Genomic DNA, 144,179 nt, shown 5'->3' with positions numbered 1-144,179 from the left:
AGTCTTCTCCGGATTGATCTTTAGCTTACTTCTGGACATCCAATTACAGATCTCAGCCAGGCATGAAGACAGAGTAGCAGCTGCCTCACCGAGGTTTGACCCCACCGAGATGCATAGTTGGGTGTCATCAGCGTACATATGGTACCTCAGCCCATGGGCTCTGATTAACTCTGCCAGTGACCTCACATATACATTGAACATGAAAACTTCTCACCTGAAGCCAGAAAGGCGTAAGAGGTAGAGCACTGCTGATTTGAGGATTTTTTTAAAAAAGTGGTCCAAGGTAAAGTGGGGAGGGGAAGCGGGGCTGGACCGTGCCTCTTGGATATATGCTGGGAGCTGGAAAACATTCAATCGAGGGTCGTGGCACCCATCTGGTGGCACGGCAGAGGGCTCCTCCCTCCCCCTCCTCTTTACAACCTCACACTCGCTCCTTCATGTGGGGACAATGTGAAGGAGCACAAATGTGGGGGTTTGAGGGCTTGTGGCACCGATGCGTCACTGTCAAGGCACGACCCATGTTGCTGGGAAACATGGATGGGAGGGTGCTGTTGCACGCATGCCCTGTTTGTAGTAGAGCTGTGCTGGTTGGCCACTGAGTGACCAGAATGCTGGACTAGATGGACCTTTGGTTCTGTTCAACATGGATGTGGTCAATTAGTGTCTTGTGGTCAATTAGTAGAGCATGTTTTTAGCTATATGGGAGGCCTCCATATGGACCACATTTCAGATCCATACTGTTGAACTCCAGCGAGGATACTCTTTATTTGTGCATCTTCATAAAATCTGTTTAATCTGTCTTGCCATTTTATATTGCAGATGGTTGGTTTGGGGAAGGATCCTAACTCAATGGTAGAGCATAGAATCATAGAATAGCAGAGTTGGAAGGGCCCTCCAAGGCCATCGAGTCCAACCCCCTGCTCAATGCAGGAATCCACCCTAAAGCTTCCCTGATAGATGGTTATCCAGCTGCCTCTTGAAGGCCTCTAGTGTGGGAGAGCCCACAACCTCCCTAGGGAACTGGTTCCATTGTCGTACTGCTCTAACAGTCAGGAAGCAAATGCCTTGCATGCAGAAGAACCCAGGTTTTATTATTTATATGGTTTATCCCCCCCACCCTTCCTCTCACAGAGGTTCTGTTCAATCCCTGGCATCTTCAGTTAAAGGACTTGGGGGCAGCTAATGTGGGCAGAACATCTACCTGAGACCTCGGAGAACCGTTGCCAGTCAGAGTTAACAATGCTGGGCTAGATGACCCGATTTAAGCCCTCTTCCCATGTGGTTTGATCTTGCAATATTGGGCACGATCCTGAGTAATATGGCCACTTCTGCAGTGCCCCCCTTTTGCCTGTTTCTAGGCCATAAAGGGCCTTGCTCCGGTGCGGCTGTGCTGATCCAGCCCCTTGCCCTGATCCAGGTGCAGCACCACAGGCACAATCCTATCCAGCTTAGGCAGCCTTTGTCAGAGGATCGCATCTCAGCCAAAAGGACATTCAGGCTGATAGATCATGATTAAAAGGGAAAAGCTGACAAGCACCCAAACAAAGAATGGAGCAGATGTCCAGTGTCTGCTTTATGTAATGATTAGGGCAAACTAAGCTAGCCTAAGCTGATTGTGTAGTGCTGGTGCAGTGACTGTTCCCTCTGCAGAGGGGTTGCCCTGTAAAATAAAGGGAGTCTCCACACAGTTATGATGTCATGCCTGTGTCATCTGTTTATTTTCGTTCCCTTGGTGTGGAACGTTCTCACTTCCTCTTTCAGACTTATGCTAAACCAATATAAAGCAGAGAAGTGGAGTATGGGGTGGGAGCTGAACCCTTCCTGTTGACTCTCCTCCATCCCCCAAGTCACTGCCCTCTCGCCTCTCACCCTCTAGCACATTGGAAGCTTGGGGCTGAGGGAGTGCAGCTAGGGGCGACAAGCTCAGTATCTCTTTCTCTCCACAAGATCATTTTTCCATTCTAGGAGAACTACCTTTGAGCTTCATGCCCCCTCTGTTGTGTTGTTATGAGTGTGTGAAGAAAACACAGTTGGGTAGAGAAGAGGTCCTGCAGGCCACATCTTGGTGAGAGTTCTGAAGCTCTTTTCACATTAAGTTCTTTCTGCCTGTGCAGTACCAACGGAATCATTTTACAACTTGATTTGGGAAACCATACACAGTTACGCTATGCCCATGCTCTTATTGAACCCTTTTTTTGCAATGATGGATGAGGTATTCTGAGGTTTTGCTGAAGTATTGAAGACATTAGCCCCTGGTACTTCTATTTTATTCTTTAGCTTCTAACTTCCTTTCTGAGGGAAAGTGGTGAGAGAGCAGCTCTGAAGATATTTGAAGATCACAAAACTCACTAGAACATTCCAATCCACTTCAGGCTGCAGAAACCGCATTGACTTGGGTGATGGATGGCCCTCCGATAATGGGGGGCAGACAGTTTTCTGTGCTGGCAAGATTAGATCTATCAGCCATTCCAATAACATTGATCACAAGTGCAGCTGATTCAGCTCCTTGTAATTTGGAGAGGAGCGTGTGCGTGTGTGTATGTGATAGTTACTGTTGGTTTCAACCAGGCTCATTGCTTCGCAGGTGTGAAATGGAGGACATTTATAGTTGGAGGCCTGTCTTTGACAGTTTGTTGTCACTGATGTGAGCAAATATCCTAATTATTATTCTTAAACAGAAAGACCCAACATTCCATCAGAACCTAGTCCTGTACTTGAGCGTGAGACAGAAACTGAATCCAGGAAATGGTCTACGTGGTTAGGAACCAATGCTATTCCCAATGGTTGGGTTAATGAGAGCAGGCAGCAAGTTCAGTGTTCCCCACCCCAAAGGCGTCCTCTTAAGTATGTCCCTATACTTTCCCCCATGTAAGTGAATGGCTGCCAAGTTTGACGCACAAATTCTGACCTCATCTCTGAGCTGCTCTAACAAAACATGATAATAAGTGAAATCAAAAGCCACAGGAACATATCAAAGAGTCCAAAGAGGTTGTATTCCATTTTTCAGTGAGGATTGTCCCCCAGTAAGTGCTGCTAAAGCTGCTTCCATCCTAAAATCAGGCCAGAATATACTGGGATCAGGAAAACCCACCTCATCCAGGAATGCTGGGAGCTGCTAAACAGTCACCTACACTAATGTCTTGCCCAGAGATGGTAGCTTAATAGCTGCCTGAACATATTTTACATCCTCACAATCAAGCAAGACTGTTTTATTTTTTTAATCATAGAATCATAGAATAGCAGAGTTGGAAGGGGCCTACAAGGCCATCAAGTCCAACCCCCTGCTCAATGCAGGAATCCACCCTAAAGCATCCCTGACAGATGGTTGACCAGCTGCCTCTTGAAGGCCTCTAGTGTGGGAGAGCCCACCATCTCCCTAGGTAACTGATTCCATTGTCGTACTGCTCTAACAGGAAGTTTTTCCTGATGTCCAGCTGGAATCTGGCTTCCTTACTAATGGTTTACTAATGGCTTACTAATAGTTTATTTATTTATTTTAACAGGATGGACATTTCTCTTTTCACAGCAATGCTATAAAGGCCCAAAATGTCCCTTAGGACACTTGTGGTCGCCAGCATTTTGCCAGTTGCAACTGATCGAAGCAAACATGACAAATGATGAGTATTTCAGTTATGATGTCAAAGTTTCACTGGATGTAACTTTATCTTCAAAATATTTTTCTGAGTCTTCCCAATTTGCCAAGATTTCATCTTCTACTTGTGAAGAACAATGATGTAGTACCATTCTGCCCATATATTCAGATCTTCAGAGGAGGCCCTTCTCCATGTACCATCATTGGGAGAAGTGCTCTATGCATCTACAAAAGAGAGGGCCTTCTCTGGGGCGAGGCTCTGACTTTGGAATGCCTTCCCAAGGCAGATAAGATTGGTGCTGAGTCTATATTCTTTTTGGTGAGAAATTGAAATGTTCCTATTTGATCAGTCATTTTGAAGAACATTTTGAAATGTTAGAATTCAATTATTTATTTATTTATTAAACTTATATACCGCTCCCATAGCCAGGGCTCTCTGGTTTACAGTCCAAATTGATTTTAGATGCATTGCTTACTTACTTTGCTGCTTTTATGGTTTTTAAGCCTCTGTTTAATTTTTATAATTATACATTGTTTTCCCTAATTTTATGTACACCACCCTGGAAATGCTTTCAGCAAAGAAGGAGTGTTCTAAAACATTTTAAGATAAATAAATAAATATGCTGCCCACCACTTCAAACAACAGCACTGAATAAGTGCATTGGTGCTGGAGAAGGAAGCCCATTTCTCCACTATCACCGCCACAACACAGGTTTTCAAATGGGTTCTATAAAGTGCTTGGTTAGACTCAAAATGAGTTTTCCACTATCCATACTCTAGTGGTCAGTCCTGCTGATGATTCAGAACTGCGGTGCCTCTCAGGGAACTAAGCCAAGGTCTTTCCCCCATGTGTCCTCTGCTTTGTTTAGATCTGCTGCCATTGGGAGCTCCCATCTTGTATCCCCTTCCTTCCATAATCACTGCTGATGCATATTCTTCTTTCTCATCTGAAGTGTTGGTAAGTTAAGGTTTTGTGCTTTGACTATGTTGATATTTCTTACATGACTGTAAATCTTGACTGGCATATACTTTTTTTTAAAAAAAAAACACCTTATGTATATGTGGTAGAACATAATTTAGAAAACAATATTTTTTAATTCAAATGATAGGTTGTAGAAATATGACTCCTTAAACTAAGTTGTTGCATTGTTTGTTTCTTTGGAAGACCTTGTTGGTATGTGTGGATTTTGAATACTGAAATCTTCATTGTTGCTCCGTAGTAGCCATCTGACTGCTCTTGCACTATTTCATATCCTCTAACTTGGTTTTAAAGTATGTTTTAAGTATTATTATTTTTTGAGAGCTGGGCATTCAGGGTGTTGGAGCAGTAGGCATCTCTGTGAGTTGTTTGAAAATTCTTGAGAAATATATCACAAATTGTTATAATAGCAAGGAATGGCAGGAAACTTGCTTTTCCTCTCATTACTTCCTCTTTAACACTCTCTCCCCCTTAATATTCCCTCATTAGTTCCGCTGACAGGATCAGACATACCAAAATTTGCAGAGGTTGTAGGTGGAAAGCTGTCTCTGCCAGGCTGATCCCACACACACAGTTTAATTTTCTACTTCCTGAGCTCTCAGGAAAGGCCTTTGTTTGCAGTTTCCCTGGTGTCTAGCATCTCTTATTGCTCTGAATTAGGGCCAATTATCCCTCGTAGTCAGTGGGTTGACGTGTTAGTCTCAAAAGCAAGACGCCCACTTGTGCTGGTTCGTTCAATCCATGTTGCACAAGTATTTAGGCACCACCGTCATATCAACAGTAATGCACAAAAAAGGATCAGTGCCATGTCCCTTCTCATAAAGCTACTGCAAGATGTCATTGTGCTGTCTGAGTTTCCCCACACCTCCTGGCAGCAGACAATGACTTGGAGTGGGGATAGGGAAACTCACAATATGAAACTAACATTACGTAGTGAGTTTCTGTGGAAAGCGGGGGAGAGCTAGACATGGGTCTGCCATTTTCAGCAGCAGTATTGTGCCTGCCATACTATCTGATGCTGCCCTGACTCTCCGGATCTTTGTGGTGACACTGGCCAGAGGAGGGGGTTACGAGGTGATAATTAGCCCGCGGGGGGGCCCTCTTCTCCTGGCCTCTTTGAAGCACGGCTCCCAGCAGAGTGATTCCTTTTTGCTCCTGCTGCCAGGAGCAACAACGCACTGTCAGTGGCAGCCGAGCAGTTGGAGGGCTTTGCCCACTACATGGGTGATATTTTGGCACAGCACCCACCCAGTATTATTTACATGCCCATCCGTTGGTGTGAGGTCGGTTGGCGCAGCCACTCCAGCAGAGGCCTAGTGGTTGAGGGGGTGTGGCTCCCGGCAGAGAGGGTCCCAGCAGAGCAATTCCTTTTCACTTCTGCTGCAAGGAACAACAGTGGTCTCTCAGAGGCTGTGGTTCTTCAGCACAGTGGCAAAGCAGCCAGAAGGCAGCCAAAGGATCATTCCCACTGTGTTTGGATCCCCCTCTGGATCCCTACTCAATGGTCCCCTCAATTTGGCACTTATTGCTTGAAACATTAGCGTGTGCCTGGGCACATCCGGCACACCCCTTGTGCACACCTATGCCCCTCAGGAACTGGTGTGTGTGTGAGAGAGCCCATTTCCTTTCTGTGGAGTCAAAGGGGCAAGAGGACCACTATTCTTTACTGGAGGACTGACCTAAAGTTGGTCTTCTGCTGTCAAACAACTGGGGAGTGAGAAACAAGTTCTGGGATCAAACCAGTATCCTAGCTTTCCCTTCCCTTAGCAAGGCCCTGGAGTAAGGCTGCTTTCAGACAACAACTTCTATCCTGAAGTGAGACATCTCAATATACTTCAGTATTTCAGACATGAAAAAAGATCACATTTCCCCTAGTTTGGACACGTTTCAGCAGGCAGTGTAGTGTCTCTGTGAGGGGAAGAAAGCAAAGGAGCCTACAAGCAGGCAACTGACTATCCATTGGCCATTGCTCAGCACCTCCGGTGTTTGTATCTGGCCCCTCCCTTAGATTGCTGGAAGTTCTGCAGACCTGCCCAAAAAAGGGTAAGGAGCACCGTCAAGAAACTGCCAGCAGTTGGGAGAATCAGATGGGGTGGGAGCAGCCACAGCAGGCTAACAATGGGTTTTTTGGGGAGGGCTCTCCACCCCAGAATAATCTAATGACCCAGAGAGGATCAAAGCAGCCTCAATGTAATTGTATTTTATTATTGTTTTTAAACTAGCATTGGCGATCTTGCCAGATCAAAAGGCAGCGTGGAAGTCAAATCCATCCATCCATACATAAAATGCCACATGTTTCCTGTGCAGTCCATGCTGTTGTAAGCAAATGGAAGAACGGACATTGTCGCCTGTCATGTGTTCGTGATTGAAAATTCAGCCCATGGTATCGTCAGCATATAAATATGTTCTGGTGCTAGAAGAGGGATGAATTTATTGGGGAGCCAAGTCACAGCTATATTCCTCCACCCTCTTCATGATTTACAGGAAAGGAGAGCCAGTTTCAGGGGAAACGGCTGCTTGACCTTTGTGTGTACCCAATCAGTCTAGCCAGAGTGTGTGGCTGCAGTCTGTGCTCACCACGTTGGAGACAGACAGCTGTGGTTAAAAATTAACAGCTTCTTATGCAGGGTTCTTGCAGGATGGAAACATGTTGAGGTATATACACATTTAGAGTTCATTTTGGCCAGATTCTAAAGAAACTATTTCAGAATTACGTTGTTCATGTTATTGGTATTGCTTTAAGAGAGAGAGAGAGAGAGAGAGAGAGAGAGAGAGAAACTGGTTCTGTTACTCCAAATTTATGATGTTTCAGTGTAATCGCTCCCATGTGAAAAAAAGAGTTTGGTGTAATGAAAGGAAACAGGCTTAATTGGGGCAGCTTCTAATCTCCATTACCTTGGAGTAAATCCAGGTGTTTGTGCCTACCGTGATTGTGCGTTCAGGCTACCTTTAGTGTGCAGTCCTATGCATGTTGAGACAGAAAAAGTCCTTGACCTCCAAACATTTGCCAGCTAGCTGGCTCTGGAATGCTGGGAGTTGAGGGATTTTTTCCTATCTAAACATGCATAGGATTATGCTCCAGGTAACCCTTTTCTTTGCATTTGGCTCATTCACCTACTCTCCTGCTTTTTGGACAGGGTTTCCTAAAGTGTATGCATTGATACTTTATACAACCCAGCAAATAGAATATATTCCTTGCATTCAATATTTATGTCTTTCTAACATTCATGTTATGCTCAAAAACTAAAGGCTAAAGTGAGATGTTTTGGGAGTCTTACCTACACATTTATACAAATAGCAGAAGTCCATCTCCAAACCTAACTAATAAGGTAATCTTATCTCCATTATGTACCACCATGTAGTTATCCATTCATTAATTGTTAAAATAACCATATCAAAACCAGACATTACATACATATGTGGGTGTAAGAAGTGGGTGCTTAACCCATTTCCTCCATCATGCTTCTCCAGTCCAATTTTCCCTGCAAGGCTTCTTTCTCCTCTCCAGAATTCCAAACACATTTTTGGACGCACACGCGCACACCCCCACCCCCACACCCACACCATACTCCTCAGCAAAAATAAGTCTCTTGAAGTAGCTTATATACAATCAACCCAGTAACAGAAACAGTAAGCCTATATACACTAGTTGCTGGGGAACATGGGTGGGAGGGTGCTGTTGCACCCATGTCCTGCTTGTGGGTTCCTGGTCAACAGGTGGTTGGCCACTTGTGTGAACAGAGTGCTGGACTGGATGGTCTGATTCAGCATGGCTCTTCTTATGTCCTTACGTTCAATAGAAACAAAATATGCATTTGAATTTGAAACACTCCAGGGGAAAGCAGTTGGTGGGAGCTTTGGAGTGGAGAAATAACGTATGACAAAAGGATTAAGCATCCCTCCTGCTGCTGCTTCTCTGTTCTAAACTGTCCTCTAGAAAGAGCTTTTCCCTAAGAAAGGCAGCTGTTCGGTTTTTGATATGTGCTTTGCATGTTTCTATACTTAGGCTCTAATATTCAACTTCTAATATTTTGCTAACTTAGCTACAATCAACAGGACCTATCCATGTTCTTATTCCCCCACCCTGTTTAAATAGCCTGCCATTACCATTATCTGTGGATCTATTTCCAAGCTTTACCCTGTTATAGTGGTAATGTTTTTCAAAAAATGTGTTTTTAATAGTTGGAAACAGAGTTAATTTGATTCATGATTAATTTTCATTTTCATTACATTTATTCTTTTTATGAGTCACATACACAATAAAAGCAAGTACAACAAAACAAATGATAAAATCAAATAATAAAAACACATTTAAAAAGCAACAATTCAGCTTTTAAAAGAAATAAATAGCTAAGCAACTAAAAACATGGAGAAGATTATTTTAAAATGCAACATTTAAAAATAAATGATTAAACAATTAAATAAAGATTAAATTCATTCACGATTTAATCCATCAAGAAAAAAAGAGACCAAGTCAATTCACTGATTTCAAACAGCTTACCTGTTTTGAAATTCATATTTTTCCTGAGCAAGCATGCATACCCACTTTTGTAAACCGCCCAGAGAGCTTCGGCTATGGGGCGGTATATAAATGTAATAAATAAATAAAATAAATCACTATAACAATTAAAACATAATGGTTTGCAACTAAATAGAGCCTTCATGTAGCCAAGTAGCATAATACAAAATCTTTGGCCATGCAGCCCACATGCCTTTTTTTTTAACTGCACAACATTGTCTACTTAGAGACAAGACACCAATGTATTTCGACATTCTCTGTACACATGCAAGGGTACTGTGTAAGATCCCTTCCCTGAAGGCTAAGGTTGCAATATTATGCGAGCATCCCATTGGAGAAATGGGACATCAGAGTGTACATGAATTGCACTAGACTGTAACAAGTGTTCAGACCTTTCCAGAAGCAAGAGCAACATACTGTACTGCCATGAGGTGGAAAATAAATATATGTGGCTTGGTGAGACATAAATATTCACAATTTGAGAATTGAGCACATTCCAGGGCTCAGGTACTGTAGTTTGAGGGCAGAAAATAGGTGTACAAGATTTCCCTGATCTAAATTGCTCTGCTTACTCAATCAAATTAGGAACCTAACATGGCTGCTTTGAAGTTTAAACAAACATCATAGAAACCCCTGATCCTGGATCTCCTGCCCGGCGTCATTTTTATTTTTAAATTAAATAATCTTACCAGTTTTTCCATGTCATTTGCTATATTCATAATCATTTTAGGATTCTTAAAAGGATTCTTTGACCTGTAGAATATATCCAATTATGTTAAGTTACTTACCCATTTTGCAGCTATGAATTTTAGACGTACACCCCTCCCATTCCCCAAAGGCTGAACATACTTAAATGTTCAGAGGGATTTCTAGGGTCCATGTGCCCCCTAGACCTTTATTTCAGGATTCAGGATCTATTCCACAGAGCTCTGAGTATCCATTGGTCACACCCACACCCATCCCTGTTTTCCCATAAGTGTGGGCGGTAAAGCAGCAGTTTCTGCAGCTGAAACTCTCCCCACAGCCTGAGTTTGATCCCAGCGGAAGCTGGTTTCAGGCAGCCGGCTCGGGTCGACTCAGCCTTCCATCCTCCCGAGGTCGGTAAAATGAGTACCCAGTTAGCTGGAGGAAAGGTAATAACGGCCGGGGAAGGCAACGGCAAACCACCCCGCTGTAACGCCTGCCAAGAAAACATCAGCGAAAGCTGGTGTCCCTTCAAGAGTCAGTAGTGACTCAGTACTTGCACGAGAGGTTCCTTTCCTTTTCCTTTAATTACCATGCTGGGGGCAATTTTCAAGGAAGATTGCAGCTGGGAAAGGAAAGGTGCAGGGCAATTAAATGTAGGGGACGGCGACCCCTTTTTCCATTGGTTTGGGATGATCTGGGTCAGGGTGCAAATTACTTGAAAAATTATTTTATTTGAGATTATTTGGATGAGGGATTAAATGCTGGCCTTGTCTCATTTGTGAAATTTAAATAAATCCTAGGATTTTTTTTCTAAAACTGCATGTTTTAGGATATGTAGATTTTATACAGATTTGTGTCCTATGGGTCTGGGTCCCAATTCTTCTCAGTGCCCAGCAACACCCCTGGCTCACACTTTGTAATGCTTGAATCCATGCTTCACATAGAAGCGGAGGGGATGCCATTCCATATCTTTTTTAAGTAGCGATATGACCATACCCCTTCTTTTCAGGCAGACACAGACTGCTTCCAGATGGCATTTATTATGCAATCACCCTGCCACATTCACAGAATTTACAGTAGGTCCAGGCCATGATGTCTTCCATTTGCAGGATTGGCCCAAGACATTTCGCTGCCTGAGGTTAAGGACAAGGTGCCCCCCCCCCATTCCATGTACAGAAGCTGGCTGGATTAACAGTTCAATCCTCCACACCTGAGGCAGCAGGGTAGTTTATGGAGTCCAGAACAGAGTTCTGCAGCATACACAGTTCTGCCTTCCAACAGAGGGAACAGCTGGGGAGCCCAGAGGAAGAGTTGGGAGACTCCTACCAGTGCCTGTCCCAGCATTCACCCCCTGAGGCAACTGCCTCACACTGACCTGGTTCACATGATACATCTGTCTCACCTTGGCTTATTTTACCCAAAATGAGCCATGATGCATGCTGGGCACATGCAGCCATCATTATGAATATGCAACACCTAATGGGGTTGTGATGTGTTGTCTGAACCTAGCCACCAGAGGTTATTTGAAGGTTAAACCTTTGCATAACCCTCAGTTTATAGTAGGGTTATGCAAGGGTTGTTAACTCTTGAATAAGCCGCAGTGGCCTGGTTTAGATGATACGTTGCAACCCCATTGGGGATTGCATATTCATAATGGTGGCTGTATGTACCCGGCACATTTCACAGCTCACTGTGGATGAAATAACCCATGTGTTGTGTGAACCAGCCCACTATCTAATAGTAGGATTGACCCTATCCATTTGTGACCTTCCAATGTTTCCCACTCCTTTTTCTCTTTATTGTTACCAAAGGAAATCCATTAAGGAAGGAAAGATGAATTAACTGCACAATGTCTTTTGACTGATAGTGCTACAAGTCCTACATCTGGAAGCACCCATAATTGATTCTGTCCTAACGATCCCACTTTCTTTTCTTTCCCAGTTTGGGCACTGGCCTGAATAGCATCTTTATAAGAGATCATTTTATAATCTTGGAGAACACAGAAAACGTGTTTGTTGTGAATAATTAAAGCAAATATATATGTTTTCAAAACCTTAGGAGAAATCTCCTTCTCTATCATTATTTTACTATTCTTTTTGTTAGTCCTGTGTGTATTCCTGATCAAGAAACAATTGTGAGTCCTGGCCAATCAGGGATCCAATTAGGTGCTGGAACCAGACCTGTGCATGCGCAGAGACCCTTTCTCATTAATGCTGAATATGCAACCACTGGAGGCTGTGGTTAACTGGCATATCATCATGGGATGGGGGCAGTGGATATATTCCCACTACCCCCTCACACATTCATGTAAGAGGGGATTGGCTTTGACACTCTTTCTGTCTCAAGGAAGATCTCCAGCAATCAATTCCCAAGTCCCAACTAGCCCATTTATGAACCATCACCAACCATCATGAGCAGTTGGGCAGAGTAACAAAGGAAGACCAGCCATTTATGCCAATACTTTTGTCTATGTGCGAGGGGCTTTTCTGCTTTGTAAATTTTAAATATACCATTTTCTTTTTTGCTAGTATTTATTTATTTATTTAAACATTTGTATCCTACCCTATATCACTGGTATCCCAGGGCAGCATACAGATAAAATCAGAACAATGTAAAAATAATATACACAGCTAAAAGCATATTAAATCATTAACAGATTAAAACCAGTAGAATTTTTTTAAAAGCAATAAAAACAAAACTAAGTGTAACCATGGAGAATTTAGCCCTCAAAGGCTTTAATAAAGAACCATGTTTAACTTGGCGCCGAAATGAAGTCAGCGTCGGCACCAGTCGAGCCTCCAAGGGGAGGATATTCCACAACCGGAGTGCCACCACCGAGAAAGCCCTCTCCCATGTCCCACCATAACGGGACATATACCTGTGTTCAGACAACAATATAGTCAATGATGAGGTAATCAACTTGTCTGTTGTTTAACTAGGGGGGTACTCCCCACACAACATGATAACCGTGGTGTGGATTAGGATCAGCTTTGAGTTGACTATAGTCCACGCTGAGTTGACTCACTCATCCCCCGTTCTCTCCCCCCTCAGTCCTCCTGCTAGCATCTTATCAGCCATTGATACTGCCAGCTGGATTAGAGGGGCAGCCATTGCTTTGACCGCTCTTGCCTTGCAACTCTGTGGCTGGTGAAATAACCAACCGCGGCTGAGGAAATAACCAATGGTGCCCTCCACAACACAATAACCAATGGTCATTCAGATAGCTAACTCTGCACAGTGTTGGTTATTTGTGATGGTTGTTTCAGCCAAATAACCAACTGTTGGTTAAAAAAAACCTCCCTCTGCACAACACAATAACCCATGGTGGGTTAAATAACCAACCATCAACTATTTAAACCACAATTGGTTATCATGTTGTCTGAAGCCAGACACATTTACTTTAATGGTTTTTCTTGCTTCTGTTCTTTTAACTTCCCAAATTTAACCTAAGTTTGTTTCACCTGATATACAGATGTGAAAAATAATAATTGACTTTTAACTAAAACATTTGCCCTAATTGTTTTATTATATAACTAGCTGTACCCTGCCACGCGTTGCTGTTGCTCAGTCTGGTTAAATTGAAAAGAAAGAAAAGACAAAGCGGATGTTTCTAATATGTTTAATTTCACAATGCTTGTGGATATACAATATTTTTAGTTGTTCCATTGTCTGTGTAGATATAGAGATTGTCGGGTTTGCCGACTCTAGAACACGCAACATATAATTGTCCATGTGAGAAGCAATCTGTGTCTAGATCTAAACCGCACAATTCTAAAGATTGGCCCTGAGCTTTGTTGATGGTGATTGCAAACGCCAATCGAATGGGGAATTGCAATCTCTTAAATTGAAATGGCATATCTGTTGGAATCATAGGAATGCGAGGAATGAGGACATCTTCACCTTTGAAAGGTCCTGTCAAGATTGATCTCCGACTATAACAATTGCCACTTCGTCTATAGTTGGAGCATTGAATCTTCGCACATGTTCTCCAGCAGGCGTTTTGTCAGCATGAATAACAATCTTGTGTGTATCAGATGGCATCATGTCAATTGCTGTTTTGAACAAATGTACTAAATTGTTTTTTTCGTGAAGTAGCTGTTGCAGTTTTGAAACGATGGACCTTTTTATGCCGGTATAAATTCCGCAGTGTGCATTCAATTCATCATTGCCATCACCAATGAAATACATTTGTAGGAATTTATGTTGACTATCTTGAAACGGAAGGAAGGAGCCGGCTTTATGATAAATTTGTCCTTTGACTTTGAAAGTTGGCATAAATGGAGCTGTGATGATTTCTGCGCTGAACGACGACATTTGGAAGCATGAGTTGTATTTCCTGATGTTAGATAGGAAATGCTTTGATTCTGCAGTATATCCGGCAAGCAAAGTTTGTAATGGCTCTGGTGGTTCTCCAAGTTGAGGCAGTTTAATTTTTCCAGCAGCGCAACACATTCCTTTTGTTTCTCCATTAAATTTAAGAGCCTTGCAAGAGCCTTCAGTCATAGTGCCGATGAGAACATGCCACCTCAAACTATAATCATCAGCTGGGTTGTACCGGAATGCAAGGCGATTGTAATCGTGTGATTGTTTACCACGGAGTCGTGTTTGACGCTGATGTGTTGTTTCTCGTTGACGTCTTTCAGCCACTCTCAGCCTGTCGCGTTCATTCTGTTGAGAACAAAGCAGATCTGAAGCTGTAGAATGCGATTGCCGTGCTCGCAACCGTGCATCCTCAAGTCTGGCTGAACATTGCTTGGCTGGTTCCTTGGCACGTATTTGAGGCATTCTTTTTCTTTTTTTCTCGTTTGCTGATGCCCGTTCTTCCTCAGTCTGATTTGCAATTTCTCGTCGCAGTGCTTCCGCTCTGCGAGTACGACGACCTAAGTGTGATCTTCTGCGAGGCATTATTTGGATGAAGTAAAGCAGATTGTTTAGTTTTTTTAAAAGGATGTTTTTACGGTGAGGAGGTTAGTGGAAACTCCTGGCAGTTACCTTTCTTCAGAACGTGTAACTGTCACAGGTGTGACATCTATATTCACTCAGCCAATTGTGAGAGAACATGCAAATAGGAGAGGAGGCAGAGGCAGCGGATTGGCCTACTGGTTGGCGATATCACAATGATCAGCAGGACTGGTTTTGAGGAGGCCTATTTCTTCAATTTTAAGACAAACTTTTGACCCCATATAGAACATAGTTACGTAACAACGCTCACATATTCGAATGCAACGTTGTGTCAAAATTTCAAAGCAATCGGTGAAGAACTTTTGGAGATATAACGTTTGTTTCGAACGAACATTTACATTTTTATTTATATAGATAACACGTATGTTCTCCACATAGATGACCCATTGTCTTTTAAATTCTTTTGAAAATTCACAAATATCTTATTTAGGACTAATTAATCCCTGCATTCCAGTTTCTACGAATTGTTAATACTCCTTGTTAAAATCATCTATCTTCTTAATCTCTTTACTTAAATGCTGAGATTGACTTATATTTGCTGCATATATACTTCATACCATTGAAAGAAAAAATAACTTCAGAACAACCTATACTGAAAATATCATCATCATACAATTTCTCCTTTATGTAAACTTAAATCTTGAAGTGACAAAGATTGTGTTATGCTTAGTTTTAGTTATTGTACATGTAGCACAAGATTGTGAAGAGCACAGTACTCTCACTTTTGTTCTCACTGCAGTTAAGGTGCAATCCTATGCATGTTTACACAGGAAAAAAGCCCTAAAACTCCCCGCATTCCTCAGTCAGCATGGCTGGCTGGGTTATGCTGGAAGTTGAAGGGCTTTTTTCTGTCTAAACATGTATAAGATTACACCCTTAATCTGTTTGCCTCACATATGATCCCAAATCACAACGGTTGTTTTCCAATAATAGTCTCCAGTCCTGACCTAGACTGATTTTGCCAAGTTTGGTTTTCCCTTTTAGACATGTTCTATTGTGTGTTCTGCTTTTTAGAAGTACCGTAGTAGGGCATAGTTCAAAAGCTGAGAAGTGAAGCACGTACATTTGATTAATGCTAATGTTGACATCTCTGCTGATCCATATCTTTTATGTGCAGGAGCTCACATATTGGTTAAACCATGCACTTTAGCAATTGTACTATGTTATGTAAAGCCACTCAAACACCAACTGATGTGGAAAGGCAAGGTAAGTAAGCACCGTCCTTGTGTCACTTACTCTTCAAAAGCAGCTTCGGACGGTTTCAAAGACAATGCATTTCAATTGTGTGAAAAGTGTGCTTAGACCGAGTATGGTGATCACTTGCATATGTATTTCATTGCTTGTATGTATGGTGCCCATGTGATGGGGAGGCTTCCACCAATCTAAGCGTGTCTATTTTTACTGGTTCCATAGCACTGCTGCCCAATCCACCACCCAAAGTGACGGTACAATTAGTGTTCAAAGATAATAGTTTGTGAGACTTCCTGCCCCCCTCCAAACTTAAACAAACAAAAGAAAGGGTCTGAAGGGCCATGCATCTTTCAAAGTAAACCTGCCCATGATAATATTTTAAAATGACACTTTTTAAAATATCAAAAATCACTTGAGCCTGGGGCAATCTCAAATAGGTGCTATGACGATCACGCATCTCCATTTCACCATAGCATTCTGTTGCAACGATGAACTGAATGCCGGAGAGAATCATATTTCAACAGCGACCTCCAAATGTAGTTTGAGTGTTGAGCTCTCAGTAATGGTAGCACTGGAGGGAAAATCTCTGCACACAGCAGAAGTGCACCAAGTATGCCATCTTTTCCCAAAGAATGCAACAGCAGTATAATTCTTGTTTCTTAGCTTTGACTTGGCACCAGAGGTGCCTTAGTGTAAGCATTTCATACATTTCCATCACAGAGCAAGCCATTTTAATCTTTCTGCAACCTTCTCACAATGACCTCAGCATTTCAAACAAAAATAAGGTGGCCTTTGCCTTCACACCCTTCTCAACTGAGCAGAAGTGATCCACTGGTGGTGATTTGCTACTGCAGAAGGCCCCAGGAACACTCTCGTCCCTGGAAATAGTTGTCAAAGAATATCAACATCCCTCACAGGGCAAGGTTTCCTCATACTGGTCAGCAATGGTCCTTGCTGTGTCTTGGCACTCCTTCTGCAGCAAGGAGGAGGTATGCAGATGGCTAAAAGGTCACCAAATGCTGCCTCCCAGAACTCAGATGCCCCAGCTGCACTGCTGTTGATGGCCATCTGGAAATAGGTCTTCTGCCTTTGTTAAAATAATGCAAGAGAATGGAAGGTCTAAATTTCAGGCACTAATGAATTCTAAAGGCAGAATGAGAGTGAGAGAAATAGGGAGGAGTAATACTAGGTTTGATACATAGAGAAAACCTGAGGAATGAAAAGAATGTAAAGGATCAAAGTCAGAGAGCAGTAAAGAAAGGTGTAGGAGGGTTACTGAGGGAAGACATCTGAAAACTCACAAAGTTTGAAATGGATACAGTAGGGGAATGGAAGCTAGTGAAGAGAATAAGAGGAGGAGAGATAGGATCAAAGTGATGAGTAAAGAAGAGCCAGTGCAGAATTAAGAATGCTAAGAAAGAGAGATGAGTGATAGGTATTCTAGGAAGAAGAGCATTGCCATAAGTGAATATAGAAAGGATTAGAAAATGAAACACAGTTTGATCAGTTTCAGATTAGAGAAATGTCCAAATTGGCTGACACTATACATGTTGGTAGCCATGTTCCTTCAAATAGGGAAAAAACTCGGCATGCCTCATGGCTGCTCTACGCATAAATAGGGCAGATCTTAAAGACATGGGGCTACTACCATCACATGTAGTTTGGACCTTAAAAATATCAAGTTAGAAACAGTGACATAATGTTTTTTTTAAAAAAAAAGTCAGAGAGATTAGAACCAGAACCTGGAAGAAACAAGTCCATGAAACTCAAGCTGTTCTAAAAAGAAATAATCCACAGTGGTAAAAGTGCAGGAAAGAGCAAGCAAGAGCAAACCTGGCCGTGGACCTTCGCTTTTAAAAGATGAGTGATATATGTCCAGGCTGCTTTAGTAGAATGTCAGGTATGGAAAGCAGATTCATAATGGCCAAGAAGCAAGATAGCAGATGGGAAATCAAGGCACTAGTTGAACACTCCAAGAATTTAGACACAAAGATGAGAGAGATTCATAATGGTAGTAAGCCAGCAGAGAGGGATGCTGGGAAGGCAGAAACATATCAAAGCAGGATGAAACAAGGCAGCAGAGGAGAAAGACAGAAAAAGGATTGATCAACTGGAGATTTCTGAAGGTATTTCTGAAGGTATGATTAATAAAAGCAAAGCAGCAGAATTAGTTGTCATCCATGATAACTGGAAGGGAAGGAAGGATGGATGGATTTGAACTCATTAAGAAAAGAAGAGAGAAGCATGGGGAGGTGATAGATAAATAAGAGCTACACAAATGTTAAAAGGAGAGAACAGATGCTCCAGATAGAATTCAAATGATGATAAAGAATACAAATGACTAAAAGGAGGCAGGTAGTGGCAATAGGAAAAGGAGGAGACTCACCTCACCACTGTGGTCAGCAAGTGTGGGGGGAGGGGCTGGGCGAGAAAGGAGCAAAAGAATGGGCCAAGAGAATATGCGAGTCAGTAAGCAAGGGCCTCCAATGTGTAAGTAAGGGCCTCCAAGACAGCCAGGCCACGAAGGAATGTGGTTTTATTTATGGAGGACTGGCAATTTCAGAGGACATGTAAGAAAAATGAGTCTGTGCATGGAACAGAAGTTAATTCCATGTTACACTCAGGCAATAAAAGGAGTAGCACTTGGGCTGGGAGAGAAGTCGCCATCTGCTAAGAGCAACATGTGAAGAAAAGGAAGGAATGCAGAAGAAACAACGGTGCTCTGAAAAAAGAAGAGAAAGGAAGAAACACCCCAGGCCAGAGAACAATTGTGAAGCTCCAAAGCTAGAAAGCAAGAATATGCAAGATTTCAACACTGGTGATCAAGCACACATCTAATGAATTGGGGTGGGGGGAGAGTAAAGTGACTCACTTCCGGTGGTGTTGTCTCTCCCACCCACCTGTGATGATGCCAACACAGTTGCACCCAGGTTGAAGAGTGTTGTCTTTGGCTCTGGGCCATTTCCATGTGATGAATTTAAAAGAAACTACAGAGATCCCTTTCAGTTACACCGAGAATTTCTTAGTCCAAAGGCACTGGTTTTATTTATTTTATTTATTTATTTATTACATTTTTATACCGCCCAATAGCCGAAGCTCTCTGGTGTCCCTCAACAGTACATGCTATACACATAGCGAGCGCATTGGGCAATCCATAGATCACATACTCTGCTAAATCCATTGCCTTCCTCTGACGTGGGTTGCTTCCACATTAGAGATCTTTAGCACTGCTGAGGCGTTCTTTTCCACAGTCATCTGGAAGTGGAATTAAAATTAAATTAAGATGCACTTCTGTAATTGTCTAGCAATGCTCTTCCCCATGGAGATGTTTCTCTAATCTTTCCTCAGAAGTAAGTCGTGTTCAGTAAAGGCCCAATAGGAATCAAAAGATGCCTGCTTGATTGTTCTGTCCCTTTTATTACTTCTTGTTGAGTGTGGCAGTGAAATTACTAATAAATTGCTCACTGTCCCTTGAATAGTCTCTCTTAATTGTCCCTTACTGTCAGTTCCTGTTCCTTTGAAAGGGCTGGATTTTTAATTACTGATTTCATCTTGTTATGTTTTTTCTTTTCATTTTTATATAGGAAAATAGCCCTACTCCAAGGCAATATTCTTCAGTAATCCCACTGCCATGGTCAGCAGGAAGAAATAAAAGACAGTAGGAAATTTTCAGAGGAGCCTTGAAAAACCTCAGTAGTGCTTCCTCTGCCACATGGACAGGGTGGTAATGAAGTTGCATCGTCATCATCATCACTTTAAATCTCCACATATTCGATCTGGGAAAAAGAGAGAAGACAACACAGAAAAAACTGGAAAGCAATGATTTGTCACTGATATTATCTGGATTCTCCATAAAGAGTGAGTGAACAAAGAATGGCAATTCCAGAAAGAAAGGACTAGTGTGGAAGCAGTCATGGTAGCTCCATTAAACATAGAGGGGTTTCCCACATATACAGTTAAGATGGAATTTCATAACAGTATCATATATAAGGAAAAATATACAGGGAGACAAGAATTATCAACACATACAAATATACATATATAGATGCTTAGGTCTTGCTGACTTAGGTCTTGCTCTTCCGCTCACTCAGATTCTGAAATGGTTAGCGTACTTCCTTAAAAATCTGAAATGTGGCACATGCCCAGTGGAAAGCACCCCAATTTCTAGAAAAAATCAGAATACAGATCATTGCAACTTTTCTCTCTTAAAACCATAGGCGTGCGCAGCACATTTTATCTAGGGTGTGTATGCAGGGAATTTTTTTAAGGCAAACGTTTATTGAATACTCAGTCATAAAGGACATTATTTTTATTCATTCATTTATTAAACACTGTAGTTACTGATGTTTGGCTTGCCTGATTGCGGGAGGGCCACTGCAGGCGGTGGTGAGGGAATGAGGAGACGCTCCTGAAGTCCCAGCATTGGTGGGGCTTTGTGATGACACTGGCCAAAGTTGGGACTTATGAGGTAATATTAGCCTTCAGGTTCCTCCTGCTGGCCTCTTTGAAGAGCAGCTCCCAACAGAGAGGCTCCCAGCAGAAGGACTCCGTTTCACTTCTGCTGCCAGGAGCAATGGCACCCTCTCAGAGGCAGCGGTTCTTTGGTGTGGCGGCAGAGCAGCTGGACGGTAGCCAGAGGACAGTTCCTGCTGCGTCTGGATCCCCCTCTGGATACCTACTCAATGGCCCCCTCAACTCAGTGCTTATTGTTTGAGATATTGGTGTGTGCCTGGGCACACCCAGCACACCCGTGGCACACACCTATGCTTAAAATATGTACACAAACAGTATCCCTAACTATAACTTCCAAATTACAGAAAACAATTTAATTTAGTATATGTGAACTGCCCAGGGAGCGCCGGCTATTGGGTGGTATAGAAATGTAATAAATAAATAATAAATATTTATATATCTCTCAAAATGAAGATAAGCCTCGTGTGGCGCAGAGCGGTAAAGCAGAAGTTTCTGCAGCTGAAACTCTCCCCACAGCCTGAGTTTGATCCCAGCGGAAGCTGGTTTCAGGCAGCCGGCTCGGGTCGACTCAGCCTTCCATCCTCCCGAGGTCAGTAAAATGAATACCCAGTTAGCTGGGGGAAAGGTAATAATGGCCGGGGAAGGCAACGGCAAACCACCCCACTATATAAGGCCTGCCAAGAAAACGTCAGCGAAAGCTGGCGTCCCTCCAAGAGTCAGTAATGACTCAGTGCTTGCACCAGAGGTTCCTTTCCTTCCTTTCCAAAATGAAGGCATGAATTATACCCCCAAATGGTTAAATGTGGAATATAGTGCACATATAGCCTAAGACATTTCTAGTAATCAAAGATTGAAGTTTGTATATCCCTCCCTTAAAATGGGGAAGCTTAACATAAACCCCCAAACAGTTAAGCTACTGCCACACTGTCTGGGTTTGGACTAATGTGGAGGTGAAAGAACCCATTGTGGGTTCTTCCTCTGCCTGTGTTGCATGCATGATTGTAATTTGCATACTTACCCGTGATACAGCACAGGTTGCCATGTAAGCGTGTGCACAATGGGGGTGGCTTCTTACCCAGACCATAACCCATGGCTTGTAGCAGGGGTTTTGGGATGGGTGAGAAGTCACACCTGCCATATCACATGTTGGGTTTGGACAACATGGCAACCTGCATCTCAAATAATTATGCAAATTGAGGTCTTGTTCATGGCACACAAGTGGGGGAAGAACACCCCCACAACAGTCTGGATGCAGCCACTAGCTAAACCAATTAGCCTGGGTTTGTTTCACTATGTTTTTGTGGTTATAAATTGTATGTTTTTGTGATTTCAAATTTTTGTATATTGTTTTTAGGTGTTTTTATCCTATGTAAACCGCCCAGAGAGCCTCGGCTATGGGGTGGTATACAAATGTAAATAATAATAATAATAATAATAATAATAATAATAATAATAAACGAATATTTGGTAGACATACCCCAAATCACTGAGTGTTAGAAAAGTCTGAAAAGAGGCCATTTTTAATTTTTAATATATATTTTTACATCTGTCGCAAGGGAGGACAGGATGTTTTATCTCATAGTAAAGGATGGGTTGATTGGCTTCACTGTCCCTTCACGCTCTTGCATCAGTCTTGAGGGGCATTTCCAATAGTTGGAATGTGTATGGATACTTAATTTATTAACACATGCATGCCCATGCACATACGTTAATTCAGTTGATGAAGCTGGCTTCAGAGCCTCAGTCCATTTATCCCAGCATGGTCTAGTCACACTGACTGAGACTATCCAGGTTCCCATCACTGCTTTCTTAATATCCTTTTACCTGGAAATGACTGGCAATTCACTTGGGAGCTTCTGCATGCAAAGCATGTGCTCCACAGCCAAGCTATGGTCCCTCCCCTAATTCCACAGATCATCTTTGCCTAGCCCACTTGCATTTTGCAAGCACAGATACCTACCCTTGTTCCTTGTTTGGATACCTAATGGTATCCAATAGGATATTTACTATGCACTGAGCAAAGTGGGATTTACTTCTGAGTCAACATACATAGGATTATGCTGCAGATCTTGGAGATCTGCCATTGCTGGGGATTCTGCCATCAAATATTATAACTCCTATTAAGTAGGACCACATCAAAATGTTAAGCTCTCTCAGATCTCAGTCCTCCCCTCTCTCCCCAACCCCCACCAATAGTGATGCCCTAGCTGCAGAGGATGTAGTGCACGACAAAACATTCCAGGACCCAATTGTATGGGTGACTCTTTCCCTGCTGGTGGGTTTCCCTTTTTGTAAAGGTTCCTTTGGGGCGGGGGGGGAATCATAGAATCGCAGAGTTGGAAGGGGCCTACAAGGCCATCGAGTCCAACTCCCTGCTCAATGCAGGAATCCATCCTACAGCATCCCTGACAGATGGTTGTCCAGCTGCCTCATGAAGGCCTCTAGTGTGGGAGAGCCCACAACCTCCCTAGGTAACTGGTTCCATTGTCGTACTGCTCTAACAGTCAGGAAGTTTTTCCTGATGTCCAGCCAACATGCTACCACTATTCAAGCTGAACCTAGTCTGAAAATCTCTAGGCTGTCTGGCTCTGTTTTTATTTAAGATGGCAGTGGGTCCTACTGACAAGGACTCCTCCATTAAGCCCAATACTAGATATAATAAAAAAGATTCTTTAAAATATATTTTGATTAACAAGTTAAACCTTCAGTAACATTTTGGGTAAGTGCAATCTTATGGTCCACTCATTCCAGCAGGAGGGTCATAGGATACTGACCCTTTACTCTCCCAGATGTTATAGAACCTAACAAAAGCTTGTGAAATATCCTTAGAACACAAAGACTAGCTTAACAAACATGCAGACAAGTACATGAAAAAGATTTTAGTGAGAAATTCCAGAGTAATACCATTTTTGAATTAATGAAGCCAACTGTCAATGTATATAATGTAAATTTATTTACTAATAGGGATTTCACATAGGAAAAAACGGAAGGCAACAAAAATCACACGCAGCTATTTACATAAAAGTAAACTGTCAATCTAATGGAGGTAGTTATATTTTACCTGCTTGAGTCTGCAGTTATAGAGCATGTGCAGAGAGTTTTGTTTTGTTTTTTGTTGCAAAGAAAGAAGGTCCAACAGAGCATTAGTCTCTTGCAGAGCATTTTGGGTCACCTGGTTCACAGAAGAAACAATGACAACGAGGGCTCTTCCCCACATATTTATGGGAATTTGAGACCAGAGGGTGAAATAAATGGTCAAGGGAGCCAATTAGAAATTTACTTGGAAGGATATTTATTTATTTATTTATTTATTACATTTTTATACCGCCCAACAGCCAAAGCTCTCTGGGCGGTTCACAAAAATTAAAACCATAAAAAAAAACCAACAGGTTAAAAGCACAAATACAAAATACAGTATAAAAAGCACAACCAGGATAAAACCATGCAGCAAAATTGATATAAGATTAAAATACAGAGTTAGAACAGTAAAATTTAAATTTAAGTTAAAATTAAGTGTTAAAATACTGAGAGAATAAAAAGGTCTTCAGCTGGCAGTTCCACCCAGGGCTGGCCTTAGGGGTGGGTGAGCTGGGTGGTCAACCTGGGGTGCCAAGCTGAACTGAGGGAGGTGTCAGTGGCTACGACGTTTGAACATGCCGTCTGCAGTGAGCTAGGGTGGCAAAAACCAAGGCTCTGTAACCTCCCCCCCACCCAAGTTCTACAGATTGTTTGGGTACTAACTACAAAAACGATCTTCCGTCAGTTAGCTTTAAAGTACGTGTCTTCTTCAGTTTCCACTTTGATGTATTTGGCGCTAGGTAAAAGTCAGTGGAACACAGCTTTACTTTGAGGCAAGCACTTACCAATTCAAATGCTGTAAACACTGTAAGCACTATATAAATAATAATAAAACTGGAAGCTGTAAGAGGTCAGCTGGATACCTTTTTTATTTATAACTTTCCTTTATTATTTTTAAAGATAAAAATAATGGATATTCTAAAGTAAAGAATGCTTACCAAAAGATAGGAACTGCTACAAAACAAAACAAAATCTTAAAATTAAAACCTGTGATAGTTCTGCTGTTGCATAGTACACTGCCATGGCTTAGAATGTGGCTTTTTGAGCTTTGACTTGTAGCACAATGGCTGAGAGGTCAAAGTTTTGAGTAATGTCGTTATCAATGGTTTGGATGGCAGGTCTTCCAACCAGAAGGCCTGTGAGACTGAGCCCCAGGAAGCAGAAATAAGCTCTGCCAGTAGAGTTTTGGAATTTGGAGAAACACAAGGAGAGTTGAATGGGACCAAGTCCTCAGGAGAAACACAAACCGATCCCTTATGCCCATAAAAGAAAAAATGAAGCACATCTATTACTCTGCTTGATCCTAGGACAAGGAGTCCAAGCGAGAGTTCTCAAATGTACTCCATGCATGCAATAATTTTTGCATGTGGCCCCCAGCTTTGTATACATATCCGTGTGGGAGCAGTAGAAGGGCCACCAACATCACACCTTCACCAGGCCCCATAAACCCTCTGCAAAGCTGACCATGGGAGGCGGGGACACCAACGGCACCCCTCACCCAGGGTGCTATTTATCCTAGGGACGACCCTGATGCTATCATGCTGTATTTTTAGAGTATTAATTGTTTGTAAGTCACGCAGGGAGTTTTGGCTGTTGGATGATATAGAATTGTAATGAATGAATGATTTTGTCTTTTAAAGAAATGTTCCCCTAAAATTGCTTGAGTTATTTATGATTGTTTTGTCAGAATTTGCACCCCCAAACTGCCCTCCTCCACCACACGCATTTGAGCAAGACAGCCACCACTGAGGACACTTAAGATACACATTTCCAGTGCTTCAAGTTGACTTCTCAGACATTTATCACCGTTTCTGCTTAATGCTTATTGCATGTATATCCTACATGGGCTCATGAAAGAGTTCACATCTGACCAGGAGTTCTTCTCCTTTGTCTAGCACGGAAGACGTTGTGCTCATTACATAAGAGACATGTGTGATAGAGGGGGCCTCATGTGACTTGAAAAGAATTTCATCCATTTGCTTTTTTAGCCAACTCAATAACTTCTGGCACCAGCAATTATTGACTGGCTACACATTTGCTTAGAGGAGGTCACATGACCTTTTGACCCTACAACAGAGAAGAGGGAGACTAAAACGTAGCACTTCAAACAACATTAAAGGATCGTGGGACCAGGTGAAACATTCATAATACTAGAACTCAGGATCACCCAGTGCCTTTAGCTGGCATTAGGTTCAGGACCGACAAACGAAAGTAATTAACACAATGCATAATTAATGTATAGAATTCACTGCCATAAAAAGTGACGATGGATCTACTTTAGAGGGTGTTTTTTTTAAAGGATTAAATACATTCATGAAGGATAAGCCTATCAATGTCTATTAAGTATTACTGTTCATGCCCTGCATGTGGCATTCCTTAATGCTTTTGACTGGCTACTATTGGAAATGATCAGGCTATCTTATGGGGCCACCTCCACCCATATGCGCTTATCTGCATGTTGAGAACCTTGGATAAGGCCCTTCCAGTGACTCACCACAATCTAAAGTATGTTGGATGGGTACATGTGAGAGGACTTTGTAGTGGCACCCAGGCTTTGGAAGTAGTTGCCATAGGAAACAAAGTCCCCCCCCCCTGCCCTTTCTTTGTTTTTAGATGCCAGGTCAAGGCACTACTATTCTGTTCATGGGAGGTTTTTGACCTGTGTTGTTGTTTTACTCTTACTGGCTCTACTGCTTTATGTTGGTTTTATTGGCCTTTTATTAAGTGATAATTCATTAGTATGATGCTATTTTGGAAGCTGTCTTGCAGGATTTAGAAATGGGGAGGAGAGTGGGGATAAAAGTTCATGAAAAATCATTGGAGGCACAGGGTTGGATCCATATTTAGCCATACCTAGACTAGCTCTACTGAAATCAATGGCGATTGAGTTAGTCACGACTAATTTAAATCTGATTGATTTCAGTGGAACTAGTTCAGATATGACTAAAGATTATGAACAGTAGCTATTTAAAAACACCACCACCATTAATCCTTGTGCAATACCAAGAGGGCTGCAGGGAGAGTAACAAGAAATAAGATATTCCATGATAAAGCCATCCATCAGTGTGGATATGCCAGCCCAATGGCACCATCATTGTCCCTGACTAGATGATAAATCATTAAACTAGATCAAGGGTGGGCAACTTGTAAACCAAAACATCTCTGGGGCCACAAGTCCCATGATCCCTCACCATGCTGGCAAGGGCTGATGGGAGGTGTAGGCTAAAACATCTGGAAGATTGCAAGTTGTTCGTCCCTGAACTAAATTGTAAACTCATTTCGCACAGCTTGTCTTATGTGCAACATTAAGGGCTTTTTAAAAAGGCACTTAACAAAAAAAATATTTATATTATGCTGGCAGCTAGGATTGTTAAAATGGTTATAGCACTTAAAGTTTAATTGATAGTATTTAATCAGTGAGCAAGATCCAGTCAAGATCAAGCACATGCTTAATGTTCTGAAATTGCAATCCACGTGAACCCTAAATAAAATACTGTAAATAAATAAATTAAATAAATAACACTTCCTAACTTTGGCTGGACTGTCTCATATGACCACACTTTGTGCCTTACTTTGCCAGTGTCCAGCAGTGTCTTCCAAGCATCTGTCATCTGATTCTGCATAAAGATGGAGTCAAATGGAGTCCCTTTGTGTTGGAGAACAGAAAATGGAGGTGCCTTCCCAGTAGCATCATGAGTCATGCTGCCATGGGAATCTAGAGGGATCCCTAGAGATTCAAGGTTCTGACTGTGAGCTCTATCACACCAGCGATTTATCACGCTCTTGCTATGCCTGGTTTGTGTTTTTGCAGTGTGGTACTCGCAGGACGTTGTCCCTGTCCTGCATGCATCTTGCCTCTTCTTACTTTTCCATCTTATTTTGGAGCTGGGAAAGTCCGTTTCCTCCCTCCGTGCACAATAAAGCTGCTCCTCCGTCATGTATATTGCTGTCCTTGCGCTATATCAGAACATCCCATTTTTAGTTGGGGGCGTGTGTGTCGAAGGATGGTCTCGCTGACGGAAGAGGAGGGTGGGGCGGTTCTCCACTCAACTGCTCGACTGTGAAGGGGAAGGGAGAGAGGGCACGGAGAAGGCGAGCAAGGCCGCTGCCGTCTGTGTCTGGACTTAGTCCCATTCAACTCTATGGTTCTTACCCCTGAGTAGGCATGTCTAGGTTTCTTGACCAGAACAATGTCAGCTTCCAATTGCCATGCCAACATTGACCACCTAATTGTAATACTATCTCTTCACTTATATCATTTAATACGATCTTAGGGGAAAGCATAGAGTATTGTTTTACCGTAATTGTACAGTTTCAGGCTGCTGTACTATTGTATTTGTGCAGAAATGTATATAAAATTAACTGCATGGGGAAGGAGAACGTAGAGGGCAGGGCGGGAGATTTCATCAGCACAGTAGCGATATGGGTGAAAAGATACATGAGCTGAAATAACGCAACGATGCACAGACATGAAAGTGCCTGGCGTTAGACTCGCTGTGGAAACAGGGGGAAACAGTGGACTCAAAGGGGGGGGGGAGTAGGTGTGATGGAGGCTCTGCGTAGATCTCAGTGAAAGATGACAGCCGATTACAGTCTGAGCAACAGCTGGTCCAGTTATACTGTATTTTGATGGTGTGTAGGGACTGAACTACTGTGGTTTTAATTTTTCTGCCACACTTTGTAGCATTTTAGAAGAACTAAAATTAATATTTGTTTAACATACAATATTAAATACCACCCTTTTGTAAGCAAAAACTTGCCTTCTTTGTATCATTTATCAGCTAGTCAATGACCACGATTCTTTCCGAAGCTAAGAGGTGTTTACATCCTGGCTTACTCCTCTCCCCTCGGTCCCCCCTCCCTATCCCTCCTCCCCGCCGCCCCCACGTGAGAAGCGCCCCCCTCCCCCGGTCCCTCCGAAGCCACACTGGAACTGGAAACGCCAAACGTTTCCAAGAGGGCTGCATTTGCTTTGGTAGATCTGCAACAGCCTTGCAAGTATCTTGGATCCTTGAGATATTTTGAGACTCGGTGCGTTGCAGCCTCATGCAACTAGCAACACTTCAAAGTTTTGCATCTACTTTGGGTTGTTTGTATGTGTGTGTTTAAAGGGGAAGGACTGTAGCAGGCAATGTGGCTGTTGGCATTCTGTGTTGCGGAGCGGGGGCCAAAAAGCCACAAAGGAAGGAGACCAATAGTGAATGGCAAAAAGGAGAGCTGATAAGAAGGTGCAAAGGACCGGGGTGGAGAACGCGCCGCCGCGAGCGCGGCTGTTTGCGTTAATCAGGGTCATCAGCGGCGAGCAGGCGAGAGCGCCCCGGCCCGCCTTGGAAGCCCAATGAGTCGGCACAAGCCGTTGCTGCGGAATTAGTCTCGCTCGGCTTTTGGGGAGAAAGAGGGGAGTCCACGATGGGAGCGCCGAAGACGAGGGCAAAGAGAGCGCGAGGTGCAGGCGCGGAGGAGGAGGAAGAGGAGCAAGCGGGCAGCTAAGACGGTGCCTGCGCCGAAAGTCCGGTCCGGGTTTTATCTGCAGCCTCGGGCATCGGCAATAGCGGCGGCGGCAGCAAGAGCACGAGCAAGAGCCAGAGGCAGCCCTTTGCAATGTGGTCCGCCTGCCTCGGTACTTGCAGAACGAGGATGTAGAGGTGGGTTTTCCGAGAAGGAGCTACGGGCCAGGGATCGGGCCAGGCAGGGAGGGACGCAGGGCCAAGGGAAGAGCTGCCTTCGCCCGCTGCCTGCCGCTTTACCAACTTGTCTGCAATCCCGACTTTGCCAGCTCGGACCTCTGCCTTGTATGCCCGCCACGACCCTCCGATTCGGGCTTTGCGGCCACCCCTGATGTGCTCGGCGGGGAGTGGGCTGCCCCCAGGGCCCCTTTCTTCGCGGGGATACCTTTGGGGCAGGTGTTAAGATCATCATCATCATCACCAGCAGCAGCAGCAGCACCATTACGGTGCACGCTCCGGATTTGGATCTTTAATCCGGCTGGCGACAGCGCGCGCGTAACACGCACACACGGACTGCCCGGAGTGGCGGCGGCGGCGGCAGCAGCTCCATTCCTCCCCCTTCCTGGCTGCTGCTGATCCCCGTTTTGCTCCGGATCGCGCGCTCTCTGGTAGGTGCAAGAGTCTGAAAAGGCCTCCGCTGGTGGCTAAATATGCAGATGCGGTGAGGGGAGGAGGGAAAGTCTCGCGGAAAAGTTTGCTGCGGTGAAATAATTTCCTTCCCCCTCCGGGGCTGCCGAGCGGCTGGCGCAGGTCCGCTGGCTCCCCTCCACCTTCTCCGCCGCCTGCCTCCCTCCGTCCCTCCCTGCCCGCCTGCCTTCCTTCCGGGGAGGTGTCGCCGCCGCTGCAGCAGCCGCCGCCGCCACGCCGGTCTCAGATCAGTGGCTCCAGACAAAAAGCGAGGGGGGATTCGGGGTGTGCGTGCCGCGTGCGAGGCTCGGCAGCGCCAGCGGCGAAAGAGCAGCCTCGGGAGGCGCCCGGAGAAGGCGGCCGCGCTCCCCCCCCGCTCCGGAATCCCCCCAAGCCAACCCGGGGCAGAGACCTGAGCGCCGTTCCCGAGAAGCGGCCGGAGGTGGGCGCCGAGTCCTGTGAGTGGGGCTCCGAGGGCGGCTCGGGCGAGTCCTGGCTTGCTGGACGTTGTTTCGGGGGTGCGCGCGTGTGCCTGGGTCGGGGTGGGTGCGTGGTTGGGTCGGGGCGCGCGCTCGGCGAGGAGCTGCTGAGCAAAGTTTTGTTTGGAAGGCTCGCCGCCGCCCCTGGAATAGGGCGACAGATGCCAGTTCCCAGGGCGCAGGATGGATTGCGGGGGTCTCCTGCCCTCCCTCCCCCGCCCCCTCTCCCTCGCTGGCCGCAGCGTTGGAGATCGAGAGAGCCCCCCCTCCGCCGCCGCCCCCTGGGCCGCCTAATCGGTGGTGCGTTTCCCAGGTTACAGCGGTGGTGTCTGCAGGCGGGCGGGCGCGCGGGCGGTGGAGGCTGCTGGGTCTGGCTGACCCTCCGCGCCGCGCCTGCTCCACTGGTGTGAGCAGGCGGCGGATTAGAGCGGCGCCCGGGCCGCGAGCGGAGCCACTGCAGCGGACGTCAGCGGCCTCGCCTCGGCCTTTCCCCGCGAGGGGCCGCTGGGCAGTGGGCGAGCGAGCCGGGCGGGCTCGTCCTTGCCTGCCGCCCGCAGCGCCGGGCTCCCGATGATGACCGTGCCCCAACAGGCACGGGCGGCGGAGGGACTTGTTGGCAGCCGAGTTTCCTCTTTTCCTTTTGGGGGACAGGGTTACGCTCACAGACGGCGTGAGGAATTGGAAGCCAAAAAAAGTTAGCCGCTCTGGCCACTTATTCCACTTCCCGACTGTTTTGGAAACAGACAGCAGCTGCGCTTGCTTCTCTTTCACGGGTTGCCTTTTCCCACCCACCCATGTGGCGGTGGCAGCTTTCCCCCCCTCCCCATTTTTCTTTTCTGTTTGATGCCTAGCTGTGCGTTTCCAGACTTTCGGGGGGCTTGTAGGATGCCCTTGCTCAGCGCTTGGGCCTGCGGGGAAGCCCTGTGGGGGACAGTGGAGGGCTCCTCTTCCGTGGCTGAGCCCTCCCCTCCCCCCCGCCGCCTGAGGGGGAGGGAAACTTCAGTTGCTCCCCCCTTCCGCAGCCTGTCAGCCTCATCCGACACCCTTCCCCCACACCTAGTGAATTGCCTCCTCTGGCAGCGAAAGCTCTGGCGTCCAAAATGGTAGTGGGCTGGCTCATGGGACTCCCTGCAGCAGTTGCATGGGGCCTTGCCCATAACCATGGAAAGAGTCTGAAGCCAGTGAGACAGGGTGGCAGATTTGGGGCTGAAGATTTGTTACCTCTAAATTGAGCCCTTCAGGCAGGTAGGGCCTTCAGGTGGAGATGCTTTGCCCAGGCCAGGGTTCCGATGCTTCCATCCTGGTTGGAGTTCTGTTGGACTGATGATGGGGAATCCCAGGAGAACCTGGCCGTAGTGCAGTACTGTCTCCCTCTTCCACTCTTTCTTTTGCTGGCCACTGCAATGGAAACCCATAGCCTCGTTGCTCTTGGAAGCCAGGTAGCAATAGTATTTAAAGCAGCTCAAAAGAATGATCAATAAGACACAACCATCTTATATACTAGCAGAGTGCTCTTCATTAGGGTGGGCAGCTTTTGTGTGGGGAGAATGGGGGGGTAAGAGGAGGTCTTGAGTACTGCAAGGACTTGTGTGGGTGAGGAGGAGAGAGTGCAGCACTTCTTCTTTGTATACTGGGTATACAGATACACATAACCCTAGCAGGGATCCCTGTCAATGAGGGCTGGGCTACCTAGTGTCACAGGTGAGGGGCAAGTGCCCAGGTTCGTCATTTGACTGTCTCCTGTCAAGGTAAATGGCTTCATTCACTCCTGTGAAGAACAGTAAAGCAGTGTACTTGGGGACAATATTGGGGTGAGCCTGAATTTACTCTTACTGTTCCCAGCCATTGAGAATCAAGTTTGTTCCTATCTACACCCCCCTGCAATTCAGTCTGTTTTGTGTTCATTCTCAAGGTGCAATGGGATTTTGGGAGTTTTGCCTGACAGAATCTCTCAAAATGACATCACACCATCCCTCCTCAGCTGCAATCTCGGTCTTGAGAAAGATCTCTCCCCACCCCCCACCTGTCCAAGGCAATTTGGCTTCCGGGGACAGGACGGGACTTTTTTTTTAAAGCGGTACCAGGGCCATGGGTCTGGGGAGGGGAGGACGTGGGCCAGAAACAAAGGCTTAATGGACTGGATCTGACTTGTGGGCTGCTCATGGTTCCTTATCCATGGGATTGATAGATACACACATCTTCAATCCTAACCAAGCATAATAGTTCATCCTATCACAATTCCTTTAAGGATTGAGTTAGTGTGTACTCTTCTGGCCTTTCTGGTTATTTGGCTTCTCAATGCATTTTTTCTTTGCTCAAGTGATCAGTTCTTTAAAATGTGGTTCTCACTTTGGATCATTACTATAAACAAAGCTGTGCGCACAGGTTGCGTTAAGAAGCCACAGGTGTTCAAGGCTCTGCCTTTTCTGACCACCCCTGAAAGTGTTTTTGCATGGGATGGAGTTGGGAGTTCATGGAAATCAGATCTAGTTATGTTAGCAAAGATCTAGAATATTTGGGAACCAGCAGACTTTGGGACAATGTCAGAGTCAATGCTGTGTCAGCCAGAGTCATTCTGTAGATGCTTCTGTTGTCTTCAGTAATGGAGGGTCTGCACTGTCCCCCACCAAAGTGAATGTTCTTAAGCAGCTGTTGCTAAGAAATTGATTCTGTGATCAGGTTTCTTTAAGCACTTGCTGTTTAGTCTTGTGGTATCAGGGTCAAGTTTGAAATGACCCACTACAGTCTGGCCTATAGTAGCTACGTTGGCATGAGATGAGTTCTTCAGGCTCTTCTGCCTTAATCAAGGTGACATTGCCGCAACTCCGTAACTTCGCTTTTGAACAAAGCACAGTAGCGCAATATTGTTTGTCAGCCCGGCCTGGGAAATATCTACACTATCTCAAAATGTCCAAGAGGAAGGGAACTTTGGAGCTGTGGTATCTTCTGCATGGGTTGATAGTGTTTAGCAGTTCTGAATGAAGCTTCCATTATCATCTACAAACCTATCTGGTTCTGAGGGGGTGGGAGGTATGGGACAGTCTCTAAAATTGAGGAATCTTGGGGACAGCCCTGTTTTTGCATTTTCAGAGTTTCAGATGGACAGGAGTGATATTTACATATGGCAGCCTTTCCGGACCTGGTACTCTCCAGTTGTTTTGGATCAGAGCTCCCATCATTCCCAATGAGCACAGCCATTGGGGAAAACAGAAACAATGAGGATGATGGGAGTTGTAGTCCAGCATGACTGGAGGGCACCAGGTTGGGGAAGAATGACATAGGGGACTGCAAATTGAATACCAGATGGTCCTGGTGCAGAGGACCCAATGTTGCTTGGCTGATTTCTGATTGCCTGTGTACAGTGTGGCAATGTGGAGCAGCCTACACAGCTGGCCAGTGTTCCGACAGTGATGTCCCAGATGAAAGAAGAACGTGGTTTTTTTGGAGGAACGTCTGGTTATAGGCTTAAGTGCTAGATTAGTAACACAGGAAGCTGACAGCGTTGTGGACCCTAGGAAGTGTAGATGGAAAAGGTTCAGAAAGCAAGGGATTGCCATACTAAACATCTCTAAGATATATTTGCATATGCAAATTTGATTGCATTTTCAAGACTTTATGTTATACCATTCCCAAAATATAAAATTCCTATGCATAATATCAGATCCGAACAATGCCCATGTGAATAATTTATGGTCTTTCCCTTCAAAATATAACCATGCCAGGGTGTGTGTGTGTGAGTGTGAGTGAGAGTGAGCGAGCACTTTTCTCATTACAAATGATTCAGCCTTCAGTTGACTGTTAATATGCAAGTATAGACATTAGGTGTTTCTTCAGTTTGCTTCTGTTTGAATACTTCTTGCATCCAGAACATGGTTAGTTGTAGTAGGAAAAAATGACTGAAAATAATTGCGTAAGGCCTGACTTAAAACCCCCCAAACCAAGGAAATCACAACTGAAAGTATAATTCCTTCTATTCTTTCTTTTGTGCACAGAGGCATCTCCATGCAGTAGATACTTTGGTTTTGAATTTGTGCTTTGAAAAATCAGGAGCTGCTAAACATGGAAGAAAACCATAAGATGTCCAGCCCGCCTGCATTTGAGTATACAGTAATATTCAGCAGAACCACAGGAAACCACCTCCCAGTAACCTTGCTTTTGATTTCTCAAAGGGCAAATTCAGATGATCAAATCACAGCTTAATAAGCTGAGATATGAGTGAGCCCCCTTCACCAGCATGCAACTGCTTCACTTGTCCCCTCATGCTAACAGGGAAACAAGCTAGGAAGTTATAGTTAACTATAATTTCCCATTATGCCCCAAAGAGGAAACTATGGTTAATGGCTTCCAAACAAGCCAGGATATAAAGCCAACTTTAAACTATGACTTCATATCCTTGTTTGTTTGGAAAGTGTCTTGGTTTGCATGTAATGAGATTTGATCAAACATGGTCAATGAATGAACTTCGCTTTTAGAGGAAACAATTATCTATATAAAAAAGAAATATATAAACATTATACAATCACTTACCATTCACTGCCAGTACTTTCTGCGGGGATTTAGTGAACTAAAACAATAAATATAAAAGAAAGAAAAGTAGATTGCAGCTAGTCCATGAAAATAAGAAATGGGGCATCCAATAGGAATAAATAAGATCTCAAGGCAAGCCCAAAGGCACGTAGATTCTTTTATTATGCTCTTTGGCTGCAAAGGCCAAATGTACAATTTTGGGTGGTTTTGGCCATAGCAAAGAAGAGTGTCCTTCATTTCCCATTTTTTCATCCAAAATGTGAATTAATCATACATATTTCTTTACAATGTGCAAAGGAACTAGGAGCTTTTGTTTTGTTATGTTACTGACCAAAAAGATAATCTCCTGGGTCTTTAGGAAGATGGATAGGTTTAACTCAGCAATCTATGATACTGCAAATAAATTTTCAGGAAAACCTCGCCAAAAATCCTTTTGTCAGGAAAAACTAGAGCTGAACTCTACCCTCCCTTTATTTCAGTTCCTAGGCAATGTGCTTCTTCTGTACATTTAAGCTGGCACAGTACATTATGAGAAAATGACAGTTCAAAGTACTGGATGAATGAAATCAATGTAGTAAATGGGAAGAATGATTTAAAAGTAGCTACTAGTTATGTGAATGAAAGCAGTTCTTTGAATGAATGAGCTCCTGGAGTGTTGTTGATGTACTGTAAATGCAAAGTGCACGTGGCAAAATTCAAACATTTAAATGTGGATTGGTCAGATGGTAAAGTTTTGTTTATGTTGAAGTAAAATGTCACATTTTATAGTTGCAGACACTGCTGAAAGTCAGATGGTCTTCTCTGTACAGACACTTTTGTGAATGAATTCTCTTTCTACCTAAAGATTTTTTTAAAACTCACTCTTTCTCTCTCTCTCTCTCTCTCTCTCTCTCACACACACACACACACATACACATACACACACACATTATTTGAAATTTACTGCAGCTGGCTGGGGAGTTAGTGAGCTGGTTTAGTTTACTATGAGTTCCAGTGAGCCTTGGATTCATGGATTCCTCCTCTGCTTGTCTTCTGGGGAGGAAGTGAGGAGGAGACTGGAAACTTCCATTTCCATTTTTAATTTACCACAGTTTAGGGTTAGGGTTGAGCCTTGAAATATGGTTAATAACTATAGTTTGTTGAAACAAGCCAGCATCACAACCAATTGGTTTGAAGTTGGCTTGTTTCAAAGAAACCATAGTTAAGGTTAAACAGAGTTTGTTAGGTTCAGTTGAAACTAGCTTTTGATCCCCTCGTGATGGAGGAGTGGGGAGGGTGCCAGCCCAAGGCTTACTACTCACACCCTATATCTTTTATCAGTTATTTTTCTTATGTACATTGGAAGCAGCCTTATTGCAGGTCAGACCATTGGTCTATCTAGCCTAGTATTGTCCACTCTGGTTGTCATTGCCTTTCCAAGGTCTCACGCAGAGGCCCTTCCCAGACCTGATACACTTTTTGCTGCAGAGGTTGTGCTTTAAACCTGGGCCCTTCTGTCTTTGTGGCATGTGCTTTGCCATTGAATGATATGGCCCATCTCCTTCATGCTAACATGCACTGCTAGTGCACACAGCATCATATTCTGAGTTCTGCTGTCCTTGATTGGTAACTTTCCCATGTTATCCCTCACTGTGATGTCTGGACAAATGTGGAATGTTCCTCATAATGACAATTGCTTTGTAGCTTCTTCACTATAACAATATTTTAGATTTTTTTTTAAAAAAATCATCTGATAGCGTACTGATTTCCAGCAGCCAAAATGTAATTCTTTGTTCCTCCCCCCCCCTTCCTCTCCAAAGCTCTGCACTGTGCTGGCTGTGGCACCAGCTGTGCTTCTGACCTTGGGCTTCCCTGGCTGTTTCCCCCTCCTGTTGTTTTTTTGCACACTCCAGCAGTTATTGGTGTGTGTGTGTGTACACATACATGCGGGTGCACAGCTGTCTGTCGGCATATCCTACATTTCTTTTTTAAGGAGATCATCCCGCAATCCAGAGATGAGGCTACATATGGACAGGAAATATATGAAGAGCAGCAAAGGAAAGCTGGTGACAAACCTAGACAAAACGAAATGTGAAGGGCTGTGACAGAGGAGAAGTGATGTAGGCGGTTTAGCTGAGCGTGAACTTAGTTCTACGGCCATGGTGCTAACGCGTCACAAAGCTGGCTTGGCATGCTACTGCAGGATAAGCTTTGTTGATCCAGGTGCAGTTGGGCCCACATATGGTCACACAGAATTTAGCCAGCAAGAAACTGCAGAAGCAGGATGGTGACTGGAGCCCCAGGACTGATCCAGCTGCAGCAGTTTCACAGCCAAACCTGTGAAATTAAGAGGCTGAGGAAGCATCAGGAGATGTTTGCTTCCAAAAATCTGCTTGTGCAATCTTGGCAAACAGGTATGGCTGCTATGGGTATGGCAGGGGGGCAACGGCAGGAAACACGAAAGTCTTCTATGCCTTTTTTTTGTCACCAGTTCTGAATCAGAATCAGTTCTGCTCCGTGTGCTTTGGGGGAGCTGAAAAGCTTCTCTTTTCTGAAGGACCTACATTTTGGCAAATCATAAAGGTTGGTGGTAATCTAGACTGAGGGTGGGCAGAAGATAGATCTAGATCTACTGGTAGATCTCTGGGTAATCTGCAATAGATGAACAAGGATTTTTGATTTCCAGTAGCAATTTATTTTTCTTCTCTGCCCTAAATTAGACTACTGAAATGAAAAAAAAGTCTTGAGATATCCAGAAGTGTGTTTTATTTATTTATTTATTTATTTAAAATATTTATAAATTGCCCTATATCACTAAGATCTCAGGGCGGCGTACAGATAAAAACATACAGTATAAAGCAATAAATATACACAGTTAAAATCAAATTAAACCATAATCCAAGTTAAAACAATAGAGTTATTTAAAAGCAATAGATGCAGTTAAAACAATGTGCCAGTGAGTTTCACCATCAGAGGCTTTGTTAAAAAGCCATGTTTTTACTTGGCGTCGAAATGCAATCAATGTTGGCGCCAATCAGGCCTCCAAGGGGAGGGCATTCCACAGTCGGGGAAGGACTGAGAGTTCAGTTCAAAACAAATCCTAGGGCAAAGTTCTTTAATGCTAAAGGCAGCATCCCGCGGGGCACTTACATCCCACGGATTCCATGGTGCAAATGGACCCCACCACCTATGCAATGGCAGTTCAGTGCTTTGGGGGCGGGGGTTAACCCTAAAGTGGATACACTCATTTCTGGGAAGGAGCAGGTCAGGGGAGCTCACACAAGGGGGCTCCCCTGACCTGCCCTCTTCCAGAAAATAGCATTTCTGCTTGTTTCAGATCTTACCCCTGGAAGCACTAAACTGCCACTCTACAAGTGGTAGGGGCTGCTTGCAGAGCAGAATTGGCGGGGCTAGCCATGTGGGACTAGTATTGGCAGAAGGTCCACTAACAGATGGGCAGCACTGGATTCTGCCCTTTGTGTGTGCACCAGATTTCAGTTGGTGGATTTGTGGTTGTAGTAAAAATGTTGATCCTGCAAGCTTGAGGTCTGATGAAGACAGCACATCTGCTCATGACAAGTAGTGTAGAAGTTCATCTGACAGTGGTGTTCGTCATTGGTTACATTTTTTGATTAAAGATTTCTTTTGAAAACAGATCCTTGAGGTCCAAGCAAACTTTAGTGGAAATCAATCAACCCCTAGAAATTGAAGTTCTGTTTGGCTTCAAATATTATAGAAAATCCAATAAAACCCTGAAACTGCCCATTTAAATTTTCAGCACATTTTAAAAAATAGAATTCCCCTTCAAATGCCGCTCAGTGGCCAAGATATACTTCTGCTCAAGACTGCCTTTTAGTGGGGCAATTATGTAAATTTACACAGATTGCTGGCTTGTGGAACTCTTGCTCCAGACCCTAGTATGAATGATAGCCTATATGCGGTGTGGTAGATAAGAGGGAACCAATGTATTTTCACTTTGACAGGATTTTTGGAGCCTTCCATAGGGATGGAGGAATGTATAGGACAGGATTTTGGAAGTATTTGGATTAGTTGTAGTAGAGAGGTTTGGATTGCAGGTCATAATCTCAGGGTGTAAAGTATAGGATGTTAGTTTATTTTTGGAGGAGGAGGAGAAGTAGTAGTAGTAGTAGTAGTAGTAGTAGTAGTTATATTTGAAAACTCCATAGAAACTTTGCAGATTTGAAATATGGAAGACATGATTTTGTAGTTTTAGCAGTTTAGGCCTAAAAAACTGGGAAAACTGAAGTAGATTGCTATGGAATTTCAAATGCCATCACAGCACCTTTATTTATTTATTTATTTATTACATTTTTATACCACCCAATAGCCTCTGGGCGGTTCACAAAAATTAAAACCATGAAGAACACAACAAAACAACCAACAATCTAAAAACGCAACTACAAAATACAACATAAAAAGCACATGTTTAGGGATGTTAAGAGGAGTAAGTATTAGTCTTTAAGTATTAGGCACAGAGCTTTGATTATAGCGAAGTTTTGACTTGAATTTTCATAGTTTGGTGGCAGTTTTTGATAATGTTTATGTGGGTATACTCTGCTTGCAGTCCATCTTAGACATTTATGCCATGTGGTAGTGATTTGTAATTAATGCATTATTCTGAGTAATGCATTTAGTTTTTTGTTAGGTGGATTTAAGTAGAATATGGCATATGTGTTTTCAGGCTGCCTGCCCAGTCATTGACTGTAGATGCTGCTAGTGGAGGCCAGAAGCATCCTAAGGCCTGGGAATGGAGATCCATCTACTTGCTGGGCAGAACACCAGAAATACCGCACCTGGGACTGAGCTCTGCTCTACACCCAGCCCAACTTGCTCTACAGTCCCCCTTTTTAAAGTGGTGTTTAGCAGCTGGCTGGTTGCAAAAAGAGCTGTCCTTGGGAGGGCTCTTTGGGACTGGTGGTGTGGTATATATTAAAAATAATGTTTACAGTGTCATTCTTTTGCTCTCCTTTATCCCCCAAACCATTTTATTTCTTTAAGAGCCTCGACGGCAGGGGTAGGTAAACCTCAGGCTTGCGTAATTTATTTTGCTTTCATTACTAGAATCCTGAGAACCACCATCTTTTAATAAAATATTTATACATAGAATTAAAGAATTCTGGGCACAGGAATTTATTTTGGGTACCAGAACTGAACAGAGGTCAACTGTCCCTCCATTCAAAAATCTACTCCTCTCAAGCTTCCTTCATTTTATTTGAAGAATTTAGGGCAAGGTGGAGTCATTGACCTGGTTCGTATGTAATGTCTACCCATGGGTTATTTAACATGGATAGCTGGGACCACGTGGGAGCGAGCAAGCGGTCTCCTGAACATTCATTTCTCCAACTTATTTGGTTAAATTTCTGGGATGTTTCTTTGTCAACAACCCAGAGTTCTTTTTCGTGGTCTCTGTGCATCACACTTAATGGGGCTCTGCGCCTGCGCAGAGCCTTCGTCGGACTTCTAATAGCTGAGAATCTTTTTTGGGCGGGAACTCCTCCCCCACCGTGGTACAGTATATATACGGTGTTCCCGCCCACTCCCTCAGTTCCTCTTTGACCGCCGATGCTTATGCCTTGTCGCGACTAGAGTTACATACTCACCTTTTGCTGAGATCATCATCCTTTCTTCCAATCTTCTCTCCTTCTAATTTCTTCGTTTTTTCTCTAAAAAAAAAAAAGAAAGAAAGAAGAACAATTTAGTTTTTTAGTTGGCGTTTTTCCCTCCGCCACGCGCCTCCAGGCGCATGGCCTCTAAGGCCCCATTTACAAAATGCATCCTATGCGGCAGTAAATTGCCTCCCTCGGATGGCCACAAACTCTGCCTTTTGTGCCTGGGAGAGGGCCACGTAATTGAGACTTGCAAATACTGCATGTCCTTTTCGAGGCAGGCCTGAAAGAACAGAGCAGACAGATTAAAAGCTCTCCTCTGGCAAAGGGCTCTCCTCGCAGTCGATTCCAACCGACCGCCTAATATGGCCGCCATGGAAGACTCTTCAGCGTCTACCTCTCTAAATCCGCCCATGAACCCTCCTACCTCAGGAGTGTCGACGGCACAAACCACAGCCAGGAAACTTACAAAAAGAGCAAAGAAATCGAAACCCTCTTCTGAAAACCAATACGGAGTATTCCGTATTGGAGTCCAATACGGAATACTCCACCACCACCACCACCGACCTTACTCGACTCTCCAATCCGAATAGTGGTAGGATCACCACTACCCCAGCTGGTAATCGAACCCATTTCGACAGCGTCGGAGGGAGAAATTAGGGAGCCCTCTCCCCAGAGGCAACCCCCTAATTCGAGAGATCAGTCCAGGGAAACATCCACCGACCGACCTATCCCGCCTAATCAGGCTGCGGACATAGGAGTTCCTCGGCGCCGACGGTCGCTGTCTCCAACTCGAAACCGTCCAAGGAGCAGATCCCCCTCGCATCCCTCTTCTCGAGACAGAGGAAGGCAATACTATTCCAACCATAGTCGATACCGCACCCGCTCCCGCTCTCCACACGGGGACTGGGACCGCTCCTTCGAATTCTACAGACCTCCAAGTCGCCAGTACTATGAATACTGGAGAGACCATTTTGAGAGAACAAGCTTGAGATACCAGGATCGTTACTACGAACCTGTGTCACCGCGAACTCAACCCAGGCAACCGACACCACCACCTCCAGTTCCACCCAGAGGTGCATCTCTCACCAATTCCCACAGACCTCACTGTACCCACATACAAGACCGTCCTCTACCACCACCAGTGACGACTCAGACACTCACATCACGTGCTACTCATCCCACATCCACTCTCTCAGAAGAGAATTATGAATCGGATTCATCTTCGGTCTATTCGCCTCCCCCCTCTCTTCCATCTCCAGAGGACACGGTACCGTCTAAAGGGAGAGCATCCCCATAAGAAGAACTCGGAGTTTTCTCTGATCAAATCCTACGCATGTCACAAAGTCTCGGTATCGAAGCTCAACAACAAGAAGACCAGGTTAAAGATCCTGTCTACGACGCCGTGTATACGGATCCCACCATACCAGTAGATGTGCCTTTCTTGCCAGCCTTACTCCAAACCATCCAACCATCATGGACCACACCTTCGACAATAGCCCCAACGTCGAAACGTTTAGAGGCCATGCACAGAGTGCAGGAGAAGGACGCATCCTTCCTATTTTCGCATCCCAAACCAAATTCTATAATAGTAGAATCGGCTCAAAGAGGATCACACAAACAACATAACGCACCTGTAGATAAGGAAGGGTGCCGACTCGACGCGCTGGGACGGATCAGAATCCATACTTTAACAAACAATATCCCGAACGTCCGAGATATCAGACACAACAACAGAGAAAACAGTACCAACCAAACAAATCTCGACCAACCCATGGTAGAACCGACCCTCCTCAAAGACGTCATCTTTGACAATCTACCGGCTGCGCCCACAATATTCGGCCACAGACTATCCCAATTTATCCATACCTGGGACACAATCACTACAGACTCTTGGGTTCTCGATATCGTCAAAAATGGATACTGTATCGAATTTATCTCCCTACCTCAATTAGGCTTTGTAAAAATTACAAACCCATCAAACGTTCTCACCATAGAAACTTCAAACCTACTTCGCAAAGGGGCAATAGAATGAGTCACCATCAACCCCCATACCGGCGGATTTCCCCCCCCCCCGGTATTTCACAATTTCCAAACGAGACGGAGGACTTCGCCCCATTTTAGACCTTCACCACCTAAACAAATTTATCCAACCCAAGAAATTCAGACTCAACACATTGGGAACAATACTTCCCTTCCTCCGTCAAGATACCTGGTTTGCATCAATAGACCTTCAGGACGCGTATTTCCACATCCAAATACACCAAACATATTGGAAGTACCTCCGCTTCTCAATCGGTCCAAACACATTCCAATTCACAGTACTCCCATTTGGCCTTTCATCCGCACCAAGAGTATTCACAAAGTGCATGGCCCCAGTATGCACGTTCCTTCGAACCCAGGGCATCGAAGTCTACCCGTATTTGGACGACTGGCTCTTCGTCGCATCCAACAAGAACAGCCTTCGAGCCCATCTCGCATACACACTCCAACTCTTGGATGCGCTTGGCCTATGCATCAACACCGAGAAATCCAGTCTACAACCTACTCAAACGATTCAATTCATAGGGGCGCAGCTAGACGCATGAGACGGAAGAGCTTATCTTCCCCACGACAGGGTCACCAAACTCAGTTCCATGGCGACACTAATCTACAACGACAGAAAGACAACAGCCCACGCTATCCAGACATTACTAGGATATATGGCAGCAACGGTGTCAGTTGTACAGTGGGCCAGGCTCAAGATGAGACCGCTCCAACTCTGGCTTCTCAAAGTCTTCAACGCAGCATCCGACGCCGAGTCCAACTAACTGTACCACCAGTCATAGCGACATCTCTCCTATGGTGGATGGACCCATCCAATCTAACTCAAGGCATTCCATTCCTAACCCCCACGCATACCAGAACAATTACAACAGATGCATCCCTAACGGGATGGGGAGCCCATTGCGGCACTCTCCAAGCTTCCTTCGATATGCCACTGATAACGGATTCGACCCACACCACGGTCCCGTCACCGAGGTACTCCAATTCTTAACAAGTCTGTTCAACAAAGGACTTAAACCATCTTCAATTAAAGTCTACCTTGCAGCTATATCCGATGCACGCCCAACCTACCAAGGGTACACACTATTTTCGCACCCCCTTGCTAGAACTTTCTTAAAAGGTCTGAAGAACCTTGCACCACCTCAAAGGATACAATCCCCCCCATGGGATCTGAAACTAGTTCTAAGGGCCCTTATGTCAAAGCCCTTCAAACCAATGGCGACTTGTTCACTCAAACTCTTTTCATGGAAAGTTGCGCTTCTCGTAGCCATAACTTCAGCTAGATGAGTTAGTGAACTCACTGCACTAAGAGTTGACCAGCCTTACCTCATCTTTCACAAAGAATCCGTCTTCCTTCGTCCAGACATCTCCTTCCTTCCAAAAGTGGCATCGGAATTCCATATCAATGAGCCCATATCGCTACCGTCCTTCTTCTCGAATCCGACGACTGACCTGGAAAGACAATTGCATTTATTAGATGTACGGAGAGCACTAGCCTTTTACAGAGCACGTATGCAACCATTTAGGAATACCCAAAGGTTATTTGTTTGCTACGGAAAACCTAAAAGAGCTTCTCCAGTCTCAACACAACGTATCGCTACCTGGATCCGTGAGACAATACTACTCTCGTACCAGATAGCCAAGACAGATCCACCAATCCACCTCAAAGCGCATTCCACCCGAGGAATGGCTACTTCCATCGCATTCGCCAAAGGCATTCCTCTCTCAGAGTTATGCAGAGCAGCCACATGGACATCGCATTCCACATTAATAAAACACTACAAACTCGATGTCCACGCCAGATCCGACGCACGCTTCGGAAGGGCCGTACTCTCATCTGTTTTATAATGGGACACCTCACCCACCACCGGTAAGTCAGCTCGCTAATCGCCCCATTAAGTGTGATGCACAGAGACCACGAAAAAGAAATGCAGGTTGCTTACCTGTAACTGTAGTTCTTTGAGTGGTCATCTGTGCATTCACACTACCCCCCCACCGTCCCCACTTCGATGTCAGTAATCTGTCAATACCGAGGATGGATTCCCCTGAAACCCGGGATCGCATGCGGTCTCGAGGAACTGAGGGAGTGGGCGGGAACACCGTATATATACCGTACCACGGTGGGGGAGGAGTTCCCGCCCAAAAAAGATTCTCAGCTATTAGAAGTCCGACGAAGGCTCCGCGCAGGCGCAGAGCCCCATTAAGTGTGTATGCACAGATGACCACTCAAAGAACTATAGTTACAGGTAAGCAACCTGCATTACCAGGTTCAGACATCACAGGAATCTGGGTTGTTTACCAAAGTGGAAATAAAGAGGCAAGTGTGTGAGAGGCACCATGCTCGCTTGCTTCTGTGCAGTCCCAAATAGCCATAGTTTAAACCATCTATGGATACTCATTACGTGTGAACCGGGCCATTTTGCTGTTAACTATTGTTTAAAAATTGGGAGTCAAAAATCCTTGTCAATCTATTGCAAATTATCCTGAGATCTACCAGTAGATTCCATCCAACCTTCTGTGCACACCTCCTCTTGTGGACAGGAGTATTCACATTTAGAAAACTGCTGTAAATGATTCTGAGCCAATGGGATAGGCTGGGATTTAAATCAATTACAAATAAAAAAATAACCAGTTCATTTAAACGATTTCAAGGAACACATCAGATTTGTTTAGTCCTACCCTTTTATGTGAGTAATACTTTTAGTACTGCAATAGAAAATTAGGTGGAATTTGGTGGTGGGGGTTGGGAATGGCAGAATAGGTTGTCTACACAACAAAGAGTTATTTAAATTTACCCATCAAGGCTACCTATGGCAGAATTTCCCCCTCATATGGCAGAATTTCAGATATGCAAATATCTTGTGGGATGGTTGGGAGGCAAATCAAAGAGCCACGGCCAACACACTTTCTTATCTCTGAGGTGGTAATGCCCAGCTCTCTCTAAAGCTACCACATTAGACAAAACACTTTAGAATTAATCTTATTTGCAGAAGAGGGTGCAGGGTAAAGTGGTGTAACCTTTTGTGCATTTATAGTCAGCCAGCAGTATTACACATTCATTCTATTTCCTGTACTATGGGATGTTTTTGGTTTTGGTAGGGTGACCATATGAAAAGGAGGGCAGGGCTCCTGTTTCTTTAACAGTTGCATAGAAAAGGGAATTTCAGCAGGTGTCATTTGTGTATATAGAGAACCTGATGAAATTCCGTCTTCATATACTAGAGTGACCAGATTTAAAAGAGGGCAGGGTACCTGCAGCTTTAACTGTTGTGATGAACAGGAAATTTCACCAGGTTCTCCATATATACAAATGGCATCTGCTGAAATTTCCTTTTAAATACAACTGTTAAAGATATAGGAGCCCTGTCCTCCTTTTCATATGGTCACCCTAGTTTTGGCATCTATGGAGAGGTGTGCATTGACCTTAATTTGGTGCTTCAGAAGATGGACAGATTTTCCTCTAACCGATTCAGAGGCTGTCTTCTTTGATACTTCTGGTACTAAACCTGAGTCAAGATTCTGAAATCTGAGACTTCATGTCTCTGATTAACTATCATGGAGAATAAAAAAAAGGCTATAACTTTTTTTCTCTTTCTTACCATTGGATGTTTTTTATAGGCATGGTAGCCCCTTAGGAGGGGATTTTGCTTGCCAAATGTCAGAAAAATAGGTGCAGGGTGATTTTTTTGGACTATGTGCCTTTATATTTTGATTTTTCAAAAAAGGAACTGCTGATAACTTTTATTCCATGGTTAAATTGGATGAAATTTGCAGGGGTAGTTGCCTCTTCTGAGGGGATCAAACCTGTCAAGCTTCAGATGGATAGGCATACGGAATTTCATGCAAGAGCAACCTTGATATTTTGAGGGTATCCAAAAGAAGATGTACTTATCCCCCATGTCCCTTATGGACCATTGCTCTGAAAATGATAGACAGCCTAGAGGTGTCCCTGAGTAAAAAAACTTTGCAAAGTTTCAGAAGAATAGGTGCAGCAGTTCATGTAGAAGAAGTCGTCAGTTATCTTCTTCCCTTCTTCCCTGGTGTTTTGAATAATTTGTATGAAAGTGGCACACATAATAGAGACCTGCAAAGTTTCTGCAGGATAGGTGCAGGAATTTAGGGAATTACGATGACTGAAAACTAGTTTAAGGCATTTTTTATAGTGAAGCCTGGTGGCATTGGAAGAATCGCTATCTCCTGGTCCTTTTTTTGCCCTCTTCTAAAGCACAGTGATTGGAGCACCTGGTAAAACATGCCCTAAGATTAGAAGGTGGATCTGGCAGTCACTCAACTTATCAACGCACTCCTCCACTTATTAGCGTTTTAGAGAAATGAAAGTAAAAGATGCTGTTTGGAGAGAAGACAGAGGATGGGTTTGCACATCACACATAGCCAGAGAATGTTACCATCGGTTGGTTATTTGCTTGCTAACCCAACAGACAACTGGGTGCTCTGTGGCTTTCTATGGCTCCCCCCACCCCCGGCCCCAGTTCTCCCGGCAGCTTCTAGCATGTACCCCCAGGTGCCTTTGTGGCAGAACTTGTTTCTTGGTCCCTTTCTGCAATTGTGCTGGGGGTGCCGGCTGCCGAGGGAAATTCCTCCCGCGCATCAGATCACCAAATTGATTTAATTTTCTAAGTCCTTCTGAATGTGGTAACCTGTTCGCAATCTGGGTTTTTTCCTCATGGGAGGCGGCCGGGGGGGGGGGGGTCTTGCACAATGTCCTTGCCAAATTTCATCCTCCACTTTGGTGCTTCGCTTGCTAGCGAACACTTTTTATTTTAAAGGGGCTGCTTCATGTACTATTGAACCTACTCCAAAAGTTCTTTCGCTTGCAGCCGCCAGCCACTTTTGGCTCCCTTCTTACTACAGATTGCCAGATATTAATGGTTTTTTTATGCGAGCAGGCCCCACTACCTGATGGTATTGTTTTTAGGTTCATGATCAGGTTCCACAGGAATCCAGGAAGGCCAGAAGCAATGGGAGACCCCAGGTTTACATGCTAATTCTGACATAGCCATGAACAGATAGTGCTCCCTAGATTCTTCGGTCACGTGATGAAAATTTCTGGGATGCACGGTCAGAGTCACTTTCAGTTTGTGTTGGCCAGTGACCTGGTCAGAAGCAGCATGAGAGTCATGACTCAGTAGAGTTACTTGTATTTGCTTAAACCAAAGGTCATCACAAGAGAGCCATGAATCACACTTTGTTTCTGATGTGCCTGACACACCAGAATCCTCTATAGCATAACAGGCAATTCTGGTACATTTTCAACCCTCGACCTCCAGGTCTAGCTGTGCTCATATACGTCGGTGGGCCATCTTGCTAGAATGGTCGACTGTCCAAAGATGACATCTTAACTTCCTTTCTATGCATGAAATTCTATATGCAGTCTGGCATTTGGTGTAGCATTTACGTTTCTGACCATCAGGCTTCCATGTTTACCATGGTGAACTTGCCTTCTCTTTCTGGCAAGTGTGACAAGAGCCCAAGCCTTCTTCCTAACCTTGGGTGGGTGGAGAGGGATCACTGGAGAGTTGCACCGTGATCCACGTTCGCTCTCCAACTCCAAAGATAGGGATTGGAAAGAAAGCTGGGGTTGTTTGGTTCCTGCATTGCTGAGGTGCTTGGAGTCTCTTTGCCAGACATTATCCAAAGCTGCTAATTCCCAACACCGTTTCCAGCTCCAAACTTGTTCCTGACATTGTACGGTGGCGAAGCACAAGGTCAGTAACAAAGGAAGGGGTAGGGTCCACTTTTTATTTGGGCCACCAGAAAGTGTGTGCCCACGCTGATCACCACAGGGAAGAAGTAGATGTTTGGCAGCAAACATAGGATTCCCAATCCTACACTTGCTTCCAATGTGCAAAGTGTTAAGTGTGGATTTTGTACGGGAGAAGTGGAAGGCAGAGGAGGTTTGCCTGAGGACTTTGCTAGACCTAAAGGATATCCCAGGACGGAGGAGGGGTGATCTTGTGTTGTCAGTAACACAAGATCCCTCCCTCGTTTACACGTGAGGCGAGGCGACGCAAGAAGAGAGCCGTCACGCCCGCCATTTTTAAAAACTTTTAAATGGGACGATGCGCACGAACGCTCGTGCGCGAAGGTAATTTTTTTTTTAAAAAAAATTAAATTGATTTTCCCACCCCCCCTCTGCCCTCGATGGACACAGCACTCCTGGGGAGTGCTGCGCCCCGTGCACGGCTCCCGGCTTTGTGCGAGCAATCACGCAGAGCCGGGAAAAGCCGGGAAAACGGGCGACATGCTCGCAGTCTCGGGCTCAACCCAAGACCGTGGTAAATAGCGGGCTTGAAGGGGGTAAACTATATCCCGGGGCCAGGGAGGGTTGATCCCTGCCTGATCCCGGGATCCCCTGTGCGTCATCTGGATGCACAGGGACGATCCTGGGTATCACCCCGGGATATAGTCTGGTCTAGCAAAGGCCTGAGTCTTCCTCACGGCTATTCCTTTGTAACGTCTTTCTTTTGGCTGTATTTCCCCCTGGTAATATTTTCTCCAGCTTGGTGCTGAGATGAGATTTCCTTATCTTTTCGGTGTCTTGCAAATGCCCTCTCACAACTACAGATGTGAAAGCTTGAGGAGAAAAACAAAAAAATGGGGGGGGGGAGAGAGAGAAACAGAAAGAATTAAGGAAAAAAGCCCATTTCCCCCCCAAAGTTTCCAAAAATTCATGGAAAAGACCTCTTTTTTTTTTTTTTTTTAAATCTCCCTCATCCTATTTTTATTTTTTTCCGGGCTGCATTTCTACTCCCCACCCCCACTTCAGGTGTTGGAGTTAAACAGGATTGGGAATCCTGTGTTTGTCCTCAATAACAAGTTCGTTTCAGCTCTCATTTTTAAAGTACTCATTTCTTTCCTGCATTTACTGAGCTGTGTTTAAAAAAATGCCAACAATCCTTGATCAGTTCCTTTTTCTACTTGTTTTGCTGGAAAACTCTCAGCAGTGAACCATCCCAACTACTTTTTAAATTTAGAATGTTAAAAAAAAAAAGTTTGTGTTTCAGTACTAGGAACCTCTGCAGGGAAAATGCAGAACGCCAAGTATTTTCCTGCATGATATTTTGTTCACGTGCTCTTGACACTTCTGGACCTCTGTCATTATTTGTATTTTTTGAAAATAAACAAATCCTGTGTTTATCCCTTCCCTTACTCATGATCCACCTTTGCCTCTTCTTATCTTTCTACCATTTCTCCCCTGTGGGGGGAAAACATCCAAAATCTGCAACGCTCTAGCTCAGCATACCTGTAAAACAAGTTTCTGGAAAGGTAGCGCATCATTCATGGGTTTTTTTTTTTGGTGAAACTTTCCTTTCTTTTCTTTTCTTTTTTACTTTGCAGTGAGACTAAATGGCCCTGGATAGAAGCCTGCCACCACACTGCAAACACGGATGTTTGAAATGAACATTTCATTGCATCTCAAAATGGCTTTGTTCAGGAGGACCTCTGCTCTCCTCCTTGACAGCCTTAACTTGGCACTTAAGGACTGCCCTGTATTTTCACTCTGCCTTCTTAGCCTCTAGCATGGATTCCCTCCAGCATTCTCCTATGATTGCTATTCAAATGCCTTCTGTGCCGAGAAGAATCTGAATTTCCTGTCAGCAGTAGGTTTCCACGCTTTGTCTGGCTGCCACTTCATCACATGCTTTAATCGCCACATCCAGGCTTACAATGAGTAAGCTGGAGCCAGCCACCTCCTGCCTCCCAATCCCCAGGGTCTACGCCAGCCACCTCCTCCTGAGGCTGGTGTGGTCAGTTGATCTGCTTTGTTCCTTGGCAGCTGTACTGACCTGCACCAGTCTTTATCTGCCTGCTTTTCCGCCTCTCCCTTAGCTAAGGGCCAGCTTATTTTTTATGATGCTTGGATCCAGAAGCAGCTCCAGGGTTGTGGGTGTGAACACATGTACTCAAGGACAGTAGTTCCACTCTGGAAGAACACTCACCACCTTCTCCTCAGATGTCCCTATTCTTCTCCAGGAGTCAGTTCAGGGGAAACTGGTTTTGCGAGTTGACAGTAGATGTTGGCCGTGCACTGTGCTGGTTGGCTGGCAGTTGTGATGCTGCAATTCTATCTCCAAACTTGGAGTGGTTTTACAATTTTTTAAAAACTGATTGGGCTTTTGAATTAAAAAATAAAAATCAGGCACTGAACCAACTTTTAATTGTCCAAATGCATCAAAACAACTGATAGCCTACCTGAAACAAGGGGAAGGGCAAAAGTCAGTGTTGGAATTGCTGTTGTGTACATCTATCTAAAAGATAGCGAAGGTGGGAGTAAGACTTTTCAGGAGAAGAAAAAATGTGGTGAATGCTCTTTTGATGTGCATTTGTACACACCCTAAGTGCATTAATAGTTAAACTTTCAGCTCATAGCTTAAACTCACCAGACCACGAAAAGCCTCCATTAGTTACTCATGCTCCGTTGCTCAACTAGAATATAATGCTGAAGTTCCCACCCACCCCAGCCGCAGCCGCCTCTGCTTCAAGTTCAGAGGTGTTTTGGGGGGGGGACTTAACTCCTAAAAGTGGTTCAGATAGTTAGGTGCTGCTGGCAGTCCTTTCTTTGGGCCTTCCTTCCCTGAAAAATATAACCCTTTTGCCCATGGGCAGGAAATCAACCCCTTTCTCAGTGGAATGCAACTCTTTCCTCTCACAACTTCCATATATCTTGCGGTACAAAATTTCTGTCTGCACACAGTGGCTCTGTTAGCACAGTAGCACTGCAACAATAGTTGTATGCTTGTAGCAATATTACACTGATGTGCAGATTCGCAAGTACAAATGTTATGATAGGCACATTGAAAACTTTTAGGGCCCGAGACAAAGTGTACAAAATAGGGTTTTTTAGTAGAGTTCTGATGTCATGATGTTCTGTTTCCCTGCCATTGGCAGCCAGTATATGGAATGGGTAGGGGATCTACAGAACAACATGGCATCATCATACAAGGTCAGTTTCACTAGACTTTACAGAGGGGGAACGGGATGTGCCATTTTGGGCAGCAGCAGCATGTCTAATTTAGCCCTATTGTGTAAACTCTTTCTAATTTGGAGCGGCTTTGAGAACACTCTAAGCATAGACGATGAGATGAAACGTATATATCAAGCTTGTAAACCGCTATTTGCCAAGTAAATATTGCCTAATGCTTTTCTCCCCCACCCTTGAAGGGAACCTTGTATAGATTTGGAGAGAGCTGCTGCTATCTTTTCCTTTAGTCTGCGGAGGTAACAAAAATAAATAATATAGATGTTAAGTGGACAGGTGTTCAGAAAGGGAAGGAGGAAAAGACCAACCATAGATTAAAAAACAATAACTTTCTTTAAAAATAAATAAATCTATACCTGAGTGCAATATCTTTGGGTTGCGGGAAGAATAACAAGAACTGAGATATTCCATGATAAACCCATCCATCAAACAATATGGATATGCCAGTCCAATGGCACCGTCGTTGTACTAGGCTAGATGATACAACATTAAACCGGATCATAAGCTCATTTTGCACCCCAGTCTTTTGTGTCCAGCACTGTGTGTGTGTGTGTGTGTGTGTGGTGTTTTAGGTACTTTACATAGAAGTGTTGTTTTTTATGCTGTACTAGATACTGGGACTCTTAACATGATTATAGCACTTAACAATGCAACCTTGTACATGTCTATTCACAAGTAAGCCCCACTGAGTTCAATGGGGCTTATTGCCAGGTAGGTATAAGGTTGCTGCCTGAAGCTTAATTATTGTTCTTATATTAAAGAGCCAGATCCAGTCAAAATCAAGAATCTGCTTAATTTTCTTCTACTGCAGTCATTAAGACTTTAAATTACCTATAACTGGTGAATAAGTGTGATTGTACACTTATATGCATGTATATGAATAACTATCACATTTTATATTTTTTCCTTCAAGAATCTCGGTAGCACAGATGGCTATTATCCTACTTTAGCCTCACAACAAGCTTATGAGGTAGGTTAGGCTGAGAGAATGTGGCTGGCTCAAGATCATCCAGCTAGCTTCATGGCTGAGTAGAGATTTCAACCCAGATCTTTCCAGCTAAAGTCTAATATACAGTCATTTATACCATGCTGGCTCTTCCAAAATCACTCCTATTAAGTTTCGCCCTTCATGGAGATTCAAATACATGTTTGCTCTTACAAACATACATTTAGATGCTCATGGGCTGGCTGGGGGAAAACTTTATTTTATTTATTTATTTGTGATATTTATACACCACTAAATATAATGAAATCCCTAAGAGCTACTGCAATCAATGAGACTTTAAACTATCAAACTAGTGGATAAGTGTGTGTGTGTGTGTACTTATATACCTATACGTGCATAACACTCTCATTTTATAGGGGCAATTTGAAGGTGGCAAAACTGGTTGGAGAAAAGTTTAAGTGCAGCCTCTCCCCACGACCTCTGCTTTCAACCATGTCCTTCTATGGTTCAAGATTAGGTGAGCAGGATGTTACTCATTTAGCCCCAGGGCTCAGCAGCTTTGGACTATTATTCTCTAGTTATGCGACCCCCGGGCTGCCTTTTAATAATGTGCTGCTTTTAATAATGTATTAGTTTTATATGTTTTAATCAGTTATATGTATTTTATGGAGTTTGCATTTGCGTTGTACCCCACCTCGATCCAGAGGGAGAGGCTGGTAACAAATCATCATCATCATCATCATCATCATCATCTGGGGAGAGGAATTCCCAACCATTTATTCCGCCTGCCCCCCACCCCACTGAGGACCCCCCACTGGTTCCTTCTAATACTGAATTTGGTTTTCCTGTTCACATCAATAAGGCATTGAAATGCAGTCATTCAGAGACAAAATAGGGGATTTTACTTTTTTTGGAACTCCTTAGTTTATTAGTACATTAAAAAAGGAGAAAGACTCCGAAAAATGGCTTGATGAGAATTCACATATTCACTGTTTTCCAGGAAGTATGGAATATAGATGACGAATGAATGTCAGAAAACCAAACTATGATATATGGGTGTGGGAGGGGTGGGAAGGGAGGAAATTGGTAGGTTTGAACTCCTAATAACTTACAGTATTCTTGGGATAGGGATTAGGGTTGGGAGAAGCCCACCATAGGGCAAGCATTCCGAAATGTAATCTTTCCCTTCAGCCCAGGATGCTATAAACTTTTAAGAGCCCTGGACAAGCCTCAAAACACAGCAGTTTTATGAACTGACCATTGCCCTGAGATCATCATTTGAGGCCGTTCTCCGAGTGTTCCCGCCCTTCACATATGAATCATCCACCCCAGAGTGGATCACCTGGGGCCTACTGGAAAGTAATTTCAATGCCAGATGAAGGCCTTTGTATTCTTACAGGGTTTAGAATTTTGATTCTTTTATCTCAGCATTATGCTGTGTTTTAATGAAGCTGTTTTATTCCTTGGCATTTTTCGGTTGTAATATTTGTTCAATATGGTTTTTAACTTTCTTTTTTATTCCGACTATTTTAGTGCTGCTTTATAGAATTGTAACTTTGTATTTTTTTATTTTTAAATTGTTTTTATTGTATTGCTAGTTATTGGGCACCTTCTAAATGTAGTAAACACTTTGCAGTTGTTTGTCCGTCCTCCTGTGATTCCTTGCGTGCTCCAAACTTATTAAAATGTACAATAATAATTATTTATACAAGGACCATCAGTGTACATCTGGGAAAGTACATCTGAATCTACTGGTAGATCTCTGGTTGATTTGCAGTAGATCATCAAGGATTCCTGACTCCCATATGTTCAACAATATCAGCAACAAAATTATCCCTCCTCCCTCTGTAACTTCCATCCAGTTGTGACATTCAAAACAAGAGAATTCTTTTAAGTCAGAGGTGGGCAACTTGTGGCCCTCCAGATGTTGTTGATCTGCAACTCCCATTATTACTCACCATTGCCTATGCTGGCTAGGAGGGATGCGTGTTGCACTCTATTGGGAGGGCCACACACGTTGCTCATCCCTGTTCTAGCAGCAAAAGAGCCGAAAGGGAACTGGAACATTACCTGCCAAAATGCTGCACATCACACAATTCACTATTCCACATGTTGCTGACCCCTGCTCTAGGTGTGTCTTTTGCACCAGGCTCTTATTGATGGGTATGGATATCGCTGCAAGAAAGGCCAATGCTATTTTGGGCTGCATTAATATAGAAGTATAGCTTCCAAATCACATGAGGTACTGGTTCCTCTCTATTCGGCCCTGGTTAGGCCTCATCTAGAGTATTGCGTCCAGTTCTGGGCTCCACAATTCAAGAAGGACGCAGACAAGCTGGAGCGTGTTCAGAGGAGGGCAACCAGGATGATCAGGGGTCTGGAAACAAAGCCCTATGAGGAGAGACTGAAAGAACTGGGCATGTTTAGCCTGGGGAAGAGAAGATTGAGGGGAGACATGAGAGCCCTCTTCAAATACTTGAATGTGTGTATCTGAAGGTGGGTGCCCAGGATAGAATAGGGATTCTGTTGGTGTACCGTCCACCCCGCTGTTCAACAGTCTCCCTTCCTGAGCTAGCCGGGATAGTCTCAAATTTGGTGTTGGAGTCCCCACGGCTTGTTGTTCTGGGGGATTTCAATATCCATGCTGAGGCTGCCCTGTCGGGAGCGGCTCAGGACTTCATGTCCGCCATGACAACTATGGGTCTGTCCCAAGTAGTATCTGGCCCCACCCATGTTGCTGGGCACACTTTGGACCTTGTTTTCTGTGCTGGATGGGGTGACAGGGATCTGAGAGTGGAGGAACTTTATATAGTTCCGTTGTCATGGACAGATCACTACCTGGTGGGGTTTAGACTTGCTGGCACTCAGAACCTCTGCAGGGGTGGAGGACCGATTAAGATGGTCTGCCCCAGGAGGCTGATGGATCCAAATGGTTTCCTGATGGCTCTTGGGGATTTTCCTGTTGCCTCGGCAGGTGATTCTGTCGATGCCCTGGTTGATCTCTGGAATGCAGAGATGGCCAGGGCAGTGGACACGATTGCTCCTGAGCGCCCTCTCTCACGTTGTGGAGCCACACCAGCCCCCTGGTTTTCCAGTGAGCTGGCAGCAATGAAACGAGTGAGACGGAGGCTAGAGCGACGTTGGCGGAAAACTCGGAGTGAATCTGATCGAACACAGGCTAGAGCCTATCTGAAGGCCTACTCTGTGGCAATTCGGGCAGCGAAAAAACTTTTTCTCTCTGCCACTATTGCGTCTGCAAAGAGCCGTCCAGCAGAGCTGTTTCGGGTGGTCAGGGGCCTTCTACACTCTGGCCCCCCCAAAAGTGATTTCAGACCTTTCAACAGCCTGTTGTGACCAATTTGCCCAGCACTTTGCAGACAAAATCGCTCGGATCTGCTCTGTCTTGGATGCTATTGTTGATGCAGATCCAGTGGATGTAACTTTGGCACCTGCTTGTCCAGTATTATTGGATACCTTTCAATTTGCACAGTCCGATGATGTGGACAGGGTCCTTGGATTGGTGAGAGCCACCACGTGTATACTAGATCCTTGCCCTTCCTGGCTTATAAAAGCTGCCAGAGGGGGACTGGCTGAGTGGGTAAGTGGAGTGGTCAATGCCTCCCTTCGCCAAGGAAGGGTCCCAGCCTGTTTGAAGGAGGCAGTGGTAAGACCCACACTGAAAAAGCCCTCCTTGGCCCCCACTGTATTGGATAACTACCGGCCAGTCTCCAACATCCCATTTTTGGGCAAGGTATTGGAGCGTGTGGTGGCCTCCCAACTCCAGGGATTCCTGGATGAGACGGATTATCTAGATCCATTTCAATCTGGCTTCAGGCCTGGTTATGGGACAGAAACAGCTTTGGTCGCCTTGGTGGATGATCTTCGCCGGGAACTGGACAGGGGGAGTATGTCCCTGCTGGTTCTGCTGGACCTTTCAGCGGCGTTCGATACCATCGACCATGGTATCCTTCTGGGCCGCCTTGCTGGGATGGGTCTTGGAGGCACTGTTTTACAGTGGCTCCATTCCTTCCTGGATGGACGGACCCAGAAGGTGGTACTGGGGGACTCCTGTTCGACTCCTTGGCCATTGGCCGGTGGAGTCCCTCAGGGCTCTGTTTTGTCCCCCATGCTATTTAACATATACATGAAACCGTTGGGAGAGGTTATCCGGAGTTGTGGGGTGCGGTGCCACCAGTACGCTGATGACACCCAACTCTACTACTCCTTTCCATCCAATTCCAAGGAAGCAGTTTCTGTGCTAAACCGCTGTTTGTTGGCAGTAATGGATTGGATGAGGGCGAACAAATTGAAGCTCAATCCAGATAAGACAGAGGTGCTCCTGGTCAGTCGAAAGGCAGATCAGGGAATAGGGATTCAGCTTGTGTTGGATGGGGTTACACTCCCCCTGAAGACGCAGGTCTGCAGCTTGGGTGTGCTTCTGGATTCAGCCCTGAGCCTGGATACCCAGGTTTCCGCGGTGGCCAGGAGTTCATTTGCACAGTTAAAGCTAGTGCGCCAGCTGCGCCCGTTCCTAGAGATGTCGGACCTGGCCACGGTGACACATGCCTTAGTTACATCCCGATTGGATTACTGTAACGCGCTCTACGTGGGGCTGCCTTTGAAGAGTGTTCGGAAACTCCAGCTGGTTCAAAGAGCTGCAGCCAGATTGTTGACCGGGGCTGGTTACAGGGAGCAGACAACTCCCCTGTTAAAACAGCTCCACTGGCTTCCAGTCTGTTTCCGGGCACAATTCAAAGTGCTGGTTATGACCTATAAAGCTCTATATGGTTCGGGTCCAGGTTATTTGAAAGAACGTATTCTCCCTTATGAGCCTGCCCGTGCTTTGAGATCTTCTGGAGAAGCCCTTCTTTTAGTCCCACCTTCTTCACAGGCACGCTTGGTGGGAACATGGCAGAGGGCCTTCTCGTTGGCTGCTCCGGTGCTCTGGAACTCTCTTCCTGGGGAAGCTAGGCTGGCTCCCTCCTTGATGGGCTTTCGGAAGCAGGCTAAAACTTTTTTGTTCAAGCAGGCCTTTGGAGAATAATCCAGCCCTCCATCTATGTTAATGTTTTATAATTTTGTTGTGTATTTTTTTAATTGTTTATGGTTTTGTTTCCCTCCCCCCCATGTATATTTTAAACTTTGTAAGGCCGCCTTGAGGCCCAGCATTGGGCAAAAGGCGGGATACAAATAAATATAATAATAATAATAATAATAATAATAATAATAATAATTGAAAGGCTGTCACACAGAGGAGGGCCAGGATCTCTTCTTGATCCTCCCAGAGTGCAGGACACGGAATAACGGGGTCAAGTTAAAGGAAGCCAGTTCTTCTTCGTGGTCTCTATGCATCACACATATGGGCTTTGCACCTGCGCAGAGACCAGACCGGAACCTTCTATAGCTGAGTGGAACGTTTTTGGCGGGAACCCCTCCCCCACGCTACCGTGCATGTCCATGGGGTTCCCGCCCTTACCTCAGTTCTTCGTCGTCCGCCATTGTGCACAGACCTGTTTAACCGAACCTCTAGCGTTTTTCTTATTAACTTTATTTTCTCTTTTACGATCTTCTTCGTTTTTCGATCTTTTTCTAAGACTCTTCTTACTACTTTTCTTATATTAAAAAAAAAGAAAAAAAGAAATAAATTATTGAAGATAGTTTTCCTCAGCGACTTCGGTCGCGTGAGGCCTGTATGGCAGTTGAAACACCGTTTACAAAGTGTGTGAAGTGTGGGGCCAAGCTTCCACCTATTGACGGACACTCCCTCTGTGTCCTTTGTTTGTGCTAAGGCCATATCGTTGAGGCCTGCCATCATTGCATGTCGTTTACAGAACAAACGAGGAAAAGCAGAGCTGACGACTTCCCTCCATCTTGGGGGGAAAAAGCTCTCAGAGCCACGGAGGCTCCTACTATGGATAAAACGGCAGTCAGTAAGTCCGTTACCGACAAAACGGCAGCGAGTAAGTCCGTTACCGACAAAACGGCAGCCAGTAAGACCGTTGATGACCGTTGCACTGAGGTGCCTGAGAATTCCAGAGCGGCTAATAGGGCTCAGATACCCCTAATGCCTGGACGGTCACTGGTGAGTTCCGCGGCCAGGAAAATCTCCAAAAGGGCCCGGACTCCCAAATCTTCGATGATGGACAAAACGGCAGCCAGTAAGTCCGTTGATGACCGTTGCACTGAGGTGCCTGAATATTCCAGAGCGGCTAATAGGGCTCAGATACCCCTAACGCCTGGACGGTCACTGGCGAGTTCCGCGGCCAGGAAAATCTCCAAAAGGGCCCGGACTCCCAAATCTTCGATGATGGACAAAACGGCAGCCAGTAAGTCCGTTGATGACCGTTGCACTGAGGTGCCTGAATATTCCAGAGCGGCTAATAGGGCTCAGATACCCCTAACGCCTGGACGGTCACTGGCGAGTTCCGCGGCCAGGAAAATCTCCAAAAAAGGCCCGGGCTCCCAAATCTTCGACGATCGACAAAACGGCAGCCAGTAAGTCCGTTGATGACTGAGGTGCCTGAATATTCCAGAGCGGCTAATAGGGCTCAGATACCCCTAACGCCTGGACGGTCACTGGCGAGTTCCGCGGCCAGGAAAATCTCCAAAAAAGGCCCGGACTCCCAAATCTTCTTCGGAAATGGAGCGGCGGAACCGGCTAGGAGTCACTCTACTCCTCCTGCCATACCGACCGCTTCGATACCGAGGCCTCCCTCGGTATCGAGATTCCAGCCGCTACCGATGGCTACGGTACCGACGCACCCTCCCAGTCTATCGGAGGGCGAGTTGCGGGATTCGGTTTCAGCGGCCTCTTTCCAAGAGCCTAGCAGGCCGTGAGAGGTTCAGGGACTAATCCCTCTACCGCCTTCGGAATGGGATCGATATCGCCCACTTCCAGGGTGACCACCAGTACCCTCAAGAAGAGTATTATGCGCACCCTTCGCTTACATCAAGGGTGTGTCATCTACCGCTGCCTCCACCGCCCGCCCACCAATGTCCACGGTGTCGACGCCTCGACACCGTACGCAGCCATCGGCATCGACTGCCGCGGTTACCACGATACTGACGGAGCATGTGTCATCTACCGCTGCCTCCACCACCCGCCCACCAATGTCCACGGTGTCGACGCCTCGACACCGTACACAGCCATCGGCATCGACTGCCGCGGTTACCACGATACCGACGGAGCATGTATACCTCCAGGTGGTTACAGTATCCTTGCCTGAAGAAAATTATTCATCGGATTCTGAATTGGGGTTGTCGGCTACTCCATCGATGCCTTCACCATAAGATGAGGTTCATGACAACGACCCTTCTTCCCCTTCCGACGATATGGTCAGATCTTCTGACCATATGCTTAGAATGGCTCAGGCATTAGGACTGGTGATCCAGCACCACATGCTTTAAAGCAAATGGCTCAATTATTCTGGAAAACACCGGCTATGTCTCAGGCCACATCGTAAAGGCTAGAGACCCTCTATCGTGTCTAACAAGAAAATGTACAGTTTCTGGTCCAACATCCCAAACCTAATTCGATCGTAGGGAGTCGGTTCAAGGCCGCTCACAGAAGGCACATTCTGCACCCGTGGACAGAGAGGGCAGAAAGTTGGACCTTACGGGCCGGAGGATTTACTCCTCTGCTTCTTTGGGCATCAGCCTACGAGGCTACCATGGCACGATACCAGCTCTTCCTCTGGGAGAAAATAGGATCACTAGGTGAACATCTCCCAGAGGACAAAAAAGAGCGGGCACGAGTCTTCCAAAGTGAAGCTTCAGCCATAGCCAGGCAACAAGTGTCGACAGCGCGACACCAAGTTGACTGCCATTCCAAGTCGATGATGGGACCCGTGTCCTTGAGGAGACATGCTTGGCTCCGCTCCGCTAATCTGGCTCATGACACCAAAGCCAGGATTTAGAACATGCCTTACGATGGCGAGGTCTTGTTTAATAGTAGGACAAGACCTTGGACTCTATATACAAGGCTTGCACAACAGCCAAGAAAATAAGTTTCTCTGCTCAGCCTGCCCAATACAAGCTGAGACGGTGAATAAGACCGCCTGCTCAACAACAACAGCAGCGGCCCTACTATCAAAGCCAACAGAGGCAGCAACAACAACAACTCCAGAGTAAGCGGCCATATCAGTCTACATTTCAACAAGACAAGCGTCAGCCTGACTTCACCAAGAAGCAGCGACTTTGACTTCTTTGTCCCACGTCCACCTCCCTTTGCGAACCGCCTAGCACCCCATTACCATCAATGGGAGTCAATGACATCAGACTCCTGCGTGCTCACTATCATCAACTCGGGGTATGCCATCGAGCTCGATGTCCTTCCTCCTTCTTCGGGGGTGAAAGTAACGGCGCCATCCCTTCCTCTGCTTCCGGAGGTACAGACCTCTGCTATCGAAGAGAGCCATCTCTCCCGTACCCGCAGAGGAACTCAACCAGGGTTTTTTCTCGCGCTACTTCACGGTCCCGAAGAAATATGAGGTCTTCGGCCGATCATGGACTTAAAGCAGTTAAACAAATTCATCATTCCAAGGAAGTTCCGTATGACAACGGTTACTTTTATTCTGCAGCTCCTACACTTGGACAATTGGCTTCTGGTAGCGGACAGCAGTTGCACGCTCCAGAAGGACATTTCAACCACCCTCAACCTGTTGGACTTGTTGGGTTTGTGGGTCAACGAGGAGAAATCCATCTTGACCCCACATCAGAAGCTCGACTTTATAGGGGTAACTCTGTCGTCTCGAGATGGGAGAGCATACTTACCGTCGACCAGAGCGAACACCTTGCAGCAGTTAGCCATCGATACCGAGAGCCGCCGAAAAGTTTCGGCATGGACAATTCAGAGACTATTAGGCTTGATGCAGTCATCAGGTTTGCAAGACTCAGAATGAGAATATTGCAAGCCTGGGTTTTAAGAACTTTCGATCTTTGAAACACTCCTTCGGTAACGATCACGACGGATGCATCGTTGATCGGATGGGGAGCACACTGCGACTCCCTCACAACTCAGGGCTGTTGGCCTCCTTCCCAGAGGGAACATCATATCTACCACCTAGAACTGCTAGCGGTGGAGAATGCAATAAGAACTTTTTCACAATTGATCGAGGGCTGAATCGTCCTGATCGCAACAGACAACATCACAGTAGTGGCGTACATCAACAGACAAGGTGGGACAAGGTCTCATCCTCTGAATCGATCGGCACTCAGGATTTGGAACTGGTGCATAAAGAGAAATACTCACCTGACGGCGACCCATGTAGCGGGCAATGAAAACATCATCGCGGACGCCCTCAGCAGGTCTTTCCACGTCGACCACGAATGGGAGCTCGATACCGAAGTAAGAGACGTTCTCTTTCGGTACTGGAGCCTCCCTGCTGTCGATGTCTTCGCTACCGAAGAAAACGCAGCTTGTTCCAGGTTCTGCAGCAGAGCAGGAAGAGGAAAGCACTCGCTAGGAGATGCTTTCACCAGAACCTGGAAAGGAAATCTTCTTTACATCTTTCCTCTGTTTCCACTGTTGACGAAGGTACTGGCCAAAATCCAGTCGGACAGGTCGGACTGCATCCTTATCACACCGTGGTGGCCTCGACAGACGTGGTTCTCCACGCCCTTCGACTGTCGGACGGGAATTACATCAGACTCCCGCCGATGCCGACACTGTTGTCTCGACATCAGGGCAGGGTTCGACACGCAAACCCGTCGACCGTCAAGATGACGGCATGGAGGATATCATCCACTCCTCCTCTCGTATCAAAGATTTAACTGTAGACCATATATTTTTGGCATCACTAAAGCCTTTAACAAGAAAATCTTATGCGGCAAAGTGGCAAAGATTTCAAACTTTTGCCTTGGAAAACGATCAAGCACCTGAATCTTGCCATTTAGCGTTAATCCTCAAATACCTACTGACACTTTATCAGCAGGGACTCGAACTCACTTCCATCAGAGTTCACTTAGCAGCTATTACGTCTTTCATCGAGGCATGATTGGTTTTACACCTTTTGTGCATCCAACATCGAGGAAATTTTTAAAAGGGCTTAAAAATATGATACCGACAGTAAAGAGTATCGTTCCACCATGGAGCCTATCAGTGGTGTTACAGGCATTGACAAAGAAGCCCTTCGAGCCCATGGCCTTATCTGACCTTAGGCTTCTAACATTCAATACTGTCTTTTTAGTAGCCATCACTTCTGCTAGACGTGCAAGTGAGCTTAGAGCTCTCAAGATAGTTGCTCCTTACACTATCTTTCACAAAGATAAGGTTGTGTTACGCACAGACCCTGCCTTCTTGCCTAAGGTAGTGTCAACCTTTCATCTGTCCCAATATATCACTCTACCAGCTTTCTTTCCGAATCCTACATCACCTGTAGAGTCTGCTTTACATACACTTGATGTAAGGAGAACTCTTGCCTTTTACAAGGCTAGGACAGGGAATTTTAGAAAAACAAAGCAATTGTTTATTTGTTATGGGGAGCCTTATAAGGGACTCCCTGTTTCATGTCGGCGTCTGTCACGCTGGATTGTAGAGACAATTGAACTTGCCTACTCTATCTCTAAACTAGAACTGGTGAAACCTGTGACAGCTCATTCTACCAGAGCCGTCACAACATCTGTGGTTTTCGGCAGAGGTGTTCCTTTGACAGAAGTCTGTAGAGCTGCAACGTGGTCCACTCCATCCACGTTTGTTAGGCACTACAGTTTGGACACCCGTGCTAGGCAGGACTGCTCGTTTGGAAGGACAGTGCTCTCGGAGATCTTCAGATGATGCACCAACCCACCTCCAAAGATATGTCAGCTTGCTACTCGCCCATATGTGTGATGCATAGAGACCACGAAGAAGAAATGCAGGTTGCTTACCTGTAACTGTAGTTCTTCGAGTGGTCATCTATGCATTCACACAACCCACCCACCATCCCCACTTGGTGGTGTGAGACTTATAAATGACACAGTTATGTGTGGAATGTACTTGTATTTTATTTACACTCATGTTTATGGGGGCACAATGTCGGACTCCTGTAAACTGAGGTAAGGGCGGGAACCCCATGGACATGCACGGTAGCGTGGGGGAGGGGTTCCCGCCAAAAACGTTCCACTCAGCTATAGAAGGTTCCGGTCTGGTCTCTGCGCAGGCGCAAAGCCCATATGTGTGAATGCATAGATGACCACTCGAAGAACTACAGTTACAGGTAAGCAACCTGCATATTCCAGCTGGACATCAGGAAAAACTTCCTGACTGTTAGAGCTGTACGACAATGAAACCAGTTACCTAGGGAGGTTGTGGGCTCTCCCACACTAGAGGCCTTCAAGAGGCAGCTGGACAACCCTCTGTCAGGGATGCTTTAGGGTGGATTCCTGCATTGAGCAGGGGGTTGGACTTGATGGCCTTGTAGGCCCCTTCCAACTCTGCTATTCTATGATTCTATGATCTCGGGTTCTAGTAAAAAAAAAAATTAGATTCTGGAAGCCTGAAGTCTGTCTACTCTTGGTGTACATGGCATTGTACAGAGTTTTATAGTAAAAATAAATAAACGGTCAGGTCCTGCTCCTAAGGGTATTACAGTCTAAATTAGACAATGGAGAAAACAAGACAGAGTGGAATGGAAAGAGTTGATTGATTGATTGATTACATTTATATACCGCCCCATAGCTGAAGCTCTCTGGGCGGTTTACAAAAGTTAAAAACAGTGAACATTAAAAAGTATACAAAATTTAAAACCATCAAAAACATACAGTAAACAGTATAAAAACAACAGTATCCATTTAAAAATAACAGTTCTGGGGTTCGTTAAAAAACAAACGAACTTAGCGTTGTTAAATGCTGTTAAATGCCTGGGAGAAAAGTCTTGACCTGGCGCCGAAAAGATAACAATTTTGGCACCAGGCGAGCCTCATCGGGGAGATCATTCCATAATTGGGGGGCCACCACTGAAAAGGCCCTTTCCCTTGTTGCCATCCTCCAAGCTTCCCTTGGAGTAGGCACTCGGAGGAGGACCTTAGATGTTGAGCGCAGTGTACGGGTAGGTTCATGTTTGGGAGAGTTCCCAAAGTGGGGCAAGATGTGGGATTGCCTCCCCACTACTTTTCAGGATTACCTAAAACCACCCCAGTACTTCCCCCAAACCACCCCGGTTCTTCCCCTACCAACCACTGGAGCAGGGAAGAATAAATGTATGCTAAACTTGGATACAGCTGAAAATGAATATTAAGGTTCAGCCAAAGGCAATCCTGCGAAAGTGGGGTTTGTGGGTAGATTTGAAGGAAGAAATCTGGGGCAGCTCAGGAGAGCCCTAGTGTAGCAAGGGGTGGGAAGGGTTAAGAGCTTGTTTTGTTGTTGCTGAGGGGAGAAGATTTGATGTAGTGTATGGAAGCTCCTGAAAGGTTTCATACTTTTGTTTCCGATATGTCATTTACACTTCAACAGTGAATTGATTCCCCACCTCTTCATGACCTGGTGTAGCAAAGATTTTTTTAAAACCTCTTTATTTTGAAGGTGGAACTTCATTCAGAAACACAACAGTTGTCTTTTGCAAGTGAGAAGAATTATTGTCAGAATGCTACCCCTCCATACTTGCTGGAAATGGGTCTATTTCTGTCATGCATATTGACACTTGTTATGCAAATACAAGGATTTTTAGGCCAGAAGTCAGGCCATGGCAAACACTTGCTTTTCATGGAGATGTTTGGAGTAGCTGATATTAATAGAGTTCGCTAACTTGCTATAGTGGTTTTAACAGAGAATTGAGTCTGGTCCACAATGTGGAACTGTTATCTTTTGGGTTACTCTTTGGGAAACCAAATGTTCATGTTATGCAAGTGTAAAATTTATGTTCGCTTACATTTCAGTATGGGAATAATTGCATGCATGGGTAATCACAGACAAGGCACAGATATCGTGAGAAGCTGCGTCTATTTTGCAAGTACACATGTCTGGACTTTCCATGATGCTGTTTCAGTTATGCGGATATCTTGCAGAAGCAGTCATGTGACTTCTAGTCTCATCCTTATCTATACTCAAAAGCACCATTGAATAAGATCTAAGAAAGTTTTCTTAAAATCATAAGATGGGAAACATCCCTGAATGTGGCTGCAGATGAGATCTGGTTTCAGGTGTACAGTTTTGATTTCTCAGCCAACACACAATTCATAATAACTACAAATAATGTTGCCATCTCTTTTCTAACTGAGCCACAGTGCTGTCGTCAGATAATGGAAAGGCAGAAATTCAGCAGATTCAGCTTTCACTATCACTGCACTTGAAGGCTGGGGAGACGTGAACTAGCTTGATTCCTGCCACTTAGGCAATTGTTAAAGGCACTGAGCTTTTGCCACAAAATACTGAGGTAACTGGCTGTTATTCCATTTTCTGTCACATAGTTAATTGTCTCACCCTCCACATTGCCAACCTCCATATTTAAAGCAGTCCCCTTAAGTTTTTTGAATTATGAACCCAAAGAGCAGGAAATGGCAATCCATGTGGCAGTTCACCAGTAACAGTCTTCCACCAAAAAGGTCCCCTCTCACCATGAAAACAAATCAGAATACCTTTCTGTTCTTCAGTAATGCCATCATAAGGCAGAGCTTTCATATCTTTGCGGTTGTACCATATTTGAGATCTTATGGTGAGAGATGGAAAAGTTCTGTTTCAGTATTCTGAATAAGTGAAAGATCAGGAAATGTGGACCAGGTCATACTCCGAAACTCTTGTACCTGGAAAAGGGAGGGGAGAAGCAAAGCACATTTAAGGGCCCAGAGCTTGGCATTCTGGGATCTTCAGGCCGCTGAGCCCTGGATCCCTGAAGGGGCTTCTTAGAGATGTAAAATTTCCTGAAATTTTGAAGCCATGGAAAAACCCTGGTTTTCCCCGTTTTTTTCGAAAAAACCCGGAAATTTTCAGAAAAATTGAAATAATGTAATATTAGCACTTTTTACAGATTGAAAGTCACTTTGTTACTTTAGAAACATAAAATGTAATTATGTCCAAGTTGGTTTGGCGTAAAGTTATTACATTTGGTATATTAAAACTAGTGTATTCAAACAATTATTTATTTATTTATTTAGAATATTTATATACCGCTCCCCATTGAAAAATTTCGGAGCGGTGTACAAGATAAAATAAAAATAAAAACCGAATAAAACAGTTAAAACAAAATTTAAAAGAAGCAAAAACAGAGATTCAAGGCTGCATATTAAGGAAAGGCTTCTTGAAATAAAGATGTTTTCAGGAGGCGCCAAAAAGAGTACAAGGTTGGCGCCTGCCTGACCTCCAGAGGCAGGGAATTCCACAGGAGGGGGGCCACCACGCTGAAGGCTCTTCCCCTGGTGGATTCCAATCGGAGGACGGATCTATGTGGAACCACCAGGAGCAGGCCCTCGGATGACCTCAGTGACTGGACAGGTTGGTAAGGGAGAAGGCGCTCTCTCAGGTATCCTGGTCCCAAGTTGCTTAGTTGTTTAAATTATTACAAATTTAATTTACTTTTTAAACTTTTTTTTGGTAACAAATGGAGCTACAAGCTCCTGAACTTTGGTTCTGACAGTTTATGAGGAGCAGGCAAAAAACAATTTTAAAAAACTACAACTGACGAAACCATCGACATTAGTAACAAAGAAAATTATTTATGTCTCCGCTAGTCCTCCAGTGTCAAGACATAAAGCCCCCATTCCCATAAAAAGAACTGAGGAGGGGAAAAAAAAGGGGGGGGGGAACCAAGATTCAATGAATATACATGAAATTTAATCAGACTCATTTTCTGACCTATAGCTATCAGTATTAGTTTCAGTCTCTGCTTCCATGGAAGCGCCCCCTAGAGGCAGAAATGCATCTTGCTCTTGCATTTGAGAGTTGTAGTCTCAGTTTGCAGCCTAGGACTTGTTTGTCCTTGGTGCACAGACATTGTAATAATCTGATACTGTACAGTTTTTAGAAATCATTTGGAGAAGTAAATATCTGAACACCTTGTCTTAAACATTTTATTCATCATGCTAAAATCAAACATCCCGTAATCTGTTTTTCTTCATTTTTTCCCAATTTTTCAGGACACCCCCCCAAAAGGCTTCAGAAAAAAAGGGGGAAAACCTGGGTTTCCCCCCGAATTTTCCCGGTTTTTTTTCCAGGCCTTCACACCTCTAGGCTTCTTACTAGACTTCTTAGGCTTACTTGATCTTTCTCCATCCTAGCTCAGTGCTTGCTGCTGTAGAAGCCTGAGAAGTGGGCAGTTGGAGGATGTCAACTGCATTAGCCCCCTCTGAGCCTGGTGTAGTAATTAATGTGTTGCTAAGGAAGGTCAGCTGGTGCTAGTGCCAGTAGCTGGCACTGATGGGGAAACAGGCCCATCCCTAGTGCCTTTGCATTCAGGGAAGGGCTCTGGAATATACCTGAGGGGCCAGGCCCCACAGGATTTTACATAGAGTCAAGCCCTGTGGTGAAAGCATGAAGCATTTTGATACTGAAAATAAATACAAAAGTTTATTCAGAACATATGATAAAATAAAAAACAAGTAAAACAACAACAAAGATTCACAAAACATTACAATCAGAAACAAAAAAATGTCAATATATAAAATAATAAATAAATTAGGAAATATTTTATTAACAAGCATAAGGCTGAAATGTTAACCTACTAACTGTGTTTTGAAAGATCAGATCTTCTTCAGCGACTTACAGAGCAATCTCTTCTGGCAGGCCTATCCAGTGGAATTTTAGGATGTTTTTAGAATGTTTTTGGACATTTTTAACAATGTATATTATGTTTTAATTCAGTCTTATGTATTTTATCGCTTATTGTTGTTCCCCGCCTTGATCAAAATGGAGAGGCGGGTAAGAAATAAATTATTATTATTATTATTATTATTATTATTATTATTATTATTTTGATGGCCCCTAGAAGGGTGGCTCAGGGACCATAGGATGGTGTGGACTTCCTCCCCCCGCACCCTTGCCAAGTCGTAGAACACAGCTATGATTCCCTTGCCCCCAGCCAAGGAAGAAAGCTCCACGGCAGCAGGAGCTGACCAGATCCAAATCTTATTAGCTTCAGGAGGTCACTGTATCATGTGCCCATCATCTGACTGGTCAAAAAAAATTCATTCAATGGCCCAGTCAAATAATGTCAAGAATTTTTAGGCTGCAATCAAGGGTGGTAACCTTGGGAGATCCAGGGGTAATTTTTGTTCCACAGACCTCCACCTGGTGGCCACTTGTGCCACCAGCAGTTTTCCATAGAATTCTGCAGGGCGCTAGTGGCAAAAAAAAAGCCTATTTGCCACCATTTTTGGCGGCAAATCAGCAATTTACACAATCAATTGGTGTGGAGTGAAGGAGCTGCACCCATGGATAGCAGGGGGCACATGTGTGATGCCTACTCCTACGATACACTTAGCTTGAAGTAAGTCCTATTGAACATAGTGGGACTTATTGTACATCTCAGTTGGCATGCACAATGCTCTGTAAGCATTAACTTTATTTGAGCAACATTTTATTGTTGTTAGAACAACATCAACAGGTTTGATACACTAAGTACAAACACAAATGCGTTAATTGTTATTGTGAAAAAATGAAATCAATTTTTAAAATGGTAATGTTAGATTATTATAACTTTTGTAGGAATGTGAATGATTCACTGAAACTTTCTTTGGCTTTTATTGTGGAACACCAGGATCAAACTACAATTAAATTAAAATAGAAAGAAAAAGGATTAAAAGAGAAATAAAGTCACATCAACTATTAGCTCTGCACCCCCATTTTTAAAGTACTAGCAGACGCCGTCTTCAATTTATTTATTTATTTATTACATTTTTTATACTGCCCAATAGCCGAAGCTCTCTGTCCTGTTCCCAAAAATTAAAATCATAATAAAACAACCAACAGGTTAAAAGCACAAATACAAAATACAGTATAAAAAGCACAACCAGGATAAAACCACGCAGCAAAATTGATATAAGATTAAAATATAGAGTTAGAACAGTAAAATTTAAACTTAAGTTGAAATTAAGTGTTAAAATACTGAGAAAATAAAAAGGTTTTCAGCTGGCGACGAAAGCAGTACAGTGTAGGCGCCAGGCGGACCTCTCTGGGGAGCTCGTTCCACAGCTGGGGTGCCACAGCAGAGAAGGCCCTCCTCCTAGTAGCCACCTACCTCACTTCCTTTGGCAGGGGCTCACGGAGAAGGGCCCCTGTAGATGATCTTAAGGTCCAGGCAGGTACATATGGGAGGAGGTGCTCCTTCAAAACCTGGCCCCAAACCGTTTAGGGCTTTAACTGTCAATACCAGCACTTTGAATCGGTCCCGGACCTGGACTGGCAGCCAATGAAGTTGTAAAAGGACTGGCGTAATGTGATCTCGTCCCTGTAAGTAAACGGGCTGCCCTGTTTTGTACCAGCTGCCCTGTTTTGTTCAAGCATCATCAGCATCCCTTTCAATGTGGAGAGTGTTTGCCCTACTTCTTGCAACATGCAGAATGCCCATAACTTCTGCTTGTGTTGATCTTTGGAGATATCTGCAACTGAAACAGGTAGCCAGAATCAGGTGAAGGTTTTGTATGTGGCCAGGCTACATCTACAGCAGTCGGGCAAGGGGGAGAAGCAGCCTTCATTCTTGCCCTTGCTAACAAATGGTGTCATAGTGAAATAAAAAAGATAAGCGGTCACCTACATAGTGGCATGCTTGGCTTAATGGCTGCAGTCAAATAGCTGACAATATTCGAGTGGACAATTGACTTGTGTGCCAACTCCAGTCAGATGCTTTCTCCATCAAAGATCATCTGCCTAGGCATTCCTAGCTAGAGGAGGGCTGCAGGAAATGCAAACCCAGCCAGTAGGGCTGGTTTTCTACAGTAGAAAGCCCCTAACGGCTGCTACCAATGTCGCAGCTCCCTACTACCCCCAGCCAACAATCTAGGCTCCCAATTGCCCTGCCCTGGTCAATTTCTGACCAGTCTCCAATATTCCATTGGGCAAGGTGCTGGAATGTATGTGGCTTCCCAGCTCCAGGGATTTCTGGTTGAGGCAGATTATCTAGATCCATTTCAGCCTGGCTCAGCCCTAGTTATGAAACTGAGGCCTTTGCTAGATCTACTTCAAAATCCGGGCGTGAGGAGGGGCGATTTCTGTGATGCAAGTATTGCGGGCTGTCGCTCTAATCCACATGTCAGGCACAACAAGGGGAAGGAAAGCCCCGTTGCGCCTGACATTTTGTTTTTGGTTCAAAGGGGCCGCTGTGCATGAACGCTGGAGCGGCAAGGGTGAGGTGGTTGTTTTTTTTTAAAATTATTTGGCTGCTCCCCCCCACCCTGCCCTGATCTCCCCACCCTGCCCCCGATATCCCCACCCTGCCCCGATGGGCACAGCGGTCCTGCGGAGCGCTGCGCCCCGTGCGTGGCTTCTCCCGGCTCCTCGTGAGTAATCGCCGAAGCCGGGAGTAGCCGGGGAATGGGCCACACACTCGCAGTCTCAGCCCGAGACCGCAGGAAATATCGGGCTACAAGTGGTGCCCGTTATCCCGGGACAAGGGAGGGTTCATCCCTGCCTGAGCCCGGGATCCCCTGTGCGTCATCTGGACACACAGGGGCAATCCCGGGTATCAGCCCAGGATAACCCCTCATCTTGCTAAGGCCTGAGACTGGTTTGGTCAACTTGGTGGATGATCTATGCTGGGAACTGGATAGGCGGAGTGTGTCTCTATTGGTTTTGCTAGACCCCTGTATGGCTTTCTATATCATTGGGCATGGTATTTCTTTGGGCTGCCTAACTGGAATGGGCCATGGAGGCACTAGGCAGAATAGTATACTGTGCTGTGCTAGTGGAATGGACTGCTGCTGCAACAGGAACTAGCGGTTTTGGGGGGAAACTGGAAACAAGCAGCAGTGCTAATTTCTGGAATAGGTCAAGCCAATGGGACTCACAGAAGGGAGCTGTGCCGACCTGCTCCATTCTGGATATGAGCATTTCTGCTAGTTTCTGACCCAACACATCTGGATGTCACCAGGTTGTGGAAAGCTTGGCATATGCAGTAATACTAAGTATTTATAATGTTAAAAAGTATAATTTACAAAGTTTTATTCAAACAGTAATTTCAAACCTAGCTTGTATTTGAGATAGAGTTGCAAGCTGTTGCAACTTTAGGAACCTAACCTTATATCTTTTTCAGTTAGGAAAAAACCCATATAAATTGAGATAGGAGCCATCAGCATTCTAAACAAAAAAGGGTGTTATGTTACTTAGGTTCAGAAATGTAGAGCCCCCAATTTTACATGCAGAAACAGGAAGAGGTTGTTTGTAGAGGAAAACCTCCTCTAAAAACAGGTGTCCCTATGAATGTAACATTTTTCATTTACTGGAAAAGAAAGTATTATTTATTTATTTATTTATTTATTTATTTATTTATTTATTTTATTTATTTATTACATTTTTATACCGCCCAATAGCCGAAGCTCTCTGTATTGTAAAGTATTGTAAAGAGTGTTGTTGTTTTTTAAATAGTCCTGAGCCCCAATTCAAATTTATAGTTTTTTTCATTTTGGTTTTCAGGGGAAAAAAGTGGAGGAAACTGTTTTCCCCCCAGTAAAAAAAATCTGTTCATTTCCCCCGTGGGCAATCACATCTCTTTATGTAATCAGGAATGGTTCTTAAAATGCTTTCGTAACTCATAAATTTCATACTTCTGCAGTAAATAAGCCCTTTGCAGGCACTTGCCTGAATTTGGGTTAATTTGTGGCAGTTTCCTAGCAGGATGTTCCCATGCTGGTGCGGTGGAAATGCAGATAGATTGAATCCTTCTCTTGCCTGGAAAGTTTTGTCCATGGGCTGCATTTATTTTTTAATTTTTTTTGGAATAACTGATATAAATTCAGTAGAGCTGAAAACAAGGCAGTGCTATTTTAAAACCAACCAATACACAACAGTGAGAAACTTTTAAAAGAGATGAGTTTGTCAAAGCATGACCAACAAGTGAACACTTGCTAAGGAAGGAGATTTCAATCACCATGTAGATGGAGGGAGAAGAAAATGTACTTGAAGATCAGCATTAATTGGGGTTTTGTATTGCCTTCAAATTTAGGCAATAATACCTAGAACTCTAGGTATTATTCTAGGCTTTCGACCTGGGGCCTCAGTTAGTTTTGCCTGGATTCTAATAAGAAGACTCCTGCTAGATCAGACCAAATCAGGGATGGCAAACTCATGGCCTCCGGTTGTTGGACTACAACTCCCACAATCCCTGATCATTGGCCATGCTGGCTGAGGCTGATGGGAGTATGAATCCAACAGCATATGCAGAGTGGCAGGTTCTACAACCCTGGACTAAAACAGATCATAGCTAGACCTAAGGTTTATCCCTGGATTGTCCAGGGGTCAAACCTGTTCCTCTAGGTGACACACAGGGGATCCAGTGCTCAGGCAGGGGCGAACCCTGGAGGATCCCAGGAGAAACCTTAGGTCTAGCTGTGGCCATACTGACATGTCTAGACCGGCATGTGGTGTGCTCTTTAGAAGCTAACAGTACTTCTATGCCGCTTCTTATTTGAAACAAAACTTAAAAAAAAGATAAACTGAAGCAGGCAGCTGTAGGGCACCTGCAGAAGTCATGTGGACCCTTCCAGGGTCAATGGAAACTTCCGGATTGAGGCAGCAGTGGCTAATCGCGCGGAGAAGCTGGTGATCGTGCAGAGGATCTGGCGATGGCAGCAGCTGCTTCCTGTATTCCCTCTGCTCCTGGGCCCTGGTAAGTACAGCCCTCCCAGGCACTGGATGCTGGGAGTTGTAGGTTGTATGGGGTGGCCCGGGGCTGTGCAAGAAAATGGCGGATCCATCATAAAATGGCAGATTCGCCATGAAATAGCCTCCGTGATTCAGATTTCCAAATCTGAGGCCCAAGGCTTGCACATCCCTAGTGCCCACAACTGGCCAAATGTGCCAATGGGCTCAAAAGCTTTGCTTAGAAGTTCCTTAGGCTAGAGCAACATAATTTGTGCAAGTGGAATACTGACCTCCTTGTGTAGCAGTGTTGTGTTTTAGGTTTTCTGTGACCATTTGTTTCAAGCTTCCATGTTTGTTTGTTTTTAAAGTCCTGCTCCATTCTAGCATCACTATGCTACTTGCATGCAAAGAGATCGCCCATCAGCTCAGGGCCGTTATGGGTACAGGGAAAGCCACTCCTGTGTTCCCAAAGGGTCCTCCTCTCTTGCTCTGTGTAACTTACTTTTGTTTAGAATGCAATAATTTGTACCCAGGTGAGAAGGAACACCAGATAGAGAAATGGGAGGCACATACAGATCCCCCACATTTCTGAAATGGCCCCAGTGCTCACATGTGCAGGCACTGAGGGGAGGGGAGGAGACAAAGGAAACCGGCTCTGTTGAGTCATATGACGATAATTAACATGTAGGTAATGTGTCTAAATTTTTAAAAATACCAAGAAAACCAGAAATAATCTTTGATACTTTGATACAAGGAGGAAACGGTAGGTCCTCTTCCTATTCTGCTCTGGCCAATGAGGGTAAAGAATTATATATTAAAAGTGATTCAAGTTTTCCTGTGCTTGCAAGCTTGAGCCAAAAAGCACACTACCCATGAATGAGAGAGACATATGAGAAGATTATTAGATTGTAAGCCTATGCGGCAGGGTCTTGCTATTTACTGTTTTACTCTGTACAGCACCATGTACACTGATGGTGCTATATAAATAAATAATAATAATAATAATAATAATAAGAAGAAGAAGAAGAAGAAGAAGATTCAGGGCAACCCAGAGATTTGCAGCTATGCAAAACATCTTCAGGGGGAAAAACCCCTAAGGAGGTGACCCCTCTCCAAACAGCCCTATAATGATTCAGTGGCACAGAATATTGGCTGGTTGGTTGGTTTGGAGGGGAGAATAGAATGTAGTGGCTGAGACAGGAAGAGTCTCTCTCACACACACACAATGTCAAAAGACCCATATCATTCTTGATAGGTCAGTTCTTGCTTCACACTGAAAAGCTATTTTTAAATGTCCCCATTGATGGAAGGGAAGAGAAAGCTGCCCGTAGACATCAATGGAGAAATGAAGGATTTAATGTAGCTGGGACTGGGTTCAAGTGTGTCCATTCCCCTCTGCCCTCCATCCCCCGATTACCAGAAGGTAGCAGCAAAGAGAAACATCCCTGCTTAACTCATCTTTTTTATGACCTGGTTTGCATGATCAGTGTAGTCCACCATGTCCCACCTGAGCCATTTTGAATATTCAAGTTGCGGGTGGGAAGCTATGCAAGATAGCTTTCTTTACTCCAGCGTAAGCACTCATGGCTCCAACTTGGATCAGAACCATGGCACTTTGGAAGAGGTGTGTGTTAAACCTTCCCCACAGGGTGGGTGAGAGGCGAAGGTTTAAGGCCCCCTCCTGGAACACCACACTCCTAATCAAAATCTGTGCCGCACTCGGTTACGCTATAGTAAAAGAAATGAGTGTGCTGCGTAGCTTAGCTATGCGTGATTAGAATAATATTTAGTTTCAACCTTAGCATGCTGCTTACTGTGCCATTTGGGAGAGTGTGCAGCACATTTTGCCCTCCCCATGTCCTCACCAGTTGTGGAAAGTGTGGAGCAGGCGAAATCACGTGTATGACTGAAGTACTAACTGGGCATTCATCTGCCACAATTTATCACTAATTTGTTGTTTTCAGTGCTAGAGACTAATAGGGCTGCAGTGTTTTGTTGTGGGCGCCATTTGTTTAGTGTAATGGACAAATAAAGGAAGCACCCTTTGATTACATGCATTGGGCAGGGCTTTTCTACTTAATTTGTATCCTGCATTTTCTCCACAAAAGAGTCAGGGTAGTGTATTTGAGGCTGTCCTTTCTTTATACCCACACCAACCCTGTAATATAGATTCTTTATTTATTTGTTTATGATATTTAAACAGAACTTAAAATATGAAACTGCCTTCATTTGTTTCAGAAATACCTTAAATAAATAAATAAATAAATAATGCATATTTTCTGTATTGATAGCACTGCATATTAGGCAAATTATACTTTTCAAATTTGTTAGATCACTATATGGCAACAGTAAGGGTTGATTCCATTTTTGGGGCTGACTTCTAATGGGATAGTGGCAGACTGTGCCTCACTGGAGCTGAAAAGAATATTTACAGTTTTAGTCAAATTTAATTTGTGCCTGTGGCCCAAGTCCTTCGAGGGAGAAAGATCTCTCTCATTTGTAAGCTTAAGCTTACAAAAGCCAGAACCGCCCAGAGAGCTCCGGCTATTGGGCGGTATAGAAATGTAATAAATAAATAAATAAATAAATAAATAAATAAAATAAAATTCTGCTGGGCATTAAGAGTAGCTGAGGAGAACCAAAATGGTAGACACCCAATTGAAATACAAAATCCTGAATGGTTGATGCTTTTAGGCAGTTACATCATGTGATTCCATGGCATATTTTGTCAGCTGGTGGCAGCTGTGGATTTTGATCAGCCCGTGTTCACTTTCTGCTGTGCTGTCACAGGCTCAAGCGGCTGTATGGCTGCGTGTGCCAGTCAGCAGAAGTGTGGACTGGGATGTGACATCCGCCACAGCTTTCTGAAAGGCTTATGATCGAATGCCAAAACAGGATTCTCTTCATGTCCATTGGTGGTTGCATGACTGCCTCAGCCCATGACAGCATGGCCAAAAGTCAATATGGGCTGATTAAAAACCACAGCTGCCACAGGCTGATGAATTATTCCCATAGCTTCACATGATCTGTGTGCAAAGTAGTGCTGCAAAACTCCCACAAGGCTGGGAGTCAGTTGCATGAATGGAGCCTGATAAAGCTGGGAGATTTGAACCCAAAGATGTGCAGTATTGCAAAATGGAAGAACCCCACTTAGTTTAGGTCCATTTGTCAGCGGTGCGTTGATTGGGCTAATAATTACTTGAGATAATGTGCTTAATTCAAAGTGAATAACTTGCTCATTTTCTGTATATGGGGAGATTCATTTTATCCTTAACAGTAACTCTTTTTTGTTTTACTGCTCCCAATTTTTACATTTTCTCTCAGTTGCTTTTGTCTTCCCCAACAGTCTTGTCACAAAGTGGATTCCAGGCGAGGATCTAGAGCTTGTCAGCTTTATTCCTTGAATTAGTCCCACAGTATTGATAGGGATGTGTTCTCTACGCCATCCATCATGTTATATCCACAGAATGTTGTTGAACTGAAATAATGGGGCTTGTTTTAGGAGTCTGTTCATGCCGTTGTTGCTGGTCTGCCTGTTGCTTTTGGAAACCTTTGGCCTAGTTAGTGTAATGCCTGTGAATGACTGCAACTGCTGGCCCCGGGTATCAGTTCTGGTTGCCTTCTGGTTTGCTTTCTTCAGCTATAATCTGATAACCAGAAGTATGCAAAGCATTTCAAATACAGGCTTACAAGTTGACTCCTCCGGAAAGGTTTCCTTCACTATTGCTATTTATATTTGTCTCCCTCTCTGTGTTACAATTACGGAGTGCGCTGTGTCTTAGGTTAGACTTGTCCTTTTAAAGTGCACATTCAGCAACTTGGTGTGAAAATCAGGCAAAATATTTGCCCCAAAGCATCTCAATTGGCAGCCAGTGCAATGTTTATACATTTTTTTAAAAAAAGTTTCACAGTGGTCTCTAAACCAGGATTAGAAAAAAAAGCTGCTCATCTGGTTACTTGTGTGTGTAAGAATTTCCTCCACGTAATTAGGCAGGGACCCATTACAGAAGTTGGTTTTTAGGTTCTCATAAGCCACAAATTACTAATATGGGCTAATAAAACATGTTATGGGCTAGGAAGCGTTGTTGCATCTTTGTAGCCCTGCATCCTTTTACAAATAGCAAGGCAGAGGTGGAGTTTCATTCTCCTGGTCAGCTTGGATGATGGCAGCATGTGGAGTTCTGCAGATAGCCAAGCAACACGCACACACGCGCGCACACACACAGAGTCCCCTTGAGCACTGAGAAGGTGTTTGGCTCTTATTGCCTTTGAGGGTGGGGAAATCTCACCAGTGCTATATTTTACATCTCCATCTCTTCCCATTCTAGGGGAGAACTCTAGACCCATTCTTTCACCATTCGTCCCTCTTCACATATTTTATTTATTTATTTATTTATTTAAGGATTTTTATGCCGCCATTCAGCCAAAAAAGGCTCTCATGGTGGCTTACAAAAGTATTTCTTGACATATGGCTATCTACAAAGTATGAATAGCTTAAAAGTCTATTGTTTTCCCCTGCCTTGTGTGCCAGCTGCTCTTGCTTTTATTCCTCTACCCTGAATTCAGAATAAGCCTGCCCATTGGCTCATGCTCCTTGCTGAGCTGTTTAGAAATGATCATGTCCAATGCATCCGTGTTGTCAGCAAACACAGTCCTTGCCTACACTTTATATTAAAACACAATACACACACAGACACGGATTGGACCTCTGTGGTATCTGATATGGTATTCCTTCCGAAACTATAAGCACTCACTAGGAACTGTTCGTTTAGAATTCTGGTTCACTCTCTGACATCACGATTGCCCATGATGGGTTAATAAGCTACACATAGTAACAGTGTTGAAATAGTCCATGATCCTCCACCACACAAACAGGCTAATAAAGAACCGTGTGTGTAATTTGATTCACACCCTGTCCTGCTGCAGTCCTCTCGTCTGAGTAGCGGTGCTATTTTACCTCAGAAGCGCTGGAAGTTTACAATCGGGAGGCACCCGGTCCCACATCAAAACCCCGTGGGACTACTTAACGAAGAGCAAAAATCCCAAGTGCACCAAAAAGGGGGTGATGGCTATAAAACCTTGGGGCTTTCGAGGATTGGGACAAAACTTCACACACAGTCTCTCCTAATTGGGAGGTACACGGTCCAACAACAAAACCCTGTGCCAATACTCAGCAAGGAATAAAAATCCCAACTGCACCAAAAAGGAGGGGGAACTTTGCAAGATTAGGACAATACTTTGCTCACAGCCTCCTAATCAGGAGGCGCCCCATCCAACAGTAAAACCCAGCACAATTATACCTGGAGGTGGGAAAGTCATGGGAGTGCCAAAAAGGGGGTGGCGCTAATAAATACTTGGATGTTTGCAGAATTGGGACCAAACTTCATACACAGTCTTGCCTAGTGGGGAAGCAACTGGTCCAGCTTCAGAACCCTGTGCAATTACACCCAGCGAAGGGAAAATTCCAGGTGCACCAAAGAGCAGGTGCCACAAATAAACCTTTGGAAAATAAGCAAAAGTGTGCATTTCTGCCAGACCCTAAAGTTAGGGTGACCATATGAAAAGGAGGACAGGACTCCTGAATCTTTAACAGTTGTATTGAAAAGGGAATTTCAGCAGGTGTCATTTGTATATATGGGGAACCTGGGGAAATTCCCTCTTCATCACCACAGTTAAAGCTGCAGGTGCCCTGCCCTCTTTTAAATCTGGTCACTCTAGTATAGCTCCTGCAGCTTTCACTGTTGTGATGAAGAGGGAATTTCACCAGGTTCTCCATATATACAAATGACACCTTCTGAAATTCCCTTTTCTATGCAACTGTTAAAGATACAGGAGCCCTGTCCTCCTTTTCATAGGGTCACCCTACTAAAGTGCACAACTGCACAGGTGCGAATTTGCGCAAATTCCTCACCACGCTAACTTCTTGTGGAGGTGGGCCACACAACAGGTCATCTGATGAAGATAATAAGTTATAGGTAGGCTCATGTGGGAGGAGGCATTCCTTCAGATATCCCCTCCCCATGACTTTTAGAGGTTTATAGGTCAAAATCAGCACTTTGAACTGGGCTTGGAAACAAATGGGAAGCCATTGCAGTAGGTTCAAGACAGTTGATACATGGCCTCTAAAGCACAAGCCAGACATTAGTGTGGCCACTGCATTTTGCACTAGTGGTAGTTTCCAAGTACTTTTTAATGGCAGACCCACATAGAGTGTGTTACAGTAGTCTAAATGAGAGATAATTAGGCATGGGTCATTGTGGCCAGAACTGCCTTTCCCTAGAAGGGGCAGAACTGTCACACCAGCTGGGACTAGACAAAGAGACTCCTGGCCACAGCAGTCACTGGGCCTCCAGGAAAAGCTCTGGGTCCAAGAGCAACCCCCAAACTGCGAACCTGCTCCTTCAGAGGGAGTGCAACCCCATTCAGGGCAGGCTGTACCCCTAATCCCATGTTGGATTGAGCCTTAATTTCTTCACCCACTTCCAATCTCACACCACTTCCAGAAAATGGTTCAGGACTTTCCCCATTTGACAGCTATGGGATAAGAACACTTGAAATAACTGTTTCCTACCGTCTTTCCATTTTGGAATCTGATTCTGTCTGTTGTTCCTCCTTATCATCCTCCCATTCTTTCTCACCATAGCCACTTGCACTGCTGAAGAGGCAAGCTGCTCTTCATTTCAAATTACATTTACGTTATATTTGAAATATACACTGACAAGCAGCTTGCCTATTCAGCTTGTAATGAACCCTCTAAGAGACACCTGGTTCTTCAGCATTTTCCTGTTCTTTTTATCATAACCCCAGGGACAACCTGCAAGTGGAGCAGGGACAAAGGCGCTGCGTAAGAAGAGCAGTGTGGCTGCACAAAGTCTTATTTAGAAGGGCCCCCATTCTGGTACTTCCTTAGCTTTTGTTGAAGACCCACTTCAGCTTTCACCTACTGGCCTGTAAGCAATCTTATTGAGCTCCTTTTAATACATTGGCTTCACGAACACTGACTGTGGTCAGACTAGTCAGCCTACTCACACAGTCCCCCAGCCAACCCTAGACAAACAACAGCTTCACAAGCTGCTTCCCATCACCAGGGCCAGATCTACACTACTGCTTTAAAGCGCTTTATAACACTTTTGACAGGCTAACGGGGTGTGTGAAAGTTAAGAAAGGAATATTGAAGCGGAATGATTTTGAGGAGATTTGGAAACCATTTGTTAAATTTTTATTAGGAAAAGGGAAAGGGTGTAAACCGTCACAAGACGTGTTACAATTTTGGAGTGGAGAATAATGGTCCCAGGGGGTGGGTTGCACTTATTATTATTATTTTTACTATGGTTATTATGATTATGATTAATATTATGGTTATTACTATTAGATTATTGTATTAAGCAGTTTTTTTCTTTGTTCTTTATTGGTTATTATTGTAGGGTAATGAGTTGATGTGTTGTGATTATTGTATATTTTTAATTTTATATATATATATATATATATATATATATATATATATTAAAAAACACTTTTGACAACTGTCTATGGAGTGTGTGTCCTGGGCCCCAACAGTTGTCAAAACTGTTATAAAGTGCTTCAAAGCAGCAGTGTAGATCCTGCCCAGGAGACCCTCATAAGAACCTCTTTACGATAGACCACTCATATCAATATTTATTTTTTAATAGCAACTGGCCAGTTCTAAATTGAAAATGCAGAACAGTACAAAGTGCTAATTGGGATGCAGCTGCATTCCCTGGCCTAATCTGCACCTACAACTCTTTCGCAAGGGAGGAGGGGGTGGTTACGAGTTTTCCCACTTCTGAGATCGGCATTCACAGGGCGGCGCGCGTGAGCAAAGTTTTCTGCATTTCCAGGAGTGCCATTGCAGGAGGACGTGTGCCCCGTGATAGCGCTTCCGCTTGTGGATCGGGAGAAGTGGGTGGCTCACCGATGATGCGCATGAATGCAAATGCACAGCTACATATGGGGTGGATAGGGAATCCATCAAATGTGCGATGCTGTGCAGATATATGTTTGTGTTAATAAAAGCACTCAGCGATGAAACATGCTGATATGCATGCACATACCCCTCACAGGTCATTGGCTGTTTGCTGATCCCAGAACTCACAGCAAACAGCAATGACCTCGCAAAGGGGGTGTGCGTGCAACACCGGCTGCAGACTTCGGAATTGTAGCAAGGGGGTGGGGGAGACGTGACAAAACTAGTCAGCAAAATCCTGGAATAACTTTGCGGTGGAGCTGAGATCACAGTGGGATCAGCTGTGCGTCGTGTAGCCCGGTAGGGACGACTTTGATATTATTCTGTAATAGGCCTCTGTCAACCTATTCTAACTTTTTGTTGTCTACAGTTAACGGTATTATTTTGGTATATGCCAAACGTATCATAACCCAATACTTCACCCTCCCTAATAATAATAATAATTATTATTATTATTATTATTTAAAACTAATACATTATTAAAAGCAGCACATTAATAAAAACCATCTTAAAATTCAACTGGGTAGGCCTGCCGGAAGAGATCAGTCTTTATAGCTTCCTTAAAATCCGGAAGACTATTAAGTTGACGAATCTCTCCCACCAGCATTACATTATTCATCCTGGTTGCCCTCCTCTGAACACATGATATAACCACCCAGAGAGCTTCGGCTATTGGGCGGTATAAAAATGTAATAAAATAAATAAATAAATAAATAAGATGGTTGAAGAGAAACAAATGGAAATCTAAAGGATATAGAGATAGGTGGCATGGTGTGGTGTTAAGGAACAGAGTTTTGAATGCAATTTTTTTGTTTGATTTAGGAGACCTGCTAGTTCTGCTACCTTTGTTGTTTATACTTTTCCTTTACTCTGCTTCTCTAACTGGATACAACCCCATTCTAAACATGTTGACAGATAAAAGTGCTACAAATCCCATCATGTGCGGCTGGGGCATGCTGGGAATTGAGGACTATATGTGAGCAATTCTGTATTTTGTAATGGTCTTTGTGCTACAAACAAATAAACTATTCATTCATATAATTAAAACATTTAAAACTAATACGTTATTAAAAGCAGCACAAAAAGCATCTTAAAATTCAACTGGGTAGGCCTGCCGGAAGAGATCAGTCTTTATAGATTCCTTAAAATCCGGAAGACTATTAAGTTGACGAATCTCTCCCGCCAGGTCATTCCATAATCTGGGAGCGGCAGAGGAAAATGAATTCAGTGGGATGATTTTCATGAGGAAAATAGCACCTCCCTTATCATTAAAAAAAAAAAAAAAAAAAAATCAGCATGAAAGCTCTTGTCTCCTTCTGTGGAAAAAGGAAATACCCTACGTTTGGAGAAAGATAAATAAAGTTGATAATACTTGTGGCCACAACCGATTGTGAAAGTTTGCTCAGGCATTTTGTTGTGATTGGCTTCAGTTTTAGCTTATTGCATCTTGAAGTTTGCTTCTCCTGGTATGGCCATACATACATTACGGCCATACATTATAGCCATACATTATGGCTTCCAGAGACAACTTTTCTTTGTCTATCTTCTCTCCTGTTATATTGCACTATTAGTTTCTTTGCATTAGATTTTCACCCTGCTCTATCAAAGGATTCACTCTGTGAGGTGAAATATACCATATCAAACAACATCTAAAATGATTCAATATTACATATAAAACATTCAGGTTAAACACTCCACAAAATCCTAAAAAGAGGAACAGGTAATTGGCTTCCCTATCCAATATAATCTCTAGCTTGGCCTCTAAAACAGTTTGGATAGAATTACTTAATTTTGGTCTAACCACCAAGACTGTCATTTTATGTGGATTTGGGTATGGATGAAGTGAACAGATGCTGTTGAATCACGAGTATATCTGTTCTTTTATTATCCAGACCTAGCAACTACGGTGCCCTTGTCGTTGACAAATGCAACCATAATCTATTCAGGAATGTTGAAAATATGGCTGCTTTCTGTGAATGGTGGCCTGGTTTTGTGCAGGTGGATGCAATGTTATGCAGTAATCCAGTGCTGAAAACTGTATCCCAGGTTCATAATCATCCTTATTTCATGCTTTAGAAGAGTGATTCCCAGCTTTCCTGTGTTAGGCATTTTTCTTTCCAAACTTAATGTTTTTGTTTACAAATGTGTATCCTGCTTTCTTTTAGCTCAAAATGGCTTACTACAAATAGTCACTATAAAAATAAGTTGAGGGTGCAATCTTTGGCTCTTCTCCTACTTATCCCACCTGCACCTTTTATTCAAATCCCCAGTAAGCCTCCAATTGAATTCCCGGTTTGGTTCTGGATGTTTGAAAACTACTTGTTTGCAGTCAGCAATAAGGAGCTCCCCTCAAGCAAGGAAATGTCCACTGTTTGGGAGTTGAAGGATAATGTATATTCATAGAATCATAGAATAGCAGAGTTGGAAGGGGCCTACAAGGCCATCGAGTCCAACCCCCTGCTCAATGCAGGAATCCACCCTAAAGCATCCCCGACAGATGCTTGTCCAGCTGCCTCTTGAAGGCCTCTAGTGTGGGAGAGCCCACAACCTCCCTAGGTAACTGATTCCATTGTCGCACTGCTCTAACAGTCAGGAAGTTTTTCCTGATGTCCAGCTGGAATCTGGCTTCCTTTACTTGAGTCCATTATTCCGTGTCGAGATCCTGGCCCTCTTCTGTGTGACAACCTTTTAAGTATTTGAAGAGTGCTATCATGTCTCCCCTCCATCTTCTCTTCTCCAGGCTAAACATGCCCAGTTCTTTCAGTCTCTCTTCATAGGGCTTTGTTTCCAGACCCCTGATCATCCTGGTTGCCCTCCTCTGAACACGCTCCAGCTTGTCTGCGTCCTTCTTGAATTGTGGAGCACAGAACTGGACGCAATACTCTAGATGAGGCCTAACCAGGGCTGAATAGAGAGGAACCAGTACCTCACGTGATTTGGAAGCTATACTTCTATTAATGCAGCCCAAAATAGCATTTGCCTTTCTTGCAGCCATATCGCACTGTTGGCTCATATTCAGCTTGCAATCTACAACAATTCCAAGATCCTTCTCGTTTGTAGTATTGCTGAGCCAAGTATCCCCCATCTTTTAACTGTGCCTTTGGTTTCTATTTCCTAAATGTAGAACTTGGCATTTATCCCTATTAAATTTCATCCTGTTGTTTTCAGCCCAGCACTCCAGCCTATCAAGATCACTTTGAAGTTTGTTTCTGTATTCCAGGGTATTAGCTATCCCACCCAATTTTGTGTCATCTGCAAATTTGATCAACGTTCCCTGCACCTCCTCGTCCAAATCATTAATAAAAATGTTGAAGAGCACTGGGCCCAGGACTGAGCCCTGCGGCACCCCACTCGTTGCCTCTCCCCAGTTCGAGAAGGTTCCATTGATAAGTACTCTTTGAGTCCAATTCTGTAGCCAACTGTGAATCCACCTAATAGTTGTTCCATCTAGCCCACTTTTAGCTAGTTTATTAATCAGAATGTCATGTGGTACTTTGTCAAAAGCTTTGCTGAAGTCAAGATATATGACGTCCACAGCGTTCCCACGGTCCACAAGGGAGGTTACCTTATCAAAAAATGAGATCAAATTTGTCTGACAGGACTTGTTCTTGACAAATCCATGTTGGCTTCTAGTGATCACCACATTGATTTCAAGGTGTTTACAGATTGACTTCTTTATAATCTGCTCCAGAATTTTCCCAGGGATGGATGTCAGACTGACTGGTCTGTAGTTCCCAGGTTCTTCCTTTTTGCCCTTTTTGAAGATAGGGACAACGTTAGCCCTCCTCCAGTTGTCCGGCACTTCACCCGTCTTCCATGATTTTGCAAAGATAATAGACAAAGGTTCTGAGAGTTCTTCTGCTAGCTCCTTCATTACTCTTGGATGCAGTTCATCGGGCCCTGGAGATTTGAACTCATTCAAGGAAATTAGGTGTTCTTTGACCATTTGTTTAGCAATCTAGCGGTCTAGCTCCTTCCTATCTCTCCTTTCTCATCTCACACTATTGCCCCGCTCGTGCTCTTCGCTCCTCTGATGCCATATTTCTTGCCTGCCCAAGGGCCTCTACTTCCCTTGCTCGGCTTCGTCCATTCTCTCCTGCTGCCCCTTACGCCTGGAACGCTCTTCCAGAACATTTGAGAACTACAAGTTCAACCGCAGCTTTTAAAGCTCAACTAAAAACTTTTCTTTTTCCTAAAGCTTTTAAAACTTGATGTTGTGCAGACTTCTACTGTTACTTTCTACTGTTAGTTTTACCCTACCCTGTGCCTGCTTACCCTACCCTGTACCTGTTTGCATTCTCTTCCCCTTCTTATTGTTTTACTATGATTTTATTAGATTGTAAGCCTATGCGGCAGGGTCTTGCAATTTACTGTTTTACTCTGTACAGCACCATGTACACTGATGGTGCTATATAAATAAATAATAATAATAATAATAATAATAATAATAATCTCAAACTGTAATCCTGCCCCCTCAACTTCTGCTTCATTTTTTCCAGGGGGGTCATAGACCCGCTTTTGGGTGAAGACTGAGGCATTGAGAACTTCAGCCTTTTCTTTGTCATCTGTTATCAATTTGCCATCCTCATTAAGCAGTTGAACCACCATTTCTTTCCTCTGTCTTTTACTACTCACATATCTGAAGAAAGCCTTTTTATTGCTTTTAGCACCCCTCTCTAATCTCAGCTCATTCTGAGCTTTAACCTTCCTGATGCCATTTCGGCACTTCTGCGCCACTTGTCTACACCCTTCCCCTTGTTGATGATAAATATGAGGCTGCATGCATTGTTTTAAAGAACCTTTTTGTGCTAAAAGTGAACATGGTAGCTAACCGCTACAAATTTCGCCTGACTGAACAAAAAACAGGGAGTCTGTGTGTGGATCTACACTTCTTCTTACATCGATTTTTTGAGCCTTTGTAACATTGTAACTTGTATCGCTACCTTGTATACCGTTGCTCAGTAGCGTTACTTACCTTTTCTTGTAACGTTGTTGCGGAGCACACTGTTTGTTGCCCCGTTGTCTGTGTTGTTTCTTCTTCTCATTTCTGTGATCCTTGCAATTCCCAGACTGTCCTTTCTCTGTGCCTCCCACTTCCTTGTTTTTGTATTTTCCGCACCTCTCTAGCTAACATTCCTTTATGCGCATGCTCTTAATTTCAAATCTTTGTGGCCGGAGTTCTTCAGAGAGAGTGGTTTGTGGATTGTCAGAGTTGTCTGTCTCTTGAGGAAAGTGTAGGGATGCCTGGTGAACGGAATGTGTAAAATCTTTCTCATTTTTTAAATATTATTTCCATGGCATTACATGCAACCTACCTCAGGTAAAAACTTAAAAAAATATATATTTTTTATTAAAGGATGCGCTTATGCACATAATTGAATTTATTTTTTTTAAAAAATTAAATTAAGGATGCGCATATGTGCATCCTTTAATAACTTATTTTTTAAAAAATGTTTTTACCCAAGGTAGGTTGCATGTAATGCCACGGAAATAATGTTTAAAAAATGAGAGCGATTTAACACATTCCGTTCACCAGTTCTAACGTTACTGAAGGCACGTAGAGGAAGTTACATCAGACAGGAAGCCCGGTGAGGGATCATGTGACATTAGTTTCGCAATGCGACACAGAAGACATCGTAACAACAGAGCACATTGAAAGAAGTCTAATGACGCAGAAGTGTTACAACGAAAGGTAAAACGGTACAAAACCTTTCTGCATAACGTTATAAGGAACACATCACATGATCACTGACGTCATCCAGAGCTATCTATAACGTTACGGCTACAGTAATGTATATTCGGCCTATGTTACAGTATAGGTGACCATATGAAAAGGAGGACAGGGCTCCTGTATCTTTAACAGCTGCATAGAAAAGGGAATTTCAGCAGGTGTCATTTGTATATATGGAGAACCTGGTGAAATTCCCTCTTCATCACCACAGTTAAAGCTGCAGGAGCTATACTAGAGTGACCATTTTAAAAGAGGGCAGGGCCCCTGCAGCTTTAACTGTGGTGATGAAGAGGAAATTTCACCAGGTTCTCCATATATACAAATGACACCTACAGAAATTCCCTTTTCAATACAACTGTTAAAGATACAGGAGCTCTGTCCTCCTTTTCATATGGTCACCCTGAGTATACTGCTGCTTAGAGAATGGGCTTATGTAATTTTGGAGATATGGTGGATGAGATGATTAAAGACCAGATAATTGAGGAAACATCTCTGATTTGTATGTGGTTTCATATTGTGGTTTTAAGCTCTTATATTATATTTTATGCTGTACTTACGGTTTTAATTTCTGTGAACCGCCCAGAGATCTTCGGCTATTGGGCAGTATAGAAATGAAATAAATAAATAGTAAAATAAAATGAGAACACTTACCCCTAGAGAAGGATCTTACATTCGAGAAAACTGTAACTATTGCAACTCAAGTTGAGACAGTCCTGGCAGAAGCTAAAATAATGAGTTTGGATAAAGGATGTGTGGTACAAGCAGCGGATCCTCTGTTTTTGTTGTTGGTCTTCACACCATCTTGTAAGTTACGCTGGATGTCCTGCTAAGATGGTTCAATGTAATTGTTGTAAAAAAATAAATGGGACATTTCACTAAAGTATGTAATAACCAGCCTAACCAACAAGTACATGTAGTTATAGTGTCAGACGTTACTGTTCTGAGTGTAATCTGGATAAGTCCCGCACACACAGTAGAAAAAATCACATGTACTGAACATTTTTGTTAGAGTTGTAGGGGTATCAAAAGACATTGAATTAATGCTGGATACTGATTCAGCAGTTTCTATATTGCATGAATAATTTTGTTTGCATTATTTTAGTGGTGTACCACTCATGGAACCAAAATATAGTTGATGTGTTATCTGAAGAACCAAATTCCTGTATGTATGTGAATGTTTGCATGTAAAAGTAACTTTTGGCTAACGTCGTGCATCCGCAGTTTTATATTGTCCTTGATGGTACTCCTATCCTTGGGAAAGATGTATTTGCTGCACTGAACCTTCGGATAGTTGATGAACACATTGTTCTTCCCCAATTAAACACTTCTGAAATGAAAAGACCAATTTGAGCTGTGTTGAAGGATCAGAATGAGGGAAAATCTGGCTGTTTACATGGGTTTGTTCATAAAGTTAAAATGAAACCAAATGTAATACGTATACTAGAAGCTACGGTGCTTACCATGTACACTAAGAGATGCTGTTTTTGAAGAGATTCAGAAATTGGTATAACAGGATGATGTTGAGGAGACTGATTTAGCTGAATGGGCTCTCACCTATTAGTAGTAACAAGGAAGAAAAATGGCAGCATTCTTCTTTGTGTAGACTTGAGAGAGCCAAATATAGCTATTTCACTTCATTTCATTTATTACATTTCGATAACATTCCGCAACAGAAGCTCTCTATGGCGATAGCCTCCCTTTCCCTATTATTATTATTATTATTATTATTATTATTATTATTATTATTATTATTATTATTTCTTACCCGCCTCTCCCTTTGGATTGAGAAGAAGTCATTGCAGAACTTTAGGAAGCAAGGATGTTTTCTACTCTTGATTTGCGGAGTGCATACTATCAGGTTATGTTGCATGAAAATAGTAGAGACCTTACAGCATTTATTCCATTTATTGGGTTGTGTCAGAACTTAGCATCTTTCAAAAAATGATGACAATAATTCTTAAGAAGCAGAAGGGAGTCCAGTGTTATCTGGATGATATTATTGTGTTTGGGAATACTCCTGAGGAACATGAAAATAATTTGCAGGCTGTATTAGTGTAGCAGGATTGAGGTATAATTTGGAGAAATGTCTATTTAGACAAACTGAATTTTCCTTTCTGGGACATACAATTTCACCACAGAGATTGAAACCTGACCTTGATCATATGTTGGCAATGCTAGAGGCGTATTCTCCAAGTGATATACAAACCTTATGTTTCTTTTTGGGCCTTGCCTCTTGGTATGCAAAAGTTATTCCAAACTGTGCAATGGTTGTTGAGCCCTTTCAGGAAGTGGTATAAGGAACATCAAGTTTGATTTGGACAGCAGCTGCATAAGTTGAGTTTTGAGAAGGTGAAAGGGTTAATTGGTAATTGTCCTGCAAGGTAATCCTTGACTACCTATAATTGTGACAATGGATGCTTCTGTTTATGGACTGGGAACAATATCTACACAACTCCATGAGGATAAAGTTCAGAGCACTGTAGTATTTGCATCACACTTACTGAGAAATATTCAGCTATTGAAAATAAAGAGGAAATATTCAGCTATTGAAAAAGAAGCACTTGCTTGTGTTTGGGCTGATCATAGGCCTGTGACGACATTGTTAACCACAAAGGGAGTGGAACAAGTAGGAAATCATATTACTAAGTGGTCAGCAAAACTGCTTTCCTTTACATATGAAATGGAGTATAGACCAGGGAATCAAAGGCTGTGTTTGGATATAGTCAGTGGTGGGTTAAAAGTCAACTCCATGGTTGATTACTGATGGAGCACTCCCCACAAGACATGATTATAATCAACTGTGGTGTGGATTAAGGTCTGTGTCAGGTTGACTATTAGTCAGCGGTGTGATTGACTCATCCCCCCTCTCTCCCCCCTCAGTCCTCCCACTGGTATCCCATCAGCCATTGCAAGTTCTGCTGTCTGGCAGCCGCTGCTTTAGCTGCTCTTTCCAGGGGACTCTGTAGTAGCCGAAAATAACCAACTGGTGCAACAAAATACTCAGTCAGTCTGACATCCATCCCTGGGAAAATTCTGGAGCAGATTATAAAGAAGTCAATCTGTAAACACTTTGAAATCAATGCGGTGATCACTAGAAGCCAACATGGATTTGTCAGGAACAAGTCCTGTCAGACTAATTTGATCTCATTTTTTGATCGGGTAACCTCCCTTGTGGACTGTGGGAATGCTGTGGATGTCATATATCTTGACTTCAGCAAAGCTTTTGACAAAGTGCCCCATGATATTCTGATTAACAAACTAGCTAAAAGTGGGCTAGATGGAACAACTATTAGGTGGATTCACAGTTGGCTACAGAATCGGACTCAAAGAGTACTTATCAATGGAACCTTCTCAAACTGGGGAGAGGCAACGAGTGGGGTACCGCAGGGCTCAGTCCTGGGCCCAGTGCTCTTCAACATTTTTATTAATGATTTGGACAAAAAGGTGCAGGGAACGCTTATCAAATTTGCAGATGACACCAAATTGGGTGGGATAGCTAATACCCTGGAAGACAGAAACAAACTTCAAAGTGATCTTGATAGGCTAGAGTGCTGGGCTGAAAACAGCAGAATGAAATTTAATAGAGATAAATGCCAAGTTCTACATTTAGGAAATAGGAACCAAAGGCACAGTTAAAAGATGGGGGATACTTGGCTCAGCAATATTACAAACGAGAAGGATCTTGAAATTGTTGTAGATCGCAAGCTGAATATGAGCCAACAGTGCGATATGGCTGCAAGAAAAGCCAATGCTATTTTGGGCTGCATTAATATAGAAGTATAGCTTCCAAATCACGTGAGGTACTGGTTCCTCTCTATTTGGCCCTGGTTAGGCCTCATCTAGAGTATTGCGTCCAGTTCTGGGCTCCACAATTCAAGAAGGACGCAGACAAGCTGAAGCGTGTTCAGAGGAGGGCAACCAGGATGATCAGGGGTCTGGAAACAAAGCCCTATGAAGAGAGACTGAAAGAACTGGGCATGTTTAGCCTGGAGAAGAGAAGATGGAGGGGAGACATGATAGCACTCTTCCAATACTTCAAAGGTTGTCACACAGAGGAGGGCCAGGATCTCTTCTCGATCCTCCCAGAGTGCAGGTCACGGAATAACGGGCTCAAGTTAAAGGAAGCCAGATTCCAGCTGGACATCAGGAAAAACTTCCTGACTGTTAGAGCAGTACAACAATGGAATCAGTTGCCTGGTGAGGTTGTGGGCTCTCCCACACTAGAGGCCTTCAAGAGGCAGCTGGGCAAGCATCTGTCAGGGATGCTTTAGGGTGGATTCCTGCATTGAGCAGGGGGTTGGACTCGATGGCCTTGTAGGTCCCTTCCAACTCTGCTGTTCTATGTTTCTATGATTCTGTGGTGCCCAACACACAACAAAATACCCAATGGTTGTTGAAATAATCAACTCTGCACAGTGTTGGCTGTATGCATTGGTTATTTCAGTCAAATAACCAAATGTGGTGTGAAAAAGTCCCAACAGATGACACAATAACCAACTGTTGACTATTTAACCCACCATTGCTTATCATGTGATCTAAACCCAGTCAGTATGTGACAGCTGATTGTCTCACCCATGATATTCGTCAAGGGATTGTTAGAACTAAATAGAGATTAAGAGATCTGGATTGGTGGCCAGGGATGGAATCCCAAACGCAGACAGCTATAAAATAATGTGTCACATGATACTGCATGGAGAAAGGTTGCAATTGATATTATAGGACTTTTTGATGCTGCTCCTGTTGATACTTGTTATGCTCCATGCCCATGGGGGCGGGGGAGCAATTTCACCTTCCCTGGGATGGTGGGGTGGTGTTGGTGCAGATTTTTTTTTTTTTTTAGCTTTTTCACCGCACAACTGGCTCCTCTTAAAAATATTAATAATGGCGGGCGCAATGTTCCTCTTCCCTTCTGGGACGTCGCATGGCTGTCTAGACACTGGGGGAGGATTGCAGAAGCAAGTAAGTCCATGATCTCCCCCCTCCCTCCTGCTACACCCTTAGGTGTAGATATACCCAGAGATTTATTACACTGGGGATAGATGCACACTAAATTGAATGTGGCTGGAGTGTTAAAACCTAGGCCAGATATACCTTTGGAATCTGATATAAGGCAGAGATCATAGAATCATAGAATAGCAGAGTTGGAAGGGGCCTACAAGACCATCGAGTCCAACCCCCTGCTCAATGGCATCCCTGACAGATGGTTGTCCAGCTTCCTCTTGAATGCTTCTAGTGTGGGAGAGCCCACAACCTCACTAGATAACTGATTCCATTGTAATGCACTAACAGTCAGGAAGTTTTTCCTGATGTCCAGCTGGAATCTGGCTTCCTTTAACTAGATCCCGTTATTCCGTGTCCTGCACTCTGGGAGGAAGGAGGATGGAGAAGAGATCCTGGCCCTCCTCTGTGTGACAACCTTTTAAGTATTTGAAGAGTGCTATCATGTCTCCCCTCAATCTTCTCTTCTCCATGCTAAACATGCCCAGTTCTTTCAGTCTCTCTTCATTTTCTTCTTCTGCCCCTTATGCCTGGAACGCTCTTCCAGAACATTTGAGAACTACAAGTTCAACCGCAGCTTTTAAAGCTCAGCTAAAAACTTTTCTTTTTCCTAAAGCTTTTAAAACTTGATTTTGTTCTGACTTTATACTGTTAGTTTTACCCTACCCAGTGCCTGTTTACCCTACCCTGTGCCTGTTTGCATTCTCTTCCCCTCCTTATTGTTTTATTATAATTTTATTAGAATGTAAGCCTATGCGGCAGGGTCTTGCTATTTACTGTTTTACTCTTTACAGCACCATGTACATTGATGGTGCTATATAAATTAATAATAATAATAATAATAATAATAATATAATAATAATAATAATAATAATAATAATAATAATAATAATAATAATAATAATAAGGCTTTGTTTCCAGACCCCTGATCATCCTGGTTGCCCTCCTCTGAACACGTGATATAACCGCCCAGAGAGCTTTGGCTATTGGGCGGTATAAAAATGTAATAAAATAAATAAATAAATAAATAAGATGGTTGAAGAGAAACAAATGGAAATCTAAAGGATATAGAGATAGGTGGCATGGTGTGGTGTTAAGGAACAGAGTTTTGAATGCAATTTTTTTGTTTGATTTAGGAGACCTGCTAGTTCTGCTACCTTTGTTGTTTATACTTTTCCTTTACTCTGCTTCTCTAACTGGATACAACCCCATTCTAAACATGTTGACAGATAAAAGTGCTACAAATCCCATCATGTGCGGCTGGGGCATGCTGGGAATTGAGGACTTTTTCTGTTTAAACATGCATAGGATGGTGCCCTAAATTGCCGCAGAATGACCAGCTTGAGCATTGACTATATATAAAAAAGGCAGAAATAAGTACAATTACATAAGATCATAAGAGTCCTATTGGATCAGATCGAGGGTGCAACAGGGGCCATTCTCTGGAAAGCTTGTAAAAGGCAACAGTCTTCCCCTGCTGTTATTCCCTCAACCCACAGCAGCTGTTCTTCAGAGGCATTCTGCCTGCAAAGCTGCAGGTTCCATTTAGCACTCGTGGCTAATACCCAGCAATAGTCTTGTCCTCCAAAATAGTCCCTCACTTCATTTTAAAGTCGTCTAAGCTAGTGGCCGTCTTCACATCCCATAACAGAAAATTCCATACATTAACTATATGTCTGTTTTGGATCTATTGGCAGTCACTTTCACTGGTTGACCCTGTGTTCTAGAGGGAGAAATTTCTCTCTCTCTCCTCCATGCATACTTTTATAAACCATTTTCCTATCTTCCGTCATCTTTTTTCTGAGTTAAAAAGCCCCAAATGCTTTAGCATTTAGCTTTAGCTGTTCGCTCCTCTGATGCCACGTTTCTCGCCTGCCCAAGGGTCTCTACTTCCCTTACTCGGCTTCGTCCATTTTCTTCTGCTGCCCCTTATGCCTGGAACACTCTTCCAGAACATTTGCGAACTACAAGTTCAATTGCGTTTTTTAAAGCTCAGCTAAAAACTTTTTTTTCTAAAGCTTTTAAAACTTGATTTTGAACTGTTAGTTTTACTCTACCCTGTGCCTGTTTGGTGCATTCTCTTCCCCTTCTTATTGTTTTATTATGATTTTATTAGAATGTAAGCCTATGCAGCAGGGTTTTGCTATTTTATTGTTTTACTCTGTACAGCACCATGTACATTGATGGTGCTATATAAATAAATAAATAATAATAATAATAGCCGTTCCTTATATGGAAGGTGCACCAACCTTCTGATTATTTTGGCGGCCATTTTCTGCACTTTACTCCCAGGCTTATGATGGATTTTTATTTTTATTTCAAATTGATTGATTAAATTTGCAGAAATCTGCATATTAAAAAAAAACCAACTTTTGAAAAAATACATATTGACACAATTGGTGTTATCTAGGAATGTATGGATTTTGTAAAATTCGTTCTGTTTTTGCTGATGGTTAGGTGCCTTCCGGCTCATTGAGGGAATCAGAGTTCTTCCAAACTCCTCAATTTGTGTGCATTCGCGTTTGCACAAATTTGCACTTCAGAAAATGAGCAAATCCCTTCCAAAATGCACATTTTCATGCTTTAGCCTGTGGTGGAAATGCACGTTTTCAGCTGGTTTTTTTATTTCTTTTATGTATTCTTCTATATTTGTGTAAGATTCTGGAAGGTAAAAAAACCCCACCCCATCTGCAAGTCCATGGAATTTGTGTGCATCTGGAAAGGCTGCTCCACTGCAGAATCTGCGGGTCAGATCCATAGAAATCCAAACTCATTTGATTCTGTTGCGGAGTTCTCCAACTTCCCTAGTTACATCCATGTTGATATTGGAGTTCCTCCGGCGGAAGGAGGAACCTCAGTATGGTCTGTTATACACAATTCAGTTGTCTTCAATAGGATTAGGATTGCACCCTTACCAAATCATTTTGGTATTTATAGCCACTCTTGTAAGTGGGTCACAAACAAGTTTCATTTGGTTTTCCTACTCTCTTGCAAGCATGTGTACCTCCAGTTTGGATAAAGACCACGGTGCTCTAAGGTGAAATATTTCTTCTCTTTTCTCCCCCAACCCCTGCCCAGGGCATTTTAAAAAAAGGAAAAAAAATGCTCCACTGGAGTTCCCCCACCCCCACCCCAGTGGAGGCCAGGAAAAGCTAGCACACATAGCTCCATTATGCGTCCTTTTCCAAACTTTTAGGTTGGACATAAAAAAGTGGTAAGGCAGGATGCTCTTTAATAGAACCCATGCACATTCTTCCTCAGCAAGGCCTGTTTTTATTTTAGCTTTAGTAATGCTTTCCACTAGTTTACCTCAGATACACATTAGGCAAGTGAACCTGTAATTCCTTTTTACATTGGCTAATTTTCAACCTTGTGGAATAGAAACCAATTTTAGTGACAAGTTGTATGTTATATTTTTGTTAACAGAATAATATTTTCACATCTGATTTTTTTTCAAACTCTCAGGAGTATCCTATACATACCTGTTGGCATTAATTTTTAATTTCTCTGATAATTTATATTTGGTTTAATTCTTCTGATACCTTGTCTGAAAAAGCCATTCAGTTGTGGGTAGGTATCTTTCCAATGTTCTCTGCTTTGAAGATCAGTGCCAATAATTCATTCAATTTATTTGCAATTTCCCAATTTTCTTTCTGTAATCCTTTCTTTCCTTTGTCATCTAGTGGTACAACAGGGTTGATTTCCTGCTCTTAATAGAGTTAAGCTGTATGCATCACTAGTGTAAACAGGAAGGCTTTAAAAGCTTTTCTGAATGCTTAAAGGGTTGTGTATTAGCCAATGTAGACAGGGAGTTTCATAATACAGAGGCCACCATTGAAAAGGTCCTGCTCCAGCAACCCATGCATCTAAATCCTCTGGCATAGGACATGAAGCAGGGCGTCATCCACTTATATTAGCTGAAACTGGTAGAGACAGGATGATTAATCTAGGAACGCCTGCATTTGTGTGATTTGGATCATTTGCTCTTTCATCTTTCTCCACAACTGCAGATTTTACAGGCCTAGAACTGGATGTGGTTGTGATGTACAGCTGGGCCCTTTTAGAGCTCCTATCCGTTAATCTCCTTAATCTCACCATCTGTTGCCATCACTGTTACATGATAAGAGGTCTTAGTTACTGCTGTTTTGCCACAAGTCCCCTAACATCCCTTATAGAGTTGCCATTCTACTGCACCACTTGGCAAAGAACACAGCCATTACACCAGGTGTAGATGATGGCTCTCCCAACGTTTTGGCCTATGACTCCCATGATCCTTTACTATTGGCTGTGTTGGCTAGGGCTGATGGGAGTTGTAGGCCAAAACATCTGGAGGGACACAAGTGTCATGTCTAACCCTACTGCCCCTGTTTCGGGAGAAGGTGTTTCAGGTAATCAATCAGAATCAGATCCAGAACTCGAAGACGCAGCCCCAGACACCAGCCAGCCCGTACCAGTGGGGGAGGAAGCTCTCACAGGAGATTCCTCCGCTGGGAATCAGCCCCCTTCAGAGCTTTTCTCCTCAAGGCCAAATTCTACACACTCTGTGGGAGATGAGGGTGCTTCAGAAACACTAACTGATGCTAGGATCCGCAGGAAGAGTGTAAAGAGGCCCGGAGAAAGCCAGAGAGATTACCCAGAACCTACCACCAGACCAGGAGCTTTGAAGTCCTTTGAGAATTAACTTCTTTCTCTTCTTGAACAGACAATTGTCTTGCTTAGTTTGCATAGTTTTGCCTAGGGGGTCGTTTCACAGAAGTAGACTCTATTCAGGTTAAAGAGACGTTTGTTGCTTAATAAAAGCTTTGTAGATTACTTAGCAAGCCTCTTCATTTGCCTCCCATTGTCATTTGCCTCCGAAAGCAGGAGCCCTTCTGAGAGACACAACAAGTTGCCCATCCCTGTGGTGTATTTTTACCAGTAACTAAAACCATAGCCAGAAAACACCATGGGTAAGATTTTCAGAATGCGAAGACTTAAATCCAGTCCGAATTTTTTTTCTTCAAAGCAATTTAAAATCAGTGAGAACCATAATCAGACTAGGCATACAACCACACATAGCCCAGTTTGAGCTCACCAGGGCAGAACACACTTGCTCTTCTATTTATTTATTTATTTATTTATTACATTTTTATACCGCCCAATAGCCGAAGCTCTGGGTGGTTCACAAGAATTAAAACCATAATCAAACAACCAACAGGTTAAAAGCACAAAACCAAAATACAGTATAAAAAGCACAACCAGGATAAAACCACGCAGCAAAATTGATATAAGATTAAAATACAGAGTTAGAACAGTAAAATTTAAATTTAAGTTAAAATTAAGTGTTAAAATACTGAGAGAATAAAAAGGTCTTCAGCTGGCGATGAAAGGAGTACAGTGTAGGCGCCAGGCGGACCTCTCTACCATGCAAGCTGGAGCTCTGGCCCAATATGAATCTGAACCAGGCCAATGTTGCAGGCCGACCTCTGGTGCTAGAGGGCTGGCATTCGCTTATAACTTCAGAAGAGAATGCCACTCTGGCGTCTCATGAGGGCAACAGATGGATCAAGGCCACCCCTCTGCTTTGAGGTGTGATTGCGGGTGATTTTTCATGTCAAAATCACATGGATGAGTGGACTAATCTGGTTAGCCCTGTAGCCACCTCTTTATATTGAACTGTTTTATAAGCTGAGAATGGCATCCCAGCTGCATTTTATTCCCCTTTCTGCACCTGTACCTCAACAACACTAGATTTATACATTCAAACCTGGCATTTGGGTTGTACTTGTTTCTTCCTGGTAAGCATGTGGCCCCTGCCACTGCCATTGTTGGGTCTTCCTACCTGCCGGAGCTGATCCCCTGGTAGGATTGTGTAAATTCAGTTTGATGCAGCTGCTCAGTGCAAGCAGGACAAAGAGGTTCACTTGTGGGCCATAGGTTAGGGTGACCATATGGAAAGGAGGACAGGACTCCTGTATCTTTAACAGTTGCATAGAAAAGGGAATTTTAGCAGATGTCATTTGTATATATGGAGAACCTGGTGAAATTCCCTCTTCAGCACCACAGTTAAAGCTGCAGGAGCTATACTAGAGTGACCAGATTTAAAAGAGGGCAGGGCACCTGCAGCTTTAACTGTGGTGATGAAGAGGGAATTTCCCCATTTTCCCCATATATACAAATGACACCTGCTGAAATTCCCTTTTCAATACAACTGTTAAAGATTCAGGAGTCCTGTCCTCCTTTTCATATGGTCACCCTAACTTTAGGGTCTGGCAGAAATGCACACTTTTGCTTATTTTCCAAAGGTTTATTTGTGGCACCTGCTCTTTGGTGCACCTGGAATTTTCCCTTCGCTGGTTGTAATTGCACAGGGTTCTGAAGCTGGACCAGTTGCTTCCCCACTAGGCAAGACTGTGTATGTTTTTTTAAAATAAACAATGCTAGATTTTGTTGTTCACCTTGGACTTATTTTTCTCTGGAAAGGCAGAGTGTAAATGTAACAAATAAATAATACATTATTTTAGTGATGAAATTTGGGGAAAATCGTTGTCTTGGGGTGCATCCTAGAATGAATTTCACAGTGTACATTAAAAAACAAAAACAAAGATAGCTGTGCTGGTCCATGAGAAAAAAAATCCATAGCTGAGTCATGCCTTTATTTATTTATATTTATTTGTGACATTTATATGCTGCTGAATATAATAATCTCTCAGTGGTTAAAATACAATATTAAAAACACAATATTAAAACACAGCATTAAAAACACTTCCAACTACAGTAAAAAATATTAAGGAGCAGTAAAATGGAGAGGCATAGTTAATTCACTTACAGACCAGGGAAAGCCTGGGTGATCAAATGTGTTTCCAGGAGGTGTTTAAAAGATGCCACGTTTTCTGCCTCCCAAACTACTCAAGGGAGCGTTTTCCAGATGATGGGTGCCGCTACAGAGAAGGCTACTGGATACTTCATTCTGTTCATCATGACCAGCAAGGCCTCTTCTGTTCTTAAAGATTGCCTGGGTCTGTATAAGGGAAGGCGGTCTGCTAGATATCCTGATCCCAAGTTGTTCAGGGCTTTATATACCAATAGCATATCGTTGTACATGGCTCGTTAGCTATTAAGCAGCTAGTGCAGTTCTTTAACACAGGTGTTACGTGAGCATAGCTAGGTTACAAGTAAGCACTCTAGCTGCTGCATTCTGCACTAGCTGTAACTTCTGAACCATACATGAGGGCAGCCCCACATAAAATGCATTGGAGTAGTCTAATCGTGAGGTTACCAGTTCATGGATGACCATGGATAGTCTGTCCCTATCTAGGAATGGTCCTAGATTGGTGTACCTCCTGAAGTTGGTAATGGGCGCTCTTTATTAGGACCAACCCGTGTAGATAGTGGTCTTCTTCCCTGTGTTTAGTCTACAGACTTCTTTAAATATGTAACTGCCTTCCCCAACCTGGTGCCCTCTAGATGGGTTGAACTACAACTCACATCACCCCAGCTAGCATGGCTAGGCTAACAGGGGGTAATGGGAGGTGTAGTTTGACACATGCTTGTGATACTTATAAATTGTCAATAGGTGGTGATGTGCTATTTACATAACTATATTAGGTCATACAGCAAGCGGGGAAACCTCCATGGAAAATCCTCCTCTCCATCTTTCATTCTCTGTGGTAAAGGGGAAGAAACCATTTTGTTCCTTGGGGGAGATGGCATGCACTTTATATTAGAGGAGAGAATCTTCAAGCCAAATTTTAGAGTCCTAGCTCAAATTTCTTTGCAGAAATTCAAATGCATATTTTAATTACATTTTGTAATGTAATTTGATCCCCCCCAACACTAACAGTTATAGATACTGTTGGACTTTGGGTCAGTATATTGGTACTTACTATGTATTAATTTGAAATATATTTGTTTAAAGTGCCCACCGAGTGACAATTTCAGAATTCTAAATAATTCAAATTCTGAAATGTCTGTATTTAAAATCTCTGTGGTTTTTTTTTTTCAGTTCTACTTTACACAAAGAAGCAAGTACCAAGGGAAGACAAAACAGATCATCAACATAAGAGGACCTTCATTTAAGGAATACCATTCATCCAAAGTGTGGTAGGCATATTTTAAGTCATGCTGGCTGTTGGTATACAAATGATACAGGTTACAGATAAGGGGAACAGACCTACTGAGCTCTGTGACAGTAAAAGCTTACTTTTGCTCTTGAAGCCAATGGAATGTTTGCCACAACTTTCAACAGGAGGGAGCCAAGATCCTGAATTGTCTTTAGCCTAAGTAAGGGACAATTGGTCAGAAAATCTGATTACCATCTGCTAGCGTAGCAATAATGGAGCTTAACAAACAGCTTCATTCCATCTGATTACTTGGTCTAGGAATTACAAAGCAGCCACCCACTATGTTCAGTTACCCAGTTTGGCAGATGATACTGGCTTGCTTGAGGCTACCAGAAGGGACCAGGATTTGCACTCCAAACTTCTAATTTGTAGGTTCTGCTGCATTTCAGTCACTCAGAGTACTTTCAGGCAAGGCTTTCATCAGGCAATTGCCTTGCCTCATTTATGGAATTTTATGGGTGGTCCAGACAATATAGCCTTCCATTTGTAATGCTCCTATGTTTCCTCCCAACTTCTTCCATCTCTTTTCTTTAGCTAAGGAGGAACAGATGGATTAGCTGCTGTGCCATGTCTTTCGATTGGTAGCGCTAGGGGCCCTCTGTCTGGAAGCTCCCTCAGTTTCCATGGCTCTTTCTTTTTATTCCTTCCAAAATATGATAGCAAGAGCTAAGCATGATCCTTTCTACCTTTCACCCTCAGGACTTCCTAGCAGGTTTTCTTGTGTCTCAAATGTTGATGTTTTGCTCAGCATTAATGATTTTGCCACAAAAATATGAAGAACTGCTTACAGCAAAACTGTAAAGATCCAAAGCATCATCTTATTGGTATGAAACTAAACAAAAATGGTAGCAATTAAGTTAAAAGTGAATATTCACAGTTAACTCCAAACCTGAAAATTGTTCTATAACCACATACTCTAATTTTGAATTTCAGGTTCATCCTGGTAAAAAAAAAAGCACCATTTCAATGTATGTAACTGTTTCTATCATGCGCTGTCCCATATTTAGTACACAATTGGTCCAGTTTATATTTTCTTTAAGCTCCCAGTTGGGTATTAAATGCGTTCAGTTCTTTTGCTCTGGAAGACTTATGGATATCAAATTTGCTCTTTGTTTGACCACTGTTATTCAGACCTAATTTGCATGTAATGCCAATACATGGGTTGTTTAACCCATCAATTGGCAGGGCAACATTGAAGTAAGTGAGCGTGCTGCCTTGTGCGTGCTCGCTGCTTCTGCTTTGCATCTGTTCCTGGGTTGTTTGGTGTGCTGTGTGACCCCAGAACTCTGTGTTGTTGAGGTACAAACAACCTAGAATGTTAACCCAACAATACATTGTGGGTTCAAACTCTGGGTTGTTTGTCCTTTAAAAATCCGTTGTTTTGTGTTCGTTATGTTCTGTCAAACAACCCAAGAACTGAAATTAATCTCTTTATTCAATGGATGCAGAGTGGAAGAGGTGAGTGGGCAGGAAATATTGTGCTTGTTTGCTGTTGCACAGCCTGAACTATGGGTTGTTTAATGCTCACATGCATTGTTTTACCCATAGTCATTACATGTGAACTGGGCCAAAGACTTGTTTGCACAGATAGGTTTGCTTCATCCTTGTGGATGTATGGGACCTGAAAATACACATTGTTTATGTTCTAGTTTTCATGAAATAAAAATACATGAGCGTTTATTGAGCCAAATTTAAAAATAACAGATTCAGCTGAAAATTCTAGGGCTTTAGCAAAAAACTGTAAGAATCCATAGAGAATATTGGAGGAGAGAGAGAGAGAGAGAGAGGTGTCAAATGGAAACATTTGGTTAACAAAACAAAATGAAACAAACAAAACAAACCACACTTTGGGCCTTCCTAGACGAGGCCTTAGCGCGCCTTCTGACCCGGTTTCCCTGCTGTACGTCCAGATGATGCACAGGGGAATCCGGAGGCAGGCCGCGCTGAGGCCTCCTCCAACGCGCCATAAGCCAATGCGCTTATGGTGCGCCTTTTCCCCAGCTCTGGCCTCAGGCCGGAGCTGGGGAACGTCTAGGGACTTCCGCGGCTTTTTGCGGCTCCTCGCTTACTCGTGAGGAGCCGCGAAAAGCCGCGGACCTGCCTGGCACAGCGCTCATACGAGCGCTGTGCCCATCGGCCCGGGGGGGGGAAGAGAGGGGAGGGTGAAGGATGGCAGGGTGGGTGGCAAGGGGGGAGGGGGGGGTGAAATGCCAGGCATTGCCCGGGCAAGCGCCGCTCGCCTGCTTGCTCGGGCGGCGGAGGCGCGATCTCACCCCCCCTCCCCCCTTGCCACCCCCCCTGCCATCCTTCGCCCCCACCCCCGTTTTTTAAAAAAACAGTAAAAACACCACTTACCGTCTCCGGAGTCTTCGGGCCGCACCCGGCCCCTTTAAACACACACACAAAAAATGGCGGACGCCGCAGGGACGCGACGTCCCTGCGCATCCGACGTGTGGAAGCCTGGGGGAGGCGTGCTAACGTTAGCGCACCTCGGCCCTGCCTCCCTGCCAGCGTAAGCCGGCAGGTCTAGCAAGGCCCTTTGAGTCTCTGTCCTGTTCTAGCAGAAGGGGTAGTTTCTGTCTACTATCTGTGATATATTGGTCTTTTCTATTTTGAACTCTTGTGATCCCTATGGAGCGAAGAATTTTAAGGATTAACTGGGTGCCTGGAGCTTCAGCTGAATATTCATGAGATAAGGCCTTTTCTCACTCTTCCTACCCCTTGCAGTAGCTGAATTTCATCGCTTTATTCAGCTGAGTGAGAGACTCGGCAATGCATTAGGAGAGCTGGCAAATTCTGTGTATCAGCAGGACATGGGGAGTGTGAGGTCTTGGATGCATCAGCATTATCCTTAGGAACTTTGTCCTGTCTCTGTTTGTGATTGGAAATGTGTAAATGTATTATAAGCTGCTGGGAAAGCAAAGTTGGTATTAAGGAAAGTGGCTTGATTTTAGGTCCACTTAAATCAAGGGCAGTTTTTCTAACTAGGTACTTCTTCCACATGAAGAAAAAATGGCATGTGATGTGACATGTCTTTTGCTATGGATCCTGCCACGTATACATAAAATCATAGAACAGCAGAGTTGGAAGGGGCCTATAAGGCCATCGAGTCCAACCCCCTGCTCAATGCAGGAATCCACCCTAATAGACATATGTGCACCCCAATAGACATATGTGCATTCATCACATCTGCCAATGTACCTGGGTGTTTTTTTTCTAAAACACCTCCAATTCAACCGATTCAACAGTATCCAACCAACCCTGTCCATTACTCTTGCTTGGTTATGAAGCACTTCATGAAGTCCTCAAGAATGTCCATTGTCACATTAAGCGGAGAGTGAGTGCATGAGACCTGACTTCAGCAAATGTGCATCCAGTGCACAAAAGTGCACAAGGGAGGGGGTCATCTGCAGTGTTCTTAGATTAGCGTGGGGTGAGAGACAAACCAACGATTTGGAGACTTGAGTGACAGAGTACATGGGTGGGTGCGTTTTGATCCCCAAAGGCAGGTTGTTGGAGATAAATCCAAGTGGTAAGGAATAAAGCATTGCCCTCAACAATGATAGAGAAGGGACATCAAGGATTTGGAACATCTTAAAGAGCAGGAAAAAACAAAGATGAGACCTGATATCTCAGAAGACAGTGCATATGAAAATGCAAGGAGTGTATCTTCATACTTTGGGAATGATGAAAGAACGGGCCAGAACGGAAAGGTGCTGTGAACAGCAGGAACTTGTGAGGCATCTGCTATGTAGTGCTAGAGGAAGGAAGGATCTTGCTGCCCATATATTTTGACACTGGGAGACAGTGGTAGATATCACAGCCAGCAACATGCAAATGCATGGTAGGCAAGTAGATCTTTGCCTGGTGCAGGCTGCTGTCTAACTCAGCTGATGCACGGTGTTGCCTGTGTCACCTCCCACCTCTACCACTGCCTCCTTGCACTGAAAAGTCAGAAGATGGAGCTTCTCTTCCCATCTCTGTTGCCTGGCCACAACTGCCTTTGGTTTCACCTAGCAAACTATCTCATCAGCCACTTCTGCTTCTGAAGCCCACACTGGAGGTGCCTTGATACCTAGCAGTTTTTCATTTCATTTTTATTTATTATATTCCTTTACCAACCAAAAGCCAAAGTTCTCCAGGCAGTTTACAAAATACAAGCAAAAAAACAAAAAGCACAAACAAAAACCCCCAACAACAACAAAACCACAGAACCCAAAAATACAGCATTAAAACCATAATATAAAACCTTTAATATACAGAAATTTAAAACTATTTGAAATGGCTAAAATTGACCGCAACAACAACAACAACAACAACAACAACAACAACAATAATAATAATAATAGGACTTGATAAAAACAACTCACATTAGAAAGCCCACCATATGCCCACTCCATTAGAGAAAATGAGTGGGGAAAAGTCTTAACTTGGTGCTGAAAAGATGACGTTGTTGGAGCCAGGCAGAACCTCTCTGGGGAGAGCATTCCACAAGTGTGGGGAGGGGGCATGGCCGAGAAGGCCCTTTCCCCTTGCTGCCATCCTCCAAGACTCCCTCAAAGGAGGGCCTCAAATGTTGGTCATAGTGTATGGATAGGTACATATCAGGAGAGATGTTCCATGAGGTATTGCAGTCCTGAATCATGTAAGGTTTTATAAGTCAAGATCAACACCATGAATTGGGCTCAGAAATGTATGAGTAGCAGGTGCTAGTGGGCCAGAATCAATTTTATATGCTCAGAAGTTCTGATTTCCACTATCAAACTGGTTGCCACATTTTGCACAAGCTACAGCTTCTGATCCATCTTCAAGGGCAGCCCCACATAGACCACACTGCAGGATATTAGAGCTGACACTTTGAGGAGATCAGAGCTGCACTAGGCTATCCTTGTCTAGTAAGGGGTGTAGCTGGACCATCAGCTGAAGCTGGTAGATGGCTCTCCATGCCACTGAGGCCATCTGATCCTCAATGATGACTCCAGGGGAACCCCAAGCTACACACCTGCTCCTTCAGGGGGAGTGCATCCCCATTCAGAATAGGCTGGACACCCTCCATCTGGATAGAAGAACCACCCACTAACAGCATCTCGGTTTTGTGCGGATGAGGCTTCAGTTTATTAGCTCTCATCTAGTCCATTGAACAGGGGTTTGGACTCGATGGCCTTTTAGGACCCTTCCAACTCTACTATTCTATGATTCTATGATTCATTGTCACAACTAGGCGCTGATCTAGCATATCCACTGCCCCACAGTTTTCCCACTCTGAATGTTGTTCACATTTCAGTTGAAGACGTTATCCCCTATTTGGTGGATCAGGTTTTCAGAGATAGTTTGTTCAAGCAGAACCAACCACATCTTCTGGTCTATAGCTCCCTTTCAGCAAGATCAAATCAAATTCTCCAGTGTCTGGGAAAGTGGACAGTGGATCAGCACGCTTGGGAGAATGGATACGTTTGAGAGTTAGTGGCAGTAAAATGGGTTCTGGAACAAGAGAAAATTTATTTTCCTTGCTTGTTTGTGAAGCATACTGACAGTCATTTTAACACCTTTGCTCTACCCAGAGAAAATAATGCTGGCAGCTAGTTGCCTGTGTGCCAACCTGCCAGTGACATTCAGTTTCTGTTGGGCTCTTATGGGCACCCCCAAATATGACGAGCCAGCATACATTCAGGACAATAAAAAGAGCCAGCGTTGTGACATGGTAGCATCCTTTCCTTGCTTCCCTGAAAGTGGTGCCACTTCCAAGTTTGCCCCTCAGTGGTCCCCCCTTCAGTGAGACCCCTCGTTGCTGCCGCTGTTAGCTCAGAGAACTGGCAGGTGAGCAACAAGGAACAGCAGGAGCAACTGGTCCTGCTGCTTTGCTCACCTCCCTGCTCCCACTGGGCACTTGGTGAAGACTGAAAATGTCCTTTTCTGGTCCATGAACATGACGCTTGTAGTCTGCTATGCAAGGCCAACACATCTTTGTGAAATAGAGCACACTGCCGTACAAAGCGTATATTTGTACTCTGTCAGACCATTGCTCCATCTAACTCCGTATTTTCTCTCTCGACTGAGCAAGGCACCCACTGTGCTGCCTAGAGAGATGCTCCCCAGCCCTGCTGCCTGAGATCCTTGAACTGGTGGTGCTGGGGATTGAATCCAGGACCTTTTGCACACAGAGCACGTGAGCTTTGGCTCCACCATTGGGGTTAGGATGTGGTGACAGTGAAGATGTATCATTTACACTTGAAGAGTTCGTTTGCATGCAACCACAGGAAGTTCTGTCATGAATGTCACACTTCATGGCTGGACCTGTGGAACAATTCAAGGCTAGTGAAGGATTTCATTCTTGTGGACAGAAAATTGGTTAGACCCCCTCCCTTTTTCTTGTGAGGTGCAACACATGCCTTTCCATCCCCTCTGTTGTTTCCCCCCTTCTTGGGTTTAGGTTGTTAATTCCTTATGGCAGGAACTTGTATGTCTTTTGCTGCTGAGACTCTGAAGCACCATTGTACACTCATGGCACTATATAAATAATTTCCAAGCATGAATCAGACATACACATCTGGCACACATAATGACCTACAAGTGTTTTTATTTTATTTTATTTATGTATTTATTTCATTTTTTCTTATATAGAAGTGTTTTACTCCTAAGGTTTGAGGCTGGCATTTTCAAAAGAGGTTAAACTAATTCAAGAAGAACTGAATTAGATCTTTTCGATGGCCTGTCCAGCCCACCTAGCCACAGACACACGCAGACCTTAAAAGAGGACTTTTTTCTTTGCCCTCCATTCTCAACCTTTGAGTGTTTAACGTGTAACCTGTTACTTCCCCTTAATTAGGTCAGAAGTACAAACTGTATTTACTAAGACAGGATAAAATGGCAAAAATAGTAATTAATCCAGCAACCCAGTTGCAAAACTAAAAAGTCTTGATCACAGTTGCAAACTTCAGCAAAGGCCCACCTAGAAACAATGTTTTACAGTTTTTCTAAAAGAGTCTCCCAGGCCCAGCATCAGCTGCTGGCATGTTTGGGCAAATGCCATGGCTCTCATGGGCCCTGGGGGCCCCATCAGGGCTGATTCCAAGATTTTTTTTTTTCCTGATTTTAATTAAGTAAAATTTCAAGGACCTGCTGCTTTTATTGCCGGTGTGGGGGCGGGGTGGCAGAGACTTTGGGGGAAGAAGATGGCTGCTGCAGGAGAATGGCCCAGTCAGGCACATCCCATTTCAACATAGGCCCTTGAAAAGAGAAAAAAGTGTCTCCTTTCTACAATTACATGGATTTAGACAAATCTCCTCATAAACCGAATAGTTAATCTATATAATGGTCTCCAATGTAAACGTTCAGGTTTAGGGCAATTTATAGCCTTCAAATGATTTGAACAGGCTGTGTAATTATTCTAGTTCCAGTCTTAGAGCATCCTTTACCTGCAGCAACTGCATGTACTATGCCTGCCAGCAATAAAAAGATGAAAATAAAAAAGGGCAGTGTGTTCTAAAATAAACCCTTTAACCTGATTTTGGTGGGTGCCAAACCTGCATGGAGTTTAGATATATGAAATTCAGTTTGGAGGTGATGGATAGAAAGAGACCTCTGAACTTTTAAATACTTTTTTTTTACTTAAAATCAGGGTGGATTTGATTTAAATCAATTTGATTTAAATCAAGATTTAAATCACTACTCAGAAAGACTCGATTTAATCATGTGACCCCCCCCCCAAAAAAGTACACTCTTCCTCGCTATATTTTACACAACTCAGAGTTACCAAAGACTCATTTTTACGGGTATAATCTTAATATTTACAACCAGATGAAGGTTTCATTTTTAGAATAGCAACTTTTCAGATTAGTTTTACAGTTATATATATAAAAATACCGATTTGGTTATGCTATTCGAAATATATCACAGATAGATAATTATGAAATTATTGCGAGGTGAACGATCTCCAGTTTAATAGGTTAATCATTCATATTTGGACAACTTTTCTGCTGTACTTTATTTGAAGGAGAAAAATAATTCTACAGAAACCTCTGGAAGAGCATGACATTGTGAATGGATTAATGGAATTCATTACCAAAAAATTTAAACAGCCTCATGCTACATAATTAAAAACTAATCCTTATTTCATGATGAATAAAGTTTGGACTATAATGTGTCTTAAATAGAAAAGTATCTTTAGATAGATTTTTCCTCAAAAAGCATTTTATTTTAAAAAAATCCAATTTAATTAAAAAAAATCTGATTTAAATAAAAAAAATCTGATTTTAATTTTAAAAATTCCAATTTTAAAATCTTTTTTTAAATCTTTTTTTAATACCATGGTGAAAACTATGGTTATGCAAATCCTTCTACTTGTCTGATAATCCATAGTAACTACAATTCCTGAACACTGAAAATGTAATAGTGTTTATTTTGGTTTGGAGACTAGTGTGACCCTTTGTGGATGTCGTGTGTTTGTGACAGGGTTATGTGTGCAACAGATCAGAACAACTAGTGTACCTTATCTGTGAAATCCATGTTTTGGGCCCCTTGGAAAGCAAGCAAGTAAATGTGCAGATAGAGACGGCTTCTTTTGGAGCTGTTACAATCTGCCACGTACCCTAAATCCATCTTCACTTTGCGGATTATCAGTCCGATAGACTGTAACAGCTCTGCCAGCTCCTTCTGACATGTTATGTCCAGCAGTAAACTAATGCAGCTTGTGTGTGGCTTTTATTTCTCCTCAGAATTTTCCTAAGAATTTTTCCATGCGATGTGGGTGGACAGCAGCTGATATATAGAAATCTCAGCTGCTTCCTATTCCCCTTCAGAAAACAGCTGAAGAGATGAACCTTCCTTGTGGTGACTCAGTAGATTCCAAATGTTTCATTTTGAAAGAATACTAATGGATCTCAGGGTTTTGTGGAAGAAATTTGTGTCTACTAGATCGATTAAAAAGGGCCTGCCACGGGGATTTTGCACCTAGGACCTTCTGCATGCAAAGCACGTGCTCTGCCACTGAGCCAAGGCCCTTGCCATGCTGGCCAGGGACGATGGGAGTTTTAGCCCAAGATGTACGGAGGGCATCAGGTGGAGGAAGGCTAGCCTCATGGCTTGATGACAGACAAGAACTCTTTTTAAAGCTCAGCTAAAAACTTTTCTTTTTCCTAAAGCTTTTAAAACCTGATTTTGTTCTGACTTTATACTGTTAGTTTTACCCTACCCAGTGCCTGTTTACCCTACCCAGTGCCTGTTTGCATTCTCTTCCCCTCCTTATTGTTCTATTATGATTTTATTAGAATGTAAGCCTATGCGGCAGGGTCCTGCTATTTACTGTTTTACTCTGTACAGCACCATGTACATTGATGGTGCTATATAAATTAATAATAATAATAATAATAATAATAATAATAATAATAATAATAATAATAATTAGACTTGGCTGTTTGGGCCCTTCGAGGCTCATCCCTTGTGCCTGCTGGTTTCCCCAGCCTTTTTCTCATGCAGTAGCCTCTGTCTTTCTATGCTTCTAGATTGTCACTGCAATTGTCAACTTTGGATTTCAAATGTACTTGTTCCTGGGATGCCTGTGTGACTAACCCAAAATGTTTATTCCTGCCTGCCCTTGGCTGACAAAGACACGGTTCATGTGACCACTGCAACTTAAACAATTTATTTATTTGTTACATTTTTATACCACCCAATAGCCGAAGCTCTCTGGGCGGTTCACAAAAATTAAAACCATAATAAAACAACCAACAGGTTAAAAGCACAAATACAAAATACAATATAAAAAGCACAACCAGGATAAAACCACGCAGCAAAATTGATATAAGATTAAAATTAAAATACAGAGTTAAAACAAGTCATGGTTTAAGCCATGGTGTGTGCTGGGTGCCATTTAACTATTTACCTGCCCAGGCATAGCTTGTCGTGTTGTCTGAACCTGGGTGATATGGCTCATTTAAGGGGAAAACAACCTCAAATAACCCAACAACAGTAGGGCAACCATATGAAAAGGAGGACAGGGTTCCTGTATCTTTAACAGTTGTATTGAAAAGGGAATTTCAGCAAATGTCATTTGTATATATGGAGAACCTGGCGAAATTTCCTCTTCGTCACAACAGTTAAAGCTGCAGGTGCCCTGCCCTCTTTTAAATCGGCTCACTCTAGTATAGCTCCTGCAGCTTTAAGTGTTGTGATGAAGAGGGAATTTCACCAGGTTCTCCATATATACAAATGACACCTGCTGAAATTCCCTTTTCTGTGCAACTGTTAAAGATACAGGAGCCCTGTCCTCCTTCTCGTAGTGACACCCTAAACAACAGGCCATGATTTCTTGGATCAAAAAGCCATTGCTGTCTATCAAAACCGGTGATCCATCTCTAGTCATCATCTCCATCTCTAGTTAAAAGGATCAGGTAGAAAGTTTATTTATTTATTATTTATTTATTTATTATTTGTTGTATTTCTGTACCCACCAATAGCCAAAGCTCTGCGGGCGGTTTACAAAGTGATGTGAAATACTTTTGCCTGAGTCCCTGGGGAGCCCCTGCCAAATCCGAGAAGACAGTACTAGATGAACAGTCTTCCTTTATTCCTATACAAGTAATTGCACCATGTAGAGAAAAGAGAGGAGGAGGAGGAGGAGGAGGAGACATATGCATGAACAGTAGTTCTTCTGGGATTGAACCGCTCACCCCTAGTCTTCTCCACATGTGTTATTTGAGCTGGGTCTTCTTTGCCAGGAAAGCAACCAATCATGTGATGTAGCTGTGCAAGATGCAGTAGGGCAGGGAGCACTCACTCACACTGGGGAGAAAGCTGCCTTTCCCTGCCCCCTGGTTAGAGCTGTTTCCAGTGCCATTCGATTCCAAAAACAAACATCCAAACTTGCAGTGTTGAGAAGTGGGAGCAGTATGTCCAAGCAGATGCAGGAAAGGAATCCCAGGCTTAGATTCAGGATGGTCAAGTAGAGCAGAAGGTGGACAAAAGTAGGCTTCTCCTGGTGTTTGTAGCACTAGGTCTGAGTTCGTAGGGAAAAAGAGAGAGGAATGGGAGAGATACATCACCCATTGGCTGATCTGCAGTATGGTGTATCCTGTTGGAGAGAGTATTCTGCCTTGCGTGTTCTGGGTCATCAAATTGTAACTTGCAAAGAAAGGAGCAGGAGACAAGAGACACCATGTGCTGGCTCTTTAAAAGCATGGTCAGAAGCAGAACAGAATGCAAATATGCCATAGAACAATCAGGGCAGGCACCACAGGTCTGTAAAATGGGCCTCCAAGGATTGATAGTTCATTTTAATGAGACATACTGTGTCAATCCATCATTTACTGTTGATGGCAAATACAGAGGGAAGTTTCCTGTATTTGTCCCAGCTATTTATAATTAAGTTGCAATGGCTATTTTGTTAAAAACATCAAAAATATTTGACTTTGGCTATTGTTAAAATAAGGTTAATTTTATGGATTTTTCCTCCTCCGTTTAGCATAATTTAATATGTTTTCAAGGTAATAGATGAAAATCCAAGTATCAGTGTTTTATTTATTTATTTATTACATTTTTATACCGCCCAATAGCCGAAGCTCTCTGTGCAGTTCACAAAAATTAAAACCATAATCAGTAAGGCCCTGAGCAAGCTGGTGTCAAGCCGGGCAGGCAGAAGCCCTCTTCCCACTCAAAGGCCACACCTTCAGCCAGTACAGGCAGGGGAATGGGATCACACCCACTGGCCTTGGCCCCAACCTCTGCACGGAGGATGGAGAATGACGAAGAGCTCTTTGCACATACAACTCTATGCGACATTGAAAACCCTGGTGAGATCCGGGTTTCTGAAGGTTTGTACAATCAAATGTGAGCAGAACCCTTTCTTAGGTTCCATTGGAGGCCAGTGGTGTTGGTCCTGCCCCCCTCCATGCATTGATGGGACATGTGCATAGGATCACAGTAGGATTGCTGCAGCTCCCATTGACTCGGTGATGTGGATTGACCTACCTCTCTCTCTCTCTCTCTCTCTCTCTCTCTCTCTCTCTCTCTCTCTCTCTCTCTCTCTCTCTGTGTGTGTGTGTGTGTGTGTGTGTGTGTGTGTGTGTGTGTATGAAAAGGAGCATGTGAAAAGGGGGAGCATTGCCGTTTCTCCTCCCACGCTTTTACTCTCTGCTCTGTTCCTTTAAGCAGTTTACTCTCATGGGAACTGAGGTAGGCTGGAAGCAAACTTCTTAAAGCTATAGAGCACAGTGATGTAAGATGGGGAAAGGACTGGAATTTGCACTCCTTCCGTGCATTCCTTCTCATGTTAAGAATAAATCCCCTCGCTCCTGTTTTATATGTGAATGTGTCAGGCATGTGGATGAAATACACGTGGCTGCCCTGTCATGTCTACTTTGGCCCTATGCCTCCAAAATAACACAGCAAGGGCTCTCAGTCACTGAATGCAGATGGCAGCAGAGGAGAAAGTGTGAGGCGTGTGACTCTGTCTAATTTTACAGAACAGCTTCCAAGCTGATTCATTGTAGAGTGGCAGAGACAGGCTATCTGGGCAGTAATAGGGACTGAAATCACCTTATTTTTATGCTTGGAGACTTACTTGGGCCCCACTGACATGAGTTGCAATGCGGCACTGTGTTAGAGTGCGTAGGTGTCGAAATATGGCATCTCTCAGCCGACTCCATTCAAAGAAGAAGGTGACACTTAAACTAAGGTGACACCCAGAGGAGCTCTTGTTTATTACAAGAGTACTGAGTTGCATCCCATCCGCAAGTGATGGTGAACTGGCAGGGGCTCCCCAGGGACTCAGGCAAAAGTGAACTGACTCTTGAGTTACCACATTTTTGTGCAAAAGCACTCACAAAAAGTACCTTAAAGTGCAATCCTTGGCGCATTTACCTGGGAGCAAGTTCCACTGGATGGGAATACTTCTGAGTAAATGTGCAAAGGATTGCACTGTAAGATTACAACACTTCTGTCCTCTAGATAGGAGGGAGAAACTATTACATTCTTTTTTTAGTGCATTGTTTTTAATCGTTCAGTTTCTGGAGTTGAAGGGATTTAATAAGAATCCCAATTGTCATTAATAATTCTAAGCTTGGATCAATTGTTGCAAGGAGCAAACAAACATTTGCAGAAATGTTTATTCTGATTGGTTCATTCTAAATTCAGTCCTCCTCACCTATGTTCTCTCTGAGATTTTTGCCCAAAGCACACTGTGACATCATAGCAGTGCAGCCAGTGTCTGTGGAGGAACTCTGGACTACTTTGCATGGTTTCTTATCATGCGTAAGATATGTCACATGATCCAGAACTAGGAAGTAGTATACCGTTGCCACACACTATGCTAGTGGCAGAAGCTATTTTCAAGCAGTTTGGTATGGTAAAACTAATCAGTAGCCTGGCCTTCTGTCAGGCGGCTTTCTGGTCACCCCTGCCCATGTCTCATCAGGCTTCCTCATTTTGCATCTTCTCCTAGCACCCTGCCTCTACCCAGTCTCCCTTGTCCTTTGACTTCTCACATACACACCCCTCCAGGCTTAAGGTGATAACAGCTCCAAAAGTTGGCAAAACGCTCTTGGACAAGAAGGTAACTGCCTGCTTAAGTTTTACTCATATCTTGTCCATTCATTTAAGTTTTTCATCATTAGTGCTTGAGGAGCAAATCTACATGTCACCTGTTTTAATTCGGTACCTCATTCTAGAGATGTGAAGGCCCAGAAAAAAACCGGAAAAATTATGTGAAAAACCTGTCGTCCCCCCCCTGTTTTTTCCTGAAGCCTCTTTTGGTTTTTCCCCGAAAAATTGAAAAAATTGGATTATGGGATGTTTTATTTTAGCATGATGAATAAAATGTTTAAGACAAGGTGTTCAGATATTTACTACTCCAAATGATTTCTAAAAACGGTACAGCATCAGATTATTACTATGTCTGTGCACCAAGGACAAGCAAGTCCTAGGTTGCAAACTGAGACTACAACTCTCAAATGCAAGAGCAAGATGCATTTCTGCCTCTAGGGGGCAGCACTGGCATGGAAGCAGAGACTGAAACTAATACTGATAGCTATAGGTCAGAAAATGTGTCTGATTAAATTTCATGCATAGTCATTGAGTCTTGGTTCCCCCTTTTTTCTCAGTTCTTTTTATGGGAATGGGTACCTTGACACTGGAGGACTTGACACTGGAGACTAGCGGAAATATAAATAATTTTCTTTGTTACTAATGTTGGTGGTTTCTTCTGTTATTGTTTTTTTAAATTGATTTTTTGCCTGCTCCTCATAAACTGGCAGAACCAAAGAGGTTCCTTACAGTTCAGGTGTTCCTAACAGTTCAGGAGCTTGCAGCTCCATTTGTTACCCAAAAAAGTAAAAGAAGGAAAAAAGTTAATTAAATATGTAATAATTGTTTGAATACACTGTACTTTTAATATACCAAATGTAATAATTTTATGCCAAACTAACTTGGACATAGTTTTATGTTACTAAAGTAACAAAGTGACTTTCAATCTGTAAAAAAAATTTCTGAAAATTTCCGTTTCCCCCGAAACACCGCCCCCCCCAAGAAAAAACCCGTTTTTTTTTCATGGCTCCAAAATTTCCGGAAATTTTACATCTCTACCTCATCCATTTTCCTGTGGCAACAATAAGTGTCTTAACGCGGCTGAGAAACCTTTCTGAGTTTGGGATTCTGATATTGATTGGAAAGAAAACAATGCAAAATACAGAAAACTATGTAAACACATAGTCTTATTAATTCTACAATTTCATGGTAAGGGAGAGATGAGTTTGCCAGTTGGCTAGGAAAAAAGGCCTGGCTTGCACCTGGGTCTTTAAACATAGATTTCATATGCAGAAATCAGCAAGCAATGCCTTTCAAAGCATAGCACTAAACATTATAACCTACTAACACCACCTACTAAAGTCTGTACATCAAGTTGCTTTTAAAGGGTCAGCTACTGGGTTGGTTCAAAAGCTGGCAATCCTTGAGAGGGAGGCCTTTGTGAATAATAAAAATTGGGAACTGGCTCTATTGAACATAATAGATAAGTAGCAAATGTTTCCATATAAGCTGTTTTTCTCCATGATTGCTGCCATAATGACCATTTTCTCCTGTGTTCCAGTATCCAGGGAAGAAACCAGGGATTTATTGATGGCTTCCACATGGATTATCCTATAGCCTGCTGTGGTCAGTAGAAGAACAGGCCATCCATCCACTTCTCTGCTGCTTTTCTGCTCAAGCTCAAATCCTCAGGTAGATCATGAGTACAATCAGTTACTCAATGGACTGATTACATAATTTTAGACCTGTATTTAATTGTCGCCCACCTGAGCACAAAGGTACAACTGGAGAGCACTTATTTAACTAGTTAGGGCCTATTTACATCACAGGGATAAAAACACAGCCTTGACTAATTTGAACGCTGATCAGATTTGCAGATGACACAAAATTGGGTGGGATAGCTAATACCCTGGAAGACAGAAACAAACTTCAAAGTGATCTTGATAGGCTGGAGTGCTGGGCTGAAAACAACAGAATGAAATTTAATAGGGATAAATGCCAAGTTCTACATTTAGGAAATAGAAACCAAAGGCACAGTTACAAGATGGGGGATACTTGGCTCAGCAATACGACAAACGAGAAGGATCTTGGAATTGTTGTAGATTGCAAGCTGAATATGAGCCAACAGTGCGATATGGCTGCAAGAAAGGCAAATGCTATTTTGGGCTGCATTAATAGAAGTATAGCTTCTAAATCACGTGAGGTACTGGTTCCTCTCTATTCGGCCCTGGTTAGGCCTCATCTAGAGTATTGCATCCAGTTCTGGGCTCCACAATTCAAGAAGGACTCAGACAAGCTGGAGCGTGTTCAGAGGAGGGCAACCAGGATGATCAGGGGTCTGGAAACAAAGCCCTATGAAGAGAGACTGAAAGAACTGGGCATGTTTAGCCTGGAGAAGAGAAGATGGAGGGGAGACATGAGAGCACTCTTCAAATACTTAAAAGGTTGTCACACAGAGGAGGGCCAGGATCTCTTCTTGAACCTCCCAGAGTGCAGGACATGGAATAACGGGATCAAGTTAAAGGAAGCCAGATTCCAGCTGGACATCAGGAAAAACTTCCTGACTGTTAGAGCAGTACGACAATGGAACCAGTGACCTAGGGAGGTTGTGGGCTCTCCCACACTAGAGGCCTTCAAGAGGCAGCTGGACAAGCATTTTTCGGGGATGCTTTAGGGTGGATTCCTGCATTGAGCAGGGGGTTGGACTCGATGGCCTTGTAGGCCCCTTCCAACTCTGCTATTCTTTGATTCTATGGCTAAGATGTGTTTAGACATTCATCAGAAATTCAGAAGCCAAAGAATGCTGGAAGAGCTAATAATTTGGAAGAGTTTATCCCCTTACTATAATCCTGAGAGTAATCAGCAGTCATGTAAGTCAGAGGTGGACAACGTATGGGCTACAACTCCCGTTATCCCTCAGCATTGGCTATTGCTAGTTATGGCTGAGTTGCAGGCCAAAACACCGGAGGGCCACAAGATATAAATAATAGCACACTTGCAGTCTCCCAAGTCCACAGTGTCTAATACAGTGCTCAGCCACAAGTAACAGTGTCCTATGAATAGTCCAGGTCAGCAAGGGTATGTGGTTGCAGAACTCTGGAAAAGGGGAGTTCTGGTAGGTGGGGTTGGGAGGGGAGAGGAGAGGCCAGGATACACAAAACCCTATGTCCTCTCCAGCTCTGCCTCTGCCTTTGGCAGTGTGCTTCCCCTAGATGGGCTCAGAGGCCCTTCTAAAGATAAAATTACAAAAAGAAGGACAGAGAGGCAAAAAGCGCTTCCATCACTCCCCGCACTATGCTAGCAACTCAGTAAGGCATAGGGTACTTGGAATCCTCTGAGACTGGAGACTTTCATCTAGTGGGTGGCAACTGGTGTTGTGCCCTAAAACAGTAAAATAAAGTAAATACTGAAATATTTCAATGTTTTCAAAAATGGTGGGTTCACCCCTATACCCATTTCCCCCCTCCCTGGTTTCAGAATTTCCAGAAATTTTTATATCTCTTACACAAGATCCAGCTGGAAGAACTGCACTGCCCAGCATGGACACAATGACATCTAATGAAAAAACTCAGCTTTTCTGGGGGCGGCAAGGAGCTGGGCGAGAGCAAGATCCCTATGACTGTGGAAGGAAAATGGAAAATTCTACCCTTCCCCATAGTTGAAAATAGCAAAATTTAAGTGAGAGATTACTGTAGGCAGGAAAAAGAACTTTCTTTGTAAAAAAAAAAAAAAATTCTGCAAAATAATTGTTATGATGCTCACTGACTCAGCAGATTCTCCAACCGTAGAATTTGTATTTTGGGGCTGCAGAAATCTTTTAGCGTAAGGTTCACAGACAGATGTTTTTGTCTTCCTGGCTAAAGCTGTATGTACATTTGAATAAAGCATCATAGTTTGGTTCTGAGGCATGAGGGAAGTTTAGGAAGATTTTAATAAAGAAACCCCTTCCCATGCTTGGTTTATACAATGGGCAGGCTGGAGGAATTTTTTAAAAGTTACCGTACGGCAATGAACATGTCTGGATTCTGTTTCGGGGGCAGCAGTGATGACCGATGAATTGTCTCTCAAGTCTCAGCTGTGCTCCTTCTGCCTCACCATCCTTGCATTCCCAGCTCATTGCGGGTGTGGTCCAGCATATTACCATTATGGCTCCAAGCCAAGTAAAACCTTAGGTCTTCTTTGACCCGTTGTATGTTTCTCTCACTATAATGCGTATGGGTGTTTAAATTCTGTAGTCCTTCTCAAAACGTAGAGAATAATGCTTGATCCTCCCAGAGTGCAGGACACGGAATAACGGGCTCAAGTTAAAGGAAGCCAGATTCCGGCTGAACATCAGGAAAACCTTCCTGACTGTTAGGGCAGTACGACAATGAAACCAGTTACCTAGGGAGGTTGTGGGCTCTCCCACACTAGAGGCCTTCAAGAGGCAGCTGGACAACCATCTGTCAGGGCTGCTTTAAGGTGGATTCCTGCATTGAGCAGGGGGTTGGACTCGATGGCCTTGTAGGCCCCTTCCAACTCTGCTATTCTATGATTCTATGGGCAAAGAGCTACCTGTGCATTACCAAAGGAATACAAGGCCTTTTGAGTGCTCTTTCCTTTTGGACCGGAAGAATGATGGCAGTTGCTGTTTTTGTTTCCAGTGGCCCCCTATCTGACTCATGGCTCAAGGAGTGCGTCTAAGCTAGCTCCAATTCTGGAATGTCTTTGCAACCTCCGCAGCAAAAGGTCACTGGGTTATTCAAACAATAGGTTGCAGAGTATGCAAAGGGAATCTCAAAGGAATTGGTTTTGTGGCGCATGCCCTCTCTGTTTATCAGGATGTAGAGTGGGAGGGCCAAAACTGGAACCAAGGTTTTGTTTGCGGGGAGGGGGGGGAATACTGTAGGATTTCTGACTATTGTGGCACAAAATTGTGTGAATTACAAAATCTGTAGTGTGTCTTGTGGAATCCCACAATAATTCTCCTTTGGTATATAGTGAAATGTGTAGTGTTATACTGAAGTCAAGTAACATCATCCCCAGGACCCATAAGTTATGGTGAAAGCTTGTCTGTGATCTTGCGCTGAGCTTTGGTGGCCCAGGTCAGCTTCAATGACCCTTGACAGTTTGAAAGCTAATGGTGGATCCCCACCCAACTGTCTCTCATTTTACAGCTGCCAGAAATATGGTCAACACTGGGAACCTGACAAGACTATTTATGGTTCCCTGATCTTTTCTGTTTTTTCCTATGCGTATTGCTTTTTTCACTGATGCTATATAACAGGGGTCCCCAACCCCCGGGCCACGGACCGGTATTGGTCTGTAGCCTATTAGGAACTGGGCTGCGCAGGTGAGCTGCTTTTACCCACCCACCCCCACCCCAGCGTACCTGGGCACGGGGCGCCATCTTGCCTGCCCAGCCGAAGCGAAGCCAGGACACTGGAGTGGGGTGGGTGGGGGTGGGCCTTCCCAAAACCATCCCCTCAATCCCCCCCCCCCCCCGGTCCGTGGAAAAATGGTCTTCCATGAAACCGGTCCCTGGTGCCAAAAAGGTTGGGGACCGCTGCTATATAACATTATGGATCTTATAATTTGAGCCTGACCTCACCTCAGCTTTGTGAAGTGGTAGAAAGGGTGCAATCCCTGAATTGTTGAGAGTTAGACAAATTCAATACATTGGACTGAGTATTGGGTTTGAGAATGGAGAACCAGAATGAAATTCATTGGTCAGACACCATATATTAATCTTGTAGTCCATATGATCAGCTGTTGTCTTTTTTAAAATTACTAAATAATTAAGACAGAAATACACTCGATACTTGTAGTCTTCAATCTTATCTATGATTTGTTGTCTGGGGAAATTCTAAAAATGGAGGATGGTCATAGAAGCTGTTGCCACTAGAATTCTGCCACCCTAATGTGCTGTGTGAGTAATGATGGGCAATTATTATTATTATTATTTGCATTTTTATACCGCCCAATAGCCGAAGCTCCCTGGGCGGTTCACAAAAACGAAAACCATTCAAAGAATAAAACAAACAGTATAAAAACATGATATAAAATACATGTTAAAAAGTGATTAAAAACATGCCACACATGATTAAAACATCTTTAAAACATCCTTAAAACATTCTAAAATTTCACTGGATAGGCTTGCCGGAATAGATCAGTCTTTATTGCTTTTTTAAACTCTAAAAGACTGTCAAGTTGACGAATCTCCTCCAGCAGGCCATTCCACAATCTGGGGGCAGCAGAAGAAAAGGTCCTCTGGGTAACAGTTGTTAATCTAGTTTTGCTAGCTGAAGTAGATTCTTCCCAGAGGACCTGAGTGTGCGGGGCGGATTGTACGGGAGAAGGCGATCCCGCAGGTAGCCTGGACCCAAACCATGTAAGGCTTTAAAGGTAATAACCAACACTTTGTACTTCGCCCGGAAACTAATCGGCAGCCAGTGAAGAGATTTTAAAACTGGTGTAATGTGGTCACCTCTAGGTGTACCAGTGACCAGCCTGGCTGCCATATTTTGGACTAATTGAAGTTTCCGGACTAGGCACAGAGGTAGCCCCATGTAGAGCGCATTGCAGAAGTCAAGCCTTGAAGTTACCAGCGCATGCACTACCGTCTTTAGGTCTTCCGACTCTAGGAAGGGGCACAGCTAGCGTATCAGCCGAAGCTGATAGTAAGCACTCCTGGCCGTCGCATCTATCTGGGCTGTCATTTGGAGCGACAGATCCAGAAGCACCCCCAAGCTGCGAACACAGTCTTTCAGGGGTAGTGTAACCCCATCCAGAACTGGTTGACACACCTCCAAATCCAGGTGGCGGCCTTTGACAGTGAGCACCTCCGTTTTGTCTGGATTCTAGTATTTACTTAAACTTTCAAGCTTAAATTATGCACAGCCACTTTCCCCTATTTTCTGCTCAGTTCTCCTATTGCTTAAAGTAGGGAGACTCTACACACAAGGAGGAAGAGTAGAGATGAGTCCTCTGGCACCTCTGTTCCCATCCTCATCACCCTCTACATGTCTGCAGTGGGGAGTGTCTTCTTTCCAAGGAAGCTCTCTATGCCATTTCGAACCCAATGATTTTCCAATGAGGTATTTTTGTTAGTCACATTTGTACAACTGGGTTGGATGGTAGAGGCTGTAAGGGGTTTGGGCCATGCATTGTGATGATTTATGGGTGCTGCCCAGGGATACACCACCGTTTCTTCCACACAAATAAAAGTGCCAGTGCAGGTGGAGTGAAACTTTTGAGGAAAGGGAGATAGCACAGCTGTTACGCTGGTCTTCCAGTTTTCATGCCTGACAAGCTGGACCAGCCAAGCCATAATTTTGTGTTTGCCACTGACTCCATCTCTCTTCCAAGACTTCCGCACGTGCCAGAGGGTTGGGGGACGTTGGATTGGGGTGTGTGTGTGCTTCATATCGCCCTGGGATTTGGAGCTGGCAGGAGGAGCAGCTCTCTTGAGCTGCTGCTGCTTCTCTTCAGCTCAACAACATATCACGAGAAATCTCTCTCCTGGCTGAGAAGAGTGTAGAGAGAGTTTGTCATAGCATATGGGGATTTGGAGCAAGCAGAAGCGCTACTGGCTTTACAGCTCAGCAGCACAGAAAGAGACCCTCCTTTCCTCTTCACAAATAGGGGGAAGGGAGGTAGCCCCTCTCTCGAGTTGAGTTGAACAGGGGCCTGAGCAAGGGGCTGGTGAGTTGGTGAGTGTATTTGTTGATAGCTTGGGCATAAATAATCCCATTAAAATAAGATTTGAATGGGGAAATTAGGTTTTTTTTTGTCTGAACCTGTTGCTCTGGTTGTGCCAAATTTATTGCATTTCTCCATCGGTCTGTAGCCCTTCCTTTCACAAGTAGCTGTAACTCACTAACACAAGTGAGGGGCACTTGGAGGGGCACTCCACAGTGGAGTGGTTGAAATTCGATCGCTAAACACAATACCATGGCAGCTGACTGTCAGAATCTGCTGCCGTATCTTGGCTGTGAGATCTGCCTTTACAGAGCAGCTCTGGTTGTCTCTCCTTATAGGAAAAAAGAAGAAGAATTCAAACGACCCTTAACACCAGTTTTCTTTACAGTCATTTTTAAAGCATCTGAATAGAGAGTGCCAGCAGCACCAGGAGTTGGCATAGTCAGGCAGTGGGGTGAGTGAGCCACATGGAAAAAGCATCTGTAAAAGCCAGCTTGCCAAGTCACCATTATCTCTAGCATCACAGAAACCACACAGGTGCCAAACAGCCTTAGAGGTTTACTCAAATCCTCCTCCCCCCTCTCCACTACCTGTTTTATGCCCTTCTGAGTGACTATATGGGCAGGAGAAACAGCGATTGGAGAAGACAGACCCTTGTCATGTGTCTGCAGGGCATTGAAATTGACATTTTAAATTGCATTATCTTGATAACCACCCTGTCTTTGGGCACCGGTTCTCCAAGTGGCTAGAGAGATAACTGAATTTGAGGAGAGTTTCTGCATAGGTTGACATTTTTACCTCCGCAAAAAGAACTGGAAATGGATGAATTTGCATAATTTAATCACAACCAAATCTGCTCAGATCCTTGCATTGGCATGGATCTACTAGGATCAGAAGGTGTGTCACATGCAGCTGTTGCCCTATGTGCTCCTTATTGGATCTAACCCATGCTGTCCTGAGGATAGTAGAGGTTTGAATCATTCTTACCCCTTACATGCACAATTAGCTGAATTGCACACTTGGTTCCCTTTTCAAAAGCACACTCAGACAGGCATAGAAATTAATGCAAATCTGAATCATAGTTGCACTTCCTTTTCTACTTCTTGAATCCAACACTGCTATATCCAAACCTATTCCCGGTCTGGGACATTTAGCAGTAAAAGCAACTTTTGTTTTGAATGAAAATTCTTGTGGCATCCCTATTCAGAACCAGAAGGGTCATTGGAATCTTGACTGCTCTTTTGAATGAATAGAACTTGTACTTGTTAATGCTTGAGTATGGTTTCAATACCACAAGGTTGCTGGCTCTGTGTTTTTACTTATGTTTGTTTTGTCCATCTAAGTGGAATATGTCTTCTCTACCCTCCTGCCGCCCATTAGGAACATGGAACACTACATTATACTGAGTTAGACCGCTATTGATCTGAGTTAGCTCAGTGTTGTCTAGTTGCAGACAGGGGACTCTTCCAGTCCCACTTGGGAGTGTGAGGGATTGAATTTGGGAAGTTTTGAGAGTGGATAAATATATGAATATTTGGTCTGCTTTTCTTGAAATTTACGCATAATCCCCCCTTTTAAAGAATATTTTACTTGATGGAATATTGATATTTCTATGCATGTAATTTCTTTTTCTTTGCACAATTTGTTTTCTGTTTTGTTTTGTTAAATTCACAATAGAAGGAAATAAAGATTAATAAAAAAGTTTTGCATGCAAAGTATGTGCTCAACCACTAAGCTACAGCCCTTCTCCTTGTATCAGATGTGGAATCCATTTGTCACCTAAAGAAATGAACAATAATAAATTGTAAACCCACCAAATAACAACTTACAGTTTATTCAGCAGCAGCCCTCCCTCAGATTAGAGCTGATATTGTTAATGATGGTCAGAGATGGAGGTCGGAGGCGGTAAAATCCCGCCCTCTGGAATGGGCTTCCTGAATTGGCTGCATTACATTGCTTCTGTATCAGGCCAGCTCTGGTTTAGCTCAATAAGACTCCACTGTCATGTTATGGTGTACAAATGTTGATGAAGCATATGAGGAGATCCCTGAACTATTACAAATTGAACGGCTTGAGTCTGTGCCTTATTTCTCACGTGTTTGTATGTAGCAGTTGCAGCCTCCCACATGTTTGCATTCACACTGCAATAGGTTTACAAGCACTGACTGAGCATGTGGTAAGCCATCAACTGAAGCCAAGCTAGGTTGGGATCCACAAGAAACGAGTCAAGTTAAAACCTCTCTCTTCTCAGAGGGGAGGATTGAGGTGGGTGTGGATGAGACCAGAACTGACTTTATCACAAGGAAAGGATCTGGGCGGATCTAAGTGAAAAACAAGACAAAATCCATTTGCTTTACAAGATACTAACTCTTCACTAATTTCCCCCTCCTTTTTTATATATATTTCCAGAGCCGTATGAAGCCTGCAGGACATGTTGTAACGACCCTGAAATTGCACTGAAGACAGACGTCGCCCCTTCCATTTTTTGTGATTGGTGTTGATACTGTGGTGGTTGGTTATTGTCCACAGTGAGCGGGGTTGTTGCTTTTTCTGGTCTCTTCTTTGTTAAAGAAACATGTCTGATCCTGGCTGTCATCAAGACACTGGCCTCAAACCAGGCCTGCTGGAAAAAAGCAATGGCGTGGATGACTCTCCACCTTTGGTCAATTCGGAAAGGAGGAACAAAAGTGGGATAATAAGTGAACCTTTGAACAAAAGTCTTAAGAAGTCTCGGCCGCTCTCCCACTACTCTACTTTTGGTAGCACCAGCTCATTAAGCGAACATTCAGAGAAAGGTGCCCTCGTAGCCAACGGCAATGAAGCAACTATGGATAAAAGCAATTCTACCTCAAAGCACAAAACCATCTCTGACATGCTGAGCAAATCAGATCTTTCTTCTGAAGGACAGAACATCTTGCAACAGTTTGCTCAGTCTACAGAGCTGCTCAAAAGGGTCGTCCAGGAGCACATTCCCTTGCCTAATGACCACGGGACGGGCATCTCAGACATGGAAGCCGTCTCGGCTGCTGAGACGATGAACAGCCCATCCGATTTCCCTTACCTGGGGGCCTTTCCTATCAACCCTGGCCTTTTCATCATGACCCCTGCTGGTGTGTTTCTGGCAGAGAGTGCACTCCATATGGCTGGCTTAGCAGAGTACCCAATGCAGAATGAATTGGCATCTGCCATCAATTCAGGGAAAAAGAAACGGAAACGATGTGGCATGTGCCCTCCTTGCAGAAGACGGATAAACTGTGAGCAGTGCAGCAGTTGTAGGAACCGTAAAACTGGGCACCAGATTTGCAAATTCCGAAAATGTGAGGAACTTAAAAAGAAGCCTTCTGCTGCACTGGAGGTAATTGGGTTTGGTCAGGTGTCTTAATAGCTCCCCCTCCGCTGCTCTGTGTGGAAACACAATGCCAATTTAGGAGGACTGGATGTGGAGGTGTCAGGGGTTTGTATCTGTTAGCAGCCCTTCTCTTTTATGTTCCATGTGGCCCCAGTCTTCTCACCCATGCACGTACACCCAGCTATGATTAGGAATCAACAGAGAAACTGTCTCAGATTGGGCTTCCTTCCTGTGATGCTGTGAGTAGCACTGGAGGTTCTAACGTTGACTTTTCACAAACAGCTGATGAAGTGGTCAGACTATGTCTGGACTGGACCGTCTTGGACTGGATCTGGGGGCTGACGTGATTGATTGCATCTCCACAGGGAAAAAGATCCCTGCGTGTACAAAATAGCATGTCGGGGAGAGGGGGTCCACCCTGATCTTCTCCCTGATATGCTAATTTTCTGTGCTCATTATAATACGGTATATAGTGCTTTGGATTATTCAAACTGTTTCACATACGTTATCTTTTTATAATCTCTACAACATCAGTACTATTGTCCTCATGTTGCGGGTGGAAAGCGGAGGCTGAGAAATTTGCCTTACTGGGATTATAGCTGAGGTGATGTTGAACCAGGGATTTCTTGATTGCTAGCACAGTATTTTAGGCTGCAGTCCTATACCTACTTTCCTGCGAATAAGCCCCACTGAACTCAATTAGTCATACCTTTGATATGCATAGGGTTATGCTGCTAGCCATTACGTTATGCCAGCACTCAGTATGTTGTAGAGCGTGCTTTTCTTCATGTGGAACACTGAAGTCAGAAGCCAGTCCAGACAGAGGCTTTCCACTTAAAATGCTGTTTGTGAGAACTGGGCCTTTTGTAACACAGGAAGAAAACAAGATGGCCACCCACCAATTTACCTTAGTTTCTTCTAGCAACTGAGCTTTATTTATCTTAAAATGTAGTGCTAGTCGTCTCTCTAGATTAATATGCAACGCGACAAACACGACAACAAGGTCTCTTCAAAGACCAGACCTTACTGAACCTAAAGGTTTCTCTAGTGATGACCACAGGCCAGTTTTGAACATTTGACTTTTTCAGCTTGGTGTATAGAACTGCTTTGTACTGAAACGAACCTAAACTCTTGAGTGTTAGTACTATCTGAAGTCCCAGCCCAACTATCCAAAATCCTTTTAACATGGAGGCGCAGGAACTTGAGCTGAGGATTCTGCATGTTAGGCATGTGCTCTGTGGGTCTTCCCTACGTCTAGGCCATTGGTGTTGGTTAATAATAAATGTGTCCTTTGAGTCCTTTGAAAAGTATCTTGTTAATGACAAATGAGCTTGTGGAAAATTAATGCCGTTGATCAGGGAATCCACATTACAATTCGTTTTGAAAGAATGGGACCCATATTAAATGCAGCGGGATCTTATTGCCTGGAGTCTTCCTAGGGAGGAGTGATGTGTTTCTCCTCACAGATGTCAACCTGCCTTGACTTTGCCAAATAGCTCGTGCCTATAGCCTTTATTGTGGCAAACTCTTCTTGTCAATGGGATTTAACTTAGTAAATATCACTGATGTCTGTCTAAACAAAGAGCAGTCCCAAGTCTTCCTTGTAATTTGAAAGTTTGTTGCTAAACACTGTGAAATAGCACATGACAAGCGTGTCGTGGAAGACCTCAAACAAAAGAACAAAAGGGGTTGAATAATCAGATTCATCTGAAATGCCAACAGAGCAAGGTAAGGACATACATGCTGCCAGTAAACTAAATTATCTGAAAAGTTAGACATGTTTGGTATTTTTAAGATGCAACATAGTTTTTACTTTGCTAAACTGTCAGTTTCCCAGATGAGTGGAGGTTTAGGGTTCGTATTCACTCCTCACAGTAGAGCTGTCTGTATGGTCCTTTCTACACCTCCTGGCCTTCTGGGAGGGAGGGGGGAGGATCTCAGGGTTTCCTGGTTCTGAGATCCTCGCCTTGGGTCCACACACCCGTGCCACATCCAGGGACACTGCGGGCACCATTTATTTATTTTAAAGCAGTGGGGCTGCTCACACAAGACCATTGAAAATGTAAGTAGTTTTTTTAAAACAAACCTGAAACCACCCCCAAACCCCTCCCTACCATCCCAGGGGTGGCGAAATTGCTTACTCATGAGTAAGCACGGCGCCAAGTAGGATGGGCGCCCACACCTTCCGTGGTCTTGGGATGGTCCCGAGACTGTGGGAAGAATCGGGTTTTCCCAGGGTTTCTTTATCCCTGGGAAAAACCCTGCCCGTCCCCCCAGCCCGCAGGAGCCCCTGTACATCATTTGGATATACAGCCCGGACTATCAGGCTGGCATAGACACAGCCTCAGATCTAAAGCGTGGATTTATAGTCGGTGGGGTACTTTGGAAAGCATTTCACCCACTTTCCACTGTAAGTTCTCAAAATCTCACTTGAAAACATGTGCAATGTCATATAAAGGCAATTCTTTATTTGCATGTGTTATTCATTTTTGTAGAAGAGAATGAATAAAATATTTGCAACGTGTTCAAAATAATTGCAGAAGGGCAATATGAGGTAGAAAAGCAGGAATCTTTGGGCATAACTACTCGTTACACATGAGTATGCACACCAAAGCTATGACAGCTGCTGCTTCTTCAAGAAAAAAGGAGGTGCAATTTGAGAATTGGGCATTGGTGATTCAGAATGGAGAAATGGTGGTAGGAGAAGGTGCTTAATCCTCCCCCCAGCTCCAGTATGGGGGAAGCAGTCTTCAGGGAGAGGGTTCGGCACCTCTCTGCTCCAAATTGCCCCCTCCTAAAACTGCTTTTCCATAGAAGCAGCAGCCGTCAGCATTCACATGTAGTGTAGTTCTTTCATTCTCTTTCAGCCTTGATTTAGATGATGGATTAATTCGACCAATGAGGTGCTTTGTTGTTTCTTGAGATGCAGGGTTGTCAAGCTGCAGTCTCAAGAAGGGAGCATGTGCCTTTAAAAACCCAGCTTTATTGCTGTTGCAGAGATGTGTACTGTATCGCCAGGTCTTGTCTCCTTGGTCAGTTGGCCTCCCCTTGATCAGTACTTGGGGGAAGGCGGTGTAGCACACACAGCCGCAACACCTCTGAGGCTGGTCTCTGAAAGGTATAGACCCCTTCTCCAGTTTGTGAATGATTGCTGGGCAATTGGCTAATTTTTAAAGGAATTGCATCTTCTAACACCCGCTTCAGTTCCATTTAATCTACTTTTGATACTTAGACAATAGAGCAATGAGGTATTGTCTGGCTGTGCTCCTCCTCAAGACATTTTCTGTGAAGTTGGTGAAAGCTAAGGGCACTATAGTTGCAATAGAGGTGCTATTTTGCACAGAGGATAAGATCTCTTGCTCTCTTTTTAGCCACATTCGTATTTTTTTCCAATTAGTATGTGATTGGTATGCATACCTAATAGTAGTTTATTAGGGTCACAAGACCAGCAAAGTAGAATAGCACTGTGAATACAATGATATAAAAGCAGTTGCAGTAAAATTTTAAAAAGTAAAATTGAATAAGCAGTGGGGAAATGCACATGTCCCACTCATAAAAATACAAGATTTAGCAAGTAAAAACATTGCCAGACATTTAATATCCCATGCCGACAAGCAATTGCAGCAGCCCAAAATTTAGCCACTTTGATATTTTATCTCCTATTTGGAGATTGACTTGCTCAAATCTACTGTCTGTGGGAGGAGTTTGATCTGGGTGGTGGTGATACCTTTGAGGACTGAGACCTTTCAAAGCTGTTGTATAGCTAAATTCTATACTTTTTTCTAATTCGCTGTGTCAGAGACCTGGAAAAGGGGATAGGGGAAAGTCCACCACTCCTAAAGAGGTTCAAAGCGGGGAAACGGATTCTACAATGCAAATTAGGCTGACGTATTTTCCCACCTTCTCTACGTTTTAGGACTTTGTGGGAAGTTAAATGACGCAGCAAACCCATCGCTTGATTGCTTTCCTGCTTTGTGATTGGCTGGGAATCTGGAATAATTGAAACTGAGCCATCAGATTATTATGTGTTCCATTTGGAACACATTTGTTCTGATCTTGGGAGTTAGGACCGCCATCTCCCAAATGCCAGCAGGCCTATTCTGAGTGAAGAATTAATTACTTTGCCTTGCTATGTTTAGACGTGGTAACAAATAAATAAAAGAGAGACCTGTTAGGTCTGTTCATATATCTTAATACTGCGATCCTTTGCCCATTTACCTAGGAGCAAGCCCCATCAATAGAGAGACCTGGTTTGCAGGACATGCTAGACCAGCATCATGATCAGGGGTCTGGAAACAAAGCCCTATGAAGAGAGACTGAAAGAACTGGGCATGTTTAGCCTGGAGAAGAGAAGATTGAGGGGAGACAGGATAGCACTCTTCAAATACTTAAAAGGTTGTCACACAGAGGAGGGCCAGGATCTCTTCTTGATCCTCCTAGAGTGCAGGACACGGAATAACGGGATCAAGTTAAAGGAAGCCAGATTCTGGCTGGACATCAGGAAAAACTTCCTGACTGTTAGAGCAGTACGACAATGGAATCAGTTACTTAGGGAGGTTGTGGGCTCTCCCACACTAGAAGCCTTCATGAGGCAGCTGGACAACCCTCTGTCAGGGATGCTTTAGGGTGGATTCCTGCATTGAGCAGGGGGTTGGACTCGATGGCCTTGTAGGTCCCTTCCAACTCTGCTATTCTATGTCCTGCAAGCAGGAGCTGTCATATCATACTGAGCGCTCGCAGCTGTCACTTTTGCATACCACCCAGAGACGCCTGGCTTGTCGTGGCTTGTTATGTCATCCAAACTCAGGCAGCAAGAGTTTTGTTTGCCCCTAAAACAAACCCTGAGTTATTTGATGGTTGTCTAAACCTCAAACAACCCCTGCCGCCTGTTTCCATGTCACGACAAACCACGGCAAGCTGGACGCCTGCAGGCACCGTGCAAAAATGATGTCTATTGATGCCCATCACAATACGTCAGCCCCCACAGGTAAATTAAGCCACTGCTGGCTGTCATGTTATTCAAATCCGGTCAGTGAGACTCACTCTTGGGAAAGTAGGCATTGGATTGGACTCCATAAATAGGCAGTAACCACTTTCTTGTCATAATGGCTATTGTGAGTAGGAAATAAAATGTTTCCTGTGAGTATATTTGTCAGAATTTAGGTGGGCCCCTGCAGGAATTTCCAGGTGTAAAATAAACTGCTGTGTAATGGAACATATTATCTAGGGAAGTTTCAGGATGTCATACAGATAGAAGTCAATAAGTAAAAGGAAGATGGGAAAATGTTTTGCCACTCCCTCTGAGATGCCCCTTATCAAACTGTTTTGCATGACACTGGCGGCTTGTCTTGGGCTGTTTAACCCATGATAAACCATGGCTGTTGTGGGTGCCACTTTGCATATCCAACTCCCGCTCGGGTTGTCATGCAAACCTCGTGAGGATGGGCTCTACAAGGGTTAAGCAACCCCCGCATAACCCATGGTGTGTTCTAGGTTTATGCGAGGGTTGTTTAACCCTTGCATGATACACGCTTGCCAAGTTTGAATGACACAACAACCGCTGAAGAAGAGTTGGATACACAAAATGGTGGCCACATGCACCACAGCCTCAGTTTGGGTCAAATAAACCAAGGTGGGCTGTTGTGTCGTGCGAACCGGTCCTGTTGTCTTAGCACTTTTAGGGTCATTTATCATATTTCTATCTTCCCTTTCCCTCAAGGAGCATGTATTGGTGTTGTTCTCACTTTTATCTTCACAGCAGCCCTGTGAGATGGTTTAGGCAGAGGGATCGAAGCCAAGTTCTGGAGAGTGGTCTAGATCTCACAGGCACAAGCCTACATTGTAGCACATTGGCACTGAAATTTCTCATGTCAGTTTTCCATAACCACATTTTTAACATTTGTAATCAAGTGGCTAGAAAATGACCCAAAGTGTGACCCTGTAGCTGAAATTGGACACCACTACAGATGCAGAGCTGCCATCTGAAAGAACAGCCTGTGACTCCTCCTCTCTCCCACGTGGTCTCTGTGGGCACAAAAAATGATGTGTGGTTATCCTGCTGTGAGTTTTGCTCCCCTTCAGTGACTGCTGTTTGCGGGGAAACTTGCAGGTTGATACCATCACAATGTGTATTTTACATTAGATGTTGCAGTCGTAATATAAAAGATAACCTGTGCATTTCCCCATAGAGTGATACACAGTGGCAGATACAGGAAGAGATGCACAAGTTCCCTTTTCATACATTACAGCTTACAGCGGAAAGTCCACTTGTGCCTCAGCTTCACCTTGTGGGCGAAAGTGGTCCTCCAGCTCATATTCTCAAATTCAAAGGTGGATTCCCCTCCATTTTTCCACCTAGATTTTAAGCATTTGAGTACTCAAAGCAGTTAAGGGATCAGGCAATCCTATAGCTGCATTATGCTGACAGCCAGTCCTCCAGGGTAAATATGTTGCCGTCTTTCAAGGAGAAGGTCCATCGGTAGCTGTAGAAACAAGTGATAATGTAGAAATTCCCACAATGTTCCTAGAAACTGCCATCACAATGTCACTTGCAAACTTTGCCTCCACAGTAGCTATGCATGGAAGGCACCAATCAACATGTGCAACAGTGGGCATTCCTTGATGATGCTACCATAGGGATGTTGGAGAAATCTGAAATGGATTCAGACAACTTCAGATTTTTGTTAAACTGATGTGTGGCTTCTACAGTGGACTGGCATATTTCAGAGTCGTGTGGCTTCTGTGGACTTCCAGACCATTTTTTTTTACTTTCTGGAATTGTATGCAAATTCGTATGAAGATACAAAAGTTGCTGAAAAACACACAAATATAAATGACTTTTTAAAAAACAAAACAAAACATACCCCACAATGTTTTATACATCTCTGATCTCTCTTTACCCCCCACTGTGTAGCAGTGATTCTTGTGCGTGCTCTGCTCATTGATTGTATGTTGAGCTAAGAAAATATACAGGATGTTATGTGAAAGTGAAAGTTATATAAATTTTGAATTTTTTTGTACTTTTCTGAAGAGGGAGAAAGAATCTGATTCTGTCAGTGAACAGATAATGGAACAAAAGACACATGACAATCTGTGAAACACAGATGGGATGGATTAAACAAAATCTGTACAACCTTAATGTAAGTGGAAGGTGATGTACATTCTCCTAACCAGGGTTCAGAAGTGAACACAAAGGGGGAAAAATAATCCCACCTACTTTCAAAAATATAAAACCTCCCAGCTACCAACCAGGCCAGGGCAGGATCTACACTACTGCTTTATAACAGTATTGAAGTGCACTGACAACTGTTGGGGCCCATGACACATCCCATATACCGTTTTCAAACTGCTTTCACAGTGTTATATCCTGCTTGGTGTAGATCTCGCCCAGGCCTCTTACGTGTCGCTTAGGAAAATAGGCCAATCGGTGTCCTGTGAGTCATTAGTGACATAGTGCAAAGGTGGTAGATAACCCTACCTCATCTAAGCTATTAATATTTTAATTGAAAAGCATGTGAGAAGGGAAAGGCGCCAGGGCACATGCACAGGGTTGTTTACATCCATGTTCTGCACAAGTTCTGGCTAGGGATGTATGGATTTTATTAAATCTATATTTCGCGGATTGTTGGGCATCTTTTGTTTTTATCATCTGCACATTGGTAAAATCAGATATTTTTTTAAAGGGATGTATGAGAATTTTGGACCTGTTTGCAAATTAGCATTTGCTGTAATGCACAAATCTCACCAAAAGTAGAAAAAAAATGGTCTGCAAGTTTCTTCGATTTTAAGACGCACTTTTCCCTCCATATAAACATCTCTAAAAATGGGGTGCATCTTAGAATTGCAGGTATGTCTTAGGGGTTTTTTTTTTCTGTTGGTGGTACTGAAATTAGTGTGCGTCTTACAATCGAAAAAATATGGTATGTGACTCGGAAAAAGCCAGTCCACTGCGAAATCCTCCGGTCTGATTCACAAAAGTCCAAACTCATTTGAACTCATTGCAGATTTCTTCGACGTCCCTACTGACCCTCTGAGCCTTCCCTGGCCTCAGTAAAACTCTGTGGTTTGTTTTTTTACTTTAAATGCCTGCCTGCTAAAGTGTGTGTGGACTCACTAGAAGGCTAGTGTGCGGAATTCAGCATGGGCAGCCCCAGGTTGCGCAGGCTGGTTTTACAGATGGACCTTGGCCTTCCAGGGAAAAGGGTTGTGAAGACACATATGTGCACATGCACTGCGAGCAGAGTGAATTAGTCAAGCAGAGTCTGGTGCACGAACCACATTTCACTCAGCTAATTGTGTGACCTTTTCATGCTCCTTTTCAATATTTTGTTCTGCTCCCCTTCATCCCATTTCATGGCATTTGTGTCCCCTCTCATGCCCCCTCCCTCCCTCCCTCTCACACACCCACACCATATTCATTAGGGCAATTGCCAGTGCTACTAACTATTTACCCAGGATAAATTTAACGATTTAAATCAGATTTTCTCCTCGGTGATTTAAGTCACAGATTTAAAAATGCTTTGTTTTAAATCATTCCATCCCGAGTAGAAAATCCCACGAGGCTCCTCCTCCCACTACTTAGCATGGGGCTGACAGCCACTGGTTGTCCATGATTGTTCAGATCTGTCTGTCTCCCACTTTGCAAGAACTGCCAGTACCTCACAGTAAGGCTTCCTCTACCCCTGGAAATGCTGCTGCTTCTGATTCTTGGATCATTAGAGCTGTTGAAACCTCAACCTACCACCAAAGCAAGCCAAATACTGTAGTTTCTTGCTGAAATCTGAGTTCTGATTCTTTCCTTACCATTCCTGAAAGCCTGATTAGAGTTGGAAATAGGTCCACGTGTCTTCAGGCAGTACATTTCCGTATTTCTAAGTTTCTGCTCAGACAGACACTTGGCCTGGTCCAGAGTCCTTGGGAAAGATGTGTTGTGTTGGAAGAGTGGGCAGCATTGAAGGTGTGATGGAAGGCATATTATTATGGAAGAAAACTACAATGTAGTACCCTCTAACAACACACCATGAAAGGATATGTGGATATTATCACAAGGATGTGACCTTAAAATGAAGTGACTGAGATTCCACACTAGATATTGCACACTGCTCAAGGTCAGTGTAAATTTGCAGAATCTGCCTCTCTCTGGAAGGGTGACCAGATGCAGATGAAGACAGCAGGGCTTCTGTACCTTTAGTAGTGTGTTAAAAAGGGAATTTCACCAGATGCAGCTTGGGTGCGACAAATTGTAGGTCTTTAAAGCCATTTTTCTACATAATTGCTAAAGGTACAGGAAATCTGCCCATTGTTACCTTTCTCTGGGATGTAACTGGCAAAGGCAGTGATCAAACTAGCTGGTAGCTAATGACTTGGAAAGGTGTGTGTGTGTAGGTGTGTGTGTGTGTAAGTAAAGTTCATTCATTCATTCATTCATTCATTGAAGCCCCAAGCCAAAGAATTCAGTCACGCTGCCCAGTGCCTCCATTTTCCGAATCAATTATAAACTGATGGAGTTGCCTCTTTCTAACCCTGAAATGACAGAAGACTGTGTACCATGAAGATGTGCCCCAGAGCTGGTTGTTACAGAGAGAGGCTGGGATGGTCTTCTTCATCTCACTGACCATGGCCAGCTGGAGTATGGGCAGAACTGCACATGTTGGTGCTTTAAAAAGGCAAAGGAGTCATGATTGTATTGCAATCTGAAAATAAAAGGGACTGAAGAAAAGAGAACAAAAGGAAAAATTGACATCTGAAAAGGAAAAATTGACATCTGAAAAGAAAAACAGCTCTCAGGCCTTACAGCAGGTATGGCTGTTTCCTGCTTCCCAAAATCTTCCTGTCCTGTGTTGCCAAGCAACATGGGACAGTTTCCAATTTGATGCTAGCATAGATTATGTTGTGCTAATGGAAGTGACCTCTAGCACAATGCCAATAGCGCTTGTGTGACGGGTTTCCGCCAAAACCCCATCACATGAGCAGATGCTATTGCCGTTGCGCTGGGGAACACTTACAGTAGCGCAACATAATGTATGTTCGTGTTAGTACCGAATTGCACTCTGCCCTTTGAGTGGATTCTTTGACCTTGTGAGGGGTTCATTTCTGAACATGCAAAAAGCTGGGAGTGTGGTGTCAGTCTTGGAAGGGACACTGGGACAAATCCAGACCTTAGGCATCACGTGTGCTTGAAGGAAGGGAAACCAGCAATGTCTGTGGTGCTCTTCAAGCCTCCACAACCTGATACGTGGGTGAGAATTGCCTGTGATGAAAGGGCTTCGTTTGGAAAAGTGGCTGCAAATATTATTCAGCAAAAGCATTGCTACTTCAGGTAAGGATTAATAGGAAGGGGAGTTAGAATTCAGCAAAATGAAATAACAAAATCAATGAGATTTTAACATTGCCATTTATGAACATTCGCAAGACCAGATAGCGGGGCTTCCAATGACAGCCCATCGTTATAGGCAAGTGCTGTTAGAAAACAGGTTTTTGAAAGGCCATAGAATGACAGCTCCTGTAAAAAGTTCACAGAAGCTTACTGGAAGTCTGAGAGCTAGAAGAGATGGCTTGCTCCATTGTGTCTTTCCCTCCTGCCCCAATCCCTTTCATCAAAAGCATCCATTTATAAATATGTGCTATTTCATATAATTAATACAATAACAAAATGACTGGACACAACACCAGTCAAATTGGGCAGTTTCAAAATTGTAATTAACTTTCCCCTCCCTCCTCTGCCCCGATGATGAGTGTCTTCTGTTTTCTCCCCTTCAAATCAAGACAATGTAGGGGGACCACATGCTGTTGAATTATCATGCTGTAAACAATAACTAGAATTTTAAAGCAATGCTTGCAATTTCTTTTGCATAACTTTTAAATCACTTAAAAGTGATATTGATTTTTCCTCATAATATTTAAGGTCAAATACATTGGGCCTTTTGAGATAGTTGGACAGGATCTAAAACTAGTGTGACATACCTCTTAAATGTAAGTCTGGCATACTAAAACAGATCCCAATTGACTTTGGGCGTAAGAAAAATTTCCAGAAAAATGCATGAAATTCCCCCCAATTTTATCTGGAAAACCCACATCACTGGGCCTTCAGTTTTGAGAGTACATTCCATTGGTACCATTTAAACCAATGGCAAGGAGTGCTCTCTTTTCAGGCAGAGTTAGGGCAAGTAGCCTGCAACGTGCCCAAGCACTGCAGACTGTATGCCACACTCCAATATGTGCTAGCTTAATCAGCCTTTGCTTTGCCTTCAATGATTCTTCCTCCATTGCACCCACCCTCAACATTCAGTTTGCCGCCCTATACTGTGTTGAAAAATTTGGCCCATTTCTTTCTATCCTTTCAGCTAAGTGCTTTCCTTCATGCTCTGGTCATCTCCCACCTTGCTTGGTGTAACCTGCTCTCTGGTCTTTCCCTGCCACTCTGTTCACCGCTATTCCAAATGTAGCTGCCGAAACTATTCACTGAGTTGATCTGACCATTTGACATCACTCCTCAAATCTCACTGGCTTCCCATCCCCTTCAGTATCTAGCACAAACTCCTTGCCTTTACCTTTGCTTCTCCAACTCCAGAACCCTTGGCTACTTTTATAGAGCTTTGTTGCTCTAGAACCCATCTCTGCCTGTGCTCCCTATGCCTGGCACTCTAGCTACGAACTTGTATGTGGTGCTATGTCGCTCTTCCTTCAAATTCCTCCTCAAAATATCCCCTTTCCACTAGGCCTTTAGTTAATATCTGAATCCTCATTCTCAACAGTAGACAAGTTTAAGTGCGTGTAACAGGAACTATCCACATGCATCCCTTCCTATTTTTGTCCTCTATTGTGTCTTTTAGATAATAAGCATCTTTGGGGCAGAGACGTGCCTACTTTTGCTTGTGAAACTTGGTAAATTATGATGGAATGATATTCCAGAAACATCTCAGCCCCATTGAATTAAATGCATGTCAGTTATTTCAGACAAGACTCCACAGTGTCCCCTGCTTTTCACTGTTGATCAAGATTCACATGAGGTAACTCAAGTCTTGTAGACAAGAAGCCATTAAGTCATTGGCACTGCAAAACAATAACTTTATTGAGGCTAGTAACCTACAGTTATGCCTGTATATTGACTCTATGAAATTCTGGGCTAACAAAAATTCTGTGCCAAGAATATGCTGAATCCTGCAACCTGTATGAATTACACACAGTAAGCACCTTTATTGGTGATGTCAGTAGAAACCACTCTGTAGTAAGGACTTTGACGATTACAGTTTAATTGTTGCATTTCTAGAGGATGAAAAGGAGCATAGTCAGAATAGCAAGGCCTATGAAAAAATTAAAATAAAATAATATTTTAATTCCAGCATCTGAGGCAGTTAATGTTCAAAGATAAGAGGTTAGGATGAGCAATCAACCATTGATTTTATTTATTATGTAATCTCTCTCTCTCTCCCTTGTTTCCCAATCCCAAAAACACAAGCCCTGCCTTGCTAGATCAGACCAAGGTCTATCTAATCCAGCATTCTGTTTTTAACAAGAGCCAACCAGGTGCCTGTGGAATATCACAAGCTGGACATCAAGGTACTCAGAGCATCTGTTACTGCCTCTGTACATGAAGGTTATTAGTTAGCTCTCCCCATGGCTATTAGATGCGATCAATGTATTCCAAGTAAACATCCCTATTTAAAGCCATCTTTGAGGGATATTGGATATTTCTATACAGACCACAGAAATAGCCTTTCCCAATCTAGGCCCCTTCAGATAATTTAGTTCTGCCCATCATTCCTGACCATTGGCCTTGCTGACTGAGGCTGATGGAAAATCAAAGACATTTGGAGTGACCAAACTTGGGGAAGGCTGCACTAGGTGTTAATCAGTGTGTTAAACATAATGTGATCTGATTTACAATGTTGAATTTGTCTGTGATGTATGGCAAAGGGGCCTGGTGGATGTTCCACTTCTATTTGTTCTAATCTTGGTGATGTTCGGATTTCCACAGCATGCTAACTTAGTGGGGTTATTTTAATCTATTGAGGTGCAGGGGTGGTTTGGTGCAGACTCACAGTCATCAGGAAGCTTGTGGAATCTTTGTAAAAGAAATCAGAAAGAACTGAGAAGGCTGCATAGCCAATTCTACATTTGACTTCGTAGAAGTCAGACAGTGAACTCTTCATGAGACACAGTAGAAGGAGGGAGGGGGTGGGGTTCAGCCGTGTTGTGTCTGGAACAGGAAGAGGGTAGGCAAACTACCTGCACCATCTCATTTTAAACATCCCTTTGAAGAATGTGCTTTTCACAGGCCCATTTTGGGTTTTTTTTTCTTATGAACTAGCCAACTCTTAAGGCAAGCCCCTTGAAAGTTAAAAAGTCACTCTTTTTCAGTACAATTATTATTATTATTATTATTATTATTATTATTATTATTATTATTATTATTATTATTATATCACAGTGATAGGTCACGGTAACCCCAGCAGGCAAAATGGAGCTATAGGGGCTCGTCTTACTGTCAAAGAGTAGGTCTTCACGCTCCAAACTAAGCCAAGAGCTTCTCACAGCAGGAATCTCTCCAGAAGAACAAATTACCATAATTGTTCTTCTCTCAGTTTGAAGTAAAAGTCATTTTCTGTCCCTCAGGTTCATCAGCAGGTAAATGCATATGGTAGCCAACAACTATGATATTTTGATAGCAACTATTAGATAAAATGTTGCTCATTCACAATCAGAACTAAAATTAGTAGAAGCCATTTGAGTTTGTCTGGATAGGGGGACTGCTATAAAAAATGCAACAGACATGTAGGCTTTTGAGCAGTTGGATTCCTAAGATACATTTCAGCAGATAATATTAGTTTTAGGGTGTAGTCCTAAGAACACTTCTAGGCTCTGGCCGTAGGAGCACTTGCTTAGGAATAAGCCCCACTGAATTCCCTGGGATTTGCTTCTAAGTAACATGCATCAGATCAGGCTACATGTTTACCAAGCCAAAGCCGATTGTCAAGAAATATGTATATATTTGTTTAAATACACAGATTAAATGCCCTGTTCCTTTGACAGTGCATCAGGGTAAAGTTAAGACATACACCCTATGCATGGCAGGAGTGTTTTCAATGGCAAATTTGCTGCATTCTCAGTATATCTTTTTAAGACAGCAAAGGTTTGTTGAAACAACTATCACCATGTCTAGGAAGTCTTGTCTGTCTTCACCTTTTCTTTTCTTTTTTGAAATGGCACACAAAGTTACCCTACTGCCTTGTGTGGCAGTCCCTGAACACTGCATAACTCCTTGTGTGCAAATGATATGTCATCCCACTTCAAGAATATTAATTGAACACGTATTGTAAAAGTGCTATTAAACTGTTGGTGTTTCCAATGGAAACAAACTTCATCTTTAATCCCTTTCTTAACAAAAGGTCAATGTGCATTGATCAAACTACATTTTGAATTATATATTTAAAGTATTAGGTATTAATTTAAAGTGTGGTCTTCCAGGTGGTATTTTATTCATGTCTAAATTATTTCAAAAGATAGTGATTTTTTTGTACAGAAGAAAGCAGAAAAACAAGATGGGAGGGAAAGAGTTGGGACATATTTGGTACACGATCAGCATATTTTCCTGAGCATTTTTGTGCAACAAATTATTGTGTTGCAAGTTGCTCAACAATAAGCTGCATTCAGCGCTATATTGTCTAGACTATAATAATCCAGCTTTGGAAAGAAATCCCAGTCTTCACTTTGTCCACCGCATGGTATAGTGCTGTGGGAACCTGAATGACTGGTGGATTTGTTTGAAACTACAGGGATGTGGGATCATTGGCGTTTAAACGCCTTCCCTTTGTCACTGCTGACTGTGAGCCATCAGGAAGCAGTGCAGGATTTAAAAAGACAAGAGTGAGTCCCTTTAAAATTCTAACATGGACTCTCAACTTCCTTAGGCACTCAGCCTTTTAAACGCCGTATGGCTGTACAGGTTGGTAGCAATTTCCTGGGCCCTCGCTCCCCTTCAAGCGATGTGTCTGAAAAACAGAACAGCCAAGAACGGAAGTGTTCAGAAGGTCAGCTTGGTGTTGTGAAGGAATGTTTTCTCTCTCTCATAATTCTGTGACTTGAGCTGAACGCAGATTTCAGGGTTTCCGTCTAGCCCTAGCCTCCATGCATTAAAACCCAAAGACATAAGACCCAGAGTCCAGCTAAAATCTCAGCACCCGCAAAACTGCCTTATGAAAAAGAAGCATTGGTATGGCCCTGCTCCAGCTTTGGCCAGCCTCTTATGCAGAAGGAATTGTACAATTGTGGAGCAGCCACGGATGATGCTACTCTCTTTGTTTGAGAAGCACCCTGAATAATAGGAAACACCAGCCAATGAAACTGAACCTCAAACAGCAATACCAACCGAGGTCTTGCAGCTTGAATAATTTGGAATGAATAAAGCTTTTTATTTTAACAAAGCCCATATTCCCTTAACTATAATTCTAGTATTTAAATTGTTTCTCTTGCTTATTCAACCTTCTTTGGTAAAGGTAGACGGGAGAGCTGCACACCACAGCTTGGTGAAATCGGTTTGGGGAGATAAGTAGCCCTGCCATACCTCCCTCCCTCCCACCCCCCACCAGATTGTAAAGCCGCAACACTTTGCTATTTCCCCTAGCAGTGCTCAGCCCCCTGGGAAGAGATCAAGGTGCCACCTCAGAAGTGCCCCTTCCATATAAGGTATGGGATACTTTTGTGCCTGTCTGTCAAAGTAGCTATGCTGGCACAATAAGACTTAAGTGTCTCCTTAGCACGTCATTGCTGCTCATGAATCCCTTACCCTGTGAGGCTTACATCATCCAGTGGGGGTGTGCCGCTTGAGTGGTCAAGATGCTGGAGTCCCACACCTTGAATTCTGCCTAGTAGGCTGCCAAGGCTAGAGCACGGAATACTATAAGCTCCCTCTTTTCAGGAGATGCATTGACTTCACCCTCACTCTTCAAGGGCAGATTCCCAAATCTGATCTTGCATCTCAACAACTCTGGTGGGGCTAAACAGCATCCCTTTGAACAGGAATCCATTCCAGTGCAAAACATGGACAATGTATATAGCAGAATTGAAATAAAAACAAACTCCAAGAGACCCAGACTTATTAGATGACATTTTCTCTCATAGTTTCAGTTATGTCTTCTAAGGTACTGAGACCAACCACTGAATGAGGAGTTATTTCTGTGTTCATGTAATGAGAATCCAGATCACTTTCACTCCCTCGGCACCTCTTTAAAGTTGGAAAGAGAAGTTTGGGGAATATTCGTACATAGCTGGCCAAAGAGCTGAGAGGTTCCACAAGAGGCTATTTGGTCCTGTGAGGTGCAGGTTGTTGCTAAACAAGATGTGAACATTGTGAAAAACTGTATAAAGTTCTGGGGGAGGGTCAGAAATTGAGTGGGGGGATGAACTGGAGGAGAGTATAATTGGAATCCCAAATATACAAGGATGCCAAATCAAACTGCTAGGAGACAGTGCAGCTGAAAGATGGGGCACCCTCTGTGCTGTGTGGCTCTGGACATTCCTTACAAGAAGCAAACTCCTGAACTCTGCCCAGGGCTTGTTGTTCTTCTCCTTCCTGCTTATCATGTGTCCCTGTTCTGTTCTCTTCTGTCTCTGCAGAAAGTGATGCTTCCTACAGGCGCTGCATTCCGGTGGTTTCAGTAGGAACAAGAATCCCAAAGCTCTGTCATCCAGTGCAATGTCACTGCTTGCTTGTGTTGTCTCAGGCAAGGATTTTTTTTGGCGGAAATGAATGGATGCGCCTGTGTCTCCTTTAGAACCAAAAATATTTTCTCGCAGATTTCATTCCTGTTTTTTTTATATAATTTTTTGGCATATGTTTAACATCTTCGAGTACTAGTAAAACAAACATTAACTGCTTTTCAAATAATTTTTTAAAAAGAATCCATAAAGTACCAAGACGTAATAGAGTATGGACAATCAATCAATTTATTTTCCTGTGTTTTGGTGTTGATGTTGTTTATGTGTGGAAGATGCAGTTCTTGTGTAGAGAATGTAAATTTACAGTAACCTTTTAAATCTAGTTACTAATAAGCACTACTGTAATTAGCACAGCTGTTTACTCATTCATATTTTTTTGTTTGATTACTTTCCATCATTAAAGAAAAATAGTGTGGCTAGTTTCTAGAATGCCTCAACTCCATGTTTATAAATGAGAATATGTTTAAAATAAAGTAGTTTCCCTTTCCCTAACCATACACATAAGATAAGGTTTAATCAGCAAGATGTTTGGTATTAAAAAGTGAAACTGTACGGAAAAACTGGCAAGTCTTTAAAGCAAATAATAATAATAATAATTTCAGATCAAGAAAAAATGCACATAGAATAAACCCAGAACTAATTTCAATGATTCTCTTTTAGAAACCATTTGAAAATATTACTGGAATTCAGATATAAGCTATTGCAGAACCTGTGCTGAAAACATATACAAGTCTTTTTCTTCTGTTCAAAGCCCTCATCTCCTGCTTTCTCACCATCACTAACTGAAAGGCTGTTTGTAATGTTCTAGCAATTCAGGCTGTTTTGTGAATAAAAATGAAAGCATGTTTTGTGTCATGGTTTACATCTTCATTATTCTGCCCATTTTGGTTGCATGCAGGGTCCTTTTGTTTGTTTATTTGGGGTGGGGACACCAAACCAAAAAAATCGCCTCTTCCATATGTTCTGGAGTTTTTCGCAATAATTTCCAATGTTTGTCTTTATTGGTAAACTGAGGGCGTTTAATCATGTTTTAGTTTTATGGGTTCTTTTCTTTTAAAGAGAATTATAAATGTTTTAATAGTGGAAATCAAACAATCAGACATTTCTTTTTGCAATCTGATGATATTACTGGCTAGCCGAACATGTTCTGCTGGTATATGGTGTACTGAATCTGGGTTTCATACAGCCTTTTTATTCAGCTGAACTAAAAGCAAACAACTAAACATTTGATGACAAGAATATTTGCTCAAATTGAAAAGGTCACCAATTTTAGAAATGGAAATCAGCCTAGCATTTACATTCAAAAAGTTATAGGGCTGTCAGCTCTCCTCGGCCACACGAGCTGCAAGTGACTCCAGAGTAGTGAGTTCGCCAACCCCTGCTCCTCTGTCCCTGTTCTGGGGAGCTAGACCAGATGAGTGCTCAGCAAAGTGCACTTTCTAGGGCCTGCAGAAAGTGCAGTTCCCCCGGCATGCCATTAGCGTGGCTGGGGGAATCGTGCACTTACTGGAGGCCCTGGAAAGCCTGCCTTGCCTCCCACGCCAATCATGGCCTTAAAGGCTCTGCATTGAGAGGGCCGTTAAGGCCATGATTGGTGCAGGGGGGTGAGGTGGGTGGGAAACGCAATTTCCCCAAAGCTGGGGAAATCATGTCTTTCCCCCCTCCATTCTAATGGTGGCCACCGCCGTTAAGAGTGGAGGGGAAAAATACATGATTTCCCCAGCCTTGGGGAAATAGCATTTTCCCCCATCCTAATGGGCACCTTAAAGGCTCTGTTAATAGGGCCTTTAAGGCCCCCAGCAGGGGAGGGGAGAAAAGGACTGGACGCCCACTGCTCTCGAGGGCCCAGGCGGATTATTGCCCCAACACTACACCAGAGAGAATTGGACATTGGCTTTGAATGCTGCTGCCTGATAGAGCACTGGAAAGGAGGGCCAGGTTTTCAGAATGTTCCCTGAAAGCGGCTGTGACTGAGTTCCCATGGCTCTTAGCAGCCTTGTTTTGTCCTTCCTAGCAAGTACTTCTAATAAAGTTATTCTGATCTTCACAAATAAAACCTCGATGTCCCCCAGTTAATCATTTCATTTTAGTGGGCAGGGATGGGGAGGAGATGGGGAGATTCTGAGCAACCTTTTATGACATGTCACTCCCAATTTAAAACTTTCTCTCTGGCAGTGATCATTGTCTTGGACACTTAAACATTTTGCATATGGCAAAATACAACAAATAATTTTATGTAAACTTGTTTTGTCAATAAAAATATTAGGTGAATGCTAATGGAATATATTCTTTTGAAAGTGGAGCTAATGATCAATAAAAGCACATCTGTGCAGAAATTGTCATTTAGTTATTAGAATCATCATGAATTCACATGTCTGGAGGCATTCAAAATATGGTTGGATTTGCAAGCTGAGGATGGAGGAAAAGTGTTGCTGTATCCCAGGACCACCCATAGTGCTATTCCCAATTTCTTTTTGCCCCAGGGTCTAAGAGCAAACACCAATGCAAAATAAGCAGATCAAGAACTCCAAACCCATGTGAGCTTGAAGCAGGTTCTGCCCCAAGCCCACTTAATACAGATACAAATTTGCAATACAAACCGAAATATGCTTATGCCAAGATCCTGTGCAACTTCCCCAAAAAAACGGGTGGGGGTGGGGAAGCACAAAATGTGAACTCATAACTGAGAGGGTAGGGGCTGGAAAGTGTGTGGCCAGGTGCTTCCTGATGTCTGTGAGTGAAGTTTCAAAGAGTTTATTGCCCCATCCCATGACTAGTAATGGTAGACTAGCTAATAAAACAATGTACACAGGTTGCAGAATTCACATTTTCTTGACACATAATTCAGGGTGTCCTGGTGCAGAATTTTAATTTATTTTTCAACACAGAGTGGGTATAGCTCTGGGTAAGCACAGGGCTGACTACTGGCATCCTTGGCTTTGAAAGGATATTGGAGCTCTTGCATCTTCATGGAAAATAAACAATTCTTATTTGTATAACAGAATACACACCCTAAATGAAAGACTCCCTGATGATCTATAGGAGGGGGAAAACATACCTTAAAAAATAGACAAGCACATGCATCAGAGACCCTCAAACTGCCTACTGCAAGGCATCTCTCAAGGCCTCAGAAAGCTCCATCACACCTTGGAAGAAATGCTGGCTAATGGTGGCTACCTTCGC

The 144,179-nt window shown here is 43.5% G+C and overlaps 1 protein-coding gene across 2 annotated transcripts; it reads left to right on the top strand.

Moving 5' to 3' along the window:
* The first annotated feature begins 29,074 nt into the window (after positions 1-29,074).
* On the top strand, positions 29,075-142,127 carry CXXC5 (CXXC finger protein 5). 2 transcript variants are annotated; one of them, XM_063130158.1, is made up of 6 exons: positions 29,075-29,126; positions 99,619-99,716; positions 114,820-114,954; positions 123,343-124,286; positions 136,738-136,838; positions 140,895-140,958. In XM_063130158.1, exons 4-5 carry the CDS (start codon positions 123,507-123,509, stop codon positions 136,789-136,791), a joined length of 834 nt encoding a protein of 277 aa, XP_062986228.1. In that variant the 5' UTR covers positions 29,075-29,126; positions 99,619-99,716; positions 114,820-114,954; positions 123,343-123,506; the 3' UTR covers positions 136,792-136,838; positions 140,895-140,958. The 2 variants fall into 2 exon arrangements, with proteins under 2 accessions (XP_062986228.1, XP_062986229.1); XM_063130159.1 differs by lacking the exon at positions 136,738-136,838 and having other exon boundaries at positions 29,076-29,126; positions 140,895-142,127.
* The last annotated feature ends 2,052 nt before the right edge of the window (positions 142,128-144,179 follow it).

The sequence above is a fragment of the Elgaria multicarinata genome, chromosome 7 (genome assembly GCF_023053635.1).
Source record: "Elgaria multicarinata webbii isolate HBS135686 ecotype San Diego chromosome 7, rElgMul1.1.pri, whole genome shotgun sequence".
NCBI lineage: Eukaryota > Metazoa > Chordata > Lepidosauria > Squamata > Anguidae > Elgaria > Elgaria multicarinata.
Note: the sequence above shows the minus strand (reverse complement) of the source record. Positions and strands in the feature narration are given on the sequence as shown.

Excerpts from the sequence above, each read along its gene's own strand:
- CXXC5 (XM_063130158.1), top strand. The coding sequence starts at position 123,507 with ATGTCTGATCCTGGCTGTCATCAAGACACTGGCCTCAAACCAGGCCTG. Across the intron at positions 124,287-136,737 it reads AGCCTTCTGCTGCACTGGAG|CCCTGCCTTGCTAGATCAGA; the intron begins GTAATTGGGTTT and ends CAAAAACACAAG.